This window comes from Eleginops maclovinus, chromosome 11 (genome assembly GCF_036324505.1).
Source record: "Eleginops maclovinus isolate JMC-PN-2008 ecotype Puerto Natales chromosome 11, JC_Emac_rtc_rv5, whole genome shotgun sequence".
Taxonomy (NCBI): Eukaryota; Metazoa; Chordata; class Actinopteri; order Perciformes; family Eleginopidae; genus Eleginops; species Eleginops maclovinus.
This window is the reverse complement of record NC_086359.1, coordinates 10,051,412-10,163,225: the sequence shown is the minus strand read 5'-3', so window position 1 is coordinate 10,163,225 and position 111,814 is coordinate 10,051,412. Positions and strand designations below refer to the sequence as shown.

At 40.7% G+C, this 111,814-nt stretch overlaps 10 protein-coding genes, 1 long non-coding RNA gene and 2 other non-coding genes across 15 annotated transcripts; 9 read left to right on the top strand and 4 right to left on the bottom strand.

Moving 5' to 3' along the window:
* The first annotated feature begins 798 nt into the window (after positions 1-798).
* mntb (MAX network transcriptional repressor b) lies at positions 799-14,209 on the top strand. The gene is given in 8 exon segments (XM_063895959.1): positions 799-1,136; positions 3,638-3,788; positions 3,790-3,948; positions 4,005-4,394; positions 4,470-4,512; positions 4,600-4,719; positions 9,384-9,576; positions 10,830-14,209. Coding segments are annotated over 8 exon segments (1,899 nt in total). The 5' UTR covers positions 799-1,063; the 3' UTR covers positions 11,600-14,209.
* Positions 14,210-14,254: 45 nt separating this feature from the next.
* On the bottom strand, positions 14,255-20,236 carry LOC134872581 (septin-5-like). Of its 2 annotated transcripts, XM_063895957.1 has the most exons (13): positions 20,065-20,236; positions 19,661-19,680; positions 18,496-18,867; positions 18,108-18,204; positions 17,855-17,941; positions 17,202-17,325; positions 16,388-16,522; positions 16,167-16,284; positions 15,942-16,043; positions 15,753-15,849; positions 15,379-15,541; positions 15,003-15,105; positions 14,255-14,916 (listed from the first exon to the last, which is right to left on the bottom strand). In XM_063895957.1, the coding sequence occupies exons 1-13, from the start codon at positions 20,108-20,110 to the stop codon at positions 14,782-14,784; spliced, it is 1,599 nt and encodes a 532-aa protein (XP_063752027.1). In that variant the 5' UTR covers positions 20,111-20,236; the 3' UTR covers positions 14,255-14,781. The 2 variants fall into 2 exon arrangements, with proteins under 2 accessions (XP_063752027.1, XP_063752028.1); XM_063895958.1 differs by lacking the exon at positions 19,661-19,680 and having other exon boundaries at positions 20,065-20,216.
* Positions 16,999-26,912, top strand: LOC134872584 (uncharacterized). 2 transcript variants are annotated; one of them, XR_010166823.1, is made up of 4 exons: positions 16,999-17,077; positions 17,178-17,249; positions 26,599-26,795; positions 26,878-26,912. It is a non-coding gene; the product is annotated as an uncharacterized LOC134872584 (long non-coding RNA). The 2 variants fall into 2 exon arrangements; XR_010166822.1 differs by having other exon boundaries at positions 17,006-17,249.
* On the bottom strand, positions 20,771-30,183 carry LOC134872580 (LIM domain kinase 1-like). Its single transcript, XM_063895956.1, is given in 16 exon segments — positions 20,771-22,147; positions 22,749-22,906; positions 23,031-23,059; positions 23,062-23,085; positions 23,629-23,815; positions 23,955-24,020; positions 24,103-24,162; positions 24,237-24,368; positions 25,468-25,554; positions 25,652-25,841; positions 25,925-26,187; positions 26,362-26,467; positions 26,605-26,772; positions 26,963-27,072; positions 27,637-27,775; positions 29,931-30,183. Coding segments are annotated over 16 exon segments (2,352 nt in total). The 5' UTR covers positions 29,975-30,183; the 3' UTR covers positions 20,771-21,558.
* A 1,155-nt stretch (positions 30,184-31,338) lies between these two features.
* On the bottom strand, positions 31,339-54,880 carry LOC134872156 (fibroin heavy chain-like). Its single transcript, XM_063895313.1, has 54 exons — positions 54,757-54,880; positions 52,039-52,200; positions 51,203-51,436; positions 49,649-49,744; positions 49,200-49,289; positions 48,623-49,105; positions 48,456-48,536; positions 48,292-48,339; positions 48,121-48,183; positions 47,981-48,028; positions 47,761-47,823; positions 47,615-47,659; positions 47,326-47,484; positions 47,115-47,150; positions 46,855-47,033; positions 46,602-46,766; positions 45,688-46,242; positions 44,729-45,359; positions 44,587-44,610; positions 44,152-44,465; positions 43,782-44,084; positions 43,226-43,466; positions 42,942-43,163; positions 42,806-42,835; positions 42,547-42,657; positions 42,254-42,364; positions 42,140-42,172; positions 41,925-41,960; positions 41,537-41,824; positions 41,394-41,441; positions 40,955-41,008; positions 40,684-40,776; positions 40,548-40,571; positions 40,018-40,038; positions 39,791-39,817; positions 39,597-39,623; positions 39,370-39,429; positions 38,960-39,064; positions 38,382-38,774; positions 38,255-38,293; positions 38,040-38,090; positions 37,703-37,933; positions 37,458-37,508; positions 37,082-37,372; positions 36,937-36,978; positions 35,694-36,428; positions 35,562-35,579; positions 35,170-35,484; positions 34,882-34,935; positions 34,436-34,510; positions 33,875-33,922; positions 33,624-33,647; positions 33,287-33,352; positions 31,339-32,747 (listed from the first exon to the last, which is right to left on the bottom strand). The coding sequence occupies exons 1-54, from the start codon at positions 54,830-54,832 to the stop codon at positions 32,704-32,706; spliced, it is 7,863 nt and encodes a 2,620-aa protein (XP_063751383.1). The 5' UTR covers positions 54,833-54,880; the 3' UTR covers positions 31,339-32,703.
* A 20,054-nt stretch (positions 54,881-74,934) lies between these two features.
* On the top strand, positions 74,935-76,962 carry mrps17 (mitochondrial ribosomal protein S17). The gene is made up of 3 exons (XM_063895332.1): positions 74,935-75,053; positions 75,648-75,791; positions 76,346-76,962. Exons 2-3 carry the CDS (start codon positions 75,669-75,671, stop codon positions 76,661-76,663), a joined length of 441 nt encoding a protein of 146 aa, XP_063751402.1. The 5' UTR covers positions 74,935-75,053; positions 75,648-75,668; the 3' UTR covers positions 76,664-76,962.
* A 150-nt stretch (positions 76,963-77,112) lies between these two features.
* LOC134872164 (protein NipSnap homolog 2-like) lies at positions 77,113-82,798 on the top strand. The gene is made up of 10 exons (XM_063895331.1): positions 77,113-77,530; positions 78,537-78,664; positions 78,834-78,879; positions 78,987-79,081; positions 79,453-79,523; positions 79,921-80,061; positions 80,160-80,191; positions 80,803-80,897; positions 81,119-81,202; positions 81,545-82,798. Exons 1-10 carry the CDS (start codon positions 77,439-77,441, stop codon positions 81,607-81,609), a joined length of 849 nt encoding a protein of 282 aa, XP_063751401.1. The 5' UTR covers positions 77,113-77,438; the 3' UTR covers positions 81,610-82,798.
* A 1,134-nt stretch (positions 82,799-83,932) lies between these two features.
* cct6a (chaperonin containing TCP1, subunit 6A (zeta 1)) lies at positions 83,933-90,109 on the top strand. Its single transcript, XM_063895818.1, has 13 exons — positions 83,933-84,188; positions 85,052-85,115; positions 85,463-85,597; positions 85,785-85,958; positions 86,548-86,651; positions 86,765-87,035; positions 87,335-87,417; positions 88,151-88,247; positions 88,356-88,503; positions 88,941-89,074; positions 89,238-89,340; positions 89,564-89,636; positions 89,728-90,109. The coding sequence occupies exons 1-13, from the start codon at positions 84,052-84,054 to the stop codon at positions 89,798-89,800; spliced, it is 1,596 nt and encodes a 531-aa protein (XP_063751888.1). The 5' UTR covers positions 83,933-84,051; the 3' UTR covers positions 89,801-90,109.
* LOC134872824 (small nucleolar RNA SNORA22) lies at positions 84,798-84,932 on the top strand. The gene has a single exon (XR_010166871.1). It is a non-coding gene; the product is annotated as a small nucleolar RNA SNORA22 (small nucleolar RNA).
* On the top strand, positions 87,111-87,245 carry LOC134872826 (small nucleolar RNA SNORA22). Its single transcript, XR_010166872.1, has one exon. It is a non-coding gene; the product is annotated as a small nucleolar RNA SNORA22 (small nucleolar RNA).
* Positions 90,110-90,947: 838 nt separating the features above from the next.
* sumf2 (sulfatase modifying factor 2) lies at positions 90,948-97,566 on the top strand. The gene is made up of 9 exons (XM_063895067.1): positions 90,948-91,159; positions 91,251-91,395; positions 91,649-91,763; positions 91,872-91,916; positions 92,021-92,171; positions 94,395-94,450; positions 94,778-94,862; positions 94,989-95,130; positions 95,215-97,566. Exons 1-9 carry the CDS (start codon positions 91,105-91,107, stop codon positions 95,315-95,317), a joined length of 897 nt encoding a protein of 298 aa, XP_063751137.1. The 5' UTR covers positions 90,948-91,104; the 3' UTR covers positions 95,318-97,566.
* A 107-nt stretch (positions 97,567-97,673) lies between these two features.
* On the top strand, positions 97,674-102,365 carry bicdl2l (bicaudal-D-related protein 2-like). Its single transcript, XM_063895065.1, has 6 exons — positions 97,674-98,376; positions 99,026-99,145; positions 99,229-99,387; positions 100,390-100,469; positions 100,576-100,696; positions 101,673-102,365. Exons 1-6 carry the CDS (start codon positions 97,834-97,836, stop codon positions 102,012-102,014), a joined length of 1,365 nt encoding a protein of 454 aa, XP_063751135.1. The 5' UTR covers positions 97,674-97,833; the 3' UTR covers positions 102,015-102,365.
* Positions 102,207-108,889, bottom strand: abhd11 (abhydrolase domain containing 11). The gene is made up of 6 exons (XM_063895066.1): positions 108,644-108,889; positions 107,132-107,267; positions 106,589-106,762; positions 105,821-105,991; positions 105,051-105,232; positions 102,207-104,343 (listed from the first exon to the last, which is right to left on the bottom strand). The coding sequence occupies exons 1-6, from the start codon at positions 108,757-108,759 to the stop codon at positions 104,208-104,210; spliced, it is 915 nt and encodes a 304-aa protein (XP_063751136.1). The 5' UTR covers positions 108,760-108,889; the 3' UTR covers positions 102,207-104,207.
* Between the last annotated feature and the right edge of the window lie 2,925 nt (positions 108,890-111,814).

Here is a 111,814-nt window from a genome sequence, read left to right as displayed (position 1 = left end):
CTATGCGGGCCAGCGGCGAGAATAGAAACATGGCGAACTACTGAATTGGACGGGATTTTCCTTCTCGATTCCCACAGAGCCAGATGAGCACACTGTATGCCTGTTTTTCTAGGAGTATTTAGTAAACTGTATTTCTTCAAACACAGGTTATCGCCATGTTTACGTGAAGTTTGTGATTTGGGATGGGAACGAACTAAATACATTTACTCAAGTATTGTACTTCAGTACAATTCTGAGGTACTCTTCTTGAGTGTTTCCATTTTTTGCTACTTTATACTTCTTTATACATTTAAAAAGGAAATCATTCAATTGTACTCCACTACATTTATTTAACAGCTTTAGCTACTCTTGATAAAATGAATTTTAAAATATAATAAACCAGTGGGCTAACTCTTTACGTCACAAATTAGTTAAATTATTTAAATGTATTACAAAAAGTTGTGAGACCACAGGTAAATGCTACTTGATGCAACAATATTATCTAAAATATGTAAATATAATTATATATACACACATTAAGGCAATTTGTCTGCACAATGATCACTTTTACTTTTTATACTTTAAGTACATGTTCTGATAATACTTGTGTATGGAGGACTGAAGTACTTTGACAGTGATGTATTGGTACTTGTACTCAAGTAAGCAGTTGAGTACTTCTTCAACCACAGTCTGATAAATGTTTACGGCTAACAACACCGCGGAGCAGGATGGAGCGATGCGGTCACCGGGTTTTGACGGCGGCCGTAGTAACAGGGCGGGGCAGGAATCTGGTGGGCGGAGCTTAACGAGAACACGACTCGCCTTGTTGTGTGTATTCCTGTGCTCGCATCGCCATCTTGTTGCAATCCGAATTTTTACGTATGCGAGGATCTACTTTCCGTTCGGTCGGATTAAAAACTGGCCGTTTGCTCTCAGGAGAATCTCTGGGCACGGGGATCTCGGGCTTGCGGGTGTGAACCGTGCACACGGCGCTTCCTACCGGGACACTGCGTGCCCCTCCTCGGTCTTTTTCCTCCTTCCGTCCCGGGCCACCGGGTCGCCAGCCGTGAGGGTTTTACGCGCAATGAGCATCGATACACTTTTGGAGGCGGCCAGATACCTGGAATGGCAAGCCCAACAACAACAGATCACACGTGGTGAGTCCAAGATCAGACTGTTGCATGGTGCTGAACCTCCTTAAGGACAAATAACACAGCCGAAACTCCCTATTGGGGTGGGGGGTGGGGGGGGGTCGTATCCCGTTACTATCAGCGACTGGGCTTGCATTTTCATCAGACCCGCCTATGATGAACGCACGCGTTTGTAGTTTGTGTTTAAATGGGTTCATGCCAAAAAAAATACGACCGAAGTCTCTGCAAACTCTCTGCTGTCCCGAACTTAAAAATTGTTGCACACATTTGTCTCACCTTAATGCGGAAACAAGTCAAAGTTGTCTCCGAACTACTTTAAGCGTACTTGATGTGTGTGTGACAGTTGCAACACTGTAGTGACTCAGTACATGTGCGTGTGTGATAGTGCTTGGCAGAGGAGTTCCTGTCAGTAACCGAACCCATTTAGATGTTGTATCTTTGTTAAGAAGTAAGTAACTGTAGAGTGTGCAGTTTACTTCACTAAAGCTAAAACAAATATATATTGACACATCTTTTTAAATTGAGTGATTATTTTTCATCGAAGCTTTACATCAGAGCTTCACATATGTTATCAGAGCCCCTGCAGAATGTATTTGTCCCAGTTTTGTCCATCGAGCACCGGCAGGGCGGTGTCTTTACATAATACCCTGACATTGCTGAGCTATCTTATGACACACACTTGGGCGGGCCCTCACAGACTCACCCCGTCACTTTTTGTATCTCTGCATGCCAGCATACTAACATGTTTCTTTCTGTTTCCCAACACTTATTTCACACACACACGAGTTGTCAATCGACATACTAATCAGTGACTTAGTAAAAAGCTAGACTGGAGGGGAAGCTGCTTTTTGTGTTTCTCCCCTATGATGACGTGTCAGACATTTCAACCCCCTCCCCCCGCATACTTACCCTACCGCGTGCTAGAATCCGCCCACAACTACCACGTGCACAGTGCCCCCCTCCGAGGATACACACTTACCCACACACACACGCACACATCGTCCCCGCCCTTCCCATTCAGTCTACTGTCAGTGGCGGGTCAGACAGAGAAAGCGGGATAAGTATAGGGCAGCCTCCCTGCTTACCCCCATCCCAACCCAGCCTCTCTCGAAGCAGAAATTACGTAATTTACCCCCGCGTGCACTTCACAATATTCAGCATGGTGTGTTGGTTGTACTACAAAAGCTAAAATAACTTGGGATACACCCCCATGTCAAGCGTGCCACCATATTGCATCCGCAGTGGTGTAAAGTAACTAAGTACTGTACTTAAGTTGCTACTTTGTACTTTTATCCCTCTACAATTCAAACCTAAATTGTGTAATTTTACTCGACTACATTGGAATTAATACCTTTAATTATTTTGCAGATTTGGATTGCTAATGTGAAATATATTCAACACTGACAACACATTGAAAAAACGTAATATATTATCAACAGTCTTCAGAATGAGTACTCTTACTGTTGGAACATTAAGTATTAGGGAACACACTATTCCACTAGTGCAGTAAAATAGTTGTTATCAGATGTCGTCATATTTACCTGTGCATGCCCTCCTGAAGTGCACTTTTGCCCCACCTGATGGAAAATTGCATCATCACAGGACTGCAGTTTTACGTGAAGAAGAAACGAAAGTGTTACTCAGCAGGCAGCTAGATATGTTGGGATGTGTTGTTTCTATTTTCTTTCATAATGGCTGAGCTGTGTGTTGCATGTTTGAGGAATCCCTGGGATCTTCTCTGTCTAATGTGGCTGTTTCCATGGAAACAGAGGGCTTTCCACATTGCTTTGAGTCTGCCTGTGCGGTGTGCAATAACTACTCACTTAACCATCAGGTCTGTGTGTGTGTGTGTGTGTGTGTGTCTGCATTCTGAGCATAAGCACACCGTGGGAACATTCCTGTCCCACGATGTGATTAAAAACATATTTTGGTGTGTTTTTGGTTGCAATTCAGCGACGCTTCATGTGGTCATGATGGTCCTGACGTAACCCCGCTGCTCAGTGCAGGATGGTCCATTCACAGATGAGGGGAGAGGAGGGGTCTCCTTCCAGTCAGGAAACGGATGCAGACATGATTTCTGTGATTATTTTCCCCTCCGGACAATCCGAATCTGTGATGACGAAATTCTTTTTGTGTAGCGTAGTGTACATAGTGTTGGGATGAATATAAAACCATACTCGTTCAAGTACATTTTCTTTAATGGAAAACAGTACATGTCGATTAAAGGACAAGTAGAGGTGATCACTGTGTACATGCACGCAACAGCTTTAGAGATGCATACATTGCTCCATTGAGAAGATTGTTAATTAAGCCAAGATTTGAACACCTGATGAATACATCTTTTGTATCTTGCCTATTGGCCCTTATATTAGTACAAACATGTTTAGGTATCAGTAATATCTAAAACTTCCAATCTTATCCTCTTGTCGCTCTAACTTTTTTGGTGTTATCCATTATCTCCCACTGCTGACTTATTTTTCTGCTTCTCTTTTTCCTGCTTTCCACAGAGGAGGAGCAACGCAAAGAGAAGCAGCTCATCAACAGGGAGGCAGAGTCGATGCGCGTGGAACTTGTGACCTCGTTGTCTCAGCCAATCAGAGCCAATCATGTCACTTGGGGAAATGACACTCACCGCCAACAGCCATATCACCACCCTGCACCCCGCCCCCTCTCTCCCATCTACCCAAGTCCCCATCACAGTCATACCAATGGTCCCAGTTGTCACTAAGACACACTCGGCCCCACCCATTAATTTCACAGCGCAGATTGCAACGCCGCTCAATGGCTCGCCACCAGCCAGAAACGTTTCCTTTCCTCCTCCTCCTCCTCCTCCTCCTCCTCGCAGCAGCAGCAGCAGCAGCAGCAGCAGCAGCAGCAGCAGCAGCAGCAGCAGCAGCATAACTCCTCTCCTCACTTGTTGTGCCCACCCCAGATAAAATTAGAGACTAGTCCACAGTTGAAAGTAGAGACCAGTCCTCTGACAAAGGTAGAGACAAGTCCCCTGATTAAGGTAGAGACTTGTCCCCAGATAAAGGTGGAATCTAGTCCCCTGATAAAGGTGGAGAGTAGTCCGCAGATGATTGGTGTAAAGCCCAGTCAATCACAACCTCAGCTTCAGATTCAGTACACAACCTCCATCAGCACTAATGGCTCCGGCTCTCAACATGCACTGGTTCCCCATCAATCTCCACCTTCATCTCAATCACGGTCTAATGGAGTAATGGAGGACATGAGGGGGCTGGAAGGGAAGAGGAGACCAGGAGGGTAAGTCTGTGTCTGGTAAGGTTGATTTAAGTGTGTTGGTTACATTTTTTTACATCAATTATTTTGTGTTTTCAGAGCTGGGACCAGAGAGGTGCACAACAAACTGGAGAAGAACAGGTTTGTCATATTAAACTTCTCATATTCTCCAAGACAGAAAGCTACACACGTATCATAAGTTTGACCCTTTCTCGTTTCTGGCTCTTGGCCCTTCAGGCGAGCGCACCTCAAAGAGTGTTTCGAGACGCTGAAGAAGAACGTTCCAAATGTTGACGAGAAGAAAACCTCCAATCTCAGCGTGCTCCGAAGCGCTTTGCGCTACATACAGGTGCGTTACATACAGGCGTGGTGAAGCTGTGTGCCTTAACAAACTTGTGCTGCCCTTTAATATTTTTAGGTAGTACTGACTTTTTTATTCTTTTTTCTTTCTCTCGTCTTTAATTGATTGGCTAAGCTCTGTGGAGAGCAGAGGCTATGGTTCAGTGTCACTTGGTAAACAATACCTATTTGATAGCCACAAGACCGTTTGTGTTGTTAGTCTCTTGTGACTGATATGGCCTCTGCCAAAGAATGGTGAATACGCCTGGAAGAAGGTGGAGAATAAATCCTATTTAACTGGGTTTTTACAATGTAAGACTTTACGTTTATTTTATGAAACATGGAGTTTGCTTTTCTTGAGATGATCATTTTACATACTTAGTATTTCAGTGAGATCATTATCGAGTGGAAGTTATGCAACTCCATCCTGTACTCACTCTGTAGTTCTGTATTGTTTTCAGAAAAGGAACTGATTGTCCCTATAATCAACACATTGTAAAAGATCAAAGTGGGACATTTGTGGGAAAGATTTGTAGCATATTGTGGTTGTGTAAAGAATTGGCATTGTGTTGCTGGGGGCGGTGGTGGAGGGAACTCTGTAGCCTGTAGAGGCGAATTTGCAGATAGATGTCGTTTTTGTGATTAAAGGCTTTATGATTTGAGTTCAGTGGAACATAAGCTACGTGTAGAGGCTATTAGCTTGCTTACAGTATTTCCCTCAAATCCTACTGTGTTGCAGAGACGTAATGGAAAATACACACAATATAAGGAGCTTCTTTTCAATATGAATGTATGGAGTATTAAGGACAGAAATGCATACAGTGTACCTTAACCCAATGTTGGTTTCACTCCTTCATATTCATTCAATTTGAAGACATGTCACATGTGTAAAATGTAATTTAAGATGCCTTATTTGTGTGAAAATGACATCACCCTGCAGCTTCCTGCAGAGTGATCATACACTCAGGCTGCTGCACAGTCTCTCACTTTACAGTATTTTCCCCCGGTATTAGCTGTGTTCTCTGTTCTTGAATCACAAATCTAGCCTAAAATGTTTTTTTCAGTGGCTGCGCTCGATGCCAGGGTCTGGCATTGAGAGCACACAGTGCCAGACAGGCGTTCACATAAAAAAAAAGATTACGCTTGATGTATATTACTGAATTTGATGTTAACAACACAAAAACACATCCTTTTACATTTCTGATTCTTTCAGAAAACAAAAACATTTCTCTCAGCTTCTACCCACTTGCATTTAGTTCACTTTTTCACTCGCCCTTTAGTTGAAAGGACTGGCATTTTCTTTTGTGGGTTAAGCAACCCGGGGCAGGAACTGAATCCTTAATTTGTACGACAGAGTTTTGTAATCTATTCAATGGGTTTCTACGTAGAGTCATTAACATAGCTGCAATTATCCCAAACTCAATTTTTTTGCTGAATGTCCATGCTTTGCATATTTCTCCTCCACCGTCTCCTCTGATAATATAATCAGTAGGTTTTTATAGATAAGTTACTAGTCCCTTTTTCCCCCACCTACTCTCTCAGTACCTGTCCTCATGTAAACCTCAACGTCTCCCTCTCTCTGAGCCACGTGAGGTGTGAGCACATGGCTACTGCAAGCCTGGTGACGTCACCCGCTCGAGGCTGCAGAGAGACAGTGATAGGTACCGGCTGCAGCAGCGTTACCATGGTTATAACTGTGATAGGTACAGATTTGCCACAGCTTTATTCAGACTTTTTTTTACTGTCTTTCCACCCATGTCTTTCTGCACCCTTTTAAATCTCTTCTTCTCTGTCCGTCTCGACCTGTGACTCCTGGATGTCACTTGGTAACCATAGCAACAGGCGGCAGGTGGCGATAGCACTTGTCCATCCCTCCATGTTTGTCGTGTGAAAAGAACTAAACCAATCATATTGTGGTTATAATGTCATTTTTTGTAGAGGGTTATTGATGATTGAGCCGAGCTTGCAGGACTTAAAGAGATTTCTTTACTCCTTATACATATACATACATACACGCATACATGCATACATCAACCTAGTGATGATCACATGACGGCACACATGTGTGTGATCAGCCAAATGTCATCAGACTTGGGTCATTTTCACCTTTTTGTTCTAGAGTTGGTGTCTTTAGATGAAGGATAAAGGAGGCATACATAGGCGGAGGAGGAGGAGGGGAAAGGGGGAAGGGTGTCAAGGGAGCGCTGGATGTGGGAGTACAAGGAGAGGGGGTGTGCAATGGAAGTGCAGACAGGGGGGGTTGGGAGTGAGCTGGAGCACCAGACTGGCAACCACCCAGTCACAGTTCTCCTTATATATGATTACCTCTTTGCTCCACCCAATTAGATGGCTCCTTATGTTGTTTTACAAACTGCTGCTCAAGCAGCAAAATCCTTATGGAGAGGGTTGCCAAGGAAACTGCTATGGGTGACAGCTGTTTCCTTGGTGATTTGCTGCAAGCTTAATGGTGTCTGGGTTTGTAGACCTTGAAGTGATGTTCATGGATGCACATGCGCACACACAAAAGTGTTGGTGGTTCCTCTGTATCTGACTTGAGCTAGGATGTCTGTGTTTCAGAGAATATCTATGTGAATGCATGTGTGTCAGTCATGCTCTATCTTGGCATTTTGGAAGTGGAGGTATATTCAGATATCAGTGTGAATGTGAATTTGATGCATTCATCCACCTGAGGCACGACACGGCAGGAGGTGGCATTTGGGGCGTGATAAGGTTGATTCCACCATGCAAAATTAAAATGTGGTTCTCTGACAGAAAACACAGAAGTTTTTGAATCTGTTTTTCTTGCAAATGTAAAAAATCTACCATGGCCGTTGTGAATAACTGACATGGGAACTATGTTTTTTTTCTTCTGGAGGAGACAGAAATGAACAGAACTATTACAAGTTCTTCATCTGATTTTGCTGTAATTTCTAAATATACCTCCTATTCACTTCTGACCTCGAAAGCACATAGAGGTGTTTGGTGTTAGGTCAGAGATGGTGAGCTGTCTGGACTGGTTACTATAGCAAACACCGCTGTTAGTAGGTCTGGTAGCAGTAAGGAAAGCATGCCTGCATGTGAGCCCGTCACATGCCTGCTGAAAGTAAACGTTCACTGAAGTGAGTGTCCTGTTGAAGGATCATGTGCTTATTTTATGTCCTCTCTCTCTCTCTCTCTCTCTCCCTCTCTCCCTCTCTCCCTCTCTCTCTCTCCCTCCCTCCCCTGTATTTGCATCCTTTCTTTCTGTTTTGGGTTGCACCAGTAGGACAGGAAACAGTTTCTGCCATTGTTTTGATATAAGCGGCAGAATTTGAAGGGATATCGCCGTTAATTGGGCTTATTCAAACAATATATATGTATGATCCACCCTCCAAAGACTGTTTTTGCTTTTTATTTTCACCAACATTGCCCTTATACGACTTCTGTAGTAATGACATAACCAGCCGGACACAGCAAAAACCAGGTTTCTGTTTCTGGTTAAAAACATAGCCCCTTCCTTTTTCCACCTCTCCATGCCCCTCTACACCTACTCGTTTTCCTCCCTGTACCTCTACCTCTCCTCCTCCCCCACATTCCCCTCCAGTAATCTGTTAATGTCCTTACCCCTGTCATACTGTTTGGTGTTCATGCGTCAGCTGACCCGAACAGAAACTGGGTCACAGAGACGGTGTGGTGGAGCTGGAAAAGCTCCTTCCAAATCTTTGTGTTTGGTCTTCTTTTCTGTGCGTCTCCTGCTGTGTTTGTCTTCCCAGTTTCATTTGTAAATCAATGCAGTAATAATTGTAAATCAGAATTGTGTGATTATTTTGAACTGAGGTGATTTCTGGAAAAGTAAAAAAGAAGGATGTTTATTGTCAAATTGACCCTGTATTCTCAGAAAACAAGAATGATATCCCGGAAATGGGAGGGGCTTAAGTTGATGACGCCAATGAAAGCAGTGTGAACATGCTTGAATTTGCATGTGTGACTTCCTGTTGCTGTATAAAGTGCAGAGCATGGGGAACATTTTGTTTTAGGATTGTGCAAGCTGGTAGAAATGTGGGAGTGGCCAAGGCTGCACAGAGAAAGAAAGTCTAATTACTTTCTATGACAGTGTCAGTTCTTTGAATGGTTTAAGATGAATTCTAGTGTCATAGCCCTTTCACAAGCTTTATTCTAGTAGTAATGCTTGCCTTAGACGTTTGCCGTTTCCCTCCTGTTTTCGTAAATTGAATTACTTTGTTTCCTGTTTTATGATCTGCTCCTCGTTTCCGTGTTCTTTTGCTTTTGCTGGAGTGAGCTGTTGCAAACTCCATCTTCCTCCTTCTGTTTCATATTAATAACATATGCGCAGTTTCAGTATTTCAGGGGGATACCCTCTAATTCCCTCAAGCTTTTATTACCTCTGCAAAATTAATCAACAGCAGCTTAATACAAATGGGAAAAACAAAGTAATATTGATCAGAACTAATCACATGAATGAGGATGGTATTTATTGTTAATAAGAAACTCAGAGCGGTTGACTTTTGAATGAATGTCAATAATGCTGTGGAAATCAATATCAATACAGGCTTTTTTTCTCCAACCGTGTTCCGTTCCCTGTTTCTTTATTGAAACGTGATTGTCTATAAGAAGCGTCTTTGAGTGATTTTTGATCCTTTCTCATCTCATCTGATGTCTTTGTCTCCCTGGAAGACTCTGAAGCGTAAGGAGAAGGAATACGAGCACGAGATGGAGCGTTTGGCAAGGGAGAAGATTGCAACGCAGCAGCGGCTGGCCGAGCTGAAGAACGAGCTCAGTCAGTGCATTGATGTCATCGAGATCGACCGAGTGCTCCGACAGACCATCCAGCCCGAGGACGACCAGGCCTCCACGTCCACCGCCTCAGGTACAACAATGGACAACTTCTCACACACATTCATCCATAACTTAAACCTTTCTATTAAACCTTTGCCTTTTAATTTGCACATGTCACCCGGAGGGTTCTTACATTTTTTTCCCGCCATTAACTGTGGGGTTTCTTTGGGAGACTGTCCTTCTCCGATGTGAAGATCAGAGGACAGAGGGTTTCGTATTCCTATCCTGTATAAACTGTAAAGCCCCCTCGGACAAATCTACATTTCTGATAATGGTCTATATAAATACACTTTGATTGATTGCCCAAGAGAGTAAGGGGTATTTATATTTGAATTTCAGTTTACATCGTGAGTTTGTCTCGATGGAATGTTCTTCACTAAAACATTAAGATGAGATAGTACTTTATTGATTGAAGGGAAATTCAGGTGTTAACGCTGCATCGCAATAGGATAGAATGTGCCCATTTTATCATGTTCCATTTTTATTACACGTGCAATTACTACATCAGCAGCGTGCCGGTAGACCGCACAGCTGAGGGAGCTTACAACAAACATGTCAGCTGTTTGAAATTATTTCACGCTTGCTTTGCCAGCAAGTTCTGCGGCTACTTGCAATATCTGCAAAGTCAATTCCTCGAGGGTTGGCACTCATAACACAACCAACTTAATGAAGCACTTAAAGAAGCATCATGCCATGATTTGTTTGCCAAGTCTATGGTGCACAATTTCCCTTCAATTAAATTAACTTAACATTTATAAATGCTTTTTTTTAATGACTTTAAGTTTTCCAAAGTTAGGAAAGTAATGTCCTGCCTGATGACGCCTCACACATATAAGTATTATCCAAAGTGGTAGCTTATTATTTAAACGCTGCTATCAGATCAGTACTCTGCATCGAAACTGTAATCAGTTCATCTCTATGTTGCATTGTTGGAGGAGCTTGGGACTTTTCATTGCCATATCTACCCTATGTGCTACTGGTCATACGACAATACAGCCTTTGAATCTTGTCAGAATCAAGATCGAATTTATTGCCAGGTACGTTTACATAGGAATTTGCTTTGGTGTATGATGATGCAAACGTATGCAACATAAGAAAGTAAGTAATAGGAGAAGCTCAAACCTATATAGCTTGGAAATAGAATAAGACGAGTATTTACACTGAATTTAAATATACAAAAATATAAAAACACTTAGCACGATGAATATAGGACATACTGCCCGTGTATTATATTTCGAAATGTGCTGGATCATGATGACTAACAGTTTCCTCTCTGGTCCGCAGAAGGAGAAGACAACTTCGAGCAGGACATTGAAGATGATGTCCCAGCTCCTCCTGCTCCCACCTCCCTCTCCAAACCTCCCGTCATACAAGCCCAGCAGCTGCTCACCTCTCACCTGTCGATCCAGCACGCCACCCTACCTCTCGGGGTCCTCACCACGTCCTCCCCCTCCGCTCCCCCTCAAGCCATCGCTCCAGCCCCAGGTCCGCCCCCTCCACAGCTAGTGCATCCTATCCAGCAGGTCCAGCCCACCGTTATCGCTCATGCCGCCGTCTCCCACCCGTCAGTCATTCAGGCTGTCAATCACGGCCTGCCGTCAAATCTCAAGCACCTAACGCACATCGCCCCGTCCCCCGGCCCCATGTCCTCGATGGCTCAGACAATCGCTGGAGCTCCAGGTTCCGCCGCTCACCAGCCACTAACCGCGCAGCCAATCGGACACATCACCGTCCATCCCGTGGCTCACTTGCAATCCCACCTCCCGACTCTTTACCCCCAGGGGGTGTCCGTCTCCCAGCCCACCATGGTGGGACACATCACCCACACCTTCACCCACCACACCCTGCCGCACGTCCAGGCTAACCCTCAAGCTAACACTAACGGAGCCCATATGAACAACACAGCCGTCATCAGCCAGGGGAGCCAGTCGATAGGGAAACCCACAGCAGTGCTGGCCCCCCACCCCCAGCTGGTTGGACAGACTGCGGTCCTCAACCCTGTCACCATGGTTACAGTCCCAACCTTTCCTGTCAGCACGCTTAAACTGGCCTGAAGATGAACAAAAAAAAAGTGGGAAAGATTTTGAACTGAACTTCCGGATGAATTCTCACACTCCTGTCAATAATCACTAGCAGAGAATCTCTGACGAAACATTCACCAGGGAAACATATGTTTTCTGGACATGTGATGAATATCTCCAGAGATATTTCAGCCTCAGCTCGTTAGTTTGTGAACATTGAAGCAGAGCTGATGGCCATTGTTCGTGAAGATAAGACTGTGACATTTATCTGCGCTGCAAAGAGAGGAACTCTGTTTGACCTTCCTTTACACCAGAAGCACTAACGTTATAAGCTCACACTCAGGCATGTAAGATTTACCTTTACCATTCATCCACTCATTGAGGGAAAACGCACGAGAGAGAGATTTGTTGTTGCCGTGGTGATACAGTATGTGCTTGTTTTTGTATTCACATAATCATGATGTGACACATGACATGGACACATCCAATCTGCAATTACAAATAGAGAGACCAAAAGAAACAACTTCATCATCTCTATATGGGATTTCTGTTCAGATCATGTGAGCAAGGGTCCCATTCAACAGTGGACTTATTTTGTCCACTTCCGCTTATGGCTCTCGGTATGGAGCGGGACTCTAAAACAGTGGAATGTTTAAAGATTGTAATGTGAGACTAGATATCGTCTTATCTGTTGGATATCACAATATCGCACAAGTATCTTTTCCTGGTTTAGGCTGCATTACTGTGAGACGGTTTCTTTTGTACAAACCAAAAAAGAAGCATCCAACGACACTTTAAGGGGAAGACGAAGGTTATAGATAACTTGGTTTGCTTAACATACACAAGCCTCTGTGTAAGTGGCCTTGTGGAGAAGTCTAGAGACAACATGACCTTTGCCTGTTAGTTATTGAAGATTTTATTTCCTTGTAGGAAGTACACCAAACAACACATTTAAAGGTAGAGCAAGTTGTAAAAGATAAGCAGTCATAAAGTCGGAGAAAGACTTCAGCCTAATGCCGTCGTATCAAGGTAGCAAATTCCAATTTGTCCCTCAGAGAAAGGCTTGGCCATAAATAAATGGCATGTTATTAAACCAATCAAGTCCTGTAATAGACTGTCTGGACGTCAAACTGAACAAACATCTATTTTATTACAAATACCTGAAATTTGTGTGTTTAGTTCAATGTCAAAGATGGGAAAGACCCCGTAAAACTGCTCTCGAAACATTCAGTGACAGGTTTCCTATTCAGGGCTACGCAGGTTTTCACCCTCTTCACTCTAAAGCAACAGCTCCCCCTGCTGCCTCATACTGATGCTACACACACCCCGAGAGCCAGAATGAGAGACACGCACACACACAAACACAACACTGGGGGCACAATGCAAAGGTAATGCACATGCTTTAAAATGTGTAAAAACAAAGAGACTGAGTGTAAAATTATTTTTGGCCTTTTATCACAAAATCTTTACTAAAGTGGATGAAGAAAGAAATTTGGAAATGATTGTTTAAGTGCGAGAAGAGATAACACTTTAATGCCATTCTGTGAAGGATAATTTGGCCGAAATATTACCCTTTTTTGACAACAAATGATATCGAACACGAAGCCAAATCCTCTGCTCCAGTCCATAAATAATGTACTGTGACACCCACTTTTCTTTGTGTATGTCTATGTATGTGAATGTGCACATTCAAAATGGCTTCACAGCCTTCTTGCCAGCCTATGTCACACCATGAAATCCCCCGTCAGCGTATGTGGTCACTGTCCTCCTCTGCTGTGTGTTATGTCTGTATATGTAACTGTATTCAATATGTTTTATACTCTGTACTATAGTTAATCCTACTGTACCTGTAGCATGGCTGTTTTTTTGGTTCTGCAGTTTGCCCCGTGCATGATGGAGCGTGTGTGTGTGCGCGTGTAGCAAGCAAGCTATTTTTTTACACAGAGGTGATTTATGGGATGAGTCTGTTTGGGTGCTATCGTGTGTGTGCCTTAACTCAGTTTTACTGAACACTGTGACAACTCCGGCAAAACACGAACACAATGAGCGAATGGAAGAGACAAAAAATTGCTGTCATGATTGGATTTTTTAAAGTTCTTAAGTTTTCCATTTTATGAGAAGAACTGAGACATGGAGTGGAAGAAGTAAATAAGAAAAAGAAAAAAATATGCTCTTTTCTGGATAACACAAAGTCTAATATTTGAGTTGTGTAATATTTGTATGTATGTATGAAAGTTTTGTAAATTTGTGATTGTATGCACGTTCTGGCATATGAGTGTATGTATCTTAACATTTTAAATGCTTGTTTCTTTTTGGTTTTGTTTGCATGTAGATTGCGTTCAGTTTCTTTTGTATAAACGTTTTGTTTGTTGTTTATTTTTGGGACCATGTACAATACTGTATAACGTGGGCAGGATCTTGGACCTCATGCTACATTGATATTATATATGAATATAAAAACATGTTTTCCCTATGGAGAAAATTTTAAGTTATATATCGCCTGTACACTTTGGGCTGCCTTTTAGATCTAACTGTCCACTGTTAAAGATAACAATGATGATAATGGATAAAACATATTAATGATGAAGAATTATGCTGATTAAATAATAAAGATTCTTAATAAATCTTATTACATTTACAACACTTCCTGTCCCTGTATTTATTTTTCTCCTGTAAACACGAACACACTGCAGTTTGAATGTTTTTTTATTGAAATGTTTCACTTGTCCTTACAAAACATCTTAAACTAAAGATTAAAAATACAAAAGCATAAAAATACAGATGACTCAAAAGTCGTACAATATGAAAAATGTTTATACATTTAAGACCAAACTATCACTTCACTACAATGTCCTTGAGAGGGCAGTTTTACATCCTCAACAAGGTTACTAAAAGACAAGTGTTTGATGAAATTAATAGAATACAAGTCATTATTAATGTGCAGCTGCAGAGAAACTCTATGGAAGAAGCGAGACCGGTAAATCTTTAACAATACCCTTTTTACATGGGTTGTTTCTAATTAGCTTTTTGATTGTTTAATCAGCCAATCTGATCTATTGGTGTGTTGCTGAGATTTTGGAGGGGTGACTCCTTTTTTCTATAGCATCCTTTTTTGTGTAGTCTCACAGAAATCTTTGTGTGTCCCTGGAGCACCATGACACCAGCATCCATCACTTTAAGATGGTAAGTAAGTCGATTTAACAAGGACCTTAATATTAGTGGGTTTCATTTCCTTTTTGCTCATCATGCATCATAAATCCTCTGTGTTCATGGTTGCTCAGAAACCGTCTCTCTGGCTGTGCTGCGTTTGCTGCTGAACTCTCTCCAGCAGCCTCCTGCATCTTCCTCAGCTGCAGAAGGGAATAAAGGAAGTGCATGTTGATTATGACTTCTGCAACCGAGTGAATTAAAGAAAGAGTTAGTAAGAGAAGCGTACCTCCTCATCTTTTTCAAAGATGAGCCTTTGCATCTCGGTGTCAGCTGCAGCCAGCGGCAGGGGGGAGTCTGACACGCTGCGCTCGTGATGCATATCGCGCACACTACAACCAGCAAATACATAAAGAAGAGCTGCCTGAGCATCTACCTCCATCATCACATAATACATATATTTCTTAGAGACCATATTGCATTTAAAATATCTTGAACACAAATCCCTTTCCAAGATGCAAAATTGTAAGAGGTTATTGTCTGTGATACTGTATATAATAATCGAGACTTGTAAACTTAGATATGCTCCAAAATAAGACACTACAGAGGATTATAGACCCAGATTTCAATCAAACTGTGTAGGTGTGAAACCTAACTCCACCCACCTGTGTTGCCTGTCCTCCACCACCATGCGCGTCATGTTTGAGATGCACTGGGCTCTGTAATTTTCATAATGTGTCTCCCCCGTTTGATCTTTCAGATCCTGCATATGCGTTTTCACCAACATGTTCCTCAGCAGCATGAAGTCGGAGTGAGCCGGGTTCTCCACTGAACATTAAACGACAATGTGTTTCCAAATCTCACTGATGTTTTTTTAGATACCATAATGAAATAAATGCATAAAGAAGATACAAAATCAAGTTGACGCCCCAAAAAATGTGTCAAAAGCCATTGTAAAAGCTAATCAAAAGAAAAGTAAAATACAAAACAATCTGTAAAACATTTGAACAAATTATAAACTATTGAGAGTGAGTTTTACCTTCTACCACACCCCAGGGATAGACTCGACCTCTAAACTTGTGGCCATCACTCTCCACCTGAACATTACTCCCAATTACTGCAAACGGGATGCTGCCCTGCAGGGAGAAGCAACACAACAGTTAACTGTCATGAAACTAACATGGAAGAGCCAACATATTTTAAAGAGAGAAAGTAGAAGTCAAAGAACCTTGAGTAATTGATCATGTTTTTTTAAGTCTTCATCCTCATCTGAATCACACTCAGGCAACCGATAGATGTTGATCCCAAACTGCTCGATCTGCTCTTTGATCTAGAGTACACACAACAATGAGAAATAAGATAATGAACGAGAGAAATTGACAGAAACGAAACATATCTTCCTTCTCAACACATGTACTCTCCCTGAGTAATGTGTGTGTTTATGATCTCATACCTTCATCTTCTTTCTCTCGACCTCCGCTTCAGTCAAGCTGTCTGCCTTCGCCACCACTGGGACTACGTTGACCTTGTGGTGCAAGGCCTTCATACACATCACATCCAGGGGTCTAAGACTGAGAAAAAACAGTAATGGAAGTGTCAATGCACACATGCAGAAACTTGCCCGAAAGAGATTAAACATCTTTTATGTGCAGAAGTAAAAACATGTAAGCGTACCCGTGGCCATGTGGAGATATGAAGTATAAGCAGCAGTGGACTCGGTTGTCCTGGATGTTCCTTCTGTTCAACCCGCTCTCATCTCTGAAGTACTGTTCGAACTGCTTGTCGATGTATTCCTCTATCGGGTTCCAGCTGATGCAAACAACAATCAAGTCAAAACAACAACAATCCTGACGGACAGTTTAAAATGTGAGGATGTGAAAACAAAGGTCTTGATTTAAAAGAAAACTCAAGACCTAACTTTTAAGTCTGGATTTTAATTGAGCTCTATTTTCTATCCATGTGCCTCTATGAAGGCCTTTTCGTCTGATTTGCATTGGTGTATATTCTTATCCTGCCTCTGGTGTTTCCTCACTGTAATATATTTATGAAAGCGATCCTTTAGTTCCTGATTTTATTTTTATTACATGCAGAAAGTGTTGAGCGCAAGCTGTGTATCATTGTATTTGTATGAAAAGGGTTGTTCAAAGCACCAAGAAATAAATCACATGACCACACCCAAGGCAGGGAGTATAAAACAAGCGCTCCTGCCTGCAAAGGTACCGCCCCACTCAGGTGCAATCACTTCACTTAATGAGAGGCTTTGTAGTCAGAAATCCTTTATTGGTCCCACAGTGGGGAAATTTACAAAACATAGAAGCTTATTTTCTTCATTTGTTCTTCTTTTTGTCCTGATGTGTGCTTCCTGTGAGTTTATTAACACTCTAATGATTGGATTTATTTCATTATCAAACTGTATCTGTTGGGATTTTTTGTCAATGAGTATAAAGGAGGAGAACATTTGCAGGATAAGCCATCTTGATGACCTCACCTATCCGTCTCGTTGATGGAATCTCCGAACCCTGGTGTGTCGATGATTGTGAGCCTCAATTTGATTCCTTTCTCTTCGATGCTAAGTGTGTGTTTGACAATTTCCACTGTTTGATTGATCCTTTCTGCAGACACATACAAGTGCAAAGTAATTAACTGTGTGTGTGTGTGTGGGCAATAAGCTGAAGAGACACACACACACACACACACACACACACACACACACACACACACATACATATATATCCATCCCCCAGGGTAAGACAGTAGCAGCAGGGCGGTGGACCCGGGTTCGAATCCGGCCTGGGTCCCTCTGTCTCCCTGTTTCTGACCTGCACTGTCACTATATTAAAGGCACTGGTTGCCCAAAAAATTCTTTAAAAAAGAGAGTAGCAGCATAACAAAAATTACATTGGCATCATATAAATAACTACAGGGATCCTACAGCTTATGGCAAGTTAGATCAAATACTTTTTTTTAATGCCACTTTTTCAGCCAATTCTCCCACTATAACGAAAAGTCTTGGCATTATAAGACTTTTTAAAGATTGATTTAAAACATTTTAAGACCAATCAAGCACTTGTTTCTATATTATTAAATTACTTAATATAACTTTTAAGGATCTGGGGGAAACTGAAGCTGTGCTAATATTACCTTGTGCATTGGGAACCTTCCGGTCTTTGTAGAGGTCCGTGAGGAACAAACTGTTGATAAGTGTGGATTTACCGAGGCCAGATTCTCCTATAGGAAGAGACAACTGTCATTCTGATACTTCTGATAACTCACTTCAACACATATAGTCACAAAAACTATAACAGAAAGAAAATGCTTCTTCACACATAAAACAAGATGACAAAACACCACACCCTGATTAATCAGTTACATAAAAAAATAATGGTTTACTCACCTGCCACCATAAGGGTGAATGTGAAACCTTTCTTCACCGTCTTTCTCTGAACCTGGTTTGGCAATGTGGCGAAACCAACATACGCCTTTTCCTGATCCTATAGAAATAAAACATAACATGTATTAATGTGCATATGACTTGCATCCTCAAAAGCTTAACAAGTCTATGAGCTGCACTGCAAAACATAATAGGAAAATGTGTTTTGATTATGGAGACAACTCTCTCTTTTAAGGGTTATGTGTGTATTTCAAAATAAGGTAACCAAGCCCAAAATAGGGTTTGCTAAAAAAAAATAGATGCAAGAAGAGTCTTGTATGAGTTTAGAATCCTGTACAAATGGTAGGAAATTAATGACAGACAATATAACTGAAGTAGTTCAGAAACACACCTCTGAGTCATAGGGGTCAAAGCGTCCCCATGGGCTGTGAGGACGCGAGGCCGGGCTCAGAGGACGATCCATAGACCCATGAGAGGCGAGCTGCCTCCTCAGCTGCAGGGGCTGAAACTCTGCATCTGTTCTCACACGACTTGTTCTTTGAGGGGCAGTCGGGGATCCAGAAGCGTAGACGGGGATGGGACGAGGCAGAGAGGGAGTCCCGGGGAGGCTGGGGAGTCTGCCGTTTGATGCTGTCCCGATCCCCTCCGCCTCATGGTGGACTTGTGTCTGGTTATGTTCGCCAGACTGAGACACTGGAGGCAGATCCCTCATGGCGTATGGAAACTGAGTGTCATCCTGGTCCTCAATGGACAGATTGGACAACTGAGAAGAAGGAACCCACAAAGGGTTTAATATATATGGACTATCTTAAGGACTCAATGGTAATTCACTTTTGATTCTCATTTCCTGTTTACCGATCTGCATGGAGAAATGATGGCCCAAAAAAATATTTAGTCTTTAGTCCAAACTACACAATTACAGTAAGGATTGTTAACTAGATTACATCACATTTAAATGACAGGTTTATGTAAAGTGACTTAAACTTAAAGTAATGATTCTTGTGTCTTTTGTTGAAGTGACAACCATTTCTCCACTAATTAGCCCTGACTTGTTATCCCATTATATACCATTAGAGGCCTTCATCCATCTGTCAAGGAATGGTGGGGAGGTTTGTAAACAATAGGAAGTAAGGAATACAGGGAACGTGTGTTGCTTATGCACACATAGCTTGTGGGTAAAACATATCAGGGCCATATGACTGACCAAGCGGTCAACCCCTGCTTTGGATGGGTCACAGTTAATTCTCCCACAGATGGAATCTACTGGTTTTCATGAATAGTAGGAGGACAGCAGAGCCTCCACACCTGCTTTACAAGAGATCATAGTCCCGGTGTAAAGACAGCAGAAAGAACAACACAGCCTGCAGCTCTGATGGCCTGATCAGGGTTCATCTAGCCTCCCTTTACCTGTCAGCTCTCATTACCAACAAAGCTTTGCAGCAGGCTTAGCCCAGCTTCTAATGCTCAGGGTGGGGGGGTGGAAGACTTAATTCTTAAATGCACAAACACAAGCTATTAACACAATCACTAGCAACTATTCTACAAGCGTGTCCTACCTCCTTTTCCGAGAAGGTTGCTGTTTGTTGAGCAAAGGATAGTATATAAATGGAAAAAAGGCAATACAAACACAGAGGATTGTTGTATAAACTGGAGAATGAGAATAACAAATAGGTATGTCTGGAAAGGAACCCGAAAATAGCTATATTTTACCCTACTGCAATCAATAAACAACCATTTTAAGGTGGCATGACAGAAAACTGTTGGAGTATAACAACGTTGTCTATCATAGTTTATGTCACAGACGGGCATGTCTGTCCTGACAGAGGTCTAACAACATGACGCACACTAAAAAACATTCTTATTTATGGAAAGCATCTTATCTTATAGCGTTGCTGAGACTATCGGTTATTTCAATAAGTCGGTGAAGCAACCTAGTTGTGTATAAATACACGTGACGTACCTTTCTTATTGCTGCGGAACCTGACCGGAGACGACATGTGCTGCATGTTGCTGCTGGTTTAAACTACAATGCGAGTGTTACCGAGAAATACCAAACTATACTAGAACTAATACAATGTGATGAGACATATGGTGTGTGCGTGTGTGTGTGTGTGTGTGTGTGTGTGTGTGTGTGTGTGGGGGGGGGGGGGCAGCAGCTCCGGCCGCAGTCCGCTCAGTGTAGCCACTCTCACGTGGTTTAAAGTACCAGAGGAAGCAGCCCGGTGATGTCAATCAGGCAGGTCAGAATGCTAACAACAGCTAAGCTACTACTACAACTACTAGTAATCCTTTATAATAACACTGTAAGAATAAACGTAATGATGATAATAATTACACAGCTGCTATTACCTTATGTTTCATATTTATGAAGATTTACCCCTAAATTAAGCTAGCCCGGATAAGGACCGTTAATCAGACATGCAATGGAAGAAACTTCGGATACATCGTAAACCTACCCTGGCCTCACCGTGGATTGTCGAGGTTTCGTGGCCTCGTTGGTCCATGTTGTCCATGTCAACTATTTAGCTGGCTCTTATTAACTTCTCCACTATCCAGTTTAATGCTGAGTTTATTTTCGAAAACTAACGGTTGGCTAGGTACCGTTAGTTTTCGATGTCTACCATGTAGTTTATGCTTTGTTTAACATTTTAAGAAGGTCAGTCACATCAGTTTAGATTTGTCTTTATTAAGTTACATTTGTGCTTTTATATGTGCACAGCTCAGTGTTTCAGACAAATGTAAAACGTCTAAACAGAAAATACTCAAGGCATGGAGATAATAATGCACCAATGCAGTGTACTTTACAGTATAAAGTGCCATGTGTTTCACAGGTTCTTCACAATGTTCACACTGGAGCCGTGCCCAATTGATAAATTGGCCACACAACTTCAAATTACCACAGGTAATATGACTATCATAGATGTAGTATGATAACAGAGTTCCAAGGAGTCCTTAAACACCTCAAAAAAGGAATTAAAATAACCCAAAATCAATCTTTAAATGCTTGCCAAGGTGAATAAGATTTTATAAATATATATTTTTGACATTTATTAGATTTTAAAATCTCTGCTCTATTTTATAATACTTTTCTAAATGCAATCCTGCATACACTAAAAACAGATAATGTGGTGTCCTAGCACGAGGATCAAACACCAATCATACGTCTCTATCAGCTCCTTGCAGCTGCTAACAAGTGTTTTCTTTTAACCAGGGCCTCAACCATTGATTTAAAAAAAAATAAATTCTGGTTATTTTAAGGATGGTCATGCATTTTGTTGCCTTAAGCTGTAGGAACCATGTGATAAGAAAAGATCAATTGTAGCTCAAAAATGCACAAGGCATGTTTGAGGTAGGCTATCTAACAAACTGTCGCAATTATGTAGTTTGTTTAATAGAGAGAATTATTTTTCCGTCGTTCACTTGAATGAATATATTTACTAAAACGATAAAGCCGTCAGGGAGAAGAGCTGTCCTCTGCAGATTTGTCCCAAAGCGCTCTGCATGTCCGTCTCTGCCTGTTAGAGCGGCCTAGCAGCGAGGTGTTGACCTGCAGCTGTTGTGAGGGCTCTTCCTGGACTTTTGGTTGTCCTGAGGGGTTGTTCCGTTCATAGGATTTAGTCTCATTCTCGCCTGAGTTTGTGTTCGTCGACCTGCAACACGTCTGGCTCTCTTGTGATTGATCCTTACATTGTCTGCTCAAACAGGAGTGGTTATGCTCGGGTCTCATCTCATGGTCATGCTCTTCATCCGAATGTCTGTCAGGTGTACATTTTTGATTTTGGCTCTCAGTCAGGTGATGAGGTTCCTGGTTGTTTGCATTGTGTGAATGTAATTTGGCGTCAGGGCTTTGTATTTGTGTCTCTGAGCACTGGGTTTGTTCATCAGAATCAGGGGATTTATCCTGGCTTTGAGTTTGGTTTTGGTGGTTGTGGTTCATCCAGAAGGCTTTGACGAGCTGCTCTAACTCAGAGAGCTGAGGCAGACCGATGTTCAGGTGCATCAGCAGGTTCTCCAGCCACTCCTCCAGCTTTGAAAAGGAAGGACTGAAAGACAAAGAGTTGTAGTGATGAGAAGCTAAAGGGCCTTACACGCTCTACTGCAGTGGTGCAAGAATTGCATATTAGTAACCTGTTCTGCGCTGTAGTAGTTAGTTTGTGTAATGTATTTGTGCTCATACTTTACTTTTGATACAGTAAACTTCGTACCCTGCACATCAACTGACAAGAAAAGAGATATATTTAAATGTTAAAGTGCCGTTTTCTACTGATCTTTAAACTCATTCCAAAAATGCATAAATATAATGTTGCTTTCCTTTGTAATATGTGAGTTACTCGCTGTAGGGTGGTAAAAAAACAAACACTGAATAAGTTATGTTTAATTGCAGTTTCCTTTACAATATAAACCACTACAGCACGTCCTCTTTTAATGAAGTGCCTATTTGTTCAATTTAGAGTAGTGCCATTACCTGTTGTTGTTGTTCTCAAACTGAAACTGAAATGCACTGAATAAATAAAATGCATTTTGAAACAAAATATAAAAGAGGCAGGCTACTCAATCTAACGGAGCAATATTCAAACATGAGTATTCATACATTGCTTTATAGGAATTTAAATTTGCAGTTTTCTTGGATTTCTGCGTTCATACCGTTGTTCCGCGTCCATGTCACAGCAAAGTACACCCAGTGGCAGGAAAGCGGGGGGACACTGAGGAGGGTGGTATTGCTGCAGGAAGCCGGACACATTTAGCCCAAAGTCATTTGACCGGGGAAGGTAGTCAGGGTCAGCGTTCACTCTACCTATTATCTTAAGAGAAACAGAGATACGTACTTAGCTTCACAATGGATAGAGTGCTTTTACAGTCAACACCACATTTTTGGAATTGTTGACATTGTTTAGGAAAACCTTATTTTTTCCCAGAAGTTCTTACCTCACATATCATTATACCAAAGGAAAAATGTCCACCCGTTCGTCATAGGTTTTTCCTGAGAAGTGCAGATAAAAGATTGTGAAATGTAAACCAAATCTTTAATGAACCCATTCAGGGTTTTCATATTAGACTTGCTATTATAGCATAGTATCAGGTCTCCTTCCTTCTTTGCATATTTTTTATTATAGTGCAGCACTTCCGACTAGAGGCAGTTTGTGGTTAGTCAGCACTGTTCAGAGACTTCACAGAAAATAATATGCAGCTCTGGAAAAAATCAAGAGACAACTCCAAATGTTTCTTAAATCTCAATCTTTACATATATGGCAGCCAGTGCAGTGTCCTTTAAATTCCAACACAGAGAAATGTTGTCAGTAATTTATAGAATAAAATTAAACATATACATTTTACTGAAACGCATAACTATAAATAGTAAAACCAGAGAAACTAATCTTAATATATATATATTTATCTGGTTACCTCCACTACAACAAGCACCACTTACGTGCTCTTAATGATGAACAATCTGTCAATTTGGGTTCAGGTTCCCCAGGTTCCTTGATTTAGAGATAACTGATGGCCTGGATCCATTTGCACTCACCACTAATCATCTCAGGGGCCATCCAGTAGGGGTTTCCCACCACGGTGTAGCGCTTCCTCCTGTCAGGCCTGCGGAGATCTGACAGTGGTCCCTTAGCAGGCCTTTCCAGAGAAGAGGTTCTGCTCTGATTTCTCTCCTCCCTCACCAGCCTGGCTAGTCCAAAGTCCGCCACCACCACAGACTGGTTCTAAACCACGATAAATAAATAAATAAATGTTAGGAACGTTTATTCTGGGTATAGGTCTGTGCCCTCCTAGATTTTGACGTGTTTGTGTATCAGAAAGTGAATATGTGTGTGTGAGGTGTGATGGAACACATTTGTTTACCTCTCTGACCAGGCAGTTGTGTGAGTTAAGATCTCGGTGAATAACATTCATGGAGTGTAGATAAGCCTTAGGAGAAACGTTGTATACATTAGGGAAAGTTGGTACTAGATTAGGTAATGATTTTGGATATTAACCTTGAAAAACTTACCATTCCAGCTGCAATGTCTTTAGCATAACCCACTCTGACACCCCAGGGATAATCCTTGTCCTACAACAACAACAGTGTCACAATCATACCGTCTGTGAACTCTGACAGAAACATTAAACCTTTTTTCAATTTACCATTTTCATTATGGTCTCTCTGAGAGTTCCTCCCTGGATGTATTCGGAGACAAAGTTTATCCGTTTGTCTTTATAAAACAGTCCAATGAACTTTAGGACATTGGGATGGTCCATACAGCGCATCACCTTCACCTGGACACATTGAGAAGAAATACGGTTAAACAAAACCTTCGGGTCGTTTTAGCGAGGTAAAAATACCTCAAATGATCGTGACCTTGTATTCCTCTTGATGATGTAAAATGGATTTAAAACCATGCCAGGGAACCTTCCTTTTGGGTTAAGAGTGTGCTTTGTGCTGTCACCTGTTTTAAACGTTATCAGCAAATGATCAACTGATATAACGTGGTTCAGTTGAATACATGATTCTGATTGGTCAATTCAGAACATGTGACACGTTGTTAATCCAGTAGTACAGACTGTTGTCAAGGCTTTATTGACCGTTGTTAAGGAGGATCAAGAAAGAGAAAGGAAAAGATGTTAAAATACGGAGCGATGGACGTCAGATAAATCACCAGAAGAAGACTAACAGGAACACAGTACGGGCTCTGCAGTGTTTAAGGACTTATTAGTGGATCAGATAGGCCTACTGCGAACAGACTTGAACAGTTACAGAAAACCTTGATCAGTGCTGCGGTAAAGTCGCAGTTCCAGCCGTTGGTGTGCCGTGGAACGTGGAGGGTTTTTTTCTTGGCTGAAGAAATCAATAAAATAATTTCAATTGATATTGGGAGTCGAATCGTTAGTTTGTTTTTTATCTGTCTGTGTAATAAGCGGGATAATGTGCAGCTTTGCGTCGGGCTCCCTGATCAGCTTGTCGGGTGTTCTTTTCCCCATAATGACCGCCTCACTGCACATTATCCCTTACATATAGCATGGTAATCTCCAGACGGTAAAAAGTGGCTAACGGTCTCAATTCTAAACATAATGGTTAATGTTAGTGTACATTTAATAAAAGAACACCTTGGATTAGGAAAATATTATGATTTAGTTACTTACCTTACTCTACCTCCACATACTCAATCTTTTTACAATGTCACCTGAATTCTTCCTTTGCTCCTGTCACAATTATTAAGGCGACTAGAGGAGGCAGAGTCTTATATCACTCATCAACCTTGTGAATAGATAAAAACAACAGTCTTCTGAACCTGTTAGTTGCTATAGCAGGCCCCATCTAACCCACATCTTTCTGATCGGGTAGTGATGTTAACATTGAGCTTTGATGATAACTTACCTCCTTCAAGAAAGTCTTCTGCGTCTCTTCATCAAACCGTATCAACTCTTTCATCACCATCACCTCTCCTGTCTCCTGATGCGTTACCTTGACAGCAAGAGGTTATTTAGATAGCTGATTAAAAACACCAGGTGTCATCCATAGTTATGAAAGAGACCATGTGATGGGAAAAAGTTAGTAGTACCTTGACAGCCTGTCCAAAGAAGCCCTTGCCAAGCACCTCTCCATGGATGAGGTCTGAAGGTCGGAAGATGCGATGAGTCCGATCTCCAGGGTCCGCACGAAGAGACTCGGAACGAACCATGTCTCTTCTTTGAGATATAAGTGACAGTGCTCCAGGGGACAGAGGACACTTATCTATACTGCAGCTGCGCCTGAGATTAAAAAGAGAGACTTAGTCAAAGAAAATGTAAATGAATTAACTATTATATAAGATGAGACGAAATACATCACTTACAGAATGTGTCTAGATTTCATTCCTTGGTGCTGAGGCGGTGAGAGGCTCATCCTGATTGGTTCATCTGTCTCCTGCCCTGGACTCGGCTCTTCCTCTAGACTTGGAAGCTTATGGGTTGAAGAGAGTTTTTCACAGACACACGGGTCAGGACAGCTGATGTTCTCCTGGGGATCATTTGAGCGAGGAGGGTCATCAGGAGACTGTGGGTTGTGTTCAATGGTCAGCTGCAGCGGTCTGTTCGTGTCCTGGATCACACAGTTTATCTGGAGGCAAGCATGTGGTCGGGAAATAGTAGTCATTTCGATTTTTGTTTTTTTACAGATGCCAAGGAGTTTAACGACTTCAACGAAAGATAACCTAAATCTTTGCACCTAAAAAAAGCCTATTGTCAAAGGAAATAGTACAAAAACATAATATTAAATAATTAAAAGGTCTACCTCATCTGGGGAAATGTTCTGGACAGGGATGCCATTGACCTCCAGGACCCGGTCACCCATGTGGACTGTGGACAGCAGCTCAGGGCTGAGGGTAGACGTGTTTAACCTGGGGGAGGATAACAGTGAGGAAATTGTTGCAGGCTAAATAGGATAAGACAGAAAATGAGCCAGGGATTTTAGGTTTAACTTTATTTGGATTTCAGCTCTTACTAAATGTTGGTCTTTGTCATGTCTTAGACTCACCCTGTCACAGTGACCAGATGGCCTTTTTCTTGGCTGAGGTCAGTGGCTACAGAGAGGCCTTGTCCTGCATTGGGAGGGAGAGACACCAGCGCCACCATGTGGGGACGCTTTGTGAGTGAAGAAGCTGACTTCGCAGCGGATACCGCACCCGGACAGAAGCAATGGCCGCTGCAGAACAAACAAATCAAGAGGTAAATTAATTACACTCAAATAGATCAAAAAGAATCACAAATCTATGCATCTTTGAACAATAAAAAATGTATTTTATTTCAGAGATGTCTTCTAGCTTATACTCTCCCCATGCAGCAAATCAAGTAAGTTCTTTGCATGGTTTCTCTCCTGTTAGCTTTAAACTTACCAGTAGAGTTTTGTGCGTTCAACAAGTGTGTAGGTGTCTCCATCTCCAATGAACATCTCACAGCTCATACAAGTGAAGCATTCAGGGTGGTACTTCTGCTCTCCAGCCACCTGTTTATACAGGTAGGTAGTGGTAAACACAAAACCGAGAAAAAGGACATAATATTATTTTTTTACGAGATGATGTTTGATGGACTCAGAAGTTCTCAGTGCATTCCTACATCAAGGCATTGTAGTGTCAGGATGTTTTCAGAGGATATCCTTTTGTTTGAGTTAAAGAAAAAAGCATTTACTTTCATTCCAGGAAGAAACCCAAAGACAGGAAGGCTTTGAATATATTAACAGTTGGTGGGTCACGCTGAGACTCATGTCAGGATATTATGGTCCTACAAATGTATTGTCATACTTCTGTCTGGCAATAATACACATATAGGGATTTTGGTATTTGTATGGCCACTTCTGTCCCAAACGGAGGCTTTGAATGATCAATAAAGCAGCTATTTTTAAACTAGCTCACCATCAGCTCATCATTAAATTTGTTACAAAATGTTTTGGAGTGAGTGAGCTGAAAAACAGACCGGATTGTTGTACACGGCTTGAATCCACCCTTTTGCATGTCTATTAAAGCTCTCGTTCATTTCTAATAAGTAGTATTTTCAGAGATTATAGTGATACCATGATAAGTCCTGTTGCAATGGCCTCTTTGCAGCCGTGGCAGTGCTCTCCATAGCGGGCCCAGTAGTGCTTCTTACAGTAGCGCTGTCCCTCTCTCTCATAGTACCAGCTAGACAGAATGCAGCCACATTCACAACACCTAGAGAAAAATGGGAGCAGGGAGAAGAGAGATTAGAAGGGCGAAACAAGAGAAAATTAAGATGAGCTTCTCTGTGGCTTCGACTGTAGCAGGGACATCATCGATAAAAGCGAATCCATCGTCTGGTTAAGATGATGGATTCTTCAGAGGTGTGTTGGAGCAAAGTAACGTGATCCTCATCAGGGTTTGAACACGAGGAGAAATGAGGAAAGTCGACCTGTGAGCTTGTCACAAAAACTATCTGGGTGAACACTTCCAGGTCAGTTGGTCCATAAATTATGGAGTGTAGCCTCTAGTTTTGTTTTTATGAACACAGTCTTCTATGCCACTGATACCCATGTCCTCTCAAACTTGTTTACCCTGCTTGTGTTGAATGACAAAGTGAAGCTTTTATTAGCTACAAAGTTGCATGTGAGGCTGCCCACATGCAACTTTGCTGCTGTTTCTCAACACTGGCCTGTAGCAGTTATCTTCACTGCAGGGATGGTGCGAAATCCATGTCTTTTCATTGTGAAATGCTGATATCAGTGTGACGGAGCGTATTTAGTCAGATGCCAGACATAAATTGCTTTTTACAAAAGGGTTACTCATGTAGGGTCACTGCTCGGTCACATGTCTAAACTTAATGTCTTTCCCTGAGCACACCCAACAACCATATTGCAAAAGAGAGCATAACAAAGCAAAAACATTGCAACAATTTAGCGTTAGTTCTTTAAATGCACTACAGCATGTTCACTTAAGTCTTTAAAAATACTCTAATCTACTCTATTTCAAAAATGACTTTCAATAGCTTTCTGGCCTAAACTGAATAAAGAATAATACTGATTACTATAAAAACCGGCTTCCGTATTTCTTCAACACTACAGCTGCAGTGGGAGGTTACTTCCTGGTCAGAGTACAGATCCATGTTTCCTCTCTCACAACCACATCTGTAAATGTCATGCTGGTCTTACAATAGAATGAAAAGGTGGCTTTTGTATTAACAATGAATTAGTTAAGAGTTTCCTCCAACATAATACAGTTATTGACAACATTCACACTGTCGGATTCCAACTTTTAAAAATATGTAAATGTTGTTTTCAACCACTTGTTTCTATAGGTTCACTCATCAGTTTGTCCATTAACAGAAACATTATTGGAATGTTATTTTATTATATACATTCTATGTTTCTCTTTTTTAGATCATAATAAACTTGAGGTTCTGAAAAAACAAGACATGTAAAGATGATGGACTTTCTATTGTTTTATAAAGTAATTGAGTAATCTTCAATATGATAGGCAATCTAATCAATAAGGCCATTGTTAGTAGCGGCTCTTAATCCTATGTTTGCCGGGGTACAGTGCTCTATAATAAGTACAGCAAGTGCATTCATTATTGTGGAAATAATTAATACAGACAGCTGCAGGTTTACTTATGACCTTTTTGTCTTTCCTATTGTGCTGCTGGCAAAGGATGGGGAAGCTCCCAGCTTGACATCTGGTCGTGAGAAAACTCAGAAATGTATCCTCTCTCATCTGCCTCTCATCTCCACACATTTCTCCTCCTGAAAAGGATTCCCCTGTTCTTGCTTGTGCTGTATCTTGCGCTTATCTCTAGCCACTCATAAAACTCTCCCCTCTGAGATCTTTCCTTGTGTCACGAAAACAGGACAGGCCAGCACCTGGTCTACATAAAACAAACATGTTCAGATGTCAGGACGTTATGGTAGGTCAAATGTTACAGTGAGAATCCGATGACGTCTTCTACTGTTATGGTTTCTTCCTCTGTCTGTCGCCCTGCTGGATTTCCTTTAAAAACTGAAGTTCACAACACTTGTTTTCGATTTCATTGATTCGGGTGTTAAATTATATATATGGTGATATGTATGCATATTTTAAAGTAGTAAAAGTAGTCGTTGCCGGTGTGAAACTAACCGTCATCCACAAAAATAAACAGTTTAGTTATGAATACCAGAGCAGGCTGCTTATAACTGACAAAGTATTCACTGTGCCTGTTATGGTAACATTGACTACTCGTAAATATATTCATAGATGATGTGAAACAAAAAATCGAAGAACAGGTAACTGGTGGCTCTGTTTGTGGAATTTGAGGAAGTACCGCAGATGTTGAACTTGTCACTCACATATCCCATAAATTGATAAAGGTGGTTCTTACCGTCCTTTCATTCCTCTCCGAAACCTCTGGTCCCGGCGTGACATTGTGCCCTGTCAGGTCCTACAACTGTCTCTCAGAAACAGAAACTCAGAAAGTTTTCCGCCGCATTCGTTCATGAGCGGATCCTAATTGTTCTCTGCTGTGAGCGGCAGCAGGCGTTGTCTGTTTTTTTGTTTTTCTCTACTCTCTCTTGTTCTCTCCATGCGCTCAGAGGCTTCCTGTGCGTACGAGTTCCCTCTGTAATGTGCAGAGTCGCTGTGTGAGAAAAAACCCTGACCTATTGACACCATCTGGCCAGTCTCCCTCTGCTGGCTGCCAAGACACAGACACATCCCAGTATAGAAGTTCTGCTCCACCAGCCTTCTACTGTTACTCTCAGTATGTAGACCTCTGTAGATCCACTTACACTCCTCAGCAGAGTCCACAGGGTTTGGAACTACTCGGGTGTTTATAACGAGTGTGTTTTTCGCAGAAGTAGTGTGAGAGTCAGTGAGTCTTTCTGTTTTGAAATGAGCTCTGTTCCCATCAGCACAGACATAATCTCTTTATGAATGCCCCAGTTACCGCACTGTCCTGATCCTACACAACAGCGCTTTATTCATCAGACAGAACTAACACAAGAACTCCGTTAAAGGACAAGCATGGTGAACAGCTCAGAACTAGGAGAAGAATATTGCCATTATTCAGTATAAAGTAGAAAATAAATAAAACTCAGGTTACCAATAAGTTTTCTACTGTTTATCCTCCATCTCTGGTTATGTTGTATACTTAATTCTTTTAATACTTTAAGGCTGCAACTATTGATTATCTTCAAATTCAAAGTCCATTAATTTCTTTCGATTTAGTTGTTTGGCGTATTAAGTCAGATGTTTTTCCCAAACCCCAACATTACCTCCTCAAACTTTTCAGAATGTATTTGTCTGTCATAGTGTGTGAAGGACATCCCCCCCAAAAATATCACATTTAAAATCCAATGTCAATCATAAGGAAAGTTACACACATTTATTAAATAGTTGATGATTCATTGACTAATGATACATCTTTGCAGCTCTATGGACTTAATTGATTGAGTCATTGCTTGCACCTGTTCTGTAAACTTCTTATTGTGTCATGAGTTAAACTCTGAAGTGTAATACAGTTTAGAGTTTAATACACAGCACAGCACATTTCCTGACTCTTGTCAGGATGACGACAGACTGCTGCTCACACTTTTTTAGCCTACCCTGGCCATAGTGTGTTGCTCCACCTCACTTGTGGTTATCACATTGCATCCACACAATAACTTGTTCAAACCGTAATCTGCTTTTGACTGTGCAGCTTCCTGCTTTTACCTTGCCCGAAACCCCACCTGACTGTTTCCCTTGTTGTGCAACAACAATAGCTGACATAAATCGGCAAAAAAACTGTCAATGGTCATTTGTTTTTATTTCAGAGATTGTCTGAAGTGTACAAAAGTGCAACATTTTCTTCATAGGCCACATAAAGAATGCAGATGTTAAAAACACATGTTGAGCTAGATATAAAGACACAAATGTAAGCTCAAATGCAACATGAGAATCAATTACGCTTTCTATCCAAAGGACATCACAATCACAATGTAGTAAACAAAGCACTTGTAATAAATGTAGCAATACATAAGTATTAAAACTTTGGAAACACACACACAAAATAACTCAAATATTTAATACTGTATCAATGCACTTGAATTCTTAAAATGAGACTAAATAGATAAAGCTCTGAGCCTTCTGCTTTTTGTCAGCATAATTTAAAAAGACTAGCAAAAGTGAACAACAGTGTTAAAGGAGGTACATTTAACAATAAAAACACAGTAATCAATGCTCTTTAGAAGCCATTTAAATGCCATATCACGTATTCAAATCATATTACCTCACATACATCCTTATGAGAATGAAAAATATGCATGTAAGTTTACAATATTGCTAATTAGGTTTATGTAGCTATAAAACAGTGCTTATAATGGTGTGCACGAGTGGAAGAAGTGTTTACATCTGAGGACCTTCATCCTCGGCTGTTGTCGATGCTACTGAAAGCAAAGTCAAAATGAACACAGACTTGTTTTCAGAGATCAGATCATGAACAGTAAAAACATGGCACTACAAAAAAATCCACTTTGTTTACATTTTTCCCAAAATAGCAACAATCTGTTTCTTTGTCTTGACAGAAAAAGTGTTTGCACTTAGACTACATCTGCTGACTTGAACAAAGTCCTTTCTAACTGGATAAGGAATTGCCTTGGAGATTTGTAGTTTTTAAAAACTTTTTGTCAGCATGCAGACAGGTCTGAAGGAGCTGCCCTGAGGGTGTCCTTTGTATCAGGATTCATGGTGATACTCACACATGAACACACATGGTGTTCAACAACAATAACAAAAACACACAGTTGTATTTTAGTACAGCTTCCGAAGAAATGTGGATCCTTATTTGAGATGTTCTCAACCTGCTAATTGGGATTTTGGATCCCCAGTCACAAGGTGATTCATGGAGAAAATACATTTCCATTATAGTGAATGTATCCCCTTACAGAATTGTGTTTTAAAGGACAGATTTCACCGCAGCCTGCAACCCTGACCCTAACAGGTAGAGAACATCACTCTTTTTTAAGTATACCCTTGTATATCCAAGCAAATGAAAAGTTTAACATGTGGAATGTGTTGAAGCTTTAGCTCCTATGGTAGATAAGACATTTACAATCTGAAAACATGCAATAGCACCACTGTTGTTTTAATGAGGTCACTTCCTGTCAGCCGGTCTCTCACTTCCTCCTTCTGCCACAGTATTTACCCTGGCAGCCAGCGCCTAAGTATAGGACAGAGAAAATTATTCTTCACATGACATACCATACATAAATGTGTAAAGACCAGACTAAGACCAAGTTTAGCTAACTAAAGTTTAGTTAACTAAAGTATTTTAAGTCGCACTTCAGACAAACCAGCCGGTGTTGTTTCTCAGTTAAAAGGGTCCGTTCTTTTATTAACCTCACAGCCACCTAGTTCCTGTATTTGTGGTTGTTAGACTACAATATGGGGCAGTTCTAACATGTCAGTTCTTGAAAAAACATGCTTTTACCAGACAAAGAGTGTACATAGAAGTAGCTGTTGAATTCAAAGTTGAACGGTCATCATGGTGAGTGTCAGAGGAAAGATGAAACATCAAATCATTTTTCTTTAAAGTGGAAGGAGGAAGATGATTGCTCAGCAGAACATTAATTAAACTGAGGTTACTACATATACACACAGTATATATGCTGGAATGGTGCTAAAGTTTATTTTGAAATTTAAGTTGACTCACAAATTTCCCTTACAGTGTTTTATTGTGTACAAAGTGTATGGTTTTACCTCTGTAGCCGCCAGCTCCCAATAAGGCCTGCATGGCTGCAAATTTGGCTGCCATCTGTGACTTGGCTAAAGGACATAAAAGTAAAGAAAAAAGTTATTATGCAGCGAACAACCTTAAAATATTATCAGCCTTTTTAACTATATTTTAATTAAAGTACAAGTCATCAATAATTCCAATGTCCAATATTCTGTAGTTTGTGTTTAGGAGTAAGACAATCCTCAACCTTTAAACTGAACAATTAAAAAACGTTATGAAACAAGGACATATTTTGTTATGTGTGAGTGCTAAAGCTGATTAGAGCGTGCTCATCCCAGAGGTCACTGTGAGTTTTCTTACATTTTTGCCCGGCACCCGCATATCCTAGAGAACAATAACAGGAAAGACAGAGTAGATAACAATAGTTAATCTGTACAATGTTCTCATGTGTTATCTCATGAATGACTGAATGAAAATATGCCCCAAAAATTATTCATCATTCGGGATCAAAATATTGGTTTCTTACTCGTAGTCACTTATAGTTTTTAAAATGACAAAGAATATATTGTGGGATTAAAAAGGGAGAGTATAAAATTGATAAAGTGTCTTACCTGGATAGTTTCCACCAGCCACCCCACCAAAGCCAGGGCCAGCACCCCCTGCTGGAACAATAGACACATTACAGCCTGCATAATACACATCCACTAGCAAACTATAGATCTTTATCAAAACTCAGTGTACTGTATTGATCTATCATGGATCCATACCCTACCTGTTGTGTGGGGATATGGGGGAAACCAATATAACTATTAGAACATGAAATGTACAAAGGTTAGGTATAATAAGGTTAGCCTTTGCCTACACCTTTTTGGACAATATTGATTTATTTTTTTGACCAAAATACATTTTTGGGTTCATTATAAATTCTACACACTTCTCTTTTGACAGAGATTTACTGAAATGCATTTGTCTTCCAATGTAAAAATGCAAATGATTATGTTTTATGTCTTTATATAACTACGTCGAATTGTTGGAGGAGCTTGGGACTTAAACTGTTCTTTGCCATTTCTACACTATAGCTTGTGTGCACATGTCAATAAAGCTTTTGAATCTTGAATATTGAGCTCTTGTATTACTGTTGTGCATTGTGTCATTGCTACACCTAAACTGACCTGGTAAGCTTCCTGCGCCTCCTCCTACTCCCTGACCTGTTCCTGCAGGACCTCCTGTTCCTCCTGCTGCACTACCTGGGCAAACGTGAGTATAAATGCAAAGTCAGTCAAACGCTAAAAAGCAAAAAATAACACACAGCATTAGAACTGCAACAACTTACTGATTACACATTGACCTTTATAAACATGGGTTTTCATTATTTTATAAAACTAAGAATGAAATGATAAATCAATCAACAAAATAATATATTTGCATAATAATCTCAGTAATGGAAATAGTCGTTAAGCAGCCCTATACAGTATACTATTGACAGCTTTAGTTAAGCTCTTTGTTATTGTATGAAACTTCAACACATTTTACAAAGACGAGAACAATATAATGTTTTTGGTCAAACCTAATACTACCTGTTTTTAGCAATTATTTCCATTAAAAACAAGAAGCTCACCTGAGCCTCTGATACCTCCACTTCCTCCACCAGGAAGCAGCCCTGCTCCACCACCTGATGAGTTGGGGTTAGAGTAATTGAGTCATATTGGATAGATGTATGATCATTAAACAGACTTATAAAGGAATAAACAGCACAAAGATGGAGACAGAAGAGGTTTACAGTCAAGTTTTATCATGTGGATAAAACTTCAATGCATTGTATTTCATTGTTCTGGTAAAGATCCAGCACCAAAATGAATTGTATCATTCTTTTTAATGGGATATCTGCATCAGTAGAGAACTTCACCTGGTCCATAGCTAGTTCCTCCCAACGACGAGCCATAACCTGATTTAGGAGCCTTCCTGTTCCCAAGTGCTTGGTCACCAGGTCCAAATCCACCCACTCCTCCAGGTCTAAAACCCCCAGGCCCAGTTCCAGCACCTCCTGGGCCAACGCCCCCGGTTCCAGCACTTCCTGGGCCAATGCCCCCGGTTCCAGCACCTCCAGGCCCGTAACCTAAACCTGTCCCTGTTCCAGCTGGTCCGTATCCTCCTGGGCCATAGCCTGCAGGTCCAGCTCCAACTCCACCAGGACCACCACCTACACCTCCTCCTAATCGTCCTGCCAGGAAAAGTCCAAATACATAAGCACATCTATATACTTTATTAAACAAAATAAATCATCATCCCTCAACTCACCTGAGCCATACCCATAACCTGGAAAAAAGCAGATGAGAATCATAGTTAGTTTTCTATATTCTCTATCGAGTTCTCCGTCCGTGCAATGTGTATTAACTACCTTTCAGTTTCACTTGTATGATCATTACTTACCAGATTTAGAAGGTTTCCTTTTTCCGAAACGTGGGCCTCCTGGTCCAAAGCCTCCAGTTCCTGTGCCAGCGCCTCCCGGTCCGAAACCTCCAGTTCCTGTGCCAGCGCCTCCTGGTCCGAAACCTCCTGTTCCTGTGCCAGTGCCTCCTGGTCCGAAACCTCCAGTTCCTGTGCCAGCGCCTCCTGGTCCGAAACCTCCCGTTCCTGTGCCAGCGCCTCCTGGTCCGAAGCCTCCAGTTCCTGTGCCAGCGCCTCCTGGTCCGAAACCTCCCGTTCCTGTGCCAGCACCTCCTGGTCCGAAACCTCCCGTTCCTGTGCCAGCGCCTCCTGGTCCGAAACCTCCAGTTCCTGTGCCAGCGCCTCCTGGTCCGAAACCTCCAGTTCCTGTGCCAGCGCCTCCTGGTCCGAAACCGCCCGTTCCTGTGCCAGCGCCTCCTGGTCCGAAACCTCCTGTTCCTGTGCCAGCGCCTCCTGGTCCGAAACCTCCTGTTCCTGTGCCAGCGCCTCCTGGTCCGAAACCTCCAGTTCCTGTGCCAGCCCCTCCTGGTCCGAAGCCTCCAGTTCCTGTGCCAGCACCTCCTGGTCCGAAACCTCCAGTTCCTGTGCCAGCGCCTCCTGGTCCGAAACCTCCCGTTCCTGTGCCAGCACCTCCTGGTCCAAAGCCTCCAGTTCCTGTGCCAGCACCTCCTGGTCCTACTCCCCCAGGCCCAAATCTGCCTGGCCCAACTCCTGCACCTAAAAAAAACAGGCTTAGTTTAGTTTTTTTACTTAAAAGCTGCCAGTATTGTATTATTAGTGAGTAAGCACGTATAAGCAGCCCGTAGAGCCGGCATATTTCGTATATAGCTGTTGGAGCAACAGAAAGGCGTCACTTTGACGGTGTTGGTGAGTTTCTATTCAGTTTGAATGAAGTGTGCTTTATGGTTGAATTTGTCTGTTAATAATCCAAGTAGAAGCCATTACCTTGCTTTACTTCAAAGTAGGTAGAAGAAGTACTGCTCTAGTCTGCCAATTCAATGTTCAGTTGAAATTTGTCTCCAGATAGATTTAGATGCATATGAATGTGTCAAGATAACATACACAGTTAGTACACAGAACAAGAGAAGTATCCATGTAGCACACATTGTTCTTAATAACTTTGTTCCTAGTCCTGATTGTTTTTAATGATTACGGTAGTTATGGTATACAGACATACAGTAGAGATAATCCCTAAACAATCTGCACATTTTAAAGTGTTTCTCACCTTGTCCGTAGCCTGCTCCACCAAGAGAGGAGGATCCATAGCCTATGAGAAGAAGTTACCAGCATGAATATATCTTAAAACATAATGACCTATGCCATTTCAGTAAAACGTATTTTATAAGTGTAATTATTCATGACTATTATACCTGATTTGGCAGGCTTTCTCTTTCCTAGTCCTTGACCTCCAGCAGTATAAACGCCAGGAACTACTCCGGCTCCTCCAGGCCCATAGCTGCCTGTTCCTGTGCCAACACCGCCAGGACCAAATCCGCCTGGCCTGGTTCCGACACCACCTGGTCCTGTCCCTGCTGTGCTGGGCCCATATCCTCCTGGTCCAGTGCCACCAGGTCCGTAACCAGCAGAACCACCAGGGCCAACCCCACCTGGTCCAGTCCCGTAGCCACCAGGCCCAACACCACCAACTCCTGCCCCGTAACCTAAAAAACAAATATTGGTTAGTTTTCACATCTCTGTATAAATCTTTGTCTTTGTTCTCTGCATATCTGTAAATTCATATCATACGTTTTGAGGGTTTGCCGGTTCTCAGTCCTGGTCCTGTGCCGTATCTTGAAACTGAATAACAGATATGATGATAGATAAGTAAAGGAAATATTTTACCCCCAAAATTATACATGGTACATCAGTTGCTCAACCATAGAGAGACTCTAAATGTTTTGACATTGTATTGTAGTGTTATGAATGATCATTTTGGGGTCAAATATTCCTTAAACCAATATTTGAATTATGTGCTATTTAGGTCAACTTACCAACCGGACCCACACCATATCCCCCTGGTCCACCACCAGCTCCAGTTCCAACTCCGAGGGTCCCAGCACCCCCTGGACCTCCACCACCAACGCCTCCATAGCCTCCAGGTCCTGCACCGTATCCACCTGGACCAGCACCGTAACCTCCGGGTCCTGCCCCATATCCACCCGGACCAGGTCCAAAACCGCCAGGACCAACCCTACCCTGCCCTGCGCCGAGAGTCCCATATACTGATGGAAGGGAAACACATAGAATGCATCAGGTAGCTTATTTCATCGCCCATATATTGCAGATATTGATTAAAACGGGAAGAATATAGTTCACAGTTTATCAAACCTTTGCCTGATTTTCCCTGGCCTACTGCAGCTCCAGTCGGGTAACGTAAGCCTTAGAGAAATGAAAATAATAATGTGTATATCAGATAAGTTTCAGTCATCTGTTCGCAAACTTTAAAAGCACTTTTATCAAAGACGGCGTGGTTCAATGGAAGAACATACACAATTTGTCTGTGTGATCAAAGGTTGAAAGACTGATAGTGTTAGTTTACACACCTCCACCTGGTAAAACTCCAGCTCCACCAGCACCATAGCCTGTAATTAATAAAGTGTAAGCATAATTGTAACATGTTTGGGTTGAATACACAAACATTTTAGAGATCAAAACATGGCATCTGCTCACTTTTTCCAGGTTTAAATGCTCCTGTTCCTACTCCACCAGCCCCAGGTACCAAGCCTGCTCCTCCAGGACCTACTCCAACTCCACCCGGACCTCCGCCAACTCCACCTTGACCTCCTCCAACTCCTCCAGGACCTCCGCCAACTCCTCCAGGACCTCCTCCAACTCCGCCTGGACCTCCTCCAACTCCTCCAGGACCTCCGCCAACTCCTCCAGTACCTCCTCCAACTCCGCCTGGACCTCCTCCAACTCCTCCAGGACCTCCGCCAACTCCGCCTGGACCTCCTCCAACTCCGCCTGGACCTCCTCCAACTCCTCCAGGACCTCCTGTCACCACCCCTGATCCACCTGGTCCACCACTTGCACTTCCTGCTACAGTCCCATCAGGTCCGTATGCTTAATTTAAAAAATAAAAAGATAAAATCCATGTTTTTATTTATTTGTATGAACATTTTCTGTTACCTCCTCTATGTGAGTCATTTGTACTGGTTATAGTAGAAACTTGATACACATAGATGTATAAAGTTGTCACATGTAATACATTCAATTTGGTGTTTACAGTCATACGGCAAAAATGTCACCTTTTGGTGGTTTGGGTGTTCCTCCAGCTCCCCCTGCACCACCTCTCTCTCCGTCAGGACCTCCCTCTCCATCTCCTTCACCCGGCGTGTCACCTCTGGGGACACCTGCAGATGGAGCATAGCAAACCACACGTGTATTACAGCTAGAGGTAAGTATTAAACTATTACATGTAAACCATTATTACAGCAAAGAAGCCTGGTGAGTGTTTTTTATTCTCCATGTTGATCCCTATTAGCTTCCACGAAATCCATAAACAAAAACAGGTAATGTATCATATAAAGTTTAAAAGAAGGCTGTTTGGTTTGAATACCATACATAAGAAGTTATATAATTTGTTGCTTTGTATTGTGCCATTGAACAAAAGGCTGTTAGATAATAGGTAAGGTAAATTAGATTTTATTCTATTCACCTGGGGGTTTGAGAGGTTTGGCTCCCGGCAGTGTCCCACTTGAAAGATCACCATCAGAACCTGCACAATTAATTTGAGAAATTTAAGAAACATCAGGAAATATTTTGAATCCAAAAGTAAAAATGTTTTATATGAGGAGGCACAATTGCAAAATCAATTAACAATACAGGAAGTGCAAGCCTCAACATCTGCTACATATTTTGGAAGTGAAATGCAGGTTTGCGTACCACTTGGTTGCACAGCCTCACCTCCAACTGAAAAAATTGAAATACAGTTTATCCTGGACACTGATCATTCAGAAACACTTCTGCAATACATTTCAAGGTTATATATGTTAGTAGCTAGCTTAGCAAGGGTCTGTCTGCTATGAAGTATTCTGTGGTGCCAGTGTTTTGTTAGGAGGTACAAATAAAACACTCACTCTCAGGTAGAGGTAAGCCAGTGACAGCTGTGAAAGCATTCAGGTGGAGAAATATTGTGATCAGCATCAACATGAAAAGCTTGCGTGATAGCGTGATATGCCACTGTATCTTGTGAGGCAAATGTATTGTCATACTGTGCTGTTATTGAGCAATAGTCCTTTACTCTACCATTATTTTGATTAACATCTTATAAATAACGTCTTGAGTGTACTTTATGCCAACTCACCAGGAGAAGCTCCTGTTGAACCTGTAGGATATGAAAACAAAAGGGTCAGCTTTGTTAGATCAAAGTAAGCAAGCACATTTGTTGGTCTCTTGTATGTGTTACATGCAGTACTTTGGCCAAGTGTGGATATATTGGCCTTTTAATTTTGCCTTGTTAAGATACAAAATAATTAAATGTAAGAGATGTTAAATGGCATCAATGTAAAAAAAAAGAAAAGTCCAGCAGTGATCTATAAAGCCTGTGTAGGCTGGATTCTTTGGGGGAGGGAATGTGTTTTGTTCTACACCTCAGAGTCCAGTCAAGTTAAAAAAAATAGTGTTTAGAAATGTCCACTTGGTGGCACCAAAACAAAATCCTAGATACACTGTTCGCTTCCCAATGTAATGGGAAGCAAAGGAACGTATGTAATTAAAATCCACTTCATGGTTATTGTGATGTCTGGCTGACTAACAGATGTACTCTGACAGAATTAGATGAACATGCGGTGCTTGCAGACAAATATGCTGGCTGGCTGTAAAATGAACACTGACCTGGAACTTCTGTCCCGTTGAGGCCTGTTCCAAGGAAGTCATTAAAGAAAAGATGAGAGACAACAATAAATAGTCACAGAGTAAATTAACACCTTAGCTTGTGATAATCTTTATCTATATATAAGATATAAGATACCTTGTTTTACTCCAATGATGGGGATTCCTGTTCCACCCAAGACATCTCCGTCACCTCCTTCACCCACAGGTCTGCCAGTCACACCAGTACCTCCTGTTTTATTATACACACACAAGGACATTTTTTAACAGAATGTACAGTTGATACTAAAAGAATAAATGCATGATGCATATTTAGCATTCTAGATGAATTCTGTGTAGTCTATTGGCCATCTTGTTTAACCATCAGATTGCTAAACTGAAATACATATTTACAGTTGTAATAGACACACCTTCACCTCCAGAACTTCCAGAACCCTCTATCACACTGCCGGCTCCTCCATCACCTGGAATAATGTCAGGATTTTAAAATGGTTCTGCATCTGTAAGAGCTTCTGATCTGTACGTAAACGGAATAATTCTCACAAAGACAATGGCATCATTTTTAGACTAGAAAACTGCACTCAGATGAACACCGTTTGGGGTCTCCCTCTTCCCTTCCAATAAGAGTTGAATCAAACTCACTTGTCCCTCCCTTAAAGGCGGAACGTTTTCTACAGTATTATTTATAACTCTAATCTGGAACCTCACTTCATTTGCTCTCTTTTTCATTCATATAAAGCATCTTTTATAGTATAACAAATGCATTGGGAACCCTATGAGTAAATGTATTGTGATAATATGTGTTGAAAATGTGTTATAGTGCTGCATTTTGCTAAACTGAACAAATACCTTCTGATGCAGGTGCTGGTGTGCCTCCTGTGGGTCCAAGTCCTCCTCCTAATCCAGCATACACAGTTTAACACACATAGATTTTCCAAATATTTAATGAGTAACCAGAATTGATATAATTCAACCTTAACACAAAGACTTACCACTGGTTCCAGTTGCTGTCCCTGCACCACTACTTGTGTCAGTGCCATTTACTGAAACACCAGTGCCGGTCCCTGGGCCAGATCCTGCAGTACCAGATCCTGCAGTACCAGCACCTGCAGTACCAGTTTCAGATCCTGTTGTCCCAGGTCCTGCTGTACCAGTTCCTGCAGTACCAGTACCAGGTCCAGTTGTTCCAGATCCTGCAGTTCCAGATCCTGGAGTGCCAGATCCTGCCGTTCCGGTCCCATTCCCAGATCCTGCCCCAGGTACAACTCCTCCAGGTTGACCTGCAGTTCATAAAATAGATAATATGGTAAATTTGAAAGATGTCCTTATAAACAGTTCTATTCATCAGTTTAAACATCTATAAAATATACACAAACTTACCATACTTAGCAGCTTTGGATCCAACTGTTCCATAACCTGAGGATCATAATAAATTAAATGTATTAAATATTCACAACTTGTGTGATTAAAAACACAGTGATTTCTTGAAATACTTTTCTACTGGATTTCTGCTGCCATGTCATGACACAACAACCTTTTCGATTAACTTACAGTTCATGTTAACAAACAAGAAAAACAAAATGAAATTGTAATACCATATTTAGCGGCTTTTGATCCAGCTCCATAGCCTGAAAAGGAAGAAGGGCAAGTTAAAACTCAGCTGAATTTGAGTTCTTCAAGATTTGTTGTGGACAAAATAAAAACGGAACCTTGTCCATATCCAATTCCTGGTCTGGTACCATAGCCTCCACCTGGTCCATATCCTGTCCCAGGCACAGGTCCAACCCCAGGCACATATCCACCAGGTCCATATCCTGTTCCTTTTCCAAAATGCCCAAGGTAGTTTTTATATTAGCCGAGGACACAGGGTCATTGTGTCACTTAAATCATGTACATTTAGTCTCAAAATAAGAGATTGATGATGTAAAATGAATTAAAGAACTACAAAAAGGAAAAGCAAGTCTAGAATTTGTTTCTTTTATGTTGTCTTTCCTCTTCATACCTCCAGCACTGCCTGGTCCAAAGCCAGCTGGTCCACCTCCCGTACTAATTCCTGAACCAGGTGCCAGGTATCCTCCTGCACCCAGGGCACCACCAGCACCTCCAGGAAGACCTTTAGAGAGCACCATTATATCGGAAAATTTAAACCAACCTGACAGGACTTAACACTCTGATGACAAACTGCAGGCTGTGTTCATGGCAGATATAGTGACATGTTAATGATGAACAGATGCATCTACATTAAAACTGCATTTTCTTACCATATTTCCTGGCTTTGGCACCAGCATAACCTACACAATGTAGACACATCAAGATATAATAAGAGTAAAACCAGAATCAACCAGTATCAACCAGTATCAACCTCTTATTTTAATACATCTTTATCTTTCATCTTACCTCCAGGTCCGTAGCCAGCACCTCCAGGCCCGACTCCTCCACCTGGTCCATAGCCTGTACCAGCACCACCGGGCCCAACTCCTCCTGGTCCATAGCCTGTACCAGCACCACCGGGCCCAACTCCTCCTGGTCCATAGCCTGTACCAGCACCACCGGGCCCGACTCCTCCTGGTCCATAGCCTGTACCAGCACCACCGGGCCCAACTCCTCCTGGTCCATAGCCTGTACCAGCACCACCAGGCCCGACACCTCCTGATCCATATCCTGTCCCAGCACCACCAGGCCTGACTCCTCCTGGTCCGTAGCCTGTACCAGCACCACCTGGTCCGACTCCTCCACCTGGTCCATAGCCTGTACCAGCACCACCTGGCCCGACTCCTCCACCTGGTCCATAGCCTGTACCAGCACCACCCGGCCTGACTCCTCCTGGTCCATAGCCTGTACCAGCACCACCTGGTCCGACTCCTCCACCTGGTCCATAGCCTGTACCAGCACCACCAGGCCCGACTCCTCCGGGACGTGTTCCTGGACCTCCAAGTGCTCCGCTTAACATTCCTATCAGTAAAACAATCATTATAGTAGTCATAATGTTCTTTGTTGGAAACAACTATATACACAAATAATAGTGTTGCATTCAATTACACTAAAATAAAATGACTATAATTACCATATTTACGTGCTTTGGCATCGGCATCATATCCTTCAACACAAACATAGAAGGCTGATTATACATATGTATTTGTTAATGCAATAGAGTTCTGTCTTATGATTGGATAGTCTCTTAAGCCATAACTACTGACACACTTTCCAAAAACCATCAAACTTCCAGTTTATAATTACCTCCCGGTCCTGTTCCTGTTCCTCCTGATCCAGCTCCACCAGGTCCGTAGCCTGTACCAGCACCACTAGGGTCGACTCCTCCTGGTCCATAGCCTGTACCAGCACCACCAGGCCCAACTCCTCCTGGTCCATAGCCTGTTCCAGCTCCACCAGGCCCGACTCCTCCTGGTCCATAGCCTGTACCAACTCCACCAGGCCCGACTCCTCCTGGTCCATAGCCTGTACCAGCACCTCCAGGTCCGACTCCTCCTGGTCCATAGCCTGTACCAGCACCTCCAGGTCCGACTCCTCCTGGTCCATATCCTGTACCAGCACCACCAGGCCCGACTCCTCCTGATCCGTAGCCTGTACCAGCACCACCTGGCCCGACTCCTCCACCTGGTCCATAGCCTGTACCAGCACCACCTGGCCTGACTCCTCCTGGTCCATAGCCTGTGCCAGCACCACCAGGCCCGACACCTCCACCTGGTCCATAGCCTGTACCGGCACCACCAGGCCCGACTCCTCCTCCTGGTCCATAGCCTGTACCAGCACCACCTGGCCCGACACCTCCACCTGGTCCATAGCCTGTACCGGCACTACCAGGCCCGACTCCTCCTCCTGGTCCATAGCCTGTACCAGCACCACCAGGCCCGACTCCTCCGGGACGTGTTCCTGGACCTCCAAGTGCTCCGCTTAACATTCCTATCAGTAAAACAATCATTATAGTAGTCATAATGTTCTTTGTTGGAAACAACTATATACACAAATAATAGTGTTGCATTCAATTACACTAAAATAAAATGACTATAATTACCATATTTACGTGCTTTGGCATCGGCATCATATCCTTCAACACAAACATAGAAGGCTGATTATACATATGTATTTGTTAATGCAATAGAGTTCTGTCTTATGATTGGATAGTCTCTTAAGCCATAGCTACTGACACACTTTCCAAAAACCACCAAACTTCCAGTTCATAATTACCTCCCAGTCCTGTTCCTGTTCCTCCTGATCCAGCTCCACCAGGTCCGTAGCCTGTACCAGCACCACTAGGCCCGACTCCTCCTGGTCCATAGCCTGTACCAGCACCACCAGGCACGACTCCTCCTGGTCCATAGCCTGTACCAGCACCACCAGGTCCGACTCCTCCTGGTCCATAGCCTGTACCAGCACCTCCAGGCCCGACTCCTCCTGGTCCATAGCCTGTACCAGCTCCACCAGGCCCGACTCCTCCTGGTCCATAGCCTGTACCAGCACCTCCAGGTCCGACTCCTCCTGGTCCATAGCCTGTACCAGCTCCACCAGGCCCGACTCCTCCTGGTACATAGCCTGTACCAGCACCACCAGGTCTGACTCCTCCACCTGGTCCATAGCCTGTTCCAGCACCACCAGGTCCGACTCCTCCTGGTCCATAGCCTGTACCAGCACCACCAGGTCCAATGCCTCCACCTGGTCTGTAGCCTGTACCAGCACCCCCAGGCCCAACTCCTCCTCCTGGTCCATAGCCTGTACCAGCACCACCTGGCCCAACTCCTCCACCTGGTCCGTAGCCTGTACCAGCACCACCAGGCCCAACTCCTCCAGGACGTGTTCCTGGACCTCCAAGTGCTCCACTTAACATGCCTATGGGCAAAACAGTTATCATAATAGTCATGATGTACTTTATTAAAACCAGTACACAAAAAAGTCAAAAAGTTGCATTCAATTACATTCAAATAATATGACTATAATTACCATATTTACGTGCTTTGGCATCGGCATCATATCCTTCAACACAAACAAAAAAGGCTGATTATACATATGTATTTTTTAACGCAATACAGTTCTGTCTTATAACTGGATTGTTTCTCTTAAGCCATAACTACTGCATCATCATTGGCAAATTTCCCGAAAACCAATTTAAGTTCTAGTGTATTATTACCTCCAGGTCCTGTTCCTGTTCCTCCTGATCCAGTTCCACCAGGTCCGACTCTTCCTGGTCCATGGCCTGTACCAGCACCACCAGGCCCAACTCCTCCTCCTGGTCCATAACCTGTACCAACACCACCAGGCCCGAGTCCTCCTCCTGGTCCATACCCTGTGCCAGCACCACCAGGCCCAACTCCTCCTCCTGGTCCATAGCCTGTGCCAGCACCACCAGGCCCAACTCCTCCTCCTGGTCCATACCCTGTGCCAGCACCACCAGGCCCGACTCCTCCTCCTGGTCCATAGCCTGTGCCAGCACCACCAGGCCCGACTCCTCCTCCTGGTCCATAGCCTGTTCCAGCACCACCAGGCCAGACTCCTCCCCCTGGTCCATAGCCTGTTCCAACACCACCAGGCCCGACTCCCACTCCTGGTCCATAGCCTGTTCCAGCACCACCAGGCCCGACTCCTCCTCCTGGCCCATAGCCTGTACCAGCACCACCAGGCCCGACTCCTCCTCCTGGCCCATAGCCTGTACCAGCACCACCAGGCCTGATTCCTCCAGTTGTTCCTGAACCTCCAAGTGCTCCACTCAACATGCCTTAAGGCAGAAAAGGCCATGTTTTATTCATTTTAAAATATTCTTTATATAATGCTTGTAAAAAGTAATACGTTGCATGTGATAATATAATGATAATTACCATATTTTCGAGCTTTGGCATTTGCATCATACCCTTGAACACAAACATATTAATCATATATTACTTTTTGCTAAAGCAATGCAATCTGTAAGTTAACCATAGTGTGTAATTTAAGCAACTACTTTAAAAAATGTACCTTAAGTCGTATCTACTAAATAATTCAAAAAAACAGATTCATAATTACCTCCAGGTCCTGTTCCTGCTCCTCCTAATCCAGTTCCAGTTCCACCTTGGCCAGACCCGGTTCCTCCTGGCCCATAACCCACTCCTCCAGGGCCAGTCCCAGCACCACCTGGGCCATAACCAACCCCAGAGCCAGGTCCCACGCCCGTGCCAACTCCAGCTCCTCCGGCCGGTCCTCCAAGCCCTCCAGCTGCACCAGTCCCTGCACCGCCTGGACCATAACCTAGGCCACCTGACCCAGTACTGGCACCACCTGGGCCATAACCAAACCCAGAGCCAGGTCCACCGCCTGTGCCAACTCCAGTTCCTCTTCCTGGTCCTCCGCCACCAAGCCCTCCAGCAGCACCAGTACCGGCACCACCTGGACCAACACCAACCCCAGAGCCAGGTCCGACTCCCGTGCCAACTCCAGCTCCTCCTGCTGGTCCTCCTCCGCCAAGGCCTCCAGCCCCACCAGTGCCTGCACCGCCAGGCAGACCTGGAAAGTTAAAAGCATTTTTTAGCACTACAGATGAAAAAATCTTATCTTATTTGAATGTTATTTTGAATAATGACTCACCATATTTGCGAGCTTTGGCTGAGCCCGGACCATAACCTATGCAACAAAAAATATCAACACCCAGTTAAACACTTAACTACCTTTTCAAATGTTAAATTATAAAAATTGTTGAAAATATCCCAGGAATTATAAAATCAATTCTTTGATAGTTGAATTGTGAACTTGAGTGTCCCTTTAGTAGCCCTACAAATGTGCACTACTCCAGATTTACCTAAGCCAGGTATGCTGCCCGCTGCTCCAGGCCCACTGCCTGTTCCAGCCCCACCTCCAAATCCTGGTGTGACTCCAGCTCCTCCTCCTGGGAGTCTTCCAGCCCCTGCCCCCAAAGTACCTCCTTGACCAAGAGCACCTCCACCAGCTCCAGCTCCACCTGGTCATGAAAACAGATGAGCTTAGGAAACTTGATTATAACAAAACGCTTAATACTGCAACACATCAAATAATTACGTAACCATCATATGTTGAATATTAGGTTGACACCTCCACTAATGTGTATTTACCGTATTTAGCTGCATATTTGGCTGGATTCTTCGATTTGCCCGTCCCTGTACGTTAAAGGATAAATCATTTTCTGTGTGTCAACCTTTGCATTTATCATTGACGTTCCTTAACTCTATATGCAGCTGCATCACTGTTTCCAATGTACCTGATTTTGGTGATATGAGAGGGTAACCACGAAAAACCCCAGGCAACTGCGGTCCCCGGCCATCTGAGGAGAGAAATACAACACTTGGATGCTCATCCTGTGAAACTCAAATGCAGCCTCTAATAATATTTATATAATTGTTAATAAATGTTTTAATTCAAGTTTAAGTAATACATTTGAAATCCCCTTGTAATATTATACAGGACTTTGTGACACTTACTGCCTGCCCCTCCTGGTCCAACACCACCCTGGCCAAGTACACCAGCCCCTAAAGGGATTAAGGCACATTTTTCAGTTTTTAGGGATGTAATCCAATTTGTGATGTTACAAGATTGATTAACATCGAGTGTAATAACAAACCAGTCTGAGGTCCAAGTCCATTTCCTGTGGCCACTCCAGGGAGAACACCGCGGCCTCCAAAACCTAGCCAGGGAATATCAGACGACCATTGCTGAGGAAAACTGATACAACTCTAAAACACTGAATGCTAAAAGTGTAATATATGTTCATGTCACTTGTGTTTAAACATACCTTGGCCTGGTACATATCCACCATGATAGAGTCCCGGCACCCCAAGTCCTGTGTGACAGCAAGCCCAGATATAGAATGTTTTACAAAAATTTTATTTCTGGTTTAACTGAAGGAAGGTTGCAAATCCTTCAGGAAGAACATAGATTGTCGTCTTCTTTTTTTACCTGGAACTTGTTTTGATGCTTTACCACTGCTCTTCCCCCCTGGCCCTCCGCCTGTTGTGCCAGTCTGCGGCAGAATTGGAACTGAAACAAAAATCAAGTGAGTCACTTTATCCTAAGTGCATTTTGTTTGGAACTTGTTCTCGATTGTATTGTATATTTGACTATACTGTATAGTATAATATAAATCAAATTATCTACCTCCTCCAGGCCCGACTCCAGCTCCACCAGGCCCAACTCCAGCACCGCCAGGCCCAACTCCAGCACCGCCAGGCCCAACTCCTGCGCCACCAGGCCCAAACCCAGCGCCGCCAGGCCCAACTCCTGCACCACCAGGCCCAAACCCAGCGCCGCCCGGCCCAACCCCTGCACCACCAGGCCCAAACCCAGTGCCACCAGGCCCAACTCCTGCACCGCCAGGCCCAACTCCTGCACCGCCAGGCCCAACTCCTGCACCACCAGGCCCAAACCCGGCACCGCCAGGCCCAATTCCTGCACCACCAGGCCCAAACCCGGCACCGCCAGGCCCAACTCCTGCACCACCAGGCCCAAACCCGGCACCGCCAGGCCCAAACCCGGCACCACCAGGCCCAACTCCTGCACCACCAGGCCCAAACCCGGCACCGCCAGGCCCAACTCCTGCACCACCAGGCCTATAACCTGTTCCGAAGGGTAAAAAGAAATACTAAATATTATAAATTGTTCATATTTCAGTAATCATTAAACTATGTAATGAACAGTCAATACCTGTTTTAGGAGGTTTGGGACCAGTTCTACCAGCTACTGGGTATTGACCAGCACCTGGACCATAACCCCCTCCGTAGCCTCCATAGCCACCTTTGTCAGGATAGAGATATGTTAAGTCACATATTTTGTTGAAGGTAAGCAATAACTACAAATTCTAGGTGTGTGCCCAGTGAAGTAGAAGAGAAACATTTTCAACATTATTGTTTGATGTTACAGAAGAGCAGCCTGATGCTGCCTCAGGGTTATTGTGCAATAGATACAAAAGCATAAGCTAGCGATATTTATGTTGCTCAAAGATTGTCATAGTTGCATCAACAACCTCTCAATGGACTTACATGACTAATGCATTTATTAATTGATCTTTCTTAAGAATATATAGCAACAAACATATGCAGTTTAAGCTGTTATTGGGCATCATGTATCGATACAGAGGTTGACAAAGCACTGACCTCCAGGTACAAAGCCTGTTCCAGCTCCCAGACCTACGCCAGTCCCGAGGCCTCCTGCTCCAAGCGCTCGCCCACCAAATCCTCCTGCCCCGGGGCCTAATGGGCAGATCAAAGAGATATAGTACTCAGTGCTTCCTATACTTGCTCTATTGACAAGGATATACTGCATCATACATTAATGAATCCAGTGTGTCTACTTGTAAATTAAATTCCCTCATTCCCTGTTGAAAATAGTCCAGGTAAGGTGGGTTATGAACTTGTAAATTCATTTTCTTTAACTTTATTCTGAGTTATGACATCTCCACCTTTCAAGGCTCATTAAACTATTTGAACTTGGTAAGGGCCGCAACTTACATTTCATTTATTGATTATTTGCTCATAAAATGTAAAAAAGTAGTCAAACATTTCCATCCTGGTTTCTCAAAGTCAAAGGTGATGTCCACAAACAACTTTAATGGGAAAGTGCAATGTTTCAGAGGCTGAAAACAACATTTCAGTCTTCTGAAGTGTTTGCACAACTTTTAATTGGTTTTATGGGGAAAAACTAGAAAGTCTGTTTCCTGTGCTTATACTGACCTGTTTTCTATCCACAATTAAAATGGTTGGAATTCAATAGGTTACACAATACTGAGGTTTTACCTCTGAGGGTCATTCGGATATTATCACCAACCTTCCTCATTGTTTGAGGCAACTTGCAGTTTTTCGTAGGAAAAACAGCTAGCCTGAAATTCCAAAACAAATCAGTCTTTCTGACTGACGTGATGACTTCCGTCCTTTATCAGGGACCTGCCATGCCTAATGCATGAGCCTTTATCACTGTATGTGTACATGAGGATGGGTGGCCCTTCAACAACACCATATAACACTGAGGTAATGAGGAAATGAAATAATGGTACATGTATGTAATCCTTATCCTGTTGCATTGATTTAACCAAGGAACAATATTTGGAGTACAGGGGCTTCCACTGGTCTGTGTGTGCAGAGCAGAGAACTTCCTATTATTGTAAATTTCACACAGTGCAAGTTAACATAACATGCAATCTGTTGGCAATCTATGTGTTAATAACACACACTACTTAATTATCTTGATGTACCAGCATTAATCTTTCTTAGCCAGCTTTCGTCTGATCAGACTAGGTTTGCAAATTGTAAATTGGTACAGGCATGCTATTAATTATCCTACACCTATGGAAATCTATTTTAAAGTTAGATGAAAAATACAGTAGGTGCTTAAAGGGGGTTGTTAATTTGTGTATCCATTTTCAGTGTATTACCTACAGTAGATACCGGTCCATATGCCACCAATTTGAAGAAACTTACAAAAGATACAGAATGGTAGCTTAGCAATTTTCTGCTGCGGATTGGGGCAGCAGGAAAACATTTAAGTCACATAAATAAAATCAGATTCCGATTATTTTCACAGCTTTACTATCAGACAGCCCCTTCAGACCGTCAACTGAAGCCGTCTATGACAAAAACAGTAGTTTGTAGGAAATCATACCAGACTTACTGCTCTACAGGTATCAAGATGTCCACCAGCAATATTTGTCTTACCAGGCCCAACTCCTCCAGGTCCGACTCCTCCCTGTCCAACTCCTCCAGGTCCGACTCCTCCAGGTCCGACTCCTCCCTGTCCAACTCCTCCAGGTCCGACTCCTCCCTGTCCAACTCCTCCAGGTCCGACTCCTCCCTGTCCAACTCCTCCAGGTCCGACTCCTCCCTGTCCGACTCCTCCAGGTCCTACTCCTCCTGGTCCGAATCCTCCTGGTCTTGGACCACCATATCCTCCTGAGGAACACATTCATTGGGACATTTACAGCAGATTGGCTGATGAGTGCTACTTAAAAAAAAACAGGCTACATATGAGACTAAAATAGGGAAAACGTAAAAAAATGAACATAGATGAAGACAAGATACCAATATATTATGACCAACACTGCATCTGAAGCAGCTGTATGTAAATGGTAAATGGACTGTACTTATGTAGCGCTTTATCTGGTCTTTTCGACGCCTCGGAGGGCTTTACATAATAAAAGTAATTCTGGTTGAAAGACGACCACACTTCCTCGCAGCCACAGTCGCCCAACAATGTTTTCTCTCATGTAAAACGTGAGGTATCTGACCTCACATTTTTACCTTTGGTAACACTTTCAATGATGTCAATGTTTAAAAATGCATCATTAACATACTTTTAATGCATTGTATTTATAGCACTATGAAATCGTAGTTCTAAACTACATTTTGAAAGTATTGTGATGTATGCCGTTTTAATAATGCTTATAACGATACTTATACAATGCTATAAGCAGATTATATAACCCGTCTCTATAGTATGCTCATAACCCATATTATGACATGGGTGTTAAACAGAAAACATAAATGACATCCACCTCCACCTGCTCCTGGTCCAAAGCCTGCAGGACCAGCACCTCCACCTCCACCAGGCTGAAATCCAGTCCCAGCTCCTCCAGGGCCGTAGCCAGTCCCACCCGGTCCAAATCCAGTCCCGGCTCCTATGCCAGCTCCAGCGCCACCAGCAGGTATATACACACCTGATAGAAAGAAGCAGCTCAGTCACAGCAGATGACAATGGGATTTTTCAAGTTAAGTTTTTCTGTTCAGGAAAACCGATTAGATTAGCCAATTCCAAAATGAAACGCAGAGTTTAATGGTCAACAGGGTTTTGTTGAATGTGAAATATATGAGTCATTACTCAAGTCTAATGAGGCATTATTTCTTCCCCTTTGCCAGCACTTAATAAAACCCATTTCATTTGTCAAAGGATTTCATAAAACAACCGGGATCAAATGCCGCTCTAGCACAGAGAAAAAGTGTGTTTATATGTCTGCTTGTCTTGGCGATTATCAACCCTGGGCTCTCAGTTTCTCTGTAGCTGATAACAAAAGCCCCTTCATCCAAAAGGCATGCATCATTGGTCATAATTCTCACACCTATGTTTTGTTCCAAAAGTGACGATAGCCAAAAATAGAAACCCAGAGAGCCAACAACTATAAAAGGAAAGGGTTTTATTTATTTTTTGATATCGCCCAGATGTGAAAAGAATAGGTCTGTAGGGAATCCTGAAGAATGTGAGTTTCTGATCTCACAGTAATGCCATGTACAGCACATTACCAACACACTGTACATAGCTTAACTGTTCAGTGATTCTGCAGGACAGAAACCTCCTGCCCTAACAAATGTTGTTATGGGAATAATCTTTATGAAATTATCCATTGGAAGGGTACAACAGTACGCTCATATTCACCAGAGAGGTGTTGTGAAATAAAACAGCAGTTGTGCTTGGCAGTGAATTCATATAATAGGTTATTTAATGTGTATTTAAACAATACATGTGACAGATTCTCGAGGGTTCACTGTTTAAAAAAAGAGTGACTTTAATATATCTCCTGATTGAATTAGAAATGTTTGCATATCTTGTATCGCTGTCCATGATATCACACTGTAGCTATTATGGTTTTTAGACACTCTGGCTATGTGGCTCCAGGGATGACAACATACGTCTTTCAGTCAGCCAAGTGCTTGTACACTGAATTACCTCAAGTCTATTAGATGGGTTGCTAGGACATTTTGAAAAGATATTAGTGATCTCCAGGGAACTCTGTGGACTATGATAATCTCATGACTTTTCTTATAGGGCCACTAAGAGGTAAACACATTTATCTATCTGACAGATTTCTACTTGATGAATCAGCACACATTTTGGTATGGACATTTATGGTTCCAAAGGGATAAGACTGTAATGACTCATATTTCATCAAGGGCCACTATCACATCAAAATCTAAATGGTTATCGGACAGCTCCCGTAGAATCAAGAAGCTCTAGTTCCTATAGAGCTTTTCATCACTGTTGATAGTTTTTGCGTAGGTCTAGATGGGTCATTTTTGGAGTTCTGGTGAACTGTCCCTTTAAATTATTTATGGAGTCTCAGAAAAAAGTCTATGCATGTAATCGCAACGTCACCAATGTTCATGTCATTCTGCTCATCCCATCTAATACAGGAACTAAAACGTTATCACCTTCGTCACACAGTCTGTTGTTTCCAACAGTTTGAACTTTGCTGTTACCATCAATATTCTGTGCTGAGAGGTTTTCAGTATATTAATGATTCTTACTGACTATTAACGACTTCAGTACAATTATTACTATTCAATTATCAATTACTCATCCTGTCCTTTTAGTAAAAACCAAAACATGAACAATCAATGAAATGACTACTAACTCTCTACAAAGCATGCAGTGGTTCACCCTGATACTTTAGGAATTTAAATTACACAGCCGCCCACAACTGCTTTTTTTCACTTGCTCTCGAGGAATAAGATGAGGGAAATCTTGTTGCCTCTGCCAACTAAAAGCTTACACAGTGAGACAAGGAACTAGAGGGATGAGGTATGAAGGACACAGTTATCGTTAAAACTTTTAATACGGTCCATCAAAGTAAGGTGCAGCAACCCATTAAAGGTGCAGCACCTCATTAAAAGATTTAGACTGCTCATCCTAATAACCTTGTTTTTACAATCTCACACTTCGTGCGGAGGAAGAGATGGAAGATAACAAGCAATGATATCATACTGTGGTTTTTCAAAGGATTGTTGTTCTTTATTACAGCGTTTAAATGTTTACAATTTCTATAAAAATCCTCCAGACAAACTCAGTTTGATTTCCTTTACATCAAGATAATTAATGTTACAGGGAGACTACAAATGAGTTTAACGTTTGGTTCAGAGATTGCCAACGTTACTTGATAATGATGATGCCAGTAATAGCTGCTTCTATTACAGAGCATAACAAAATATATATATTTATATATATTTTTTTAACCACACTAAAATTGGTTCAGCTCTTTGGCAGATTTTCGCACATTTACAGTTTTCATTCTGATTCAAAACCTGCCATCTTTACCGTCATCAACAATAACCTACAGACAATTTCTACTAGAAACCAAATTGACATCAAATCACAGAAATTCCACATAAAACAGCACATAAAATCATTTCTCTGCAAACAGTGCTAATCAAACTGAATGTGACACCTGATCTACAGGTGCTGCACTGCTGAGCACCTCACACATGCAGTAAAGGGAACCCACCTCCTTGCAGTGAAGGTTTCCACAAAGCCAGGAGAAAGACGACATGTAGGTACGTGGCCGCCATCCTTTTCGCCATCTCGCTCCCAAATGTCCCTCTCCTCTCACAAGTTCCAGGTTTTATCAGGGCTCAACAAGGCCTTAAGAAAAAAAGAGGGAAAATGAGTGAGAACAGAAAAAAATGGGACAGGATGCAAGACAGGGCACTGTGTAATTGGCTAAGACACACAGAAAGAAAAGAGAGAAGGGGAGAGAAGAGAAACAGTGGATCACCTCATTAAACCAAATGGGTTGTTCTAACCCCCCAATGATTGTTGAGCTGCATTTATTTGGTTCTCTTCTGCCAGAAAAAGGGGCAGTATGAAGGGTGGGTGGGGGCCTAAGAGAGAGAGAGAGAGAGAGAGAGAGACACACACACATACACACACACACACACACACACACACACACACACACACACACACACAGAACATGTATGAGAGGTAACGGAGTCTGTGAAAGCAGCAGCTGATTTTAAGTTGCGACAACATGACTCATTAAAGTATATTTCATTAATCTTTGCTGTCCGTTTATAATATGTTGTTTTAAAAAGACGTGTGGGTTTCTTACATAAACGCTCCCCCACATGGTTTAGTTTACTTTTGTTTCTGTGGGTCATACCAAACATTGTTATCACTATTTTGCAAAGCATATTCCAATCATGCACATACAAATAGTAACAGAGAAAACCACCTGTTGCCCTGCAGAGTCTCAGCTGCCATAGAGTCACACCAGTCAGCCTACATACAAACAATAAGAAGAGGATTTTATTTGGACAATGTGCTCTTGCTCTGATTATACCTCGTTTTTGTCCCAGCGCCTGAGGGTTGATTTCTGAAGCTGGTTGAAACATACTTTTACTTAAGAGATAATGGGACTGAAATCACATAAAGTAAATGCGCTAATGTCACCTTAAACACTGAGAGGCTGAGGATGGGAGAAGCAATTTCAGTGAGTGATTTGCTCGTCCTTTTGCATAGCTTCACAGATGAGGATCAATCATTTATATACATCCTTTTCCAGCTTAGTAAAAATGCAGTTGGGTTGCTCACGGACTGCTGCCTCAGCCATGAGATTCCACTATTTAAATCATAAATCACAAATAACTGAACCAGCAGCTAAGTCTTGATTACAACAGCCTGCACATATTTCTGAGATGTGATCATGTAGAAACCTTTGGCTCTGAGTTTGGTTCAAAACGGCTCAATTAGAAAAGGAGAAAGTTGTATATTTGTATTTCTGCATTAATGTGTGCTTGCATTGCCTAAATGTTTGTGTACATTTGTATGTGTGTGTGTGTGTGTGTGTGTGTGTGTGTGTGTGTGTGTGTTGGACAGAAAGAAAGCGAGAGGCAGACCTACCTGAGCACCCATAATTGGTCTTAAACTGTAGTTTTACTGCTCTGTTTTCAGACCCAGTATGCTTTTGGTCGGCTTTGATGCAATCACATAGTTATGCGGTGAAACAATAATGGGGCAAGAACATTGAAGAATGGAGGGAAAAATGAAAACTATATGCCTAGAGCCATATACTAGACATTTTGCATGGTCATTAATACAGGTGTGAAGTCCAGACTCCTTGCAAGGGAAGTGAAATGTTAAATAATTCCCTCAGTGCGATCGAATAGACTGACTGGAAAAAAGCTTTCAACAGTGGAAGAAGACGGAGGAAACAACAAATAGCAGAGTTAGTTTGTACAGTGCGAAAATCCAACCTGTTTATTCACTCTGAGAACTACTTTCCGCTTCAGTTGTATCCTTCGTGCGGACATAATTACACTAAGACCTGCGCATGTTAACACAGAGACCAACATTTGCATGTTGTCCAGACGTTAATGTGTCGGAAAATCTAAAGGCATACACGTCTGGTGACATACAGACTGTAAGACTGTAAATTGGAGTTAATTAGTGCTGTGTATTTTACGACATACTTTGAAATGCATTCCCTGGTCCTAAGTTTAATTATACAATGGTTATATACATTGCAGTTCATAGTCAGCCATGTCTTGCAGCACATAGAAAAGCAATCGTATATAATAGATAACAAAATGTTGAAAACAGTGACAAACTCATATTTCAGGTTTCAACATATAACCGTTCTTTGAATTGAATACAAAACAGTGTTTTAGTGAAAATTAATGAGCATTTGTTGGGATAATGAAGTCATAGTAAGAAAGGACACCAGAATGTCTGTAGTTAGGAATAGTGAATAATACGCACTTACACCAAAAATGGAAGATCTGATTCCTGCTTCTTCTACAAAATATTTCTGCCTTCTCTGGTTTGACTTCCGTACCAAGTCTCAGAAAATAATTGGTAATTATTGTTATTATTCCACCTATCAAATTCTATTGTACTTTAGTTACAGTGGAAGCATGTAGACATGACTCATGTTATCTGCATTTGGCCAGCTGTCTAGAGAAATAAGAAAAAATACCACTCCAAAAAGAAAATGGGCACATACATTCAGGTTGTATTGCCAACAGTTCTCTAAACAAAGTTAGGGTGCTTTCTGAATATGGACATATATTTGGTAATATATGTTTAAACAGTGTGATTCACAGTAATAACACACAGTCTCTCTTGTACACCTGCTGTCCACTTCACACACCTGCAGTGCCATGGGTCCTCATCTTTGCCAGCTCAGAGAAGCATGACAGTGTTACAAATTAAGTATCTTACTGACTGGTGCCTGTTTTGAGTTTACCTAACGTCTAAATAGCGTTTACCTAACGTCTGCTGCCTATATATGGCCGTGTGTGTACTGCAGCACTGACTGGTAATTTACCCCTTTGGGTGACAGAGTAAGTGAGTGGTAGAAAGGAAAGGGGAGGTAAAGGCAGAGAAAGAGAGGGAGGCAGAAAAAGGCTTGACCCAGACAGACATGAAAACAGTAAGACGTGCAAACTCAGACGTGCACTTGTTTGACTTGATAAAATGACTGGAGCCCTGGTGAATATCAGGCCAAAGGTCTGGGTAGACTCGACTTTCACAACAGATCTCTGCCAAATAATTACATCTGCAAATATCAAGTCTACAGGCCTCATACACAAACCTCTTAAAACCAAGAAACCATGGTAATAATGAATCTTTCACTGCACAGGTGGGTGAAGTCAGGTGCATGATGGGTCCCTATGGTAATCATTTGTTACTTTAGGTTATTAGTCAGCATATTGACCACAGGGATGTATCACCAGTGAGTCGATCTGAGTTGTTTATAAGAGATTTGGAAATGCTGGCCAGTTTCACCAAGTTCACCCTACTTGTTGCAAATGAAAATGAAGGCCTTAGCACAATGTCCTTATTACTGAGTTTCCACGATGCAGATCAACAAATGTGTATCTTAGTCGTTTTTATTTATTACGTTTTTATTTGACCCTGGATCTGGCTTAGGCGATCCAATCACATCTAAGATCCTACTAAACAGCTACTTGTTCATAACCTACTATAAAGTCTTTGTGAGAAGTTCACAACTGTGGCTTCAAAGGACAGTCTCAAATACAACATACAGACTTATAATGAATTTTCATCTGTACTGCTCAGTTTAAGACATTTGCTAGAAAAGTAATGAAAAGGTTATCCAATAAGTTACATTACTGGGATGAAATTATAGAAGTACTTTGAGTACTTCGTATGTTTTAAACTGGGTAACAAGTACTCTGTTACCTATTACATTTCAGAAGCAACCCTCTCCAACACTACAGGAACAGTGTTCAAATCTGGCCAAACAGACAGCCATGCTTTCCCATTTTACATTCATTTAAATCCTATATTTGACATAAACCAACAGTTGTATAACACTGATGGAAACATGTGTCCTTACCGCTTTAAAAAACACACTCACCAACAACAGAGAACAGCTTACATTTCTAGCAGTGGGAGAAAAGAGAAGTTTGTCCTTGTAATCGTTATCAGGATGCTTGTTAAGCACTAAATAGCATCTTGTTGTGATTGCATTAATCTCTGCATGCATTATTCCATTTTATACTTGAGGCTGTAGGCTACCATGTGTATCAGGGGAGGCACGTTAGAGCCCTTATCCTGCCCAGAAACACAGATGGGTCAGCTACCACTGACAATGAGTTACTGGCTGTGGCTGAAGTTAGGAGAACACAGAGAAAAATTGTGGACAGGCCTCCATTAGTAGTAATCCCACATGTTGCAGACTATTTCAACTGAAGACGGTAAGCATTTGTTTAAGTGGCTTAATTAAGTAATTGAGGTAGAATTACATCATCTTAGCATGGGAACACTTACAATTCCCAAAAGTGCTTTCTCCTCTTGCTATCCCTTAGACAAAGGAGAATATACCAATAGTGTATGTGAACAAAGGACACATAATCGCACACGTTTTATACCACAAAATGTGTGACATCAGATGAGTTATGCACTACTCGCTGACCCCTTCCCATGACTCATAACAACCCCCAGCATGAAGGGGGGGCTTCTCTTCCCTGGAGGCTTGAAACAACACCAAAAAAACAGCGCCTTACATAAACACTGCAGCCCTGTAGCCTATAGCGGGGACTATCCATCAGTGTGCAGCAGGGAAATAGAAAAAAAGGACTGAAAGACATGAAGGATACAGGAAAAAGCTGGGTTAGGATGTCATGAAGTGCAGAACGAGAGGTCCGAGCACTTGTGTGTGTGAGAGAGATTCAGAAAGTGATTGTGCAGGAATGTCACAGTCACACATTCTCTGCAACGAGGCTGTGAACTCAGCATAAATCTGAGGGTACATTCTCTGTGATGTCAGAGGTAGGATTTCAGATACCAGGACATGAAAATGATCTTTTTGCCTGCCAAGCTACTTCACATAAATAAACGATGTGTTTGTGTGTGTGTGTGTGTGTGTGTGTGTGTGTGTGTGTGTGTGTGTGTGTGTGTGTGTGTGTGTGTGTGTGTGTGTGTGTGTGTGTGTGTGTGTGTGTGTGTGTGTGTGTGTGTGTGTGTGTGTGTGTGTGTGTGTGTGTGTGTGTGTGTGTGTGTGTGTGTGTGTGTGTGTGTGTGTGTGTGTGTGTGTGTGTGTCAGTGTCACAATCACCGTCAGATGTTTCGTGTTGCAGGCACACTGATGAAAGAGGAGTGATGAGGTCAACACTACAACTCATGCCAGGCGCCCTCTGATGTGTCACACGTAAACACATACCACACGTTATGTCATTTTAAAAATATTGATAGAGCACGACTGAATGCTCAACTGACATGAATGTATGTATGTCAGCACATGCACTGTTTCAATGATGGATTGTTAATACTGTACTCTTAAACACAATGCACACTTCTTTCTGTTCTTAGGCGATTCACAACATCTCTTATTAGATCAAAATAAACACACAGAATCACTGATATTGGATTGATGAAAACATTTACAAATGCTCCTCATGTGTTTTAATGGTTGTTTTTCACTGATTCAGTTTTTTTCGTCCGAAGATATCAGTTTATAACAAATTGAGGAACCATTCCTCTTAAGAAATTCTCAGGGGGAATGCACAGCCAAAAAATAACAGGTGCAGGGTAAAAAATAAATCAAACTAAGGCAAGAATTATACAAAAGACTCAAAATGTGTATTAAAACCACTAACAACCGAACTGTTATTCTGACAAAACACTGTAATTAAAAGTTCAGCTTTTTAAATAGTGAGCAAAACTACTGTCTTGATGCTTTAGAACCTAACCTGGTATGTTGTGTTGGTTATATCTTTGTTATTAGATCTTTAACAGAGTCATTATTCTTTCTTAAAAATGTGCTGCAGTCATTATTTCTTAATGCGCCTCATTATGTGTAATCAAAATCTATGTAAATCATCTTAAGAGGACCTTCCTTACATGCTCAACACAAACAGCCTGTCCCATATTGATTTACTTCTCTCCCTTCTTCCTTTCTTGGTTTTCCTTTTGTAACCTCCTGCCCTTTTCCCTGTTTCACCACATTCAGTGGCAGACGTTTATATTGCAGAAGTAAAGCCAGTGCCAGGACTGTAATCCATCCAGAGTCATGCATGGGTCAGGCCTAAAGCAGGCACAAAGTCCCAACTGATTGAACATCCCAGCAACAGGATCCCCCATCATGCACTCTGAGGTCAGTCAGCTCCCCATTTAGTGAGTATCACCCCGCCAAGGACCCCGACGATGAGCCCATCCCTATCATCACCACCTCATCAGCACCGAGATGACCAGATGGAGGCAATTTGGACGCGGAAATCATCGTTCTCCTGCTGACATCATCAGAGGGGGCCAGTTAGACAGCAGGCTCATCTATCTTCCTGCATGATCAGATAACGTTTTACACCCATATTAATGTGTGTGCTGAAAACTTGATGCGACCTCCACTGATGCAGTTCACATCCATCAGTTGTCTGATGGAGTTTTGTGCTGATGCTGTGATTGGTTACAATGATTAGTTACAGAGTTTTGGCAACTTGAAGAAGAGGACGAGAGCAATTTTATGGCTTTGTTAAGGTCTGAAATTACAGAATTAAGTCAGTGTGCTTGTGTGAGGCCGTGTTCACACCCATCATGTTTGAAATGATATTACTTTCTCTCTTGGCTCTGTTCATTTGGTCAGGTGCTAAACATGCCAATCAATCTGTATCCACACCACCTGAACACATAGCTCTTGGTCCTGTTCCAAGTGAACTGTGGTGCACCTTGTGAGCAGTGAGAACATAATTGTAGCAGCTACAGGAAATTGACCTCAAACTCACCATTTTACAGGCATAAAGGGGCAGACTCTGACATTTGATAGCCAGGTATTACTCACGCTGTAAAATCGAGAGTAAAAAATGGTTCATGAGACTCCCCCATGTTTTCACAGTTTTGGTACACAATGGAATGTCAAATATCGTGAAGAGGTCAGAGAGATCCATCATGCTGCAAGATGACAAGTGACCTCTATACTGTCCAGATAAAGAACACGTAAGTCCAGTTTTGCTCGCCATTGGAAGACTGACAAAAATGCAATAATTAAGGTACTTATGAAGGTTTAAGTGCAAAGATAATAAACCACAGGTGTGAGTGCGCCTAATGAAATAGGGGAAATGAAAACATGATGTCTCAGCAGGAGTAGTTTGGTATTGTTTCATGAGAAGGGTGACACAGATGGATTTGGGCCAGTCCGATGAAGAGCCCACTTTAAGCTCTCTTCACCTCCAGAGTGAAGGGTGACCTTCTGCTTGACTTACGTTAACAGCAGAGTGATGCGACATAAAATATACGAGCAGTGAGAGAATGATTTAACATAAAAAAACCCACACCTGCGATAACGGATGAAGGTGTATAATAGTACATTTGACAGTAATAGTTTCTAAAGTCGTATTAAAACGGCACTAACTTTTATCTATTTATTTAAAGTCAAACAACAACTTTCTTCATTTAATATTGAGGGTCCTTTTCATAACACTCGTTCATCTTTGGCTGCAGCCTCCAGAAATAATAAAAAGTAATATGAGACCACCAGATGTCTGGTTAACATGCCTTTTTGCTTTATTACAACACAAGGAATACATGTCTGCAACATTACACATCACTGAGGTTATGAGAACAGCAGTCATAAGATTATAAATAAGACCTCATGTATGCCATCAATCCATAGTCTATCATGATGCATAATATATACAGTCAGAAAATGAATTCTGTAACAACATAATTCAATGAAGACTGAAATGTTCAATAAAGCATACACACAAGTGATCCCAGAGGAGAACTACACATTGGTGATTTACAACAGCATGTAACCAACACACAATCAGAAGGGAAATCACTGGAATCAGTCAGGACTTTATTATTAGCATGTACAGTAAATATCCAGACGTTTGTATGTAACTGCCTTAGCTCAGACCTCAGACTGATTGATTGATATATTTATTTTCGTGTGATGCCCACAATGTGTCAAACATTCACAAATGAACAGGAAAACATAAATAGAGTTGCAGTAGTCATGAGATTTCTTTCCATTAACAAAAAGATAATCCATCTCTCCATCTTCTGCCTTCTCTGCCAAGCTCTGCAGATAAATCCTGTTCCAAAAAGTATCCCACTAAGATTTTTAATATTGTCCAGCAAAAGAATTCAAAACTGATGATTGATAAATAAGGACCAAAGGAAGACTGTACACTAAATATACATTAAACCAGAACAAACACCAAACAGCAGCTTGTGAGTTTCATGTAAGTTAAAAGTTTGTTTAAACGTAAGATTTTATTTTTTATTTGTGTTAAGCTCAGTACAAATGAGCACAAGAACAGATCATTTAAACAGAGTGGGGGGACTTTTGTTTTAATAAATGTATTCTGCAGATCCACTGCGAGATGGCTGCATTTTACACAGTGGTACTTTATATTCCCTGTCAGCAGGCCCGCTCAGTAACTGCTGACTCTATGGACTCATACATTAACCAAGTGGCCCGCATGTGTCAGCTTCTTATCGTAATGATTAATGCCGTCTAAATGCCACCACTGCAGTGGACAGGTGGCAGGGCCCGAGGGTCCGTCACTCGTGACATTAAACAGTTGAACAGTCTCTCACCATATCGTGTCCACAGAGCCCAGATTGAAGACATTACTCACATGCAGCACATGCATCATCTAAGCACAAAAGTCGTAACATTTTAGTTGGCACTGAAAGCTGTTTCGATTTCTGTTTTATTGTTGTCTTAACTACTGTGAGAACATTACAATTAGGCTTCACTTTTGATAGGGACGTATTAACGAAAGAGCCTTTGTAACCGAGTCCAGGATGACCGCAATGAGAAACTCTTGATAACGTCACATAGCTAATGTGGAGCAGGACCCCCGCTGCTCCAGTCCTACCTTCAGCCATTTTTACAGATAAGAAGCAGCTGAAATGTGTTTGCACAAAGGCAATGTTAAAAAAATGCTCTGGGAAAATGCATGCTTGCTTTCTTTTATAAGTATGTTGAGTATTGAAGCAATAGTCAAGCAGGCTTAAGTATTTGAATTTGAACAGATACAGAATTAATTGAAGTCAGTTTTTCGCTGCATAGTATGAACAAAAAGATGTCCTCTCTATTTTCTTGTGCATGTAATTGTGTGCTATCATTTAAAACCCTAACAGTTGGCAGAATATATTTTATCCGAATGTCAAATTAGGATTTAGGGATGAAAGAAAAACCAATAGACCAGCTTCGTTTTCATTGCTCAAATGTTTCTGCACGTTCAAGAGTATGAGCCAGAAGTACAATAAAAAAAAAGCCATACTGTAAAACTGTGCCTCATTTTCATGGTGTAGTTATTCTCTGTTGTGGTTTTGAGCAACTGTCCTGTGACAGTGTGTTAACCTCAGTACCTGAACCCTGAGGTCTGTTTCTTGACTGCTGTTGCTCTTTTTTTGAAGCACATTGTTTGACATGTGTTATCATTTCTCTGGGTATATACAATACATTTTTGCAGGGTTTTTATCTATGCAGGCACAATTCAGGCAACAGTACGTAGATTTTGTAAATTGAGTGAAATAGATAAGTATAGCTTTACATAAAGGCCAAATAGAGTAACTGAATTACAATAAAATGCAGTCAAATGGAATTTTAAAAGTCTAAGCTCTAACATTTTTTGCTTTTTTTGGGGGGATGCCCCTCTTAAAGGCTTCAGAACTTTAGCATCCATGCGACGGAGCCAGACAGCATTACAGTGGAAAGATGATGTGTGCGTGTGTGTGTGTTTGGTTTTGTGTGAGAGAGAGAACAAAACACCACTGACCTGTGCAATGACTACACCACTCCAAACACAGTAATTATAGTCACTATGCAGGAAAGAGAGGGGTGTGTTTTTCCACATTGTTGGGTTACTATAGCATCTGCTTACAAAGTGAGGAGAAACATTAAATTGGCTTCACAAAAATATTACAAGAGGAATCAAGTGATCTAGTTATCATGACAGTAATAAAGAAAGATGAGTATGCTATTGAGGAGAGTTGATAAAGTTTGACTTCTACACAGCGGGCCAGTGAGCGAAGGCAGTATCTAATAATGTCATTAAAAAACTAGGTTATATTCATGCTCAGTGGACATTCATAGCTTGACAGATTACCTAATGCAGCAATTACAATTATCTCTTCCCAGTCTGATAGTCTGAGCCTTGGACTACATGAGATGGAAAACATAAACATGAAACTTGGTTTTCTTCTGCACAGGGATGTCTGTCCTGTGTGTGTGTGTGTGTGTGTGTGTGTGTGTGTGTGTGTGTGTGTGTGTGTGTGTGTGTGTGTGTGTGTGTGTGTGTGTGTGTGTGTGTGTGTGTGTGTGTGTGTGTGTGTGTGTGTGTGTGTGTGTGTGTGTGTGTGTGTGTGTGTGTGTGTGTGTGTGTGTGTGTGTGTGTGTGTGTGTGTGTGTGTGTTGCCAGTGCATGCCACAGCCATGACTGTAAAGGGTCTGATCTTTGAATCACATCCAAAACGCAACAGGAGAACGTAATCACTCCACAGAGAGAGAGAGAGAAGGAAAGCGAGTGAGACGTGGAGAGAAAGATGTGAGACACTTGGACCGAGCTGCCACTCAGACTTCTGGCAGCACAATTTATGAGCTCTGCTTGTGGCGCATACCTGCACTACGTCCTCGCCTCCTGACCATACATAGAATCAGACACAATCAGGCAGCCGCGATATAAATATTGAGCTGAGACATTTTGGCAGCTGAAACTGTGACCTAAATGCTAAAACTATGAGCAGCAACGAAAGTTTTTTTATTTTAGAGGCAGGAGAGAAAATAAAAGCAATGAAGTTACCGCAATCTTTTTATAGATATCTGAGCCGTCTGCTCGACTGTGCCATTAATCATAGACATCCTTCACTGGCTTGAAACTTGAGTTTGATGTACGGTGTTACACGTTTACTCAGAGAGTTGTTTTGGGGGGATTCTGGTGGGCAACCGTATCCATTGAGACACTTTGCCATATATCGTTTGGTTTCCTGGAGAAGGTTTTCCAGAAATTCTCTTTTGGAGGGTTGTATATACAATTCTCACTCTCACCTAAACTATAATCCTGTTTGAGTTTGTTGTTCCCATATACATGAAACAGTTATTTGCACCTAGCTAAAAGTTGAAGCAGTTCTGCAATAGTATTTAAATAACCCAACTAATTGGAGAGGACACAAAACGTGCTTATAATACTGTGAAAAGAAAAGAAACGGCTAACAGTGATCAACAGCAGGTCTTGGAATATCACCAGTTATTGGGAAAGAAGTAGTGTATGTAGTATAACTAGTAAAGTACAATAACGAACAGTACAGTATAGTATAGTATAGTACAGTACAGTATAGTATAGTACAGTACAGTATAGTATAGTATAGTATAGTATAGTACAGTACAGTATAGTATAGTAGAGTAGAGTAGAGTAGAGTAGAGTAGAGTAGAGTAGAGTAGAGTAGAGTAGAGTAGAGTAGAGTAGAGTAGAGTAGAGTAGAGTAGAGTTTATTACATGTCTTAGTTGAATACTCAATTCTGATTGGTCAATTTAGACATTCCAGAGGTTGTTAATATTCGCTAACAGACCGTTGCTAAGACCGATGTGCTTCATATCAAACAGCAAAAAAGAAGTACGGTAAATGTAACTTCTGCTGTGGATAACAAACATCAGAAAACAAAATGTCATATGTTTTGAATATTTAAATGAAAACATTGATCAGTGCTGCCGTCATTTAAGTTACTTTGGCCCAAGTTCCAGCCGTTGGTACGAAGTAGAACTGACTATTTATTTCTTAGTCTGTATTGTTTAATATCGCCTCGATGCACATCATCCCATCCGTAAGTACAGTTCAACCTGGACATTGTATCTCTAGATTTGTAAACCACACAGGATGGATATTTCTACACAGCTCCATAAGAAACAGCTGTTGGCACTTCTTCATTAAAACATTTCAACTTTTAGTCATTGCTCATTCGGGTTTAATAGACTGCCTCTTTAAATGTACTCCATATATTTATTTATTTTCCGGCTGGAGGTTGTAGAACAGACAAGCCAATGGAGACTTGTAGTTGTCTTTTCATCATGTGTTCAGAGACAGAGCTCAATTATCTGCAGAGGTCCCAATAGACTGGAGCCAAAACCATTACCTCACTGCACTGTGGGAAATGTCCGAACAATGTACCTCCACTGCGGTTTAATTTAATCATGTTTCCCCTCTGTGGGTGTATGATAGAGCTTCACATGCACGGGCTGGGATTCCCAGTGACTCCTAAAGTGACAACCACAACAAAACTATCAATCTTTGTGGACATAAAAGATGACTGAAATGTTTAAAGGTTATTATTTTATGGAGAATTAAGGTGTGTTTCCATTGGATTCATAGCTGGTACAGTGGAGGCCCAGATTTAAAGCCAAAACATGTACTAAAACATCTTTAGAAAAATCTCAAATTATGCACAACAAGCATAAGTCACTCATCAAAAACAGCATTTTTTATATCTTAATTAAAGCAAATACAATCTGCAACTCTAGCACTGAAAGCAGTTTCTATTCAAACATTTCGCCGTTGATTTATTGTTTTATTGTTGCATACTCTTACCCAATATGGCAGTACTATCCACCATTAGTTGTTTTCACTTTTTGCCAGCAGGAATTACATTTCTGGTCCAACTATAATTTGTCTAAAGAGGAACTTTCCTGTTTTAGAACCTTGCCCACAAAATGAAGCACTCCTTGCACAAAAAAAAAAAAAGATACATTCTTCTAGAGGAGGCAAATCCATCATGATTTTAAGCCTCTAGTATTTTCGGGTTATTGCATTGTATTTTACTATTGCTCACATTTAGCAAAATGACTGAAGCTGGATTTCCTCCCTCCAATTGTAAAAATCCAACATCATCTAAAGTTTGTGATCCAGTGCAAAGGAAACAAAAGCACATTAATTTAAATAAACTTCTGCATATTAAAAACTTCTTTTTACATTTACGTTTTCCAAGTTGTCCAGACTGAACATATTGTGAATTTCCCACATGTTATATACAGCTGTGGAAAAAATGAAGAGACCACTTCAGCATTTTCTCTTGTTTTATTATTTATAGATATGTCTTTGAGTTAAATTATTTATTTATTTTATTGTATTCTATAAACTACTGACAATTTTTCCTTGTGTTAGAATTCATCAAACACTGGAATGGTTGCCATACATGTAAAGATAAAGATTTAAGAAAAATTTGAATGGTCTCTTAATTTTTTTTGGAGCTGTATATAGTGCCTCAAACTTTTGGCACTTGATAAAGGCCTGGGTCTTATGAGGTTCAACTTGAGTTAATTGAAGGGTTAGGGTTAATGTCCGATACTAAATCTGAGAGTGGTTGATTGAAGTAATTGGTCATGATCAGACAGTTTTATGCAGAGAGCATACATTGATGGGAGTTTAAACTTAAAGGGTTTATGAGTTTGTGATTGTAAACATAAACCTCATTGCTTGCTCAACATCTCATATCAGAGGGATTTACAGTGACATGCCTCTTCACACACTCTGCCCTCCTCGGAAGTATGAAACCGTTTCTTCAACAGGTACTCACCTATGTCAAACCAAAGAGACCCATTATGAATGTTTGACACTCTTTTTATAGAGAGTATTCGCTTACAACACGCACTTTACTGTACGGGGTCGGGGGGGTGGCAGCGGAGACAGGAAGAGATGATGTCACTGCCCGGGGAGTATCTCCGAATCCCTCCTGAGTTGGATGTTTAATTTACAGCATATTAGTCAAAGTGATACCATATTGTCACCTTTGACCTACTTAAATGTTTAATGTCTGTTTGTGGAAGAATATATGGCACTGAACATGACTCTGGTGTCCGCTACATGCAGGGTGACATGACTCAGCTGTGTCGCTGTCACACCTTACTCTCAACCCTAATTTGTCACAACTGGCATCTAACTGTGACATGTCTTCTGCTATTTTGGACACTTTTCATGCTTTTAACAAAACACATTTTAGCCAAAGCCTGAAACACAAAAACAATATAATAACATAAGAAAGTAGGTTTTTTTATTAAAGATGACAGCAGAGAGATGACAGGAAATGAGGAGAGAGAGAGAGAGAGAGACAGAGAGAGAGAGAGAAGGAGGAGGAAGGATTCAACAAAGGTCAACAAACAAATTAAAAACGGGGATCTTTCGATTACATGGTCAGCTTCCTCCTAAACCCAGAAGACCCCTAATCCTGCACGTTTTTTTCCACCAGCACAGTACATAACTGTATTCTTTAATAGTTTTTTTATGTTTTATTTGTGCCTATATTGGGCAGTTGAGGTGGTAAACATAGACAGGAAATATAAAGGGGGAGACATGGAGATATTCAGAGAGATATAATTAAACTACTTTTATTGGATAACTGTGTGCACCAGTTTATGTGCAGACTGAGACCCTACACTGAGACCCTCTGAAAGAGCCTATTCTGCATAATGAGCAGTTTTAGATTGAATTACAGTTTGATGATCATATTATTTTTGTGTGTTTTTAGATGTATAATAGACTAGTATTGCATTCTCTCTAAAAGTAACATTTAAAAATGCTTAAGGGTCGGAATACATTATCCACTACTGCCCAATACACTGCCACAGGTGGCTAAACAATATACAGTCAGTCATGATGTAAGTTGATGTGTGATGACAGAACCGAATGCACAAAGATCTACAGTGCTATGATTCAACACAAAGATATTCAAATGTAAACTGCATTGATATGTTGCAATATTTTTCTTTATTAAACATGCATGTTCTGTCATTGCCTCTCCTCTCATTGCAGAGAATACAATAGACAGAGAGAGAAAAAGACAGAGAACATGAATCTTTTCCATTGAAATGATCGAGAAACCTGGATACTATTTGGCAAATACTGTATGATTTATGCACCCCTCCCTGAGGACCCAGAGCAACATGTTGATGTAATAGCTTCCCGTCCATCATGGTCCAGACAGAGGACTGCACACGGCAGCATAAACAACATGGTGACACATTCAACTCACGTTCACTCGCATGCAAAATCTGAAGTAAACAGTTAGTTTTATTTATCGTCATTAGCCGTGGAAACACATGTTTTAAGAAGCAGGAGAGTGAGAACACACTACAATTGCACTTTGTAATGCTCTGTATGATGGAAATGTGGTGTGAGGGCCAAAGAAAAGACAGGATGTTGTGTGTTGTGACACTGTCACATCGTCAAAGAGTGGAGCGTAGTAATAACTCTCTCACCTGACAAATACTAGCTGAGGTAGGAGTCTTCATGTGAAATTGCTAAATGTTAAGGATCCTTTAAAACACACGTTGATTTTAGGGTTACTACTGTCCATACTGGATGTGGGGACCTAAAAGTGGGGATATTTATTGTGTTTAGTTATGTCAGGAATAAAAATACATGAAAATATAACAGTTGTTTCCAGGAACAGTTTGTTGTGGTACTTGCTCATTCTAGGTAAGAGCGATAAAGGATGACAGGGATAAGGATGGGGTGACTTGCAGCAAAGAGCCTGTGGAGGAGGATTTGCCAACACAAAATTGACCCAAATGTGTATTTTTAACATAAAATCCACTTAGTTTTTCAAATATTAGGAATAAATAATAAAGACTGGCAACTTATCACAACAACACCATAGTGCAGTGAACCAATTGTGATTTCATGCATCATGTTTGAGTTGAGTTGAGTATTATGTGTTGGATTTATTTTCCCAGGTGAGAAACACTTATTCACCTCATTGCTCATATACCTTTATCTTGTTTTTTAACATCTTAATCTCTATATATTTTATTATACACTTCATTTATCTCATCTAATTTTGAAAATATTGTTAAACATTTCAGTAAATATTTGCTCTATACTGTAGAACGCTTAAGGGGCACAGAACTAAATTATCAAGTCTAATCACAAAACAATTACAAAGCTTGACAAACATGTTGTTTTAGCGGTGCCGCTTTGTGAACTCTGCTCAGACATGACTATCTGCCACGTGCCGCTGCTTGTTGTTTAAAGACAAAATCATCAGTGACTGGGGTTAAACCAACACTTAAACAGTAAAGACGAGAACAAAAGATGGGAGAAGGTGCACAGATAGTGGGAGACAAACAGGACCTCGGGGATAACCACCTCCGTCTAATCATCACCAGCTCCATGTTCATTTTTGGCTGCAGCCCAAACAGGGAATACTTACATTTACCCTACAGTCCATCCACCGTGAAAACAAACACATTAGTCTGCCAATCTATGACTCACCGCCCTTTCACATCACCCACAAATGTTAGCGCTGCTGAGCTTTTTCCTGCCCGCCATACCTCGCCCTTCCTTGCTTTTTTTCTGCCATCATCGGGCTATCTCGCTTTCACCTTTTCACCCTCAATGCTGGAAGCTGGATGAAGCAGAGACTGTAACCTCATCGTTTTCACAGACTGCACAAGTGGTCTTATCTTTTAAATATGTATTTGGGATTCTTTTTTAGGCCTAAAACTATTCTTTCTCCAACACAAAATAATGAGGCAAATAGGCAAACTTATTACTTTTTGAAAGTAATTAAATCAACCAGGTCCATCCTAGGCTGTATATGCACACTTATGACTCAATTAAGGATCTTAAGGCTCTTCTTGGTTTTAAAAGTGTCTGATTATCCTGACTTGCAATCAAGTTTTTCTGAATGTTGGCCAAGTTAAGGGGATTTTCTCTCCTTAGTTGCTCACCAGGTAGACCTTCCTTTCCGCCTGTATGCAAATCTCATGACCTGCACCGGAATAAGCCAACACTAAAGGTCTCAGTATACTTATAACCAGTGTTGTGCCAGTTCACAGCTTTTCTGAACTAGTTCAAGTTCAGTTCATACATGCTCAAAGTGAACAGTTCACGTTCAAAGTTCACAACTTTAATTCTGAACTAGTTCAAAGTTCAGTTCATTTCACTTTTTTCGTGAGATATTCAAATAAATACTTTTTTTCACACTACGAGCTAGAAATCACTATACGTTCTTTGAAACTGTTCATTGTAGACATTTGCTCATAACACTGCTATTGTGGGTTTCTTAACAGGTGCTGAAACTTGTAGCAATACAGACAAGATAGACCAGTTCTATACTTAGTGCAATGAAATCTACTAGCATTCAATTAAATAAAGAATATATAATATGAAATATGAATATATTATTTGATATATATGATATTATATATACCTATGTGTGTGTATGAAATGAGCAAAACTCTTGAATTGCATTCACACTGGATGGATGTTTTAATTCAATGTGCCGTTTCAAATTCGAGAAGGACGTTGTCGATGTCCTAACTTGTTTTTGCTGCGCAGGTGGACACATCTTACACAGGAAGGAAAGATTTTTGCCGTCGGGGTCTTGGTTTGCAAGAGTGTAAAATTGTTTTAAATGTTCGTGAGGAGAATCGGAGTCCGTCTCCGTGCCATCACTTCCACTAGCCATCTTGTTTTGGTTTTTTTTAAATCGCAGCGCTTTCTCTCACTCTCGTCATTGGTCTCTGTATCTCTCTATCTCTCTCTCTCGAGCCTCCAGCCCTCCGCGCTCTCGGCGTTGCTATGCCTAAGCCGCTCTGCTGCAATTCATCATGGGTAACGTCGTGCGGAAGCCAGTACGTTTCAACTATTCAACTCAACTATTCTCAGGCGGACACTACGTTGCCCGCAATGCATTGCGCATACAGTGCCAAAACTATTTCTGCGTTGATACATGATTTAAGCGGCACCTACAGGAGGGAGGAACTTTCTCTCTCGTTGCGTTTCAAAAGAGAAAACAGATGTCACTCAGTTTTCAATGGAAAACAAATGCCAACGTTCATTTACAGTGATGTCTGCCGTTCATGACACATAATGTGAACTAATTCACGTTCAAGTTCTTTATTGAAAAATGTGTTGCGTTCAGTTCAACGTTCACGAAAAAATGAGCGTGTTCAATGAACGCGTTCTTTTGAACTCGTTCACGCACAACACTGCTTATAACATAGAAAGTGCTTAATGTCCAACAGCATATGAAACCCATTTTCCGTGTCATGCAACAATTACCAGCATTAAAACATTGATTTGCATTTTGGTGCTCAAAGCTGTCACAGTAGGCCATATTCACCTTGAATTCATTCTGGTAGACGCTTTGTTTCATACCGCCTTTATTTTTTGTCTTTTGGTACAGGTCTCAAAACTTGCGATGGGGTTGAAGTACACATTATAACTGTAATACAAACCATGGCCTACCTGAAACCATAGCTATTTATAAAGCATTTTATTGAGTTTAGTGGAAGTGGTGTACGGCTTAGAACTACTGTTTAAGGAGATACATTTAAAGAGCAACAGTCCCAGTCTCCTTTCTGTGGGACCTTTTTTTAAACTCTGAAAAAAAGAAGACATTCTCTCATAACCAAATTTTCTGAGTGTTTCCTCAATACAATTGCTACATTTTTCGCAGCTTTAAAATGACCCCATGCAAAGGTCCTAAGGGCTGAATTTAATTCAGGAATAGATTTGGTCAAAGTGAAACACAAACACTCTGGTTGAACAATGTAATCTATTGATATATGTCATATCTGGAGACTAATAATTTACACAAGGGGATGAAGGCTAACATTATTATAGCATGTTAATCAAGCATGAACATATAGAAATTGCTGATTAAAGGGTCAGTGTGTTATCATAGAAAACATACATGTGTAAACATACAGTCCATGTGCTATCGGGCCTCTGTGTTATGTCACGGCAGCCATGGTTTCACATGATTTAAACCATGTTATTTCTCATATAGAAAAACATAGGCTGCATTAAGTATGTATGTGATTATCTTTGGGAATATATTGCAATATGGCCATTGATACCATGTAATCTAGACCTACCCACATATTTGCTAAGACCTTAGCTGATCCTGTACTTCAAATCATAAAAGTTATTTTACACACTCGCTTTTATATTTAAAAGCTATTTTATATTCCCCTAAATACATGTTTTATGGTGGTGACAACGTTTAACAGGGAACAATATGAAAACAGTTGGGGAAATGTAAATTGTCTCAGTGTTCTTGTATGAAGGAGACTAAAGTTGACTAATGCTGTAATTCTGGCAGAGGTTTCCCAATGCTGCACTGCCTTAAATGGGAAACAGAGACCCAGACCTGTGCTTTACTACAACATGTCTCTGATTAGGACCAGATCGCTCTGCCTGTGGTTAGCTCTGAGCCACTGCCAATTCTTACTCATGTTCACGACGGTTAACTTTATGGTTTGAAAGCATCAATTTTAAGCTCTCCCTCTTTTCAGCCACTTATACCTGCTACAGTGAAGATCCATTAAAGAACCTGACATTGGCAAATGGCTGGGTAGGGTAGTGGCCCTTTAACAGAAGTCTGGTATAAAAAATAAAATAAATGAAGGACACAATAAATCATCGAGGATTGAGAATATTCCACTATACAGATTTGGAAGGATGCGTCTTTTCAGTCATCCTGTCAAAATCAGTTTTTTTTTTCTCATGATAATAGGTTGAGAAACTAAAGATATTTTTGTTCAATAATACAGACTACTTACCCTTTTGAGTCAACTGACAGAAAATTAATGGTCAACTTTGATGATAATTGGTTAATTGTTATCCTTAAGTCATTTTTCATGTAAAAATGGCAGATTAAATTAATTTTAGAAAAGCCAGTATCTGTGCATGCTTACATTTCGATTTCTTAACATAACAAAGAGAGTGAGTACAGTTACAAGTGATCTTGAGATTAAATGAAGGGAACAAATTGCACAAGAGAATTGCCTTCAGCTTTTTGTCATACAAGCTTTAATTTCTTTGCACCATAATGATTGTGGGTGTTTAGTTTGTTATTGATAGTGATTTTCTTTTCTTTTAGGAAGAAATGTTTTCAAAGCCCCTCACCTCTCATTTGCACTTCTGGTTGAGTTGAGTTTTTTTTTTTTGTCTTCAGGCTTTTTGTGGGGGATTCCCCTCCATGTCCAGGAAGTGATATCTGCCACCATCTCGTGGCCAAAGCAAAAACTTCATTAAACAGAATTTAAGTTTTTTGCTTTGGGGCAAACTCATTTTAACAGTGAACATTAAATACATAATATCAGTTGACTGATAGTATACTATCTACATTTAATTCCCAAGGTTAAACACACTTGGATGTTATTATTTTAAGCTCACCTTTTGAAATTGTGCATGTTAACGCTGCGCAGTTTGTCCCTTATTGCTAGCCGTATTTTACGTCATCAAAACAAGCCGACCTGAACAGCATGTAGGATCCTCCCTGAAGCATTTTTGACCTTCTGATATTATTCCTTTCAAGTATTTTCGGTGAGTTGGTGATTTACAATATACATTCATTGTTATTCCGCGTTATTTTCAAATAAAGTGGGTGTCATTTGTCATTCCTGCTGTAGAAAACAATGCGCCGGTAAAGTTGAAGCTAACGTTAGCTCGAGCAGGGTTTATCATGTAGCCTCCTGTAATCTGAAATTGACACAATAGTAATGTTATTATATTATTAATACGAACGGTTTTGTTGATGATGTAACGGTCATAGGTCAAAAGTGTTTTTCTTTTGTTTTTACAAACTGGACCAAGCTGCTATGCCTTTCAGTGCTGATGATCAATACCGCAATACATATAAACGATTTATTATAATATGTAGGATTCCAAAATCACTTTACATAAATCAAATAACCAGATTTTAAATGAATTTCTAAATTCTGAAAATGTATTAAAACAACACCATCAGATATCTTACATGTCTTGTCTTTTTAATTGTATTGACTTATTTTAGTATTCTTGTATGTCCTGACATTTGTTTTAAGAAAGAGGTACTGAGTCTTCATCTGATCATCATGTTTTAGACTATGGCTGTTAGACAACTGTTGTTAACTTCTCATCATCTCTTATGTACTACAGGGTTGGACCCAGCTTTCCAGTATGTCGGTCAAGCATGCACAAGTACATGCCAAATGGATCATTGGCAGAGTAATAGGGACCAAAATGTACAAAACTGCCAAAGTGAGAGTAACAAGGCTGGTGCTGGACCCTTACCTGCTCAAGGTGAGCCTTTTCATGGTGTTCATTCACTGCTTAACTGTACCTGAAGTATGAGTACCGTGGATGTTACACAGTCTACTTTCAAAATATGGGAGGATTTACAAAAAATATGTTAATGTGGTTTATTATACTATTGTGTCTGCATCTTATTTTGCTCAGTCATATTGTCTTTGTTGACTATTTATTTAGTTTCTCCAGGCTTAAGAATAAAAAAACACCGCTTTAAATCTTGTGTTTAACGGAAATGTGCTTTGTAGTTTCTTGGAAAACAAAAGCATTTTAAATAATAATAAAAAAATCGTAGTCACTAAGAAACAAAGCAACCAATTTATCGACCATTTTGTTCACATTTAAAAATTCAATACGTTAGGTAATTTGATTTTTCAGTGTGACTAACAGCAATTAGCTGTTGGGACATTATTTTCTGAATATTTATTGGTATGTAAAAAACCTAATTGATTATAACCACATGTTACCTACTTTTAGAATGGTGATTGATTACTGTACATTGATTGTATTTAAAATGAAGTCTAATGTTTTGTTTTTCCTCCCCATAGTACTACAATAAGAGGAAAACCTACTTTGCCCATGATGCTTTGCGACAGTGCACTGAGGGAGACATCGTTCTTCTCAAAGCTCTGCCAGAGGCCAGGTCCAAACATGTGAGGCATGAACTTACTGAAATAGTGCACAAAGTTGGTCGGGTTGTTGACCCACTGACAGGAAAGAGTGTTGAAGGAACAGAGTTTGTTGAGCCTCTGACTGACCTGCCACTGGGAGAGGACAAGACTTTATCGGAAAGGCTGCAGGAGCTGAACATCTCTGCCGCCCCCAGTGGAACTGAAACCCCACCTGCACAAACGTCTACTTCATGATACAAACAGCCTTATATGTATACAGTAATGCTTATTAGTTGAAGAATCTGTCTGCAATTGCATTTCTGTTTCAGGTGTCCATTGTAAATATAAATGTATAAACCACTCGTCAATATAAATATCTTAATTAATGTGTAAAATGCATTTTCTTAGCTGCTAGCTTGGGAAGTATTTAATTAAAAACATATTTCTGAGGAATTTATAATAAAACAACGAGAACGCATGGTGTCATTCACAAACGTGTACATGGTGTTCATGTCTGTCAAAAAAGAGGCTGTATACAACAAGTGTTCAAATTATGTTTGGTGTTTGTGCATTCTTTACATACCATTACTATCATAATCATGTGTTGTGTAAGTGTTCTATAATTTATGAACACTGGATGCTCTTTTCATAAGTTGACTTTGAAATGGGTATGTATATATGATGATACAGCAATGAATGAAAATGTTCCAGAATTTGAAAAAAAGTTATATTTAGAGGTAGAAAAATGAATTAGCAGGTCAGGTGTGTTGTAATGCATAGAAACTTGCAAAAACAACACATTTGTACGTTAATGGAGAGCAGGATTTAAAAGTCATAGTTTTGGTCAACTGCTGTAATAGTAGCCACTTCTTTAACACTATCTTCATGCCTCTTGGTTATTAAACTAACCACACACTGTTATTCCGATAGAAAGTTAAAGCGGGGTTAATGTGGTAACGTCAGCTCCTCTGGGAACAGCCCTGTCTCCAGCAGCAACAACCTCCACCTGACAGCAGCTTTCAGAGGAAACATGGCGGCCCGAGTCCTTCAAAGTGTGGGCAAAGGCCTTAAACAGACGAAAAACAGGCTTCAGACAAACGGGCAGGTCACGATTCTCGTAAGGTTAGACTTTTGGAACTGTTCTTCAACAACACAAATGTTTACATGCTACTTGTATTGCGTTTATCTTTCGTAAAGTTTCACACAAATAATAAAAGTTCGGTACGCTAGGTTGCTAAGCTAACGTATGGACGTTGGTTACGTTTAGATCTCGGTGCTACGTAGCTAGCACTAGCCCTCTAACTCTAAAGTTGCTAACTTTGGTCTAATTATTACCCTGCCATTAACTTGGAAGGCAACTTGTGCAGGCACCCATTCTTGTGCAACTAATAAGTGTGTGTTTAGAGTTATAATTATCATGTGCAGGAAAATCACAACTTTTTATATCTGCCAAATTTCAAGGTCACAATAAATGAATCTGACAACTTGTTTTGATAAGTGAGTGACCCAGTTTCATGCTGCAGCAGTTGTGTGTCCCAACCATATTCTGAAGATAAGATCCAAAATAAAGCTGTGTGCAATGTTTACATCTGAAACTGCAGTGTAATGTTAGTTAAAGGGTAGTAAAATCTGCTTTTAAAGCACTGTGTAAAATAAAAGTGTTTGCGATCAGCTGGCAAACAGCCAAATGAGTGTTTTCTGATAAACATAAACAGTAGGTAAACATTGCATAGAGGTGTTGATGGCACTTTTAAATTGAGTTTAATATCAGAAAACTATCCTAATGTGGGACAGGTGCGCATGAGTCTGTGTAACTAAGCCTCAGGTTATGTGCAGTATTTACAGCTTATAGCCCTCTCTGTTGTTGGCCTTAGAAGATATTTGTGCAAATCTCTTAGTTTACCACGGCACTGACTAGTAAACAACACATTTTATGCACCTTAGTTTTGTTAAGAGAAGTTGTTGTTTTTCTGAGAAAAGAAGATCTGAAAGCAATTTCCACCAGAGATGTTCGACTGCACTACTATGAACTAGCAGAGCAGTGTACTGAAGAGCCAAATCATTGGATGTGTCAGTGACTTTAAAAACTACAGTAGAATAGAAACTTTTTTTTCTCCTATCACCTCAGGAGCCTCTCAGGTTTCGGTGAGGACAGCTGGTTCAAGTCTCTGTTTGTCAGAAAGGTAGACCCTCGAAAAGATGCTCACTCACATCTGCTCGCCAAGAAGGAAGACAACAATCTGTACAAAATACAATGTATGTATTGTGTGTGTGATTGTTATGGTGACACATTGAAAATATAACCCTGACTGCAAGTTTTCAAGTGATATAAGATGGATTGATATATGTCACTTTTTTCCCTGAACAATCTTTTAGTATTCTTGGAGTCTGCATTATCAACTCATGTTGTGTTGTTTCCTTGCAGTTCACAATGTCAAGCCTGAGTGCCTTGATGATTACAATGAACTTTGGTAAGAAGTCCTTGTCTCTTAATTACCTTCACTAAGATGTGTTGTCACGCGGCTGACACAATACGGATCTTTGGTCGTTTATGTGTGTGTGTTGTGTTTACCCTTAGTGCAGACATCTTGCCTTCCATTCACGCTGACCCTGAATACCCTTGTGAGCTGGTGGGCACCTGGAACACGTGGTACGGAGAGCAGGATCAGGCTGGTAAGACCATCAAGCTCCATATCTAAATACACATGTGCATGTAATAAACCTGTTTGTGGATGAAAGTTACACACTTCCTTAAGTATCAGTTGATGAATCAATCAACAAATGAATGAATTGTATGAAAAGTCGTTGAACAAGCAAAACGATTCCAGCTTGTGCAAGTGTGTTTTTCTTTATTTTTTTTACGTATCACGGTAAATTAAATAATTCTTTGAAATCATGTTAAAAAAAGTTAAGGATCCTGGGGTTCAGAGAAACTCATCGCACGTGGTCTGGAGAGATAAAAGAAACTATACATTTAATGTAAAATAATATATTTTTTCGAAGAGAGCTGCATTATTTTGGCTCTTCTGCTCCCTCTATTCTAGTTCACCTGTGGAGATATCGGGGAGGATACCCGGCTCTCACTGAAGTCATGAGCAAACTCAGGCAGAATAAGGTAAAGGGTGCTCAGATTAGTTTACTGGCAGGTGGCACCCCTCAAAGTAGATCCATCGGTCATTTATCCACCCATATGTTTCACCATCTTTATGTGTGATTTTCCAGCTGTTTGGTGTGATTGTAATTAAGGGGCAATTATCTTTAAAACTTATTAGATTTAATTGTATTTGCAAGAATGTGCAGGTAATGGACACGGTCCTGCGTTATCCATTGTGTATATTATTGTTTAATCTCAGAAATGGTGTGATTTTATTGATATTCTGCAAGTACTGTAGCTGAATTCATCATCTTAATCTTCCCCTGCTCCCTGACCAATGTTAAATATCATCACAGATGTATTTGTTTGTAGGCTGAGGCAGATTCACAGAGTGATGTGTTGTTTGTGGTTGCTGTAGGAGTTTACGGACTACAGGAAGGAGCGTGGGAAGATGCTGCTGTCTCGTAGGAACCAGCTGCTGCTGGAGTTCAGTTTCTGGAACGAGCCCGTTCCTCGCCCAGGACCCAACATCTATGAGCTCCGATCGTACCAACTCAGGGTAACTCCAAAGAAAATGTATCATCTTCATCCCATTATGCAGAAATTTGTGAAATATATGTGATATCTTATTTCTTACTCTTCCCTTCACATTCGTAGCCTGGGACGATGATCGAGTGGGGAAATTACTGGTAAGTCAGAACGTTTTTTAATTTTCAGAACTTTTTAAATGTTCTCTTTTTTTATATAGCATAAGAAACTCATCAAATTGGATTTATTTTCGGAAAGTTAGTCTAAGCATCTAGTCTGACGAGTGTTGTGATTGCAGAGCTACCATTATTACAGTATTTACTATTTAAAAAGTTCCTCACTACTATTTTATTGGTTTCACAGATTGTAGCAGATGAATATCAGTCAACGGTACTTTTTGGGTACACAATCTATGCATGACTCCTAAGCATGACAAGATATATCTCACAATGTGTAGATGTCCAACATAATTTAACTTGTACAATGTGTATAATATATGTCCGTATCGGATGTCATTTGATATAAATGATCAGGAAATGTGCCTGCCAATGTAAATGAAACAAACATGCTTTAAAACAAGGATCTTGAACGAGGTTGTTACCTGGAAATTTGTTTATGTGATTTAAAGAAATTATTTGGATATGTGAATGTCAGTTTCATCGGAACTTTAGAGCGGGTTTCTAATTAATGCTGATGGTTTAATCAATACAAACCTTTAATTAAATGTTGTACATGGTTTTTTTATGTATCATAACTCTTTGGTGCTCTGCAGGGCGCGTGCCATTGAGTTTCGCCAGCAGAACCAAGAGGCGGTGGGAGGCTTTTTCTCACAGATTGGAAGTCTTTACACTGTTCACCACTTATGGGGTGAGCATGTTTCAAAGTGTTGGTTTCAAAGTTTGCCGTTTAAAGACATTGATAAATGCATCACTGTTTCACAAATGATTAAAAAATGTGTTTTTAATATACATACACAAGAGCATCTTTGATGTCGCCTTGACATTTTTCCACCAAGTATTTGTGTTGTCAGGAAATGTACTACGTGCTTAATGTATTATATGCACAATCTTCTTTTCCTCATTTTTAAGCTTACAAAGACCTTCAGTCCAGAGAAAACACCAGAAACTCGGCCTGGCAGCATGACGGCTGGGATGAAGTTGTTTATTACACAGGTAGGTCTTGGGTTGTTGTATTATCCCTCCTACCCTAACCTGTCTGGAGTGCTGTTTTTACACCTTTTGACATTGTAGATGCATGAAAAGAAGACACAAGAAGAAAGTAGGTCAGATGAAAGGAAACATTTTTAAACATAGTGATGCTTCCTTTCATCATATGGATCCAAAAAAGTGGCAATAAAGGATAGGTGATGCTCTTGATGATTTGATCCAAGATACCACAGTGCATTTAAACAGATTGTCCTCTTTACTATGTAATTTAATTCCTATTGAATATTTCGCACATCTGCATAACACATTCATCTGTTTCTAATACTGTTGTTTCTTCACACTCTACAGTCCCTCTTATTCAACACATGGAGTCTAGAATAATGATTCCCATGAAGAATTCGCCCTTGAAGTGAGCACAAACGCCGGGGGAGCCTCTCTACAGTCACTGAGTCGCACTTTGAAGAGTGTGACCAACCATCAGATGTTCACTGCATAACATCAACATGCTGTTTCAGTTTTCTTTTTCTTCTTTGTTTCGTTACTGTACTTTTCTTTGTGGGCCTAGATGTCTTAATTCTGATCCATTATAGCGCTTTTTGTAGACCAAAATTAATTTACATGCCCCTCCTCTTTACTGTCTCTCTTTTGTAGTGTCAGGTAGTAAGAGCCTTATTTTGACATGATGTTATGCAATCTTCAGTGTCTGTGTGTTACCAGGTATGAGATGAAACATCAAGCAGTTCTAGTGCTGGTCACCAGGGCTGAAAATATCGGAAGGTCTTTCAGGAAAATGACACGCAAGCCTAATTGCACTAGCATTAATAACAACTCAAACAAGACTGCCTCCAGTTTCACATAACAAAAACATTGCATTGACACCTCAATATTGGTATGAATCGGAAAGCGTCTTATGTGTTACAGTTGATGGTCAGTTTTTTAGGAGCATGATATTTATAAATCAGTGTTCAAGAATGTAAGCTGATGAGATAGAGGCCTGTGTTGTAGGGCTACATTCAGACTACCGTTAGTATTCAGTAAAAGTAAATTGGTATACACCTATTTGGAAAAATGACTTAATGTTTACATGGCTTTGATGCAGCCAACCAAATATGTTGTGTACCAATTGTTTGAATCAAAATAATTCGGCCCAGTTTGTGTCTCCTCCGTTAAACTGACTACATCTCCTTCTGTTCTAACTTTAACATCATGACACTTCTGCCTCTTCCAGTCGTGAAGAGGGGGACAATATGATTCAAATGATTAGAGCATGTTTTTGATTTCTGCATAACTAATCATACCTACAAATTGCTGTCCACTGACGGGTTTAAACCAATTAATGCCAACATTGTGACTGTGTGCTCTAACTGAGATTAATGTCGTTTTTTAAATGGTCAGATTATAGAAATACATTGTGGGTTTAAGTCTCTGGCTTGGTCAATACTGTATTTGTAAATGAAGTGGGTTTAATAAACTATCTGATGTTGATGATCAGTCAGAGAGGTAAGAAGTAAAACTCAACGTGGTGAATGTGAATTGCAGTGATTTCATGATATTAGTTGTACATAATGAATTAAACTTCTGATGAAAATGAAAAGAAAAAAGGCTTGGTCTCCTTTTATCGTGTATTTTTTAAATGATAGTAAAATTACCATAATAAGTCAGTCGCTAATGTGACGTAATCCGCGCGTCGTCTTGGGTGTGACTTGTGTTGCCTTCAGTGTACATCGGAAATCTCAGGTGCACAATAAAAAGCTGCGACAACGTGATTGATCATTGCATAAAATGCTGTTTTCCAGTTGATTATAATTAAAGATGGCAGATTGCCTACCCATGAACAGTCAGGTGACATGTTGTAAAACAATAGTAGACCTATTTATAAGAGATAACCGTTGCTTCATTAACTTTCTTAGTTACAGTTTGGATATATTTGCAAAACATACTGATGTGTACGCACAAACCAAGAATAAACACACCAGAGAAATGTAAACCATGCAAACTTTTACAGACATTCAATCATAAATACACTTGATTCTTTAGTAGCAGGACTTTAACTTAAAAGTTAGACTAAACACCTCCAATTTATCCAATACGTTTTTTTAATTGTATGTTTTTTTTAACACTGCTTTTTCTTTCTTTATGTGCATTGTTGTGACACTGGGTTTATTGGATCCCCTAGGATTATTTTCAATGGTGTAGAGCAGTTAAGTAGATTTACTTAAGTACTGTCCTTTGAGAGACGCATACTTTACTGGAGTATTTCAGTTTTTTGCTAACGTGTAATTCTACCCCACAATTCCGAGATAAATCGTGTACTTTTACTTCACTACATTCATTTAATCTCTTTAGTTACCTTGGATTAATTATGTGAAATATATTCAACATTTAAATAAGACTTCAGTTGAACCTGGAGTAAATCAACAATCTACCCTGCAGCATATAAAGTAATTAAAACTAGCTGTAGCTTTACCGGCTTTGATAACCACTTTAAAGCATCAATAATTATAATCAAAACATATAATGTATATTATTTTGAAAAAGGTGAATCTGCATACTTAACACCTTTACTTTTAGTACTTAAAGTATATTTAGATGCCAATGCTCTCCTTTTACGTGAGTACACCCCCCATTTTGGGATAAATGAAATACTTTTTATCTTATTTTATCTGAACATGAACGATGAGTTTGAAACTGTTTAGAATGTAATGTCCGAGCCTAGAGCTGTTACGTAAAGGCAGCACGAGAACACGTGCTGGAGCCTTCTGGAAGCCGACGCTCCTTTCCTCAGCGCCCGAGAAGTGCGAACTCCCTTCCAGCGTTTCTTTTTACTTTGACTCCGCTGGTTGAGCTGCTTCGCCATGTCTGCCGTTAAATCTCTGAACCCGAAAGCGGAGGTGGCCAGGGCCCAGGCCGCACTCGCAGTTAACATCAGTGCCGCTCGGGGGCTCCAGGATGTGCTGAAAAGTAACCTGGGACCGAAGGGGACCATGAAAATGTGAGTGGAGCCCTTTGTGCAGCATGCGTGCTAAGCTAACAATGCTAACGTAGCTAATGTTAATGCTAGCTGCAATTCACCGGCAGATTGTCTCCACACGTGCTACTGAAATCACCAGATGATGAATGTATTTGGGCGTTAGAAAGCCTTCCCTTCGTCCCCATGATTTTTTTTATCCGCTTCGTAAAGAAATGTGTTCAATTTTAGGCCCCTAAAGACTATATGGATAACGGATTTTAGCGGCGCACGTTGCCCTGCCCAGTCATCGTCACGATCGGTTTTGACAACCACCAAGCTAGCGTTAGCATGTTAGCAATAGCCGGTTAGCTGATATCGTCATAATAAACCTCGTATATGACTCAGTATCAAAAAGTGACTTTAGATTTAACTCTACGTTAACTAGTTGGCTTAATAAGATAAATAAATTCCTTCATAACTGTCTTTTTAATGGTGGTAGTAATATAATTCAGCATCAGGAGTATTATTTCAGGAAGTTCAGTCTGCAGCTTCTGCATGTCAGCCAGTGAATATTCATTGTTTTTGCTGACTGAACATGCATGCAAGGCTCAATGAACATGAATGCAAGATGAAACCGATCAATTGTATTAATTGCACAGGGAACACCCCAGGATGCTATCGTAGCTCCCCTGGTCTCTTGTTTCTGTGCTACAGTAAATCTGATCTGTACCTCTGCATTAGGAGAGCCCTCTCCTCACCAAATGTATTCAACGGATCAGAACAGAACTTAATACCACTGAACCATTAATCAAAACATGTTTAAGCTTGTATAAATGTGGCTGTGGATTGTTGCGCACCAGCTTTTGCTTTGTTAACATTAACCCTTTCCTGTCCTTGGTATGCAGGTTGGTGTCTGGCGCAGGAGACATAAAGCTGACCAAAGACGGAAATGTCTTGTTACATGAGATGGTAAGTAAATGCTAAGCTGTGGATTACATTTACCAACCCTGTCCTACATTGTTGGACCTCCTTGGGCTCTCTTCTTCATTGGTGGGATTGACCACACCCCTAACTCATATGTTTGCTATATCTGCCTGTGTCAAGTTATTGTACTCTATCAAAGCCCATGTTTGGACTGTTATATTTATGATTTAATATTGTATATTTTGTATCATAATGATTTAAGGATGTATTGTTTAAAAAATCTTGCACCCTCATTCTTCATTAAAGCATTAGTTGCATCAGCCCTGTTTACGTTTTCTATGTGGGAAAGAGTTTTGCATGATGTCTAAGGCTTTCGGTTGTGCACTTTGTAGCAAATTCAGCACCCGACAGCATCCCTCATTGCTAAAGTTGCCACAGCCCAGGATGACATCACAGGAGACGGGACCACCTCGAATGTCCTCATCATCGGCGAGATGCTGAAGCAGGCTGACCTCTACGTGTCGGAGGTAAAAGACGGCCGTTTGTCATTGCAAAAGTTCTAAATTCAATGTCCCTGTCTGACACTACCCAGAATGTACACTTTTAAAAAACCTAACTATATTGACATGTAAATCTCATAAATGCGTGTCAATATCCACGATTCAGAATTGGATTCATTTTCTTACTATAACTTGATTTGATTTCGTGCTGCAGGGTCTTCATCCCAGAATCATTGCTGAGGGCTTTGAGTCAGCGAAAGAGAAAGCCTTGGCTCTTCTGGAGGACTTGAAAGTGACACAGGAAATGGACAGAGAGACCCTCATCCACGTAGCTCGCACCTCCCTCAGGACCAAGGTCTATGCAGAGCTGGCCGACCTCCTCACTGAGGTGAGACTCGAGAGCCTGGAGCTCAGTGTGTGAAGTGCTGACGGGCAGGATTTGATCCTTTGGCACCAAACAAACTGTTTTCTCTATTATTGATACTTTTAGTTGATTTATGTATCCCTTTTGGCTGTGAACTGTCAAATAATGGTAAATGTCGATCCTTGGCTATCATAGCCTAAAGTGATGCCAGTCAAACAACCTCTAAAGGTCTTGAGCTGGGTGTCATTTCCTGACATCTTTTTTTATATGTTGGTGTGATATAGGGCTGCTATATCACACCAATGCGTGGTTATTTTAGTAATCTAGTGTCCTATGTATTGTGTAATGTATGAGGAATACCTTACCTTTATCAAAGAGCAATAGAAGATTTACAAAAGACAAAATAAGATGGGTCTTATAATGTGAACCTTTCAATGCTTGAATTGCATTCAATTTAAAATCTTACCTCTATACCTTTTTTAAATAGGACATTTTTATAAATTCAAAAACAAATCAGTTAAGTTATTTCAAGTCACTTAGAAAAAGATGCATTTCTTGTGTGAAATGAGAATAACAAATAATTTCAACCCTTGTGTGATGTGATTCTCTGCAGGCTGTAGTCGATGCTGTGCTGGCCATCTCCAAACCTAATGAGCCCATTGATCTGTACATGGTGGAAATCATGGAGATGAAGCACAAGACCGACTGCGACACACAGTAAGTTTGAATACGAATTGAAATTACAGAGAATAAGTATCCATTTACTGACGGTGGTGCAGGGCGTATGGGGATCCCAGATATTTGAGGGCTGTTGCTGTTTCATCTCTCAGGCTGATCAGAGGTTTGGTGTTGGACCACGGTGCCCGACACCCGGACATGAAGAAGAGGGTGGAGGATGCCTACGTTCTGACCTGCAACCTCTCTCTGGAGTATGAAAAGACAGAAGTCAACTCCGGTTTCTTCTACAAGAGCGCAGAGGAGAGGGAGAAGCTTGTAGCTGCAGAGAGGAAGTTTATCGAGGATCGCGTGCAGAAAATAATCAGCTTCAAGAACCAAGTCTGTCCCAATGGAGAGAAGGGGTTCGTCGTCATTAACCAGAAGGTATGCTCAAAGCGCTCAATTTTTATAAAAACTCGAGGGATTTTGTAAATAAAGACTGAATGAAACCTTTATTGATTGCACAGAGAACACCCCAGGATGCTATCGTAGCTCCCCTGGTCTCTTGTTTCTGTGCCACAGTAAATCTGATCTGTACCTCTGCATTAGGAGAGACCCCTCCTCACCAAATGTATTCAACGGATCAGAATAACACTCACTACTGCCCACACTGACACAAGTGCCCCTCATCTCTTGCTGCAATGATAAATATATACGTTTCCTGCTTTCTGTGTATTGTGCAGGGCATCGACCCGTTCTCCCTGGACGCCCTCGCCAAGGAAGGCATCGTAGCCCTGCGCCGGGCAAAGAGAAGGAACATGGAGAGGTGAGACTAATACATTACTTCTATTCTATTTTAAACATAAGTGGCTCTGATTTTCATTGGGGGGGCTTTGAGACTCTTACTAGTTTTGCTCAACATCCCCCAGATTAAATATGTCCGACATGCACAGATTTTCCTGGTTTCAAAAGGAATAAAGTGCAATTACCGGACGGAAACTCTGCCATGATCACATAGCGCCTGCCCATTAACTGTTTTACTTTTCTTGACCATAAGGGAGCGCCCTTTAACTAACAAGTGGGAAAAGGAGTGCATAGTGCTTCATTATAATAAGTCCAATGTGTGATTTTGCTTTTATGTCTTATCTGTTATCAAAGATATGAAGGTTTTTTTTTTCTGGGGCTCGCATTTTATACTAGTAATGTATATAAATTGCTTTGATCCTGAGATGATGCTTCACTACATTTTGTTGAGTGGTTAAACATGTCAATTAACCCAATATTTTCTTTCATTATTGATTTAGGTGTTCTTTTTTCTCAAAGTCCAGTTTTTCAAAGCCCAAATGTATTTTGTTTTTGTAAGCCCACAATCCAAAGGTATCTTGTGGAATGAGATATAAAAGAAGGAAATGCTATTTAAATGATTGTTTTTCAAAATAGCTGACCTTGCACCGTCTTCATACTTTCTTTTGCAGTTGGTGATGTTTGTCATCCTAATTTACATTCACATCCTTTACGAGGGCTGTGTTTTAAACACTGTCTGTCTTTTCCCTCGGCAGGCTTACCCTTGCTTGCGGTGGCATTGCCATGAATTCAATTGAGGACCTCACACCCGAGTGCTTGGGACACGCTGGGTTGGTTTATGAACACACACTGGTGAGTACCTATCTGCGTTTTTTTCTGGGTGTAATGTTTTTAAATACGTTTTTCGTGTAATAGAATATTGAGGCAGCGTTGTTAATCTGCCCCCTATCCTGTTTGCAGGGAGAGGAGAAGTACACATTCATCGAGAACTGTAGCAACCCTCGCTCCGTCACCCTGCTGGTGAAGGGACCCAACAAACACACACTCACACAGATTAAAGATGCTGTGAGGGATGGTCTGCGGGCAGTCAAGAACGCCATAGAAGATGGTAAGACCATCCAAGATGTCGGTCATCTGACTTTGTTTTATCAGTGTTATGGAAATGTGATTTTACTGGGGGCAAACTTGTGGAAAAGGGATTTGGTTACTTGATTTGTTTTGCTTAACCACCAATGTGTTCCTAATTTAAAATTTATAAATGTCAGTTTATCTGTATGTTATGCTTTTGTAGAATGAAGTTTGTGTCCTCTGCACAGCGAACACCCGGGGATGCCCACATGGCTCTCCCTGGCTCTCATGTCTGTGCTACAGTGACTCTGAACTTTTCCTCTGCATTAGGAGCGTTCCAGTCTCTCCTACATGTATTAACTGATCAGAACAAACTCCTGTGATTGCCTTTTAGTTGCACGTGGTTTTATGCCTTATTACCCAGAGAATTTAAACTTGTGTTTTCTAAATATCTTCTTTCCCTCTTGGTCTCTTCAGGCTGTGTGTTGCCTGGTGCAGGTGCATTCGAGGTGGCTGTGGCCGACGGTCTGGTGAAACACAAGCCCAACGTGAAGGGCAGAGCCCAGCTGGGAGTCCAGGCATTTGCAGATGCTCTCTTAGTCATCCCCAAGGTAAAGGATTTCTACTTTCTTCCCAGGTTTCAAGTGTTTTAATGGGTTTTAAACTCTTCTCCTTCTAAAGCTACACATTTGACAGGAACATTTTTAAACAGAATCTTCCTCTGCTGGCATTCTCACTGTATTGACCTGTGTGTATTTTAATTCTTCATTATAGGTTTTGGCCGTGAACTCTGGCTACGACCCACAGGAAACCCTCCTGAAGCTGCAGACAGAGTACAAAGAGTCTGGTCAGCTTGTTGGAGTAGACCTCAGCACAGGTCAGAACCACAGCACTCTATAGACGGAAGATAGTGAAATGCGATTATGTATAACACAAGAACTCCACAATACAGGACTTCATATGTTTCTGTTTCTTCAAAACCAACCAAAAAAAAGCTTTTTTTAAACCGTTTCTGTTGTCTGTCACTCATTTATCACAGAACAGATGCACTGCTTTCTGTTCAAAAATGTTTTTCTAACTTGATTTCTGTTGTTCTTCAGGGGAACCCATGGTGGCCGGAGAAGCAGGCGTTTGGGATAATTACAGCGTAAAGAAACAGCTTCTCCATTCATGGTGAGTAACATATTTCTAAACCGTAGAAGACTGATTGAATATTTTAAATTCTACCCATCAATCTCTTACGTGACATTTTATTCCTTTACAGCACGGTCATTGCCAGCAACATCCTGCTGGTGGATGAGATCATGCGAGCTGGAATGTCTTCTCTGAAGGGTTAAAGGTCATGAGAAGAAGCCGCAGCTGTTGTCATACTCGGAGGGATAGTTGTTAACCCGACGGTTCAACGCGTTCCCGCTCTAGGAACTCTGAAACCTCCCCCCCGGTCAGATGGATAGCCCACTGTAATCCCACGGCCTCCATCACAGCGGCAGTCAGAAACCATTGTTATGCTTGTCACAGGTTTTTTTTTCATGGATTTGTCAACGCCTCCCTTTTTGATTGGTTTATTTATGCGATTTTGTTAAAAGCACTGACTCCTGCCACTCGGTTCTGTTTCTACCCATTAAAGATGTTCATGGCTCTTGAAAGATGTGGTTGTTGTTTGTCTTTGAAGAATAATTCTATGTGTTGAACATTTCTAGAGAGAGAGAGAGAGCGTGTCCAATTGAACAATATACTTTTCTGGTTTAAAGAGTGCACAAAAGTCATGAAAACAATGAGCTGTTAAAATAGTGACCCACAACTAAATATTGAAATGTAATGTCAATCTAGAAATAATTTCCATTGTTTGGTACTTGAACTTAAGCGTTTTCTGCTGTTTCCTCTTGACTCTTCGATGAAAATGATTTTACTTTGAACTCCCAATAAAATCAAAGCTTTCCAATATACAATACTTTGACTTAACTTCTCTACCAGTTGCATAAAAAAATCCCACACAAATGCATTAGAAAGAAAATATCCCATCTATTCCTATTTGATATAAGAGGTATTTATTTGCTACATATTTAAATTAGGATGATCATGAACTGCTCAAAAACCCTGTGTGATGGATTGCATTTGTTGAAAGATCAGTTTAGCAATAATGCACTTTAATGTTACTCGACGATAATTTAGTATCAGCATTCATTATTTTCGAATGAACCATTAACTCATTTATCAGCAGCTGTTTTTGTAAGTATAAAACGTGTCGAATACATTGCATTGACACTTACAACGCCAAGTTAAATAATTTAAAATAACGCGTGCATAAAATAAAATGCCACTATTCAGGACTTTAGGGGTTCCGATGATACCGTTAATTTATCTTAATACATTCATGATTCTTGCCATGGAAAAAGTAATACAAATGAACTATTGTGCTCTGAGTTTTTATAAATTGGCGGAACTTTTTATTTTCTACGGAACTGTTTTTCGTTGAACCCATATCCGGTACGGTGGTGAAATCTGTCCGACAGAAATGTAACCATTAAATTGAAGTTTGAGAAGTTCTGCTGCATGTTTACTCTTTTAAACTTGCAGGTGTATAAAACGCTATATATATGCTTAATGGTAAATCACTGTAAGCTAAAACTTGCTTGTCAAAATGGACGTTAGAGTAGCGTTCTTCCTATCTGCTGTGTTTTCACTGTCAGCTGCGGGTAAGAAATCACATTTCTGAACAAACCAAAACATAAATCATACTAATACTGAATCAGCATGATGGACACGTTTTCTCCCTGTACACGACAGCGGATGAGATGGTGAATGTATCCGGAGGCAAGATGTTAATGGGAACCAGTGCAGCTGATGGGAAAGATGGAGAGGCCCCCATCAAGGAGGTTAAAGTGCAGTCCTTTAAAATAGACAAATACCCGGTGACAAATACTGATTTCAGGTAAGAAAACTTCAGAAATGATAAGAAATTGTTTCAGTGTTGGAAGAAGTATTCAAATCCTTTCCTGAATGTCCTTAAAATGCTCCACTACAAGTAAAAGTCCTGATTTTAAAACGTTACTAAAGTGAGATGTTTTAGCTTCAAAATTGAAGTACAATACTTGAGTAAATGTACTTAGTTACTTTCCACCGTAGAGCTGAATGAGTTCAAAATAATAAATCAAAACCACTGACTTGGCCTTTATTCCCCACAGAGACTTTGTGAGAGCGCAGAAGTACAAAACTGAAGCTGAGACGTTTGGTTGGAGTTTTGTGTTCCAAGACTTTGTGCCAGAAGAGCTGAAGAGCAAAGTCACACAGAGGATTGAGGTACTGGGATTTTGGAGTAAAGTAAAACATACTCTTATTCTGACATGAACTGACCATTATTTAATCATTTAAATATAAATGTGATGTATATCTTTCCTTCCTATCCAGTCTGCTCCTTGGTGGCTGCCTATTGAGCGGGTGTTTTGGAGACAGGTGAGGTGACGAATGAAACCTTATCTCTTCCTTTGTATTTTGGTATCTATGCTAGAGTGCCTTCATTGTCTGCCTTTCAAACCTTTGACCCTCCCACTGTTCAGCCTGCAGGACCTGGTTCAGGCATTCGGGAGCGTCTGAGCTTCCCTGTGGTTCAGGTGAGCTGGAACGATGCTCAGGCGTTCTGCCGCTGGAAGGGCAAGAGACTCCCTACTGAGGAGGAGTGGGAGTGGGCTGCACGAGGGGGGCTGCAAGGTAAACACAGAGCAAAGAAGAAATATTATACGTGCCCCCATACGTTTTTATGAGGGCTGTGTAGTCACAAAAATCTGCCGACATGATGCGTATCATAATATAGTGGTTATGATTCAATATACAGTATTGCTTCACTGTCAGCGTGACCGATGTGTGGTGATTTTATCCTTTTAATATTAGGAAAATGATCGTGGTATTGAAAACTCACCATCATATGCTAAAAGTCTGAGTAAATAAGTTCACTTTTTATGCAATACGTGGGATCATAACCAGTATTTATCACAGTACAAGTCACATAAAATATCATAGCTACACTTTTTCTGCAATCTAAGCCTGTATCCCCAAACTTTAGAAATCAGGTGTGTTTTTCAGAATTGTTACAGTTTTACATCAAGAAAATACTGACATACAGTGGGGCAAAAAAGTATTTAGTCAGCCACCAATTGTGCAAGTTCTCCCATTTAAAAAGATGAGAGAGGCCTGTAATTTTCATCATAGGTATACCTCAACTATGAGAGACAGAATGAGAAAAGAAAATCCAGAAAATCACATTGTAGGATTTTTAATGAATTAATTTTCAAATTATTGTGGAAAATAAGTATTTGGTCAATAACAAAAGTTCATCTCAATACTTTGTTATATACCCTTTGTTGGCAATGACAGAGGTCAAACGTTTTCTGTAAGTCTTCACCAGGTTTCCACACACTGTTGCTGGTATTTTGGCCCATTCCTCCATGCAGATCTCCTCTAAAGCACTGATGTTTTGGGGCTGTCGCTGGGCAACACGGACTTTCAACTCCCTCCAAAGATTTTCTATGGGGTTGAGATCTGGAGACTGGCTAGGCCACTCCAGGACCTTGAAATGCTTCTTACGAAGCCACTCCTTCGTTGCCCTGGCGGTGTGTTTGAGATCATTGTCATGCTGAAAGACCCAGCCACGCTTCATCTTCAGTGCCCTTGCTGATGGAAGGAGGTTTTCACTCAAAATCTCACGATACATGGCCCCATTCATTCTTTCCTTTACACGGATCAGTCGTCCTGGTCCCTTTGCAGAAAAACAGCCCCAAAGCATGATGTTTCCACCCCCATGCTTCACAGTAGGTATGGTGTTCTTTGGATGCAACTCTGCATTCTTTCTCCTCCAAACACGACGAGTTGAGTTTTTACCAAAAAGTTCTATTTTGGTTTCATCTGACCATATGACATTCTCCCAATCCTCTTCTGGATCATCCAAATGCCCTCTAGCAAACTTCAGACGGGCCTGGACATGTACTGGCTTAAGCAGGGGGACATGTCTGGAACTGCAGGATTTAAGTCCCTGGCGGCGTAGTGTGTTACTGATGGTAGCCTCTGTTACTTTGGTCCCAGCTCTCTGCAGGTCATTCACTAGGTCCCCCCGTGTGGTTCTGGGATTTTTGCTCACCGTTCTTGTGATCATTTTGACCCCACGGGGTGAGATCTTGCGTGGAGCCCCAGATGGAGGGAGATTAGCAGTGGTCTTGTATGTCTTCCATTTTCTAATAATTGCTCCCACAGTTGATTTCTTCACACCAAGCTGCTTACCTATTGCAGATTCAGTTTTCCCAGCCTGGTGCAGGTCTACAATTTTGTCTCTGGTCTCCTTTGACAGCTCTTTGGTCTTGGCCATAGTGGAGTTTGGAGTATGACTGTTTGAGGTTGTTGACAGGTGTCTTTTATACTGATATCGAGTTCAAAAAGGTGCCATTAATACAGGTAACGAGTGGAGGACAGAGGAGCCTCTTAAAGAAGAAGTTACAGGTCTGTGAGAGCCAGAAATCTTGCTTGTTTGTAGGTGACCAAATACTTATTTTACCGAGGAATTTACCAATTAATTCATTAAAAATCCTACAATGTGATTTTCTGGATTTTTTTTCCTCATTCTGTCTCTCATAGTTGAAGTGTACCTATGATGAAAATTACAGGCATCTCTCATCTTTTTAAATGGGAGAACTTGCACAATTGGTGGCTGACTAAATACTTTTTTGCCCCACTGTACTTAAAGGGTTCTATTTTATACCATTTGTTTACATCTGCTTTTGATTAAAATCAATGAGCCAGAGCCATAATTGTGATTTACAGCTTCACAAGTCAAGGGTCGATGATGGGAAACTAGTTTTCATGAACATTTTTGTTAACAATCAGTATCAGTATCATTTTATTGTTTGTAATCCTCTTAAAATTGTCTTTCTTCTTGTGTTCCAGGTCGGATTTTCCCATGGGGAAACAAGTTCCAGGCCAACCGGACCAACCTGTGGCAGGTTAGCCAATGGCAATAATGCATGTTAATGTGTGAGAGTTTCCCATTAATTTCTGCAGGTTGTGGTAACTTTATTGAGCTAAAATTTCTGGTGCGACATTTTCTAAATGACATCAAACTTTTATGGTTTCACTTCAATCGCTTATTTGTATTCCAGAATAACTAAGAATTTTGCACAATCTGTGTTTGGTTCAACTTATTATTTAAATGAGTGAATGCCAACAGATATATATTGTCATGGTTTTCGCATAAGAAATATGTTTATGTGCTCCCATGTGAAAACTGTAAACACCTGCCTTATAAGAACGTAAATGTCTTCATGTTTTAGGGATCCTTTCCAGATGGAGACACTGCAGAGGATGGATACCATGGCGTCTCTCCTGTCACAGCATTTCCTCCTCAGAACAGTTATGGTAACTGTCCCAGTTTAAGTTATATTAACCTTTTTGAGATTATACAAGATTAGAAGTGCTACATTGTCCCAGAGATGTCTTAAAACAATAGGTGTGACAGAAATGTTCTTTGGATTCTTCCTGCAGGGCTGTATGATATGATGGGAAACACTTGGGAATGGACATCCACACCCTTTCCTGCAGCACAGCCACATTTTGTGCTGCGAGGCGGCTCCTGGATCGACACACTGGATGGTTCAGCCAATCATAAGGCGCGAATAACAACAAGGTATGATTTATAAAATACAGAAAAAACTTCTTTTTTTTGGTATGGCTTTCCTGACTGATGATGGTGTGTTTGTGTGTCCTGCAGGATGGGCAACACTCCAGACTCTGCCTCTGATAACCTGGGATTCAGGTGTGCTGCCAGCAAAGGAGAGAAACAAGGGAAGAAAAAAGACAAGACTGAACTGTAGCAACGCAGGAAATATAATGTGAAGGATAATAAAGTTCTTAGGAACCAAACAAAGAACAAGACAAAAAAACAAGGGACCAATCAGGTATCAGTGACTGACCGTGAATTTTATTAAATGGTGATGGTGACAGGAGTGTAGAATCACACTGTATTTCTCCTGTGGAGAACTTAGCTTTTTTACAAAAAAAAAATTGAAAATGATTAAAATGAGCTGGTAGCTTTTTTTCTATAACGTAGTGATTTACTGGCATTACTCAAGCGACTTGTTCCTCATGGAATAATTTCACTGACTGGGAGAAAGAGGACACTCACTGTCCATGGAACTCTTCCTTCCACTCGCTGGGATCTGTGTTTTGTTGAGGGTTTATGTGACTGGAGTGTAAACAAGTCCTTGAATTGGTCTCAGCGTTCTATAATCCTGTCTTTGTCTCTTTGTTTATTTTCTCATCACAAGAGGCCAGCTGAGTGGTCGTTTGGACTCGATCTGTTGAGCCCCGCATATTTTTCTAATCCAAACTCCAGTTTTATTTTAGTATCAAAGAGTTGGTTAAAGCCAAGAAATGGACAACTACTATTGATTTCACAATCCAGAGAAGTTATGCAAGGATTGAATTGTGTACCAGCATCATGTAGTGTTTATTCCTCAGGGAAATCAGAGCTGGCCCTTTTTGTTCTTGTAAAAATTGCAATATTTTGTCTTGTTAATGACTATTCTTCCCTTAAATATAATACTGAAACATTATAAGAGCACCTGGTCTATCAAAACTGGCACACAGAGGAAGTCTCCCACTGATTTTAATTAGGTTCAACCTTTTTTTAGAAGTTATTGTGGAAGATAAAAGATAAAATAATAACATCGGTTTTAGTTTCAAGACAGGATTCACCCATCTTATAAGGGGGTGACCTACTCCCTACAATGTATGTGTGTGTGTGTGTTGACATAACATTAGATGAGCAGTGTGACGCCCTGAATGTAATGGGACGTGTTAATGTGTATATTCCTCGTCTTAGTTGATGAATCACAATTTTGGCAAAGTATGTGTGCACTTACAAGGAATTCAATTCTTTTTATGCATTTCCCTCAATGTACTTAGACAGAAATAGACACAACTAGGAACCAGCTGAACAAATAAAGACAAATAATAGACAGGATTTTCACATGTCTGTGGAATACATAGATGGGTGTGTATGTAAATAAATGACAAACAATGATATAAAATATATTTACACAACTCAATTGTTAATGAAACAAACAAGGTTAGAGGGATGATTTATTGTCATTTTACAGTTGTACTCCCAAAAACTATTTTTATGATGGAGTGTGCAGGAGTGTCACAGCTTTAGGAAGGAAGCTGCTTGGTAGTCTGGTCCTACTTCTGTTTCTCTTGCCAGTCTGCAGCAGGACGGTTATTGTCCTTAATATCCTTGGGGCTTTTTCGTAGGAACCTTTTCACCCCAGTATCGCTGATGCTCGCTGGATGAGCACCAATCATAGACGGGCAGTTTTGATCACTCCCTGCATAGCCCCCCTTTCCCAAGCACATCCCATGCCAGTTTGTACAGTTTCTGGTCGGGATGCTTTGATACTCCGTTAAAGTCAAGAATTTTGGGTTTTCTTATGTTTGCCTAAATTATTCAGCCAACTTTGTCAGGTTGTTATTGATGCTGATCCCCAGTACGTTATTCTCTGAGTTTACTTTTTGATATTATTCTTCATATTTTTATCTCATTATGACGTCAATTCATTTTTGTAATCCGCCCAATCAGAATGTTCTTTAAATGGTTAACGATACAAGTAGTGCAGAGTATAAAACTAAGTCTATTTATAGCAATGGATATGCAGCATGTACAATTTATATTGACTGGACGGATGATATGTACATATTTTTTTGAAAAATGTATGTGGGATATTCGTCACCCAAAAATTACCCTCTTAACTCAACTGGAAAGAATGACTACTAATGGTGTTTTCCCCGAGTAATTTCAACTCAAAAAATAACTCAGTGACTCAAGCGAAGAGAGGAAAAAAAGTCACAACATAGAGATTCAATGGGCGTTACTTTGTCCCTGACTGTTAATTACTTAATTTTGTTTCCCTGGGCACTATCTCCAACCCTCTGCTCTGTCTATTTGCATTGCTTGATAAAACAACAGTTTAAATCAGGTATCCTGCGTCAGGCCTGAATAATCTGATTGTATAAAAAGGATCAAAAGCCCTCCTTCCTTTGTTCTCTATTGCAGGAGAAGGTATGTATTAACATCATGTGTTTGTATAACCACTGAAAAGAAGGAAGAAACACACAGGCTGCGGGAAGCCACATCCTCCAGTGACATCACATCATGTCATGTGAAGAGACGCACACTAGTCAGGAAAAACGAGTTTGGAGACATTCTGTTTTTCACCTCCCTCCTTTATTTTTGTCTTCTTCTTGCTCTTTGTTTTTTGTATTTAGTCTGACAGTATCTTCGGATGGTGTAACTGCCTTAGTTCTGCCTGTGACTTCTTCCAAGCGGATCATGAACCATGGTCAGCCTTTCTCAGTCCTGAACGAGCGACTGAGGCCTCCCTTCACCACCAGCACTCAGCTGTACTCCACTCTGAACAGAATGGAGGACAATCAATTGGGCTCGCTCAGGAGCAGAAACCCGTTTTACCGACCTACAGTCGTGCCAACAGAACCAAAAGCCTCCTTGACTCAAACAGAACCAGAAGACCCGAAGGAACCCGAAAACACCTCAGAGCAGGAAGATCAAGTTTCTGATGAAGGGACTTTTGCAGATCTGTTGAAAAACTCATTCCTTATCACTGAGTTAAACTTATCAGATTTTGGAGAAGATGAAACTGGTGACGAGGACAGAAGCGCCTCCTCTTCTGAGGAGAAAGATCATCCAGGGGAGCTGAACTCAGAGGGGGCCAGGGACTCTTCAGAGTCAGTGTCCATCGAGGGTGAAGCCAGGAGACCTTTGCAGAGAAGCTACATAAACAGAGCTTTGCCAGACCTGGTCGACAGTGGCAGGCCACTCGGCAGACGCCGGACACTGGGACATGTCTCAGACACGGTAGGATAACACATTTCATAAGCCTGTCTAATTGAATAAGAGAAAGGTTGTTGGTTACCTGGTAGACATTCTTTCACAGTGCATGAATTTAAATCTATTCTTCCTCAAGTCTTGTTAGACAACTAAACCTGTTATACTGGAAGGAGACAGTCCGAACAGTCACAGAAGAGTTGACTAAACACAAACACACATAATTAAAGATGCAATGTTGTTCCAAGAAGTGCAACATAACTTCTGATCAGAATCAGTGTGTTGCTCTGACTTGAGAGCACAGCAACTTCAGTTTGGTGTGAACACCTTTAAGGGTTTTACAGCCAATGATGGCAGGGTTTGATTTGTGGTTATGAGTGTAAATATGTAACCAGTGTTGCTAGGAAAAGGTCCATTATTTATCTTTATCCCTCTTTGAGGTTCTATGAATGCAATCAATTGTGCATATTTGCAGTGTTTGTAAAGTGCTGAATAACTCCTAAGCTGGTATGACTGGATTTATTGTCCACAGTCTCACCCAAGATTCTAGATAAGCAGTATCTGTTTACACTGAGTAGAAATGTCACAAGGTTGTACTTTCTGTATGCAGGCCTTTAATTGTCTACACAGCAAAAAGTGGGGAAAAAATGTACTGATGTGATTTGTTAACTGTTTGCAGTTAAAAGAAGTGCGAAGAGAGGTGGAGCTGTCCCGGAGAAGAAGTATCAAGCTGAAGGCGCAGGTGGACAAACTCCAGGAGAGCAGAGAAGGGCCAGGATGGAGCCAGCACAGAGAGAAGGTGAATGTCCAACACAGCACAAGGGGTTTGTTTACATCAACAGAACTCTGCAGGTTTCTTATTTATATTTATTCATACTCCAGGTCACAGAGGAGGTTCGATCCATTCTGAAGCTGCTGCACCCTCTCACAGAGTCAGAGTCCAGCACACCTGAACCCACTCCTGGGACAAACCGTCTGGACGCGTCCCTGGCCCAGCTGCAGACAGTGGCCTGCAAACTGGCCTTGAGTCACACCAAACAGGTAGGGCACACACTGAGATAAAGCTCCTCACCCTTATCATGTTTCATAGCTCTGTTTTAGTTGATTGTAGCTGGCATGTTACCTGGATTAATGTTTGCTTTGTTCATACAAGGGAAACTTTAAGGAAAGTGACTAATCACTGAGAAATCATGAGTTTTGAGTCTAAGTTTCTATCAAAAATATGGCTATGCTAAAGAAATACTGCACCCCTAAAACGAATCTTGGTAAAGCTATACTTCACCCTGAGTTAGCTTAAACACATCTGTTTTTCTAACACGCCTCCATGGTGATCCAAGAATCCAAAGACAGTAAAGTAAAGAAAGTAAATGGGGGGTGCATTTAACAACACCAAAACTATTTTGTGCATTGCTTCACAAACATGCACTTATTCCTAAAACCTTACTATTTATAACACAAAGGCATACAGTCCTACACTTTCGCAGGTGCGCTACAAGTGTTTTAAATATTAGGATTTTGGCACAAATGCATGTGTTGAGGTTCACACTCACTATCTTCTCTTCAATTAATTAAGGCAACACTGAGTGAGGTGTTGATTAACCAATAAATAGAGATTCAAAGTGGCATCTGAGGTATCCATCCGCACATCCCAGAAGACTGTTATGAACATTTTTGGCAATGCAGTCAGGAATTTATACTGTCAACAAGGTAGTTAATGACCTACAAGCCTTAAAATAATCACTGAAACCCGTGCATAGATTTCACAGCTGACGCAGGAGGCACACATTCCCTGCAGATGAGGCACCTTCCTCATTGTTAAAGTGTCGACGCTCAGCTATGTGGCCTGACAGGTTTACAAGTGACAGGTTTATGTGATCTGAGCTTTTTCTTACTGCATGTTAGAGAAAGGCGACAGTCTTTTTCTTCAGTTTTAAAAGGCAGTGTTGTGACTGATGCTTGCATTGCATCAAATTCATGTTAGGTGAGACGAAGATAACAAGATATGACAATACATAACCTACATCCCTTGTTTGTTCATTCAAGTCCAAATCTGGAAATGGAAAAGGAGAGGAAAGCGCTATCCTGCAGCAGGCGTTACGGGACAGAGACGAGGCCATAGAGAAGTGAGTACACACACAAATTAATCCAGATTTAGGTGGAATAAAAGGAAGCTGGAAAAACCTGAATCTATTTAGAGAAATGTGTCATTCTTTCTGTTCCGCATTGCAGGAAGAAGGCGATGGAGGCCGAGTTGCTGCGAAGTAAAACAGACTTGATGTTGTTGAACAATCAGCTACTGGAAGCCGTACAGAAACGCCTGGAGCTGTCACTGGAGCTTGAGAACTGGAAGGTAAAAACTTTAATGTTTAACACGGATGAAAACAGTCAATGATCAAGGTGATAGTGTTGTCACAGACATAATTGAGTCACTATGAGCAAAAAGGAAACAGCGTAAAGTACGACCGAGTAAAGACACACATAAGCAGACACACATGTTATTAGTGTTAAACATGTTCAGCTGTAACATACACACAAAATAAACTGCAATTAAAATCCAAACACATTTCATTCAGTACATGCAGGCGTTACTGCCAGCTGGTTTCCTGCCACAGTGATTTGTCCCCGGGCTGATGTGTTCTGCAGGGTTAAACTGAATCTACACTGCACTGTGTTGTGGAGTTTTACATCACTGTACACTTGGACTACACATATATTCCAACTAGCCAACTCAAATAGTTGAATAGATAAATAAATAAGAAAGCCCCGTAGCTGTTCTGTAACATATTCCTCATAGGCAGAAAGTGTTGACTTACTACAATTATTTTACCACTGTTACAATATTAAGTAAAATCCTTCTCAACCAATAACTTAACAGAAATCCACTGTAAAGAAAGTCAACAAATCACACACAATTTTATATGGCAAACTATACTATGATCTTTTATGTGCTATTACACTGTGACTTTTTAGTGACATATAATCCTATTGTTTCCTTTAAATAAAATACTATCTTGTCATCTTTGTCAATATTTTCTATGGCATAATATACAAAAACGTGTGCAGGATGATTTTGTATGTCATACTATACAATTAACTTTTATGGCATACTTTAAAGATGTTTTTATTACCATACTATACTTTTATTTTTGTAAACCTAGTAAACAATAGACTCTTTTTATTACGTACTATACCAAGCTATGACTTTTTATGGCATGGTATACAAACTTTAATGACCATTTTTTGGGACATTTTTATGTAGACTTTAGGTTGTAGGCAAAGTCTGTATTTCTTGTGCTCTGACAGCCTGTTTGTTTCCTTTGACTCAGGAGGACGTTCAGCTGATGCTCCACCAGCAGCTGCTGGCTCAGCAGCAGGCCGAGGCCCAGAAGAAGCCCTCCCGCCTGGGCATCCTGAGAAGGAGCAACAAACCGCCCATCCAGCGGCCAACCAACTTCCCCATATCTACGCCCGTTCCTCCCACAACCAACTCCAAACAAATCTTTGTCCCAAGATCCGCTGTTTCCACTGCTCCGACTCCCAGCACGCCTCCCCCCCAGCGCAACTGGATGGACAAGCTGAGGAGGCCAAAGAGCAGCCGCTATGACCAGGATGCAGTGGAGCCGGAGCCAGAGGCAGACAAAGGTTTCCAGGTCGTTTCACTGGATTAAAACAGTGATGACTCGGCAGTGTACTTTTATTCTGATGCACAATGCTCATGTCAAAATGTGTGGCTTATCTTCACTGTTGTATGAAAACATGCTTTGGATCTTTGAGTCATGTTTGTATAAAATGTAAATCTGATTATACATGAGCCATGTTATTGTTTAATATTGTAACACTTGAATGCTTTACTCTTTATTTCCTGATATTCCAGTCATTTTGTAATAAATCAATGTCTTAAGCAAAAGCTCTTCCAAACCTGCTGCTGAGTCAAACTGCAGTTTCTTTGCCACTACATCACTTTAAATGCTGCACTGTCTGCACTTTAGCTAGTTGCATTAAAAAGAGAAAAAAACAAACACACTTTGTTGCAGATTTGTCATTTTATTGTAGGATTTCCGTCTGTACACTTTCAATAATATATATAATCCATTATGCTCCTTGTCCACATTTATTTTAAATGTATGTATCAGATTATCTAGACTGAGAGTGCCACTTTCGGGCAACAAACAGACGCATGAAGCACAAAGTTACACATGATGACGAGAGAAAAGGCATGCTCAAAGTAAAACAATACACACTCGTGCACAGATGATTACAGTCTTCAACTTTTCAATGTGATTAAATAAATTCACTCTTCTATATTGATGACACAGAGTTCTCTTTTAAAAGATAATTCCACCCCCCCCCCCCCCTCACCACCACCCAGACAGAAAAATCTGTCCTGTGGACGAGGAGGAAGAGGAGGTGCTTCTCTACAATCTGGAGTTTTGTAAAATGAACACCATTAGGAGAATTTCACTCATCTAATTCTGATCATTTGAAGGCTTTTAGACTTCGGTATTCACATCAAACGGACAGAAAACACTGACAGTAAAACATCTAGCGCCATGAAGGGACATCGGTTAAGCTTCCTTGTGAGAAAATTCACACAAAACTGGCAATCCAGCTGCCAATCTAAAGTCTGCTAGTTGTAAAATAAAAGATTTGTTATTTTTTTTATCAAGTTTTAGAGAAATAGAGAAAAGCAGCTTTTGACAAAAGAGGCACACATTTACAACACCCTGCTTATTCATTAAGATGGCAGTTTCACTACTGGACCAGAACGCTCAAACCCATGGAAACAGAACTAATATTAACACTAGTACGATTAGATAACAACATACATTTCTGCAGCATATATTTGTAAGATACCCATATAGCGCCTTGGCTATGTAGATAAGCAAGACACGGAAAATAACTCAGTAAAACATGTTTCAATAAAACACTGATGGACCAAATACACAACGACATTACCACGGCTTATTGCCAGACAGACAGGAGAATAGTTTACATTGTTAATAATTAGCATATCCACTATAACCTGAGATATTCAGGAAAAAGTTTCTGACAGTTCTGCATTTATATGTTTCAGCTTGGTTTTCATGGGTGATAATCTTGATAAAAATATAACCAGCGCTCTCGATGTACTCGAGTTGTGGCAAAGTCAATGAAATGTAAATCCTCATCTCTGTCAGCAGATACAGAGAAGAGGATGTGAGAAATAAAGATCCAGAACAATATATTGTATATATTACTCTTATCAACATTAAAATCTGTTTCTACAACAAACCACCTGCATTACAGCCTCTTTGCAGAGCTTGGACCTTCTGACACGATACCAAACTCTCTTGTGCAAAAGAAAACCCCACATTTTTTGCTTTGCACATTCCTCACTCAACTGCTCAGGTAAACAATATTCATTTCATTCCAGTGCTGTCAAAACTTTCATATCAAACCCCGACTGCTGGTCCTCTTCAGCATTCCCGCGTTATTGTTATCCTAATGCAACTTCGCTATTGTACTGGCATTAATGTTTCAACATCACGAAAGCAGTGTGCAATGTTTCTTTGGATTAGTACATTAACTCTTAAACAGCCCCGTTATGTTATATATTGTCTACCTACTGACCTGTAAATCAATGAAAACACATCTAGTAACACTACCTGTCTGGCAGAGACTACACAAAAGAAAAGTTGACCGTTGCTACGCTTCACTAACATTGTTAAAAGGACTGACTGCTATAAAAGGGCGAGTTTGGTCCAGTGTTGGCAAATATTAGCATCATCAACAACTCCTTCTCGCTGAAGCTGCTGAATACTAACCGTCATTTTCACGCTCAGGGGTGCGTTAAAAAGTTCTGAGGTGGAGGCAGCAGGCAGCTAGGACTGAAGGAAGGAGCTGACGGAGCTGATGAAATCTAAGGGTTTATCTGCGTGGATCCAGTGGCTCGCATCTGGGATGTACTGGATGTCAGCGTTAGGGAACAGCCTCTGGATTTCTGGGTAATCGTCAGAGCTGGATCAGGGGATATAGAAATAGGAATTAGATTTTACTAGGTAAAACAGGATGATGTGTGAGCACAAAAGACAAGAGGAACATTTCACTTAACAGAAAAAAACTTAATTGAGTGATTTATGATTTTATCAGAGGGTGAGATGATTTTCCTCAGGATTTTACCGAGTAAAATTATAAATGTGTCTTTTGTTTTTTTCTATTTTTTGTATACGTAAAGAGTATATATTAATAGGGTTACAGGCAATGGATTTTCAGTTTGATAACCCGTTTTAGATTGTAATCAATCTCATATATGCACACACATATAGTATACACATCATGTTATGCCCATTTGATGTCTCTTGGGCTTTAAGAAGATCTGATTGATGGCAATGTTGCAAATCAACACCAAATATAAGAACATTATGTAAGTACAGGAACTGTTTGATAATTGGGATATCAATCCAGAATAAGTTAAATACAAGGTAAATATAAGCCTAAGACTCAAAGATGTTGTTCTGCTGCTATACAATAAACCTCAGAGTAATAACTAGGTTGTTTAGAATTCTTTTTTCAGAAGTTGAGTTTATTCTTAACTCTGTGTCATGTAAAGCTCAGTTCAGGAACAAGATCTGGAAGTAAGTATTACTGCTATAATATGTAGCATTTTTCAGTACTCTCTGCTTATGCAATCTGCTCATACAAGAAATAAAGTTTTAGTTTTTTACCTGATATATGCAGAGCTTGCTCCACCCAAAAACAATGTCGGTCCGTCATAGACAGTGTCGAAGCTGGGGAAGCTCATGATGTCCTCAAGGTGCGCCGAGATGGACTCCAGGTTGACCCTCCAGGCGTAGTTTCCGTTCTGCTCCACCAGGTTCGTCAGTAGGAACTGACGCACCGAGCGCTCCTGAGGGATGGACGGACAGTTTATTATGATAACCCTGATTTGGTTCAGAGTTTGACCTCAAAGTGGCCATAATAAATATTCCTGCATATCAGACTAACATTCACTAGGAGGACTATTAACTACCGGTACTCACTTTAAAGTTTACAATGCCAAGGTGCCGGTCAATTATTATTTACTGCAGGATCAAATATCAGATACAGGTAATGACATTGTCATGTCAATGTCCAGCAGTGGCTCAGTAAGTAGGGGCTTGGACTGGGAATCGTAGGGTCGCCGGTTCAAGTCCCCGAACAGACTTGAAAAAAATAGAAAGTGGACTGCTCCTATGCCCTGCTGTGGTGCCCTTGAGGACCAATCTCACCTCCTATGCCCTGCTGTGGTGCCCTTAAGGACCAATCTCACCTCCTATGCCCTGCTGTGTGCTCTGCTGTGTGCATGTATGTGACAAATAAAGAGGGTTTCATCCTCGATTCTACATTGATTGCACTCCTGGTACACTTACACAGAGATTAAATGCTAAGTAAACTTTATTAAAGAAAAGTAAAATAACTATTTCTAACAGTGAGTAGTGCGAAATCAAAAACCGACCTTGACCAAACTGCGCAGCTGATCCTCAGCCATCCGCCTGGCAGTGGAGCGCGGGATGTCGCTGGAGATCTTCACCTCCTGCATGGCCTTGATGTAATACCGGAAGTTGGTGCGTGTTGAGGTCTGGGCTGGACTGATGTCCACCACCACGAGCCTCTCCACCAAACCAGCCTACAAACAGAGACACATATATAGCGGTTAACACACATTTACTTTAATTTAGTTTATCTATACTGGGGCTTTTTTAAAAGGCTTCTATGCTATGACAGTTTGTATGGTGATTTATGACATACTATACCATTAATTTGGTATAGAAATGTATACTATTACAATGTTGATGGCCCAGTATACCAGGGCTTAACAATAAGGATTGGCTGGGGAAAGTACAATGGCATGTTGCGCTTGTAAAAAGTTCAGAAAGATTTGAACACTTTTCAGAGCTGCTGATGTATGTAGCTAAGGAGTGAGCTATCTTACCTCTCTCACCTCTTTTAAAAGCAGCACACGTGCAGTACTGATATTGTTATTTATTAAATAGCTACAAAATTAAACAATTTATATAGGGGCTAGTAAGAATTGACCTTGTGCAACCCGAAACAAGGAGGAAAACAGATGTCAAAGTCGGGAAACCAATGAAAAACTGGAAACATGACAGCTAGGTTTGGCATGAACTACAGAGGATTATACAGTTCAGAGAGGACAAGAATTTAGAGTGAGAAAGGTCAAATGATACCCATTAAATCATGGTGACATTTCCCAGCTGCTCACCTGTGTCAGGGCGGTCGTCATGGCAGTTTTTCCTCCCATGCTGTGGCCGATGAGGACGCATTTTTCAATGTGAAGTTGAGCGAGGAGGTGCTTCAAATCCTCGGCCATCGCTTCATAGTTCAGCTCTGGGCTGTGAGGGCTGTTACCATGGTTGCGGGCATCTACAGTCAGCACCTATCTGGACAAAGGACAGTTAGGACACTTGGAAAAAGCCAACAGAGCAGAAACAAAAACACTTTTATGTGAGCTGTATCTGTTTTTTTTTTTGTTGGTTCCAGCTCAGGCAAGGGCATTGACAAAGGCTTTATTGTATAAATGAGGTGAAGAGATACTTAAAGGAAGCCAAAGAGCAGATTCTCTATCAGTATTATTACCATAGTACAGACTGCTGAAGAGTTGTATCAAATGACTGGCAGCACACTGGTTGAGTGTGCACTTAACTGAGGGCCATTGTCAGGCTGCTGAGAACCAACTCAAACACATAAAGGGAAACTGTTTTTGGTGTAACAACAGACAAGTGTGATGTCTTCATCACTGCATTACCTTTCGACCTGTGCGCTGCACCAAGGACTTGGCTATTGAGTGGAAGTTAGATTTGCTGCCAAAAAGACCGTGCAGAAACACCAGGGGAGTGCTATCTCCCTTCCCATCGAAGACATCATAGGTCAAGTTGACTGGGCTGGGGAAGAAAAACATTCTTGTTGATTACATAGAAAACAACTAATGTTGAGAATCATGTCACTAGTAAAGGAACATTAATAAGTGTAAGTTATACAATTTTGCAAACTTATGAAACTGTCATGGAGTGGTCTAGTAGACCCATTCAAACTGAAAAAGGTTTTGGCAACATTGTTATGTGACTTGTCACTTGTTTATTTAAAATGATTTGCTTCCACCTACTGGTACAACCAAATGTAAGCATACATGTAAAATGATGTTGCTTTTTACAGGTTTAAGTAGTTTCCTAAATAGAAACACAACATTTAAATATTCTTATATGAATATTTAAGGTAAAATTGTCATTGGCTTCAAATGTGCCACTGTAGATGTTAACATAGGGGAATACAGGGAGAAGAAAACAACTACATATGCATAACATTCACATTTAAGAAGCTAGAACCATAAAGCATTTGGCCAATTTGTTGGATACATGGCTTTTAATCTACTCAATGTTATTTTCTGTTGATTGACTATCTGATTAATCGTTTTAACTAAAAAATAATTTACTCATTTATAAACATTTACATTTTACTTGGATAATTCAGCATTTGTTATTTAGATAGCATTGGCTAAACCCATAGCCCTGCAATAAAGGTGTTAAAAGGCCTGTTTGGAAGGATATGTAGATGGGTGTAGCCTTAATCTCACCTTCATACCAAGAGGTGTTTTTTAAATGTGTACCCCAGATGGAAATAGGTATACCAACCTCAGTATAATCCTGCAATAAAAACACTGTGTGTCATTATGATCATGCCAATAAAGCTAATTGAGTTGAATAACAGAAATGTAAAACAAAATGATTTGTTTACCCAGTTCCAGTATAACGCAATACTACGGGCATCTACTTAAAAACAATTCCATTATAAACCAGCTTTTTAAAATGTTTTGAAAAATGTATAACGATGAGATAAATTAAAGGGGTGTTGCTTACACTTACACAACGACCATTTTAGCTTGGTTGACCAAATAAGCTGATAATTTAGCTTGCAAGTAGCATAGCATAGCATGTACTAAATAAACATGACAGCACATATAGTTTTTATTTATCTACGTAAATAAATATGATCAAGCAGACAGCCGGAATGTATATGAATGTCTCCACTGCAGGTTAACCCTCTTGCTAACCATAGCCTGAATGTCATTTGTGTAAATAGTATACGTTGACGGTTTCTAAAGATACAAAGATAATACACGATGATCAAATCCTACGACTGAATAACGGGCTGTTTTTAAATATATATTTGGGATGTCATGTCCACTCAGCACCTCCTCCACACCACGCTACACGTAAGGCTGACAGAGGGCATCAGTTAGCCGGAGAGCTAGCACTCATACCTGGATGAGCTGGCTGATCGGACCGGGAGAGCCGCACCGCACACATCCTGCTGCTGACCGGCAAATAAACGACACGACGGCAGTCCCCTCTGGATCAGACGACAAAAAGCACTCATGGCAGCATATGCTCCGTTACCAAACCTCTCGACAAAACAGCGTGTACGTTAAACCATCGGCTGCACAAACACGATCACAGGAACTGCAGAGAGTCGGTAGTGAGAGTGTGAGCAGCTAGATCCAGATTGAATGGAGTTTCTCTCCGTCAACAGCTGATGCTGCGTCATGACGTAGCACGCACAACAGTAATGCGTGCTTTTTTCAGATTTTAATCTCTCAAGCTTCTTAAAAATAACCTTATCACTCATAGTTTCCTTATTTTTTGTATTATTTAGTTACTGATAGTAAACCATTGTCTGTGGTTGAAGACGAGCAATCAACTAATGTGCATAAGTGTAGTGATTCAAGAGCACACCGGAACGACGTACTTTACGAAGAACTGCGCATGCGTTGGACAGTAGTTTTGTACTATGATTTGTTTGGAGAATTTAGTATGTAGTATATAGGTTTGAGCCCCCAGTTAACCGGTGACACAATGCACTGAATGTATGTGTAAAATAATATCTCATCTCCTTGCTTTATCTATGTATTTTTTATTGAAAACGACCCTGGACTTCACATGTTTTGGATTTAACAAGTGAAAGTGTTTTTTTAATCTCTTGCATTAATATACAGTTAATACTGCTTTAGTCGCAACACACTGTTTCTTTTTCGAATGTAAGTCTATATGCACCTTCCTTGCATCTCGGCAAAAAAGAAGGGGAAAATGCAGCAACAGATGAAAAAATATACACTTTACTTGTTGAGCCACTGGGAGGCGGCACAGTGGCACACAGTAAACCACACCATCAACAACACACTGATTTCCTCTGGCTGTCAGTGGCTCCCACTGTGAGAACAGCTCACAGTAGATGAACAGGTAATTTATTCTTTTGAACAAACAAGCCTATGGGGAAAAACAGGAAGTTATTTCGATTCATCAATGTCACCTTCACCAAACTGCTGATTCATTTTGGAAAACATTAAAGCACCATTGGAGTACTACTAGGCCTACTGCATTGTATATAGTTTTTTTTCTGTACGGTTTACTGATGAATATTACTTTTTTTCTGTATTAGTTTCTGTTTTTCTTATGTGTTCATGGCTCCTCTTATACAGGCACATAAAAACAACCCTTCAGTCTTTGTGTCTGGAGAGCTTGGCCTCCCCTGTTGCGTCTCCAAACACTCATCGCTATGGGAGATGAGTCTGCTGGGATAAAGCATACTGTGAGCCGTCACCATAGTGACAGCATGAGACAGAGGCCGGGGAGATCACAGTACAGACCCGAATCAGGATAAGAGTATCAGTGGATGAGTGTGCACTTTTAATTACATCAAACATTGTGTCATAATATGTTTTTTAATTAAACACTACCAACTCAATATTTATAATGCTAACCTACTTTTTACATCAATACTATCCAATCTCAAGTGATGCATTTATTTGAAATGCTGCCTTTATGTAAAATAATTCAAGTGATACTAATAATAACAACAACAACCATATTAAGTGTTTAATCACACAATCACAAATGATATTATAACATGCATGCAAATATCCATATTGATTTCAAATTGGATATAGTATCTATGCAGGGTAGAAGTATCCTCCAATATACAAACAAATAAGTAATAAATAAATAATCCAATAAACATTTGTTAAATGAACAAAACTAAAAAAGATTAAAAGACTGATAAAATATTGAATAATAAACTTCATAATTGGCGAGCTGGTTCAAGAAAATGTGTCAATGACAGTTAAAAAGTTGAGGCTGTTTTTCTATTTTACTTGAAAATGCTGTGATATTGCTGACATTTCATCTTTGCTTTTTCCCCCCTTAGTAATGTGGCCCTCCTTCTTTACTGTGTAATGAAGCTGAGCGTCCCCACAGTCAACGGCAGGTCCTCTTCATGCTACACAGAACACAGCAAAGAAACTATTTGTCTTGGTTTTCAACTTGCTTCTTTTTATAGTGCCTGCATGGAAACACACTTAACATTTTGTACTCCAAGAGAAGCATCTGGAATGATGAAACATCTCTGGCTATGAAGAAAGGAAACAGACTCAAATGGAAAGGTCCCAGTTTGACTTCAAACTGAAACTCTTTTTACGTGGTATATTGTATTTATATATCTATATTTTCAGAGTGATTCATTTAAGCAATGGTGATATTACAGTTGACCTATACAGTACTTAAACGTTCCTAAATATTTCATATATTTTTGTTGGGTTAATGGACAGGGATTTAATTTTTCATCTGTTGTCCTTAACTAAAACTTGTTTAGTTATTAAAGGGCAAACTAAAACAGACTAAAATGACTTTTTTCTACTACATGTGTGCACGCAAGAGTAAAATACACACACAAATAAAAATGTCATCAAGTGAAGGTCAGAGAAGTTGAAAAAGTTGCTAAAATACATTATATATATATATCAGCAGGAGCATTGAAGTTTGTTGACCCACAGCTCTCTTGCATATATCAGTCAATCAAAATTCTGCTTATTTATAATACAATAGGTATTTTAATTTCTGCTTCACTGACACTTCTGCTTTCTCTGGTGAACTTTGCCTTTACAAACCTGTGCCCGGCAAATTTCCCCCTTATATATTTTCATGGAAGATATTCATTGGGTTTCAAAAGAGTGTTAATATAAATGAACAGGGGCAAATGTTTGCATATTTATATTACAAAAAGCCAGACATTACTTCCAATTAGTTGCTATTTTCAATCTTTCACAACAGCTCCAATTGATCTGTATTAACATTTTTAAAAATACATTAAGTCATAAAAGACAGCTCAAAGCTCCCACACAAGAGCTGCAGAAGTATCATACTATGAGGAATATACTCCTTTCCTTCCAGGAAAAACTCTTTCAGAAGCACAGCAACATCTTAAAAAAACCCAAAAATAAAACAAAACCCTTGAGTATCTGTCATTCATTTTGTTTTCCTCAGATAAGTTATTTTTCTTTAGAGAATATGTGTTATCTTTGGAAGCTTATGTTCATGTATTTGGATTTGGTTGGTAAAAACATCTGATATCCCTTGAGATTAAACTCTTGCCTCCTAAA

What these genes read in the sequence shown, in the direction of transcription:
- LOC134872581 (XM_063895957.1), bottom strand. Translation starts at nt 20,110, where the DNA reads ATGCAGCACATGTCGTCTCCGGTCAGGTTCCGCAGCAATAAGAAAG. An exon ending in TTGACCCCTATGACTCAGAG is followed by an intron (nt 18,205 to 18,495) that starts GTGTGTTTCTGA and finishes TTATTTCTATAG; the next exon opens with GATCAGGAAAAGGCGTATGT. An exon ending in TCCATCAACGAGACGGATAG is followed by an intron (nt 16,523 to 17,201) that starts GTGAGGTCATCA and finishes TGTTTGCATCAG; the next exon opens with CTGGAACCCGATAGAGGAAT.
- LOC134872156 (XM_063895313.1), bottom strand. Translation starts at nt 54,832, where the DNA reads ATGGCGAAAAGGATGGCGGCCACGTACCTACATGTCGTCTTTCTCCTG. An exon ending in TGGATATGTACCAGGCCAAG is followed by an intron (nt 48,184 to 48,291) that starts GTATGTTTAAAC and finishes TTCCCTGGCTAG; the next exon opens with GTTTTGGAGGCCGCGGTGTT. An exon ending in TGGAAGTTCTGGAGGTGAAG is followed by an intron (nt 40,777 to 40,954) that starts GTGTGTCTATTA and finishes ATAATAAAACAG; the next exon opens with GAGGTACTGGTGTGACTGGC.
- mrps17 (XM_063895332.1), top strand. Translation starts at nt 75,669, where the DNA reads ATGTCGGTCAAGCATGCACAAGTACATGCCAAATGGATCATTGGCAGA. An exon ending in TGGACCCTTACCTGCTCAAG is followed by an intron (nt 75,792 to 76,345) that starts GTGAGCCTTTTC and finishes TCCTCCCCATAG; the next exon opens with TACTACAATAAGAGGAAAAC.
- LOC134872164 (XM_063895331.1), top strand. Translation starts at nt 77,439, where the DNA reads ATGGCGGCCCGAGTCCTTCAAAGTGTGGGCAAAGGCCTTAAACAGACG. An exon ending in GATGATTACAATGAACTTTG is followed by an intron (nt 78,880 to 78,986) that starts GTAAGAAGTCCT and finishes GTTTACCCTTAG; the next exon opens with TGCAGACATCTTGCCTTCCA. An exon ending in ATCGAGTGGGGAAATTACTG is followed by an intron (nt 80,192 to 80,802) that starts GTAAGTCAGAAC and finishes GGTGCTCTGCAG; the next exon opens with GGCGCGTGCCATTGAGTTTC.
- cct6a (XM_063895818.1), top strand. Translation starts at nt 84,052, where the DNA reads ATGTCTGCCGTTAAATCTCTGAACCCGAAAGCGGAGGTGGCCAGGGCC. An exon ending in ATGTCTTGTTACATGAGATG is followed by an intron (nt 85,116 to 85,462) that starts GTAAGTAAATGC and finishes TGCACTTTGTAG; the next exon opens with CAAATTCAGCACCCGACAGC. An exon ending in TGGTTTATGAACACACACTG is followed by an intron (nt 88,248 to 88,355) that starts GTGAGTACCTAT and finishes TCCTGTTTGCAG; the next exon opens with GGAGAGGAGAAGTACACATT.
- sumf2 (XM_063895067.1), top strand. Translation starts at nt 91,105, where the DNA reads ATGGACGTTAGAGTAGCGTTCTTCCTATCTGCTGTGTTTTCACTGTCA. An exon ending in TGCACGAGGGGGGCTGCAAG is followed by an intron (nt 92,172 to 94,394) that starts GTAAACACAGAG and finishes CTTGTGTTCCAG; the next exon opens with GTCGGATTTTCCCATGGGGA. An exon ending in ACCGGACCAACCTGTGGCAG is followed by an intron (nt 94,451 to 94,777) that starts GTTAGCCAATGG and finishes TTCATGTTTTAG; the next exon opens with GGATCCTTTCCAGATGGAGA.
- bicdl2l (XM_063895065.1), top strand. Translation starts at nt 97,834, where the DNA reads ATGAACCATGGTCAGCCTTTCTCAGTCCTGAACGAGCGACTGAGGCCT. An exon ending in TGGGACATGTCTCAGACACG is followed by an intron (nt 98,377 to 99,025) that starts GTAGGATAACAC and finishes AACTGTTTGCAG; the next exon opens with TTAAAAGAAGTGCGAAGAGA. An exon ending in AGAGACGAGGCCATAGAGAA is followed by an intron (nt 100,470 to 100,575) that starts GTGAGTACACAC and finishes TCCGCATTGCAG; the next exon opens with GAAGAAGGCGATGGAGGCCG.
- abhd11 (XM_063895066.1), bottom strand. Translation starts at nt 108,759, where the DNA reads ATGAGTGCTTTTTGTCGTCTGATCCAGAGGGGACTGCCGTCGTGTCGT. An exon ending in TGCAGCGCACAGGTCGAAAG is followed by an intron (nt 106,763 to 107,131) that starts GTAATGCAGTGA and finishes TTGTCCAGATAG; the next exon opens with GTGCTGACTGTAGATGCCCG. An exon ending in TGACGACCGCCCTGACACAG is followed by an intron (nt 105,992 to 106,588) that starts GTGAGCAGCTGG and finishes CTCTGTTTGTAG; the next exon opens with GCTGGTTTGGTGGAGAGGCT.